Source organism: Pseudophryne corroboree, chromosome 2 (assembly GCF_028390025.1).
Source record: "Pseudophryne corroboree isolate aPseCor3 chromosome 2, aPseCor3.hap2, whole genome shotgun sequence".
In the NCBI taxonomy this organism is placed as follows: Eukaryota; Metazoa; Chordata; class Amphibia; order Anura; family Myobatrachidae; genus Pseudophryne; species Pseudophryne corroboree.
This window is the reverse complement of record NC_086445.1, coordinates 469,210,522-469,354,700: the sequence shown is the minus strand read 5'-3', so window position 1 is coordinate 469,354,700 and position 144,179 is coordinate 469,210,522. Positions and strand designations below refer to the sequence as shown.

At 45.0% G+C, this 144,179-nt stretch overlaps 1 protein-coding gene and 1 pseudogene across 4 annotated transcripts; one reads left to right on the top strand and one right to left on the bottom strand.

The window, feature by feature from the left end:
• The first annotated feature begins 49,668 nt into the window (after positions 1-49,668).
• Positions 49,669-129,202, top strand: SLC5A7 (solute carrier family 5 member 7). Of its 4 annotated transcripts, XM_063953816.1 has the most exons (11): positions 49,669-49,872; positions 50,068-50,215; positions 50,309-50,565; positions 51,530-51,643; positions 59,730-59,885; positions 102,256-102,404; positions 115,879-116,022; positions 119,216-119,369; positions 121,521-121,738; positions 122,732-123,393; positions 126,636-129,202. In XM_063953816.1, exons 3-10 carry the CDS (start codon positions 50,388-50,390, stop codon positions 123,359-123,361), a joined length of 1,743 nt encoding a protein of 580 aa, XP_063809886.1. In that variant the 5' UTR covers positions 49,669-49,872; positions 50,068-50,215; positions 50,309-50,387; the 3' UTR covers positions 123,362-123,393; positions 126,636-129,202. The 4 variants fall into 4 exon arrangements, with proteins under 4 accessions (XP_063809886.1, XP_063809885.1, XP_063809888.1 ...); XM_063953815.1 differs by having other exon boundaries at positions 122,732-129,202; XM_063953818.1 differs by lacking the exons at positions 49,669-49,872; positions 50,068-50,215; positions 50,309-50,565; positions 51,530-51,643; positions 59,730-59,885 and adding an exon at positions 73,432-73,629 and having other exon boundaries at positions 122,732-129,202.
• Positions 129,203-137,172: 7,970 nt separating this feature from the next.
• Positions 137,173-137,291, bottom strand: LOC135051950 (5S ribosomal RNA; annotated as a pseudogene).
• Positions 137,292-144,179: the final 6,888 nt, after the last annotated feature.

Here is a 144,179-nt window from a genome sequence, read left to right as displayed (position 1 = left end):
TAATATCAGTGTCTATAATGAATCCAAGTTATAGCAGACATTCAGATACATCTTTCTGTCTATAAGGTTAGCAAATACATCACTCCTGAAAGAAAAAACAAATGGAGAGCTGATTGGCTGGTACTTTATCTATCCCCATTTATCTCTTCCCAACAATGCTTAGTACATTGCCCCAATAATCTCACATAAAAAATGCAGTACATCAAAAGGCCACTTTACACAGTGTTTTGATCTGCTTATCTGCAGTTATATTTAATTAAAAAAATATTGCTCTTAATAAAATAAAATGTTTCCACTAATATAGTTATAAAGTAATATTTTCCTCTTAAGTGAATTATCAGTGTAACAGTTTCTGACTTATTTTTCAATGCATAATAATTGCCTTAAATGAATGTAAATTTATGGTGATTCCTCTACTTCTGATTTGCCAGATAAATGTGTCAGGTTTACATCTGTTTAACATTGGTTTAACACCAAATTTATGACATTCTTTTTGGTCAATAAACCAACATAAAAACTGACGTAAAACTGATGCACATTGATCGTGGTTTACAAAATCCTTTCAAAATTGCTGAATAGTAAATACAGTGGTTTGGTGCTTTAATTGCCCGGCGATGTGCAGAGGTTTCAAAACCCCTGAAAAAACGGTGCTCAGTGAATTTACCTAGTATCTGGACTATAGATCTACACTAAAAAGTTCTACACATGCATTAGGTTGACAGGGTCAAAAGGTTGACATGCAAAAGTAGGCAGGTCAAAAGGTCGACGCGGTCAAAATGTTGATACACATATGGTAGACACAAGTTGTTGTTTTTGGTTTTTTTTCCAACTATTCATACTTTACCATCCACGTGGACTACGATTGGGAATAGTAACCTCTCCTGAAGCATTTGAGGGGACGCAGTACACTTATGTGGCTTGTTTGTGGCAGAAAAGTGTCAAAACACCCCAAAAAAATTGTGTCTACTGTTCTGTGTCGACCATTTACACGTCGACATTTTAACCATGTCAACCTTTTCACCCTGTTAACATTTTGACCATGTCGACCTATTCTATGTCAACCTTTTGACCCTGTCGATCTTTTGATCATGTCGACCATTAGTGGTAGACCTATTGACTATAGTCCTTTTTAGTGTAGATCTAATAATCCACACCCAAGTTACCCCTAGGTCTATATACATCCCAAAAGAGTAAACACAAGAAAATTAGTCCATTAAAAATGCCATGGACATTTTTTTTTGCAACTTATATTTATCTGAAGTTAAAGGAAGACAATCATGAATGGAAAAATTCTATGAACTACAGCAGGGGTGAGCAACCTGTGGCACTCAAGCTGCAGTGGATATATACATCCCAGTATACCCTGCCTCAATTTTAGCATACCCTAACAGCAAACTGTGGCAGAGCATGCTGGGGTGTGCAGTTTCACAGCAACTGGAGTGCACAACAAGTTGCCTACCATACAGTACAGATGTGTTTCGCAAATGTGCCTAAAAGGATGCACCACATAAGTAACACAGGAAGTTGCACCATGTCAGCAGTGAAAAAAAGAAACACTGACCCTCATTCCGAGTTGATCGCTCTCTAGCTACTTTTTGCAGCCGTGCAAACGTATAGTCGCCGCCCACGGGGGGGTGTATTTTCGCTTTGCAAGTGTGCGATCGCATGTGCAGCCGAGTGGTCCGAAAAAGTTTTTTGCAGTTTCAGAGTAGGTCTGAACTTACTTAGCCCTTGCGATCACTTCAGACTGTCCGGTCCCGGAATTGACGTCAGGCACCCGCCCTGCAAACGCCTGGACACACCTGCATTTTCCCTACCACTCCCAGAAAACGGTCAGTTGACAGCCATAAACGCCATCTTCCTGTCAATCTCCTTGCGATCGGTTGTGCAAATGGATTCGTCGCTAGAAGCATTGCACAGCAACGATGCGGTTTGTACCCGTACGACGCACGTGCGCATTGCGGTGCATACGCATGCGCAGTAGTAACCTGATCGCTGCGCTGCGAAAAAACGGCAGCGAGCGATCAACTCGGAATGAGGGCCATTGCTGGCTTATACCACTGATTCTCGAATGCCAGCAGAACTCTCTTTGTATAGGAAATACCTATGTATGTTTAAGGATGAGATACTTTTATGAACAACTGCAAATATATCAAAATCAAATATATGGGTAAACCTTCAATTTCGTCATTTTTATTGAATGAAGCTGTAAATGAGTAAAGAGTGGGCCAGTCTCTGTATTCATTTCATTGTGTTTTTATTTCTGTTCCAGCAATAAGATGAGCTATCAGTTCCAAAGAAATATTACAGCTGTTAAAGTATTTGACTGGTAAACATAGCTCAACATTTGACAGCCACGCTATATCCTATTTTCCAATTATTTATTTGGTTAAAAAAAATATTTCAGTACCATACAGTTAGAAGGTTTGTTCTGCTCAGAATATCAATTTAACTATAACAACCTTGTAATGTCAAAGAGAACATCAAGTTTTTTGGTAGAACATTTTCAAGTTCCCCTGTTCTTTACATTTCAGAACCGACATCTATATGGCTGGAGGAATAGGAGCTACAGCTAAAGCATTAACAGGTATCACTGTAGAAATATTTAACTCATTCTCCTGTTACCATTTTTCATTAAAAAATGACTGTACAGTAGAAGAAAAAAGATGATATGTCAGAGCTCAAGTGACAATAAATGACAGGGCAGTGGATGTAATCAGGATTTCAATTAGAGAGGCTGTTGCAGACACTTCAGGCAAGTATTCAACAAATAAGTCTACCTGGGTCAAGGATTAATGTTTTATAGGAATGCAGGCCTTAAAAAAAATATTCATGAGGACAAATGGATTACAGGGTATTTGCTATAATATATGAAATGTTTAATGCTCGTGCATTATTCTCGTCTAAATTTAACCTATCCCAGAAGTACAATGTGTTCATAGTTTCTTTCTTTAAATTAGACCAAACCATTCTTAAATACAATAAACAATCTGACCTATTTTAACATCATTAGCACACTATATTTAGTGACCTGCAGAAATATCCATCCCTTCACTCCATATATTTTTGTTAAAGTTTTCAAAGTAAATATTACTATCTATTACTTGTTCATTTTAATGGAGCTATTATTCTTGATAAAGAGGTACATTAAATAAACAGATATATTATTGCTATGTAAATACCTCACGAGATGTAAACTGACTTATTATGCTATTGCACTTTTTGTACTCTATATGGGACGCGCACGGCATCCTGACAGTTGGGATGCCAGCAGTCATGTGACCGATGATAGAATTCCAGCACCTCTCATTAGATCGGCACCGGAACACCAACAGCCAACATCCCAAAGGTGAGTATCGGGGTAGGGGTTATGACTAAGACCAGGGGGGAGGGTTTGGGATAGGCACTAGGGGAGGTTAGGGTTAGTCACTAGGGGGGTAGCTGTAGCCGACACCACCCCAGGAGTGTTACGGTAGGAGAGGTGAAAAATACCCATTCGGTGCTGGGATTCTCACTGTTAGGATGCCGCGGATGGGCATGTGACCGCCAGCATCCAGACAGCTGTCACTTCATACCAACCACTATATATATATATATATATATATATATATATATATATACAGTGCTCAGAGTGGTCCTAGAGAGGTGGTGGAACTCACTCGCCCTACCCCCAGTGCCCATGTAATAAAGGTATTGCGCACGCCGTAGACGTGCGCCCCCAAAAAGGGTCATGGTCTCAAAAAGAAAGGGGTGTGGTCACACAATAGTAATAATGCCCCCAGTAGTAGCACCCCTAATACACATAATGCCCACAGTAGTAGCACCCCATAATACACAATGACCACAGCAGTAGCGCCCCTTTTACAATGCCCACAGTAGTAATGCTCCTTAAGCAATGTCCACTCTACTGGTAGTGCCCACAGTGATTGTGCCCCTTATATAGAGCCATAGTAGTGGTGCCCCTTATGCAATGCCCCCAGTAGTTGTGCCCCTTATGTCCCCAGAAGCGATGCCACTTATGAAGTGCCCCTTTACAGTGCCCTCATTAGTAGTGCCCCCATTAGTAATGCCCTTAATGGTAATGCCCCTGTGTAGTATTGCCCCCAGTAGTAATGTCGCCTGTAGTAATGCCCCCAGTCATTTAGCCCCCTGTAGTTTAGCCCCAGTAGTTATGCCACCAGTAGTTTACCCCCCCTTTAGTTTAGCCTCCCAGTGGTAATGCCCCCAGCAGTTTAGCCCCTGTAGTTTAGTCCTCATGTAGTTTGCCCCATGTAATTTAGCCCCCCAGTGGTAATGCCCACTGTAGTTTAGCCCCTGCATTATGCCCCCAGTAGTTTAGCCCACCCAGTAGTAATGCCCCCAGTAGTTTAGCCTCTGTAGTTTAGCCCCATGTAGTTATCCCCCAGTAGTTTGCCCCCAAGTAGAAATGCCCCTAGTAGTTTAGCCCCTGTAGTTATGCCCCCAGTAGTAATGCCCACCTGTAGTTTTCCCCCTTGTAGTTTAGCCACCCTGTAGTTTAGCCCCCTGTAGTTTAGTCCCCAGTAGTTAAGCCCCCTGTAGTTATGACCCCAAGTAGTAATGCCCTCAGTAGTAATGCCCCTGTAGTTATGCCCCCAGTAGTAATGCCCCTGTAGTTATGACCCCAGTATTAATGCCCTGGTAGTTATGCCCCCAGTAGTAATGCGCCACAGTAGTTTGCCCCCAGTAGTTAGCCCTCAGTAGTTTGCCCCCTTGTAGTTTGCCCCCAGTAGCTTGCCCCCTTGTAATTTGCCCCCAGTATCTTGCCACCTTGTAGTTAGCCCCCAGTAGCTTGCCCCCTTGTAGTTTGCCCCCAGTAGTTAGTCCCCTTATAGTTTGCCCTCAGTAGCTTGCCCCCAGTAGCTTTCCCCCTTGTAGTTTGCCCCTTGTAGCTTGCCCCCAGCAGAAGTGCTCATACATATGTTAAAAAAAACCACCAAGTTGCGCTCCCGCATCCGACGCTGTGGTTCTTCTGGCGTCCATTCCTCAGTACTATGGGAGAGACGTCATGTCGTCTCTCCCATAGCACACACTGACAGAAGCCGGAGCTCAGTAGCGGGCGCCCGGCATCTCCCTGCGGCGCCGGACACACATCGGGTTAGGTGAGCCGGAGGAGGCGTAACTGCATTCCGTCTCCAAGTGGAACTGACGGAACGCAGTTCTGCCCCATCCGGCTCACTTTAACCTATATATATCCCAAATCCGGTGTTCTCATCTTTTTAAGAGGGTCAACTTGCACAATCGGTGGCTGTCCAAATACTTTTTTGCCCCACTGTATATATATATATATATATATATATATATATACAGGTGAAACTCAGAAAATTAGGATATTGTGTAAAAGTTCATTTGTTTCAGTAATTCAATTTAAAAGGTGAAACTAATATATTATATAGACTCATTACATGTAAAGTGAGATATTTCAAGCCTTTATTTGTTATGATTTTGATGATTGTGGTTTACAGCTTAAGAAACCCCCAAATCCAAAATCTCAGAAAACTAGAATATTGTGCAAAGGTTCACTATTGTAGGTTCAAAGTGTCACACTCTAATCAGCTAATAATTCCAAACCACCTGCAAAGGGTTTCCGAGCCATTAAATGGTCTCTCAGTCAGGTGCAGTACAATTCACAATCATGGGGAAGACTACTGACCTGACAGTTGTGCAGAAAACCATCATTTGACACCCTCCATAAGGAGGGAAAGCCTCAAAAGGAAATTGCAAAAGAAGTTGGATGTTCTCAAAGTGCTGTATCAAAGCACAATAATAGAAAGTTAAGTGGAAGTGAAAAATGTGGAATAAAAAGGTGCACAAGCAGCAGGGATGACTGCAGCCCGTAGAGGATTGTAAAGAAAAGGCCATTCAAAAGTGTGGGGGAGCTTCACAAGGAGTACACTGAGGCTGGAGTTAGTGTATCAAGAGGCACCACATACAGACGGATCCTGTACCTGGGCTAAAGAAAAAAAGAACTGGTCTGTTGCTCAGTGGTCTAAAGTCCTCTTTTCTGATGAGAGCAAATTTTGCATCTCATTTGGAAACCAAGGTCCCAGAGTATGGAGGAAGAATGGAGAGGCACACAATCCAAGATGCTTGTAGTCTAGTGTGAAGTTTCCACAGTCTGTGTTGATTTGGGGAGCCATGTCATCTGCTGGTGTTGGTCCACTGTGCTTTATTAAGTTCAGAGTCAACGCAGCTGTCTACCAGGACATTTTAGAGCACTTCATGCTTCCTTCAGCAGACAAGTTTTATGGAGATGCTGACTTCATTTTCCAGCAGGACTTGGCACCTGCCCACAATGCCAAAAGTACCAAAACCTTGTTGAATGACTGTGGGTTTACTGTGCTGGTTTGGCCAACAAACTCGACTGACCTGAACCCCATAGAAAATCTATGGGGCAATGCCAAGAGAAAGAGGACATACATGAGACCGAACATTGCAGAAGAGCTGAAGGCCGCTATTGAAGCATCCTCATAGGCGTGCGCACCCTAATGTCCGGCACCCCCCACACTCCATGCCTGCGATAAGCCACCGATCTCAGCCTGCTGCACTGACCAACTGTGCTGCTGCGCCTGCTGGCCGCCGCCGCGCACATGCTGCTGTCACTAGTGGCTGCCCAGCGGCTGCAGTGGGGGTGATTGAGGTAAAGTTCCACCTCCCGCACGCGCCCACCAGTCTCCTCCCGCAGCTACGCGAGCGCTGGGGGGTTCTCATGAGGCTGGACTGGACGAGTCGGATGCAGCGTCTCCTCTCCTGTCTGCGAGTATGAGACACATGTCAGAGGTGCCGGCGCTAGTGGCATGTCTGTGGGGGGGGGGGGATCGGTAAGCGGACAGCTTTAATTAAATATGCTGGCCAGACGGACTCTCGCTGACCCGGCAGGGGCTGGCAGCAATTATGGTGGCTGTGTAATTTTTTTGTGAAAGCTATGTGTGTGTGTACAGTATGTATAGTGTCTGCTGTGTATCTGTATGCTACTCTGTGTCTACTGTATATGCATGGTGTGTACTGTGTATGTTAGTATATCGTGTATGTGTATGTATACTATTATATGAGTCTCCTATGTGTATGTATGGTGTGTGTGTGTGTGTGTGTGTGTGTGTGTGTGTCTGTGTGTGTGTGTGTGTGTGTATATAGGTATATATATATGTGTGTGTGTGTGTGTAAATATATATATATTATATGTGTGTGTATACATAATGTATATATATGTGTGTGTGTGTGTGTGTGTGTGTGTGTGTGTGTGTGTGTGTGTGTGTGTACTGAACCCCCTCCCCATAAAAATCCTGCAACTGCCCCTGCGCCGTGTCCACGCTGTCCTGCAACTGCCGCCGCCAGCCACGCCAACATTACAGGCCCAACGCAGGCAGCGTTCCTCCCAGGAGGAATCGGAGTCGCCGCTGGAGCGGAGGACACAGCTGAACAACCCTGAGACAGTTCAGCACTTAGCAGAGAGGGTAAGACACGCTATCTGTCTATGTCACTGAGACACCTCTGTTTAATATATGTTACATTTTGATTTTTTATTACTATGGATTATTTATATCCCTCAAAATATTTATTATTAATAATGTGTTATACTTTTATGATAACAGTGAGCACTACGGGGGTATTATGTGTATCTGGCACTGCTGGGGGCATACTGTGTGCCATAATGTGAATTCCGGGTCATACTGTGTGACATAACATGAGTTTTGGATCATACTGTGTGGTGTAACGTTAATTTCAGCTCATACTGTATGTCATAAAGTTAATTTCGGCTCATACTGTGTGGCTTTATGCGAATTTTGCCTCATACTGTGTGGCATAATGTGAGTTTCGTCTCATACTGTGTGGCTTTATGTGAATTTCGCCTCATACCGTGTGGCATTATGTGAATTTCGGCTCATACCATGTGGTGTAATGTGAATTTCGACTCATACCGTGTGGCGTAATGTGAATTTTGTCTCATACTGTGTGGCATAATGTGAGTTTCGTCTCATACTGTGTGGCTTTATGTGAATTTTGGCTCATACCGTGTGGCATTATGTGAATTTCGGCTCATACCATGTGGTGTAATGTGAATTTTGTCTCACACTGTGTGGCGTAATATGAATTTTGGCTCATACTGTGTGACGTAATGTGAATTTTGTCTCACTGTGTGGCGTAATATGAATTTTGGCTCATACTGTGTGGCGTAATGTGAATTTTTACTCATGCTGTGTGGCGTAATGTGAATATGGGGCACTACTGTCAGTGGCTGGTGAGCATGGGAACATTTGTGACAAATGCTGGTGTCCTGCAGTGGGGTCTGATGGCAAAAAAAGAGGCAAATGTGGCTTTGATGGCACAAGTGTGAATTATAAACTTGCTTGTTTTATATTAAAATGGAAATGTTCATCCTGGAATACATACCTCTTACAGGCGTCCGGGATCCCGGCTGTCATGAACCCGACAGCGGGATACCATCCACCAGTATGCCGGCAGCGGAGTAAGCGTTAGAAAGCCCCTTGCAGGCTCGCCGGGATCGCCATGCTAGAAGGCCCCTTGCGGGCTCACTGCACCGACCATGCTGTGGGCACGGAGGCTCGCTGCGCTCGCCGCAGGATCTATTCTCTCTCTGTGAGTGTCGTGGACACCCACAGAGGGAGAAAAGCCTGTGGCACCGTTATTCCAACAGGCGGTCTCATGATTGCCTCCCATTTGGCTCAATAAATCTCCTGTACTTTTCAGAGTGGCCCACTCAAAATTAGGGTGTAGTGCTGAGGGGTGCAAGGGGTGTGTGTGTGGGGTGGGGGGTGGGGAGGGGAATGCATATGCACCTAGGGACACCACTCTCTAGTTCCGGCACTCGGTCAGGGATATATTGGGGAAGTGTAAGCAGTGATAGGTTACAGCGGCAGCTAGCACTCAGGGTTATGTCGTAGTGGACCGTCAGTACTACCTGGGGGTGTATTATATCTACTTTATTATTGGGGAGAAATTAGATAAAACCATGTGAAAGGTGGTGCTAGATACGCCCAAAAGGCGGTGCTAGACATGCCCCTCTGGGGGTGCACCCCCTAATAAAATTAGCTGCGCATGCCTATGAGCATCCTGGTCTTCCATAACACCTCAGCAGTGCCACAGGCTGATAGAATCCATACCACGGTACATTGAGGCAGTCATTCATGCAAAAGGGGCCCAAACCAAGTACTGAGTACATATGCATGATTATACTTTTCAGAGGGCTGACATTTCTGTATTTAAAATCCTTTTTTTATCGATTTTATGTAAGATTCTAATTTTCTGAGATTTTGGATTTGGGGTTATCTTAAGTTGTAAGCCACAATCATCAAAATTATAACATATAAAGGCTTGAAATATCTCACTTAACATGGACTCCTGGAGATGGAAATATGTAAAAAAATACAAGGAAGGAGGGCACCTATAGTATAGATCAATTTTATTACAAACATTAAAAGACAAGCAGGTGGAACATCCAGGTACATCAAATTAGACTCGTACCAAGTTTCTCACCCCTGTGGACTGGTTACCACATGATGTGTACAAGTACTCCACAGCAAACCAGAACACCGGTCCTGTACTGGTGTTGGGACCATACACAGTGCCGCTGGCTCATCAACCAAGCTGCGGCTCGTCTGGACACCTCACGTGGGTGCAACACGAAGACCGGACACGTGCACAGAATCCACATCAAACAGGCCAAGCCCCTACACATTTCATATATCACTTTGTCAGAGGGCTATATATACAGGACATACACAAAATGATATACAGTAGATAGCCTCTCAGCCGGTCTGCAAGGAAGGGAGTCTGCAGCGAATAGGCAGGGCTCCAGCTACGCTGTGTGACAATGTCCGGTTGATCAGACTTACGAGATCCAGCCGCCTGCAGCATGCAGAATCAGCAATCACCGGTGGGTCTCATCTCACAGTCCAGCAGCAGCGGTGGGTCCACCATCTCTTGCTGTTGCGCTTATGGTGAAATAAATTTAGACACAGGAAACTTGCGCTTGTAATGAATGATGGGATGTGTTGGCTATCTTAAATGGACATTTCCTGATAATCCCAAAACTATAATCAGGAGAACTTCCTCACTGTTTTCCTATACACTAACCCTATAAGCTAACACTCAAATTGTTCAAAAACAACATAAAAGTAATAATTTATGTTGTGTTGATGGATTATGATCAGATAAACTTTATATACAGTATATGAGTTAATCACAGTATGTAATTCCCAAATGGTTAAGTAATGCCACAAGCAGCTTTTGTAAATAAAAATGGATTGAAATTTGTTAATACCTTTTTTTTTACCTTAATATTTCAATGATTTATTATTTAAACTGACAATATTAAGGGGCCCATTTATCACACAGTTTTAGCTATTTAAAACTTGTTACATATGATAAATGGTGTTCCAGCCAATCAGCTAATAACTATCATGTGTTTGAAAAATGACAGTTGTGAGCTGATTGGCTGGAGCACCATTTATCATAAGCAACGAGTTTGAAATAGCTAAACTCGTTGATAAATGGGTCCCTAAATTACAAACTTCTTTTATGATAAACCAGCAACATTATTTAGCTCTTTTGTGGGTCCTCTCTGTTTAAAATACTAATGTAAGATGTTTCCTCTAAATCAGAGGTGGCCAAAAGGTAGATCGCGATCTACTGGTAGCTTGCGGAGCATTCGCCAGTAGATCGCAACAGACTTAACAGAAAATAACTGTAAGGAGCCTGCCGCCGCTGCTACTCTTCACAGTTCTCAGGGATGCAGTGCGCAGGTGCGCAGGTAACGTAATGATGTCACCCGTGAAGTGAGGAGCCTGGGCATTTGTTGGATCCAGTTTGATCCAGCCAGCAGTGGCGACAACAGGAGAAGCAGCCAGCAGGAGGCCATGCAGCGTGAAAGTGGGAGTTGTGACTGCGGGGAGAGGGAGGACTGAAGCAGGGTCGGACTGGCCCACAGCGGTACCAGGGTAACCACTGGTAGGCCCCACTGCCCTCTAAGGATCAGGTTCCAGACTGTGTACTTGTATTATACATGGTAGATATGTTGCATTACACTGCACTAGACTACTGTGTATTTCAAGCCTCTGTGGAGGCTGGCCACACCCCCTTTGTAGGCTGGCCACACCCTTAAGTATGGGCCCCTATCACTGCATTCCCCTGGTGGGCCCTTCATGCTCCAGTCCGACACTGGACTGAAGCTAGGCAGCGTGACAACTTGTCAGGTAAGTTATGCAAAGGTGTTTCTTCACAAGGGCAGGGTCAATCTGCAAAGGGGGGATCTGCACAGAGTGTGGTATCTTCATGTGGTAAAGGTGTTTTTTTTTACACAAGGGGGGATCTGCAAAGGGTGGAGGATCTGCACAGAGGGGATTATTGTACAAGGGGCTATTATGCAGGGGACTGGAAGGGGGGAATCTGCAAAGTGGGGGATTTGCACGGACGAGGGTATTGTACAGGGGGCTATTATGCAGGGGGTGGAAGGGGAATATCTGCACAAGGGGTGTATTTGCAAAGTGGAAGATTTGCACGGGGGAGTATTTGATGTTTTTAAATGTGCGCATTATTATGGGTGCTGTTATTTGAGGTTGTCATTATTAATGCTATTTTTAAATGTGAGCGTTATTATTGGTGTTATTTGATGCCAGTAGATCACTGGTACGTAAGTGAACAAAAAGTAGATCCCAGGTCCCGAAAGTCTGGACACCCCTGCTCTAAATGGAACAAACTACTGTAAATAAATCCTAACTACAGCTATATATACATGGTGACACTAATCATTTTCATCACTGTATGTTTCGGCACTGGAATGATAGCTCAAGTTTGATACTTTAACTTAATTTGAAGATTTGGAGTTATTCACTCAAACTATACTGACACATTTTAGATATCACCTCTTTTTTAAATAGTTAACATTGGCCCTCATTCTGAGTTGTTCGCTTGCTGCTAATTTTAGCAGAATTGCTAACAGGCTAAAATCTGGCAGTTCTGCGCATGCGTATGCACAGCAGGGCGCACGCGCTAAGCAATTTTACACAAAACTATGCTATTTTACTCACGGGCGAACAAAGCTTTTCAATCGCTCTGCTGATCGTAGTGTGATTGACAGGAAGTAGGTGTTTCTGGGCGGAAACTGGCCATTTTCAGGGAGTGTGCTAAAAAACGCAGGCGTGCCAGGTAAAAACGCAGGAGTGGCTGGAGAAACGGAGGAGTGGCTGGCCGAACGCGGGGCGTGTTTGTGACGTCAAACCAGGAACTAAACGGACTGAGGTGATCGCAATCTAGGAGTAGGTCTGGAGCTACTCAGAAACTGCAAGGAAATTGCTTTCATTAGCAATTCTGCTAATATTAGCAGAATTACTAATCTTTCGTTAGCAATTCTGCTATGCTAAGATACACTCCCAGAGGGTGGCGGCCTAGCATGTGCAATGCTGCTAAAAGTAGCTAGCGAGCGAACAACTCGGAATGAGGGCCATTATGCTAAGTTTGATTATTATGGGCTGACATTTGAATTTGTATTTACTGAGGAAACCCTTAACTGGGGTTAATGACTGATATCTTCGCAATAAGTGACTGAAAAGATTAAAAACACTTGCGTGACAAAAAAAAAAATCATCTGTCAGGACAGTAATGGCTAAGCTGGTTCATACATTAATCATTATAAATGACAATAAGAATTTTTAATGAAACGTGTTAGGTGTACCATGGAATGCAAAGACACAACTTTAAGTATGGGGTGCACAGAAACAACCATAAACAGTTGTGTTTTGTAGTGTCTTATGTAACTTTATTAAACTGAACACATGTTACTGATAGGTTGTCGTCTCAGCAGCCACGGTACAGAGAAACCCCCAGGACAATACACAACAAGGAATAAGATGTTCTATCAGGCACATTTATTTATTATTAACAGTTATTTAATTAGCGCCTGCATATTATGCAGCACCTTTCAAGTTACATTGAGCATACTAGTCAGTCACTAGATTATGCGCCTTCATTTACCATCTTTATTTATTACACTAGTAATGCTGCTCTTGACTAACCCTTAAGAGATTATCTACAACAATATATAATGGGATCATTGTTTCCTAATTTCATCTTTGGAGGGAAATGTTATGATTTGTTTTGCTATGTAAAGTAAGATTTTTTTATACATTGGACGGCGTATCATAGATCTTACTCTATGTACTATGTACACTACAAAAATATACATTCCTGCCAAATTGATATACATTGAAGGAGAGTGTTATTGATACATAATCTGTTCTGACCTGAGACCAATAAGGAATAATTACATGGACTTCTCATAAAATGCCAGAAGGGAACACTGCATAGTGAGTGAGCTCAGTTGTTCTTACCATTTATGTGAGCTGGCTTCTGACTTTTAGATTTAGTTTCTAATGCTGCGCATACACGTTTCAATTATAAGCCCGCTCAGCAGATAATCAGCTGATCGGGCCAATAATCAAACAGAGTATTGCTGCAAACTATGTAGCAATTATCAGTCAGACCTGCTGAAATCTCCCAGCAGGTCCAAAATAGAGATGAGCGGGTTCGGTTTCTCTGAATCCGAACCCGCACGAACTTCATGTTTTTTTCACGGGTCCGAGCAGACTCGGATCCTCCCGCCTTGCTCGGTTAACCCGAGCGCGCCCGAACGTCATCATGACGCTGTCGGATTCTCGCGAGACTCGGATTCTATATAAGGAGCCGCGCGTCGCCGCCATTTTCACACGTGCATTGAGATTGATAGGGAGAGGACGTGGCTGGCGTCCTCTCCATTTAGATTAGGGTTGAGAGAGAGAGAGAGAGATTGACCTGAGGCTGTGATACTGTAGAAGAGAGTGCAGAGTTTAGTGACTGACGACCACAGTGACCACCAGACAGTGCAGTTGTTTGTTTTATTTAATATATCCGTTCTCTGCCTGAAAAAAACGATACACACAGTGACTCAGTCACATACCATATCTGTGTGCACTGCTCAGCCCAGTGTGCTGCATCAATGTATATATATATCTGACTGTGCTCAGCTCACACAGCTTATAATTGTGGGGGAGACTGGGGAGCACTGCAGTGCCAGTTATAGGTTATAGCAGGAGCCAGGAGTACATAATATTATATTAAAATTAAACAGTGCACACTTTTGCTGCAGGAGTGCCACTGCCAGTGTGACTAGTGACCAGTGACCTGACCACCAGTATATATAATATTAGTAGTATACTATCTCTTTATCAACCAGTCTATATTAGCAGCAGACACAGTACAGTGCGTTAGTTCACGGCTGTGGCTACCTCTGTGTCGGCACTCGGCAGCCCGTCCATAATTGTATATACCACCTAACCGTGGTTTTTTTTTCTTTCTTTATAGTCATACTAGTTACGAGTATACTATCTCTTTATCAACCAGTCTATATTAGCAGCAGACACAGTACAGTGCGGTAGTTCACGGCTGTGGCTACCTCTGTGTCGGCACTCGGCAGCCCGTCCATAATTGTATATACCACCTAACCGTGGTTTTTTTTTCTTTCTTTATACATACATACTAGTTACGAGTATACTATCTCTTTATCAACCAGTCTATATTAGCAGCAGACACAGTACAGTGCGGTAGTTCACGGCTGTGGCTACCTCTGTGTCGGCACTCGGCAGCCCGTCCATAATTGTATATACCACCTAACCGTGGTTTTTTTTTCTTTCTTTATACATACATACTAGTTACGAGTATACTATCTCTTTATCAACCAGTCTATATATTAGCAGCAGACACAGTACAGTGCGGTAGTTCACGGCTGTGGCTACCTCTGTGTCGGCACTCGGCAGCCCGTCCATAATTGTATATACCACCTAACCGTGGTTTTTTTTTTCTTTCTTTATACATACATACTAGTTACGAGTATACTATCTCTTTATCAACCAGTCTATATATTAGCAGCAGACACAGTACAGTGCGGTAGTTCACGGCTGTGGCTACCTCTGTGTCGGCACTCGGCAGCCCGTCCATAATTGTATATACCACCTAACCGTGTTTTTTTTTTCTTTCTTTATACATACATACTAGTTACGAGTATACTATCTCTTTATCAACCAGTCTATATTAGCAGCAGACACAGTACAGTGCGGTAGTTCACGGCTGTGGCTACCTCTGTGTCGGCACTCGGCAGCCCGTCCATAATTGTATATACCACCTAACCGTGGTTTTTTTTTCTTTCTTTATACATACATACTAGTTACGAGTATACTATCTCTTTATCAACCAGTCTATATATTAGCAGCAGACACAGTACAGTGCGGTAGTTCACGGCTGTGGCTACCTCTGTGTCGGCACTCGGCAGCCCGTCCATAATTGTATATACCACCTAACCGTGGTTTTTTTTTCTTTCTTTATACATACATACTAGTTACGAGTATACTATCTCTTTATCAACCAGTCTATATATTAGCAGCAGACACAGTACAGTGCGGTAGTTCACGGCTGTGGCTACCTCTGTGTCGGCACTCGGCAGCCCGTCCATAATTGTATACTAGTATCCATCTCCATTGTTTACCTGAGGTGCCTTTTAGTTGTGCCTATTAAAATATGGAGAACAAAAATGTTGAGGTTCCAAAATTAGGGAAAGATCAAGATCCACTTCCACCTCGTGCTGAAGCTGCTGCCACTAGTCATGGCCGAGACGATGAAATGCCAGCAACGTCGTCTGCCAAGGCCGATGCCCAATGTCATAGTACAGAGCATGTCAAATCCAAAACACCAAATATCAGAAAAAAAAGGACTCCAAAACCTAAAATAAAATTGTCGGAGGAGAAGCGTAAACTTGCCAATATGCCATTTACGACACGGAGTAGCAAGGAACGGCTGAGGCCCTGGCCTATGTTCATGGCTAGTGGTTCAGCTTCACATGAGGATGGAAGCACTCAGCCTCTCGCTAGAAAAATGAAAAGACTCAAGCTGGCAAAAGCAGCACAGCAAAGAACTGTGCATTCTTCGAAATCCCAAATCCACAAGGAGAGTCCAATTGTGTCGGTTGCGATGCCTGACCTTCCCAACACTGGACGTGAAGAGCATGCGCCTTCCACCATTTGCACGCCCCCTGCAAGTGCTGGAAGGAGCACCCGCAGTCCAGTTCCTGATAGTCAGATTGAAGATGTCAGTGTTGAAGTACACCAGGATGAGGAGGATATGGGTGTTGCTGGCGCTGGGGAGGAAATTGACCAGGAGGATTCTGATGGTGAGGTGGTTTGTTTAAGTCAGGCACCCGGGGAGACACCTGTTGTCCGTGGGAGGAATATGGCCGTTGACATGCCAGGTGAAAATACCAAAAAAATCAGCTCTTCGGTGTGGAGGTATTTCACCAGAAATGCGGACAACAGGTGTCAAGCCGTGTGTTCCCTTTGTCAAGCTGTAATAAGTAGGGGTAAGGACGTTAACCACCTCGGAACATCCTCCCTTATACGTCACCTGCAGCGCATTCATAATAAGTCAGTGACAAGTTCAAAAACTTTGGGTGACAGCGGAAGCAGTCCACTGACCAGTAAATCCCTTCCTCTTGTAACCAAGCTCACGCAAACCACCCCACCAACTCCCTCAGTGTCAATTTCCTCCTTCCCCAGGAATGCCAATAGTCCTGCAGGCCATGTCACTGGCAATTCTGACGATTCCTCTCCTGCCTGGGATTCCTCCGATGCATCCTTGCGTGTAACGCCTACTGCTGCTGGCGCTGCTGTTGTTGCTGCTGGGAGTCGATGGTCATCCCAGAGGGGAAGTCGTAAGCCCACTTGTACTACTTCCAGTAAGCAATTGACTGTTCAACAGTCCTTTGCGAGGAAGATGAAATATCATAGCAGTCATCCTGCTGCAAAGCGGATAACTGAGGCCTTGACAACTATGTTGGTGTTAGACGTGCGTCCGGTATCCGCCGTTAGTTCACAGGGAACTAGACAATTTATTGAGGCAGTGTGCCCCCGTTACCAAATACCATCTAGGTTCCACTTCTCTAGGCAGGCGATACCGAGAATGTACACGGACGTCAGAAAAAGACTCACCAGTGTCCTAAAAAATGCAGTTGTACCCAATGTCCACTTAACCACGGACATGTGGACAAGTGGAGCAGGGCAGGGTCAGGACTATATGACTGTGACAGCCCACTGGGTAGATGTATGGACTCCCGCCGCAAGAACAGCAGCGGCGGCACCAGTAGCAGCATCTCGCAAACGCCAACTCTTTCCTAGGCAGGCTACGCTTTGTATCACCGCTTTCCAGAATACGCACACAGCTGAAAACCTCTTACGGCAACTGAGGAAGATCATCGCGGAATGGCTTACCCCAATTGGACTCTCATGTGGATTTGTGGCATCGGACAACGCCAGCAATATTGTGTGTGCATTAAATATGGGCAAATTCCAGCACGTCCCATGTTTTGCACATACCTTGAATTTGGTGGTGCAGAATTTTTTAAAAAACGACAGGGGCGTGCAAGAGATGCTGTCGGTGGCCAGAAGAATTGCGGGACACTTTCGGCGTACAGGCACCACGTACAGAAGACTGGAGCACCACCAAAAACTACTGAACCTGCCCTGCCATCATCTGAAGCAAGAAGTGGTAACGAGGTGGAATTCAACCCTCTATATGCTTCAGAGGTTGGAGGAGCAGCAAAAGGCCATTCAAGCCTATACAATTGAGCACGATATAGTAGGTGGAATGCACCTGTCTCAGGCGCAGTGGAGAATGATTTCAACGTTGTGCAAGGTTCTGATGCCCTTTGAACTTGCCACACGTGAAGTCAGTTCAGACACTGCCAGCCTGAGTCAGGTCATTCCCCTCATCAGGCTTTTGCAGAAGAAGCTGGAGACATTGAAGGAGGAGCTAACACGGAGCGATTCCGCTAGGCATGTGGGACTTGTGGATGGAGCCCTTAATTCGCTTAACAAGGATTCACGGGTGGTCAATCTGTTGAAATCAGAGCACTACATTTTGGCCACCGTGCTCGATCCTAGATTTAAAGCCTACCTTGGATCTCTCTTTCCGGCAGACACAAGTCTGCTGGGGTTGAAAGACCTGCTGGTGACAAAATTGTCAAGTCAAGCGGAACGCGACCTGTCAACATCTCCTCCTTCACATTCTCCCACAACTGGGGGTGCGAGGAAAAGGCTCAGAATTCCGAGCCCACCCGCTGGCGGTGATGCAGGGCAGTCTGGAGCGACTGCTGATGCTGACATCTGGTCCGGACTGAAGGACCTGACAACGATTACGGACATGTCGTCTACTGTCACTGCATATGATTCTCTCAACATTGATAGAATGGTGGAGGATTATATGAGTGACCGCATCCAAGTAGGCACGTCACACAGTCCGTACTTATACTGGCAGGAAAAAGAGGCAATTTGGAGGCCCTTGCACAAACTGGCTTTATTCTACCTAAGTTGCCCTCCCACAAGTGTGTACTCCGAAAGAGTGTTTAGTGCCGCCGCTCACCTTGTCAGCAATCGGCGTACGAGGTTACATCCAGAAAATGTGGAGAAGATGATGTTCATTAAAATGAATTATAATCAATTCCTCCGCGGAGACATTGACCAGCAGCAATTGCCTCCACAAAGTACACAGGGAGCTGAGATGGTGGATTCCAGTGGGGACGAATTGATAATCTGTGAGGAGGGGGATGTACACGGTGATATATCGGAGGGTGATGATGAGGTGGACATCTTGCCTCTGTAGAGCCAGTTTGTGCAAGGAGAGATTAATTGCTTCTTTTTTGGGGGGGGTCCAAACCAACCCGTCATATCAGTCACAGTCGTGTGGCAGACCCTGTCACTGAAATGATGGGTTGGTTAAAGTGTGCATGTCCTGTTTTGTTTATACAACATAAGGGTGGGTGGGAGGGCCCAAGGACAATTCCATCTTGCACCTCTTTTTTCTTTTCTTTTTCTTTGCATCATGTGCTGATTGGGGAGGGTTTTTTGGAAGGGACATCCTGCGTGACACTGCAGTGCCACTCCTAAATGGGCCCGGTGTTTGTGTCGGCCACTAGGGTCGCTAATCTTACTCACACAGTCAGCTACCTCATTGCGCCTCTTTTTTTCTTTGCGTCATGTGCTGTTTGGGGAGGGTTTTTTGGAAGGGACATCCTGCGTGACACTGCAGTGCCACTCCTAGATGGGCCCGGTGTTTGTGTCGGCCACTAGGGTCGCTAATCTTACTCACACAGCTACCTCATTGCGCCTCTTTTTTTCTTTGCGTCATGTGCTGTTTGGGGAGGGTTTTTTGGAAGGGACATCCTGCGTGACACTGCAGTGACACTCCTAGATGGGCCCGGTGTTTGTGTCGGCCACTAGGGTCGCTAATCTTACTCACACAGCTACCTCATTGCGCCTCTTTTTTTCTTTGCGTCATGTGCTGTTTGGGGAGGGTTTTTTGGAAGGGCCATCCTGCGTGACACTGCAGTGCCACTCCTAGATGGGCCCGGTGTTTGTGTCGGCCACTAGGGTCGCTTATCTTACTCACACAGCGACCTCGGTGCAAATTTTAGGACTAAAAATAATATTGTGAGGTGTGAGGTATTCAGAATAGACTGAAAATGAGTGTAAATTATGGTTTTTGAGGTTAATAATACTTTGGGATCAAAATGACCCCCAAATTCTATGATTTAAGCTGTTTTTTAGTGTTTTTTGAAAAAAACACCCGAATCCGACAAAAAAAATTCGGTGAGGTTTTGCCAAAACGCGTTCGAACCCAAAACACGGCCGCGGAACCGAACCCAAAACCAAAACACAAAACCCGAAAAATTTCAGGCGCTCATCTCTAGTCCAAAAGATCAGATAATTGGTCAGCCACATCTGGCAGTGTATGTGCTGCAGCAACCACACAACCAAAATGCCGGCGCCAGAACTCTGACAATGGACGAAATGCTGATGCCGGAATCCCGACACCTGGCATCCCAATCATAAGTATGCGGGGATTGTCAGTGTTAGCCCGTGGGGAGGCTTAATGGGAAAGGGAGGGTTGTGGTTAAACTGTGGGGAGGGGGGTTAAGTTTAGGCACCACTGGGGAGGATAAAAGTTAAGCGGTGGTGAAGGGGGGGCGGAGGGTTAAGGTTATACAGTGGGAAAGAGGGTTAGGTGGTATTGGGGGAGGGTAAGTATGCGTACTTAGCCTCGGCCAGGATTCTCTCCATTGGGATGCAGCGGTCATTCTTCTGACCACTCGCATCCTGACCAACGGTAATGCATATCACGGCCATTTTTGAGATATAGTGCGGGATGTAATGAAGTCTGAGTTGGCCGGAGGTGCAGGTTCCTGGCCAAAATCTGGCATTTTTTAAAGCGGCAGTTATGTACAAGGCAAAACTATGCCTTGTACATGGTTGCTGCTTTAATAAAACGTAGGAGTTCAGCCAGGAAGCGGCACCACCGGCCAACTTGGACTTCATTACATCTGGTCCATACAGTCCCTACCATATGAATAAAAATGTAAATACACATACAATGGTTAATTCTGTCCAAACGCAGCTAACTATGAGTATGTATTCTGTATTTGCCAATACCTTTCTCCTGTGTGACCTCCTGCCTCACTCTTGATGCTTTGATTTCTGTATTGGAATTGCTGACTGCAGCATATAGACATTAAACAAAAAATAGGATTTTAATACCTACCGGTAAATCCTTTTCTCCTAGTCCGTAGAGGATGCTGGGGACTCCAAAAGGACCATGGGGTATAGACGGGATCCGCAGGAGACATGGGAACACTAAAAGACTTTGACTGGGTGTGAACTGGCTCCTCCCTCTATGCCCCTCCTCCAGACCTCAGTTATAGGAACTGTGCCCAGGGGGAGATGGACATTTCGAGGAAAGATTTTTGTTAAACTAAGGCGAGAAACATACCAGCCTACACCACAAACACATCGTACAACTGGATTAGCAGGAATACCAGATAACAGTATGAACTAACAACAGCAACAAGCTGAACACAACTGATACACAACCTTTGTGCAACCGAAAACAACAAGTATCAATACAAACTGCAAGAAACAGTCCGCGCTGGGATGGGCGCCCAGCATCCTCTACGGACTGGGAGAAAAGGATTTACCGGTAGGTATTAAAATCCTATTTTCTCTTACGTCCTAGAGCAGAGGTTCTCAAACTCGGTCCTCGGGAGCCCACACAGTGCATGTTTTGCAGGTAACCCAGCAGGTGCACAGGTGTATTAATTACTCACTGACACATTTTAAAAGGTCCACAGGTGGAGCTAATTATTTCACTTGCGATTCTGTGAGGAGACCTGCAAAACATGCACTGTGTGGGCCCCCGAGGACCGAGTTTGAGAACCTCTGTCCTAGAGGATGCTGGGGACTCCAAAAGGACCATGGGGTCTATACCAAAGCTCCAGACCGGGCGGGAGAGTGCGGACGACTCTGCAGCACCGATTGAGCAAACATGAGGTCCTCCTCAGCCAGGGTATCAAACTTATAGAACTTAGCAAAAGTGTTTGAACCCGACCACGTAGCTGCTCTGCAAAGTTGAAGTGCCGAGACCCCTCGGGCAGCCACCCAAGACGAGCCCACCTTCCTGGTAGAATGGGCCTTTACTGACTTCGGAAACGGCAACCCAGCCGAAGAATGAGCGTGCTGAATCGTACAACAGCGTGCAACAGTCTGCTTGGAAGCAGGATTTCCAATCTTGTTGGAGGCATACAGGACAAACAGTGTTTCCGTTTTCCTAACAAGAGTCGTCCTGGCGACATACATTTTCAAAGCTCTTACGACATCAAGAGATTTTGGGACTGCCACAGCCTCCGTAGCCACAGGTACCACAATAGGTTGATTTATGTGAAACGAAGAAACCACCTTCGGCAGAAATTGCTGACGAGTCCTCAATTCCGCTCTATCTACATGAAAAATCAAATATGGGCTCTTGTGAGACGAAGCCACCAATTCTGACACTCGTCTGGCAGAGGCCAAAGCCAAAAGCATGACCACTTTCCAAGTGAGAAAATTTAACTCAACCTTTCGCAAAGGTTCAAACTAGTGAGACATAAGAAACTGTAACACCACTTCAAGATCCCACGGTGCCACGGGTGGCACAAACAGAGGATGGATATGCAACACTCCCTTCACGAAAGTCTGAACCTCTGGAAGGACGGCCAATTCTTTTTGAAAGAAAATAGATAAAGCCGAAATCTGCACTTTGATTGAACCCAATTTCAGGCCTGCATCCACGCCTGCCTGCAAATAATGGAGGAAACGGCCCAAATGAAGCTCCTCCGCAGGAGCCACTTTGGTTTCACACCACGACACATATTTTCTCCAAATACGGTGAAAATGTTTCGCCGTGACCTCCTTTCTAGCCTTAAGGAGAGTGGGGATGACCTCCCCGGGAATACCTTTCCGAGCTAGGATCTGGCGTTCAACCTCCACGCCGTCAAACGCAGCCGCGGTAAGTCCGGAAACACGCAGGGCCCCTGCAGTAACAGATCCTCTCGAAGAGGAAGGGGCCAAGGATCTTCTACTAGTAACTCCTGAAGATCCGGATACCAGGCCCTCCGTGGCCAATCGGGAACGACGAGTATTGCCTGACCCTTGTTCGTCTTATAATCTTCAACACTCTTGGAATGAGAGGAAGAGGAGGGAACACATACACCGACTGAAACACCCACGGAGTTACCAGGGCGTCCACTGCACTGGCTTGGGGGTCCCTCGACCTGGAACAATACTTCGGAAGCTTCTTGTTGAGGCGAGATGCCATCATGTCTATTTGAGGAATTCCCCAATTCCTTGTTACTTCTGCAAATACCTCTTGATGAAGAGCCCACTCTCCTGGATGGAGATCGTGTCTGCTGAGGAAGTCTGCTTCCCAGTTGTCCACACCCGGAAGGAAGACTGCTGACAGAGCGCTCACATGCTGTTCCGCCCAGCGGAGAACTCTTGTGGCCACCGCCATTGCCGCCCTGCTCCTTGTTCCGCCTTGGCGGTTTACGTACGCCACCGCTGTTATATTGTCTGACTGGATCAGGACAGGGAGACCCTGAAGAAGGTTCTTCGCCTGCAGGAGGCCGTTGTAAATGGCTCTTAACTCGAGAACATTAATGTGGAGACAAGATTCCTGGCTTGACCATTTTCCCTGGAAACTTCTTCCCTGTGTGACTGCACCCCAGCCTCGGAGACTTGCATCTGTGGTCAGCAGGACCCAGTCCTGGATTCCGAAATGGCGTCCCTCTAGAAGGTGAGAGCCTTGCAGCCACCACAGGAGAGAAATCCTGGTCCTGGAAGATAGACTTATTTTCCGGTGCATGTGTAGGTGAGACCCGGACCATTTGTTCAGCAGATCGCACTGAAACACCCGGGCATGAAACCTGCCAAACGGAATGGCTTCATAAGCCGCAACCATCTTCCCTAGCACTCGAGTGCATTGATGAATCGACATTCTTGCCGGTCTCAGAAGTTCCTTGACCATGGTCTGGATTTCCAGAGCTTTGTCCGCCGGAAGAAACACTCTCTGTAGTTCCGTGTCTAGGATCATGCCCAAGAAGGGCAGCCGATTTGTCGGGATCAACTGAGACTTCCGCAAATTTAGAATCCAACCGTGATGTCGCAGAACCGACAGGGAGAGTTCCACATTTCTTAGCAACTTTTCCTTTGATCTCGCCTTTATCAGGAGATTGTCCAAGTACGGGATAATTGTGACCCCCTGCTTGCGAAGGAGTACCATCATTTCCGCCATTACCTTGGTAAAAACCCTCGGGGCCGTGGAAAGCCCAAACGGCAACGTCTGAAATTGGTAATGACAATCCTGCACAGCAAATCTTAGGAAGGCCTGATGAGGAGGATATATCGGGACGTGTAAGTAGGCATCCTTTATGTCGACTGACGCCATAAAATCCCCCCCTTCTAGGCTGGAGATCACAGCTCGAAGAGATTCCATCTTGAACTTGAAATTTTTCAAGTATGGATTGAGGGATTTTAGGTTCAGAATCGGTCTGACCGAGCCGTCCGGCTTCGGCACTACAAAGAGGCTCGAATAGAACCCTTCCCTTTACAACTTCCCTTTCTGGAAGAGAAACTGACAAAGCCGACTTGAAAAAGCGGCGGGGGGGTATCTCCTGAAACTCCAGTTTGTACCCTTGGGAGACTATGTCTAAGACCCAAGGATCCAGGGCCGATTGAACCCAAACCTGACTGAAGAATCGGAGATGGCCCCCGACCAGCACGGACTCCCGCAGGGGAGCCCCAGCGTCATGCGGTGGACTTGATAGAGGCGGGGGAGGACTTTTGGTCCTGGGTGCCAGGCACGGCAGGTGACCTCTTTCCCCTTCCTCTACCCTTTGAAGCGAGGAAGGACGAGCCCTTACTTTTTTTGTATTTATTAGGCCGAAAGGACTGCATCTGATAATGGGGCGCCTTTTTCTGTTGTGTGGGAACATAAGGAAGAAAAGATGACTTACCCGCAGTAGCGGTAGACACCAGGTCAGCAAGGCCATCACCAAACAAGACACTACTTTTAAAAGGAAGAGCTTCCATAGCTTTCTTAGGAGTCTGCATCAGCATTCCATTGATGAATCCACAGCGCCCTCCTGGCCGAGACCGCCATGGCATTGGCTCTTGATCCCAAGAGGCCAATATCCTTCACCGTATCCTTTAGGTAATCTGCAGCGTCCTTGATATAACCAAGAGTCAAAAGAATGTTATCCTTATCAAGGGTATCCATATCAGAAGCTAAATTATCAGCCCACTTAGCAATAGCACTACTCACCCACGCCGATGCCAAAGCAGGTCTGAGTAATGCACCAGTAGTAACGAAAATGGCCTTCAATGTCGTCTCCTGCTTGCGATCCGCCGGATCCTTGAGGGCAGCCGTGTCAGGAGACGGAAGCGCCACCTTTTTGGACAATCGGGATAGAGCCTTGTTCACGTTGGGTGACGACTCCCATTTCTCCCTGTCGTCAGAGGGGAAAGGATATGCCATAAAAATTCTCTTGGGAATCTGCCACCTTTTGTCAGGCGACTCCCAAGCCTTTTCACAAAGAGCGTTCAGTTCATGAGAGGGGGGAAACGTCACCTCAGGCTTTTTTCCCTTATACAAACAAACCCTCTTATCTGGAACAGGGGGCTCTTCAGAAATATGCAAAACACCTTTAATAGCCACAATCATATACTGAATACTCTTAACTACCTTTGGATGTAAAGTAGCCTCACTTGAAATCGACACTGGAATCAGAGTCTGTGTCGGTATCAGTATCTGCCATCTGGGTAAATGAACGTTTATGTGACCATGAGGGGGTCTGTACCTGAGACAAAGCGTCCTCCATGGATTTCCTCCATGTTTATGTCTGAGAATCAGATTTATCCAGCCTCTTAGACAATAAAGCCACAATTGCATTCAGTGTACTCAACATATTCACCCAATCAGCAGTCGGCTGTGCCGACAGAGGCATTCCCAAATCCTTTTCTGCGCCCCCAGTAACTTCCTCCAGGAGGAACGCTCAGCCTCAGACATGTCGACACGTAGTACCGACACACCCACACTCACACCGGCCAAATAAAGGGGACAGACCCACAGGGAAGCCTGTAGAGAGAACACAGAGGGAGTATGCCAGCTCACACCCCAGCGCCCATATACTACAACAATTAATATATGGTGTTTGCGCTGTAATATACATATAAAGCTCCAAATTACATGTGCCCCCGCCCCCCGTTTTGCTCCCTTGTTACTTGTAAGGAGCTTGGAGGTCCAGGCCAGCGTCTCTGCAGCGGCTGTGGAGAGAAAATGGCGCTGGTAAGCTGTGCGGCTAAGCCCCGCCCCTTCCCGGCGCGCTATAGTCCCGCTCAAATTTGAATTCTTTATACTGGCGGGGGTATTGTTACCAGTGCCCGGGCACCAAATTTGCCTTGTGCCAATGCAAAAAAGCCTTCAGTAACTGCTGCTCAGGGCGCTCCCCCCCAAGCGCCCTGCACCCTGTGAGTGCCATTGGTGATGTGTGTGGGAGCATGGAGCGCAGCGCGACCGCTGCGCTGTACCTCTGTCACTGAAGTCTTCTGCCGTCTGAAGTAGAGATGAGCGCCTGAAATTTTTCGGGTTTTGTGTTTTGGTTTTGGGTTCGGTTCCGCGGCCGTGTTTTGGGTTCGACCGCGTTTTGGCAAAACCTCACCGATTTTTTTTTGTCGGATTCGGGTGTGTTTTGGATTCGGGTGTTTTTTTTAAAAAACACTAAAAAACAGCTTAAATCATAGAATTTGGGGGTCATTTTGATCCCATATTATTATTAACCTCAAAAACCATAATTTCCACTCATTTTCAGTCTATTCTGAATACCTCACACCTCACAATATTATTTTTAGTCCTAAAATTTGCACCAAGGTCGCTGGATGACTAAGCTAAGCGACACTAGTGGCCGACACAAACACCTGGCCCATCTAGGAGTGGCACTGCAGTGTCACACAGGATGTCCCTTCCAAAAAACCCTCCCCAATCAGCACATGACGCAAAGAAAAAAAGAGGCGCAATGAGGTAGCTGACTGTGTGAGTAAGATAAGCGACCCTAGTGGCCGACACAAACACCGGGCCCATTTAGGAGTGGCACTGCAGTGTCACGCAGGATGTCCCTTCCAAAAAACCCTCCCCAATCAGCACATGACGCAAAGAAAAAAAGAGGCGCAATGAGGTAGCTGACTGTGTGAGTAAGATTAGCGACCCTAGTGGCCGACACAAACACCGGGCCCATTTAGGAGTGGCACTGCAGTGTCACGCAGGATGTCCCTTCCAAAAAACCCTCCCCAATCAGCACATGACGCAAAGAAAAAAAGAGGCGCAATGAGGTAGCTGACTGTGTGAGTAAGATTAGCGACCCTAGTGGCCGACACAAACACCGGGCCCATTTAGGAGTGGCACTGCAGTGTCACGCAGGATGTCCCTTCCAAAAAACCCTCCCCAATCAGCACATGACGCAAAGAAAAAAAGAGGCGCAATGAGGTAGCTGACTGTGTGAGTAAGATTAGCGACCCTAGTGGCCGACACAAACACCGGGCCCATTTAGGAGTGGCACTGCAGTGTCACGCAGGATGTCCCTTCCAAAAAACCCTCCCCAATCAGCACATGACGCAAAGAAAAAAAGAGGCGCAATGAGGTAGCTGACTGTGTGAGTAAGATTAGCGACCCTAGTGGCCGACACAAACACCGGGCCCATTTAGGAGTGGCACTGCAGTGTCACGCAGGATGTCCCTTCCAAAAAACCCTCCCCAATCAGCACATGATGCAAAGAAAAAAAGAGGCGCAATGAGGTAGCTGACTGTGTGAGTAAGATTAGCGACCCTAGTGGCCGACACAAACACCGGGCCCATTTAGGAGTGGCACTGCAGTGTCACGCAGGATGTCCCTTCCAAAAAACCCTCCCCAATCAGCACATGACGCAAAGAAAAAAAGAGGCGCAATGAGGTAGCTGACTGTGTGAGTAAGATTAGCGACCCTAGTGGCCGACACAAACACCGGGCCCATTTAGGAGTGGCACTGCAGTGTCACGCAGGATGTCCCTTCCAAAAAACCCTCCCCAAACAGCACATGACGCAAAGAAAAATAAAAGAAAAAAGAGGTGCAAGATGGAATTGTCCTTGGGCCCTCCCACCCACCCTTATGTTGTATAAACAAAACAGGACATGCACACTTTAACCAACCCATCATTTCAGTGACAGGGTCTGCCACACGACTGTGACTGATATGACGGGTTGGTTTGGACCCCCCCCAAAAAAGAAGCAATTAATCTCTCCTTGCACAAACTGGCTCTACAGAGGCAAGATGTCCACCTCATCATCACCCTCCGATATATCACCGTGTACATCCCCCTCCTCACAGATTATCAATTCGTCCCCACTGGAATCCACCATCTCAGCTCCCTGTGTACTTTGTGGAGGCAATTGCTGCTGGTCAATGTCTCCGCGGAGGAATTGATTATAATTCATTTTAATGAACATCATCTTCTCCACATTTTCTGGATGTAACCTCGTACGCCGATTGCTGACAAGGTGAGCGGCGGCACTAAACACTCTTTCGGAGTACACACTTGTGGGAGGGCAACTTAGGTAGAATAAAGCCAGTTTGTGCAATGGCCTCCAAATTGCCTCTTTTTCCTGCCAGTATAAGTATGGACTGTGTGACGTGCCTACTTGGATGCGGTCACTCATATAATCCTCCACCATTCTTTCAATGGTGAGAGAATCATATGCAGTGACAGTAGACGACATGTCCGTAATCGTTGTCAGGTCCTTCAGTCCGGACCAGATGTCAGCATCAGCAGTCGCTCCAGACTGCCCTGCATCACCGCCAGCGGGTGGGCTCGGAATTCTGAGCCTTTTCCTCGCACCCCCAGTTGCGGGAGAATGTGAAGGAGGAGATGTTGACAGGTCGCGTTCCGCTTGACTTGACAATTTTCTCACCAGCAGGTCTTTCAACCCCAGCAGACTTGTGTCTGCCGGAAAGAGAGATCCAAGGTAGGCTTTAAATCTAGGATCGAGCACGGTGGCCAAAATGTAGTGCTCTGATTTCAACAGATTGACCACCCGTGAATCCTTGTTAAGCGAATTAAGGGCTCCATCCACAAGTCCCACATGCCTAGCGTAATCGCTCCGTGTTAGCTCCTCCTTCAATGTCTCCAGCTTCTTCTGCAAAAGCCTGATGAGGGGAATGACCTGACTCAGGCTGGCAGTGTCTGAACTGACTTCACGTGTGGCAAGTTCAAAGGGCATCAGAACCTTGCACAACGTTGAAATCATTCTCCACTGCGCTTGAGACAGGTGCATTCCACCTCCTATATCGTGCTCAATTGTATAGGCTTGAATGGCCTTTTGCTGCTCCTCCAACCTCTGAAGCATATAGAGGGTTGAATTCCACCTCGTTACCACTTCTTGCTTCAGATGATGGCAGGGCAGGTTCAGTAGTTTTTGGTGGTGCTCCAGTCTTCTGTACGTGGTGCCTGTACGCCGAAAGTGTCCCGCAATTTTTCTGGCCACCGACAGCATCTCTTGCACGCCCCTGTCGTTTTTTAAATAATTCTGCACCACCAAATTCAAGGTATGTGCAAAACATGGGACGTGCTGGAATTTGCCCATATTTAATGCACACACAATATTGCTGGCGTTGTCCGATGCCACAAATCCACAGGAGAGTCCAATTGGGGTAAGCCATTCCGCGATGATCTTCCTCAGTTGCCGTAAGAGGTTTTCAGCTGTGTGCGTATTCTGGAAACCGGTGATACAAAGCGTAGCCTGCCTAGGAAAGAGTTGGCGTTTGCGAGATGCTGCTACTGGTGCCGCCGCTGCTGTTCTTGCGGCGGGAGTCCATACATCTACCCAGTGGGCTGTCACAGTCATATAGTCCTGACCCTGCCCTGCTCCACTTGTCCACATGTCCGTGGTTAAGTGGACATTGGGTACAGCTGCATTTTTTAGGACACTGGTGAGTCTTTTTCTGACGTCCGTGTACATTCTCGGTATCGCCTGCCTAGAGAAGTGGAACCTAGATGGTATTTGGTAACGGGGGCACACTGCCTCAATAAATTGTCTAGTTCCCTGTGAACTAACGGCGGATACCGGACGCACGTCTAACACCAACATAGTTGTCAAGGCCTCAGTTATCCGCTTTGCAGTAGGATGACTGCTGTGATATTTCATCTTCCTCGCAAAGGACTGTTGAACAGTCAATTGCTTACTGGAAGTAGTACAAGTGGGCTTACGACTTCCCCTCTGGGATGACCATCGACTCCCAGCAGCAACAACAGCAGCGCCAGCAGCAGTAGGCGTTACACGCAAGGATGCATCGGAGGAATCCCAGGCAGGAGAGAATCGTCAGAATTGCCAGTGACATGGCCTGCAGGACTATTGGCATTCCTGGGGAAGGAGGAAATTGACACTGAGGGAGTTGGTGGGGTGGTTTGCGTGAGCTTGGTTACAAGAGGAAGGGATTTACTGGTCAGTGGACTGCTTCCGCTGTCACCCAAAGTTTTTGAACTTGTCACTGACTTATTATGAATGCGCTGCAGGTGACGTATAAGGGAGGATGTTCCGAGGTGGTTAACGTCCTTACCCCTACTTATTACAGCTTGACAAAGGGAACACACGGCTTGACACCTGTTGTCCGCATTTCTGTTGAAATAGTTCCACACCGAAGAGCTGATTTTTTTGGTATTTTCACCAGGCATGTCAACTGCCATATTCCTCCCACGGACAACAGGTGTCTCCCCGGGTGCCTGACTTAAACAAACCACCTCACCATCAGAATCCTCCTGGTCAATTTCCTCCCCAGCGCCAGCAACACCCATATCCTCCTCATCCTGGTGTACTTCAACACTGACATCTTCAATCTGACTATCAGGAACTGGACTGCGGGTGCTCCTTCCAGCACTTGCAGGGGGCGTGCAAATGGTGGAAGGCGCATGCTCTTCACGTCCAGTGTTGGGAAGGTCAGGCATCGCAACCGACACAATTGGACTCTCCTTGTGGATTTGGGATTTCGAAGAACGCACAGTTCTTTGCGGTGCTACTGCTTTTGCCAGCTTGAGTCTTTTCAGTTTTCTAGCGAGAGGCTGAGTGCTTCCATCCTCATGTGAAGCTGAACCACTAGCCATGAACATAGGCCAGGGCCTCAGCCGTTCCTTGCCACTCCGTGTGGTAAATGGCATATTGGCAAGTTTACGCTTCTCCTCCGACAATTTTATTTTAGGTTTTGGAGTCCTTTTTTTACTGATATTTGGTGTTTTGGATTTGACATGCTCTGTACTATGACATTGGGCATCGGCCTTGGCAGACGACGTTGCTGGCATTTCATCGTCTCGGCCATGACTAGTGGCAGCAGCTTCAGCACGAGGTGGAAGTGGATCTTGATCTTTCCCTAATTTTGGAACCTCAACATTTTTGTTCTCCATATTTTAATAGGCACAACTAAAAGGCACCTCAGGTAAACAATGGAGATGGATGGATACTAGTATACAATTATGGACGGACTGCCGAGTGCCGACACAGAGGTAGCTACAGCCGTGAACTACCGTACTGTGTCTGCTGCTAATATAGACTGGTTGATAAAGAGATGTCGTAGTATGTATGTATGAAGAAGAAAGAAAAAAAAACCACGGTTAGGTGGTATACAATTATGGACGGACTGCCGAGTGCCGACACAGAGGTAGCCACAGCCGTGAACTACCGTACTGTACTGTGTCTGCTGCTAATATAGACTGGTTGATAAAGAGATGTCGTAGTATGTATGTATGAAGAAGAAAGAAAAAAAAAACACGGGTAGGTGGTATACAATTATGGACGGACTGCCGAGTGCCGACACAGAGGTAGCCACAGCCGTGAACTACCGTACTGTACTGTGTCTGCTGCTAATATAGACTGGTTGATAAAGAGATGTAGTAGTATGTATGTATAAAGAAGAAAGAAAAAAAAACCACGGGTAGGTGGTATACAATTATGGACGGACTGCCGAGTGCCGACACAGAGGTAGCCACAGCCGTGAACTACCGTACTGTACTGTGTCTGCTGCTAATATAGACTGGTTGATAAAGAGATGTCGTAGTATGTATGTATGAAGAAGAAAGAAAAAAAAACCACGGTTAGGTGGTATACAATTATGGACGGACTGCCGAGTGCCGACACAGAGGTAGCCACAGCCGTGAACTACCGTACTGTACTGTGTCTGCTGCTAATATAGACTGGTTGATAAAGAGATGTCGTAGTATGTATGTATAAAGAAGAAAGAAAAAAAAACCACGGTTAGGTGGTATACAATTATGGACGGACTGCCGAGTGCCGACACAGAGGTAGCCACAGCCGTGAACTACCGTACTGTACTGTGTCTGCTGCTAATATAGACTGGTTGATAAAGAGATGTCGTAGTATGTATGTATGAAGAAGAAAGAAAAAAAAACCACGGTTAGGTGGTATACAATTATGGACGGACTGCCGAGTGCCGACACAGAGGTAGCCACAGCCGTGAACTACCGTACTGTACTGTGTCTGCTGCTAATATAGACTGGTTGATAAAGAGATGTCGTAGTATGTATGTATAAAGAAGAAAGAAAAAAAAACCACGGTTAGGTGGTATACAATTATGGACGGACTGCCGAGTGCCGACACAGAGGTAGCCACAGCCGTGAACTACCGTACTGTACTGTGTCTGCTGCTAATATAGACTGGTTGATAAAGAGATGTAGTAGTATGTATGTATAAAGAAGAAAGAAAAAAAAACCACGGGTAGGTGGTATACAATTATGGATGGACTGCCGAGTGCCGACACAGAGGTAGCTACAGCCGTGAACTACCGTACTGTGTCTGCTGCGACTGGATGATAAATAATGATATAAAAAATATATATATATCACTACTGCAGCCGGACAGGTATATATATTATATAATGACGGACCTGCTGGACACTGTCTGTCAGCAGAATGAGTTTTTTATAGAATAAAAAAAAAAACACCACACAAGTGAAGTCACACGACGAGTGTTTAACTTTTTCAGGCAATCACAATATAGTATACTACTAACTATACTGGTGGTCAGTGTGGTCAGGTCACTGGTCAGTCACACTGGCAGTGGCACTCCTGCAGCAAAAGTGTGCACTGTTTAATTTTAATATAATATGTACTCCTGGCTCCTGCAATAACCTATAACTGGCACTGCAGTGCTCCCCAGTCTCCCCCACAATTATAAGCTGTGTGAGCTGAGCAGTCAGACAGATATATAATATATATAGATGATGCAGCACACTGGGCTGAGCCTGAGCAGTGCACACAGATATGGTATGTGACTGACTGAGTCACTGTGTGTATCGCTTTTTTCAGGCAGAGAACGGATATATTAAATAAACTGCACTGTGTGTCTGGTGGTCACTCACTATATAATATATTATGTACTCCTGGCTCCTGCTATAACCTATAACTGGCACTGCAGTGCTCCCCAGTCTCCCCCACAATTATAAGCTGTGTGAGCTGAGCACAGTCAGATATATAATATATACATAGATGATGCAGCACACTGGGCTGAGCAGTGCACACAGATATGGTATGTGACTGTCTTGTACTCCTGGCTCCTGCTATAACCTATAACTGGCACTGCAGTGCTCCCCAGTCTCCCCCACAATTATAAGCTGTGTGAGCTGAGCACAGTCAGATATATAATATATACATAGATGATGCAGGCATGCAGCACACTGGGCTGAGCAGTGCACACAGATATGGTATGTGACTGAGTCACTGTGTGTACCGTTTTTTTCAGGCAGAGAACGGATATATTAAATAAAACAACTGCACTGCTGGTGGTCACTGTGGTCAGTCACTAAACTCTGCACTCTCTTCTACAGTATCAGCCTCAGGTCAATCTCTCTCTCTCTCTCCTAATCTAAATGGAGAGGACGCCAGCCACGTCCTCTCCCTATCAATCTCAATGCACGTGTGAAAATGGCGGCGACGCGCGGCTCCTTATATAGAATCCGAGTCTCGCGAGAATCCGACAGCGTCATGATGACGTTCGGGCGCGCTCGGGTTAACCGAGCAAGGCGGGAAGATCCGAGTCGCTCGGACCCGTGAAAAAAAACATGAAGTTCGTGCGGGTTCGGATTCAGAGAAACCGAACCCGCTCATCTCTAGTCTGAAGCCTTCTGTTCTTCTAATACTCACCCGGCTTCTCTCTTCTGGCTTCTGTGAGGGGGGTGACGGCGCGGCTCCGGGAACAAGCAGCTAGGCGCACCAAGGGATCGAACCCTCTGGAGCTAATGGTGTCCAGTAGCCTAAGAAGCAGAGCCTTTGAACTAAGAATAAGTAGGTCTGACTTCTCTCCCCTTAGTCCCAGGATGCAGGGAGCCTGTAGCCAGCAGGTCTCCCTGAAAATAAAAAACCTAACAAAAGTCTTTCCAGAGAAACTCAGTAGAGCTCCCCTAGTGTGTGTCCAGTCACTCCTGGGAACAGAATCTAACTGAGGTCTGGAGGAGGGGCATAGAGGGAGGAGCCAGTTCACACCCAGTCAAAGTCTTTTAGTGTGCCCATGTCTCCTGCGGATCCCGTCCTTTTGGAGTCCCCAGCATCCTCTAGGACGTAAGAGAAATGATATGCTACTGTTTATCCAGTGAACAGTATTGTTATACTTTACATAGGACGTGTCATGTGATTTATAGTAATCAGTATCAGGGGTATCAGTCACCCTTAAAAAACCCACCCATGGGGGTGTGGCCTGGCTGATGAGGAGACCAGCCACGTTTGTCGGGAGCTCCAGCTGTTCGGGGGTATAATTTATTTGTACCCATCTCTTTCTGGCCCCTTACCTGCCTCTTTTGCTGCCCCGGACCTTGCTGCACCCCCTTGGGTTAACGGACATAGGCTGCGGAGTCGGGGAGTCCCCTTCCGAGCTCCCGCAGACTGCGGCCTGGCCGGATCTCTTAGGCCGGGACCTCGAATTCGCGCCCGGGCCGGCACGCGCCATGGGACGGCTGTACGCGGCTGCCCGCCGCTTCTCCTGCACCTCCGAGCCTTGGCAGCCTCCGGGCTGCCTGCTGCTCTCTCCGCGGCTAGCTCGGCTCTCTCACCAGGCGGGAGCCTGTCAGGGAGGCCCGCAGCCCGAGGGACCTGGAAGTTGCCTGGCGGCCATCTTGGAAGGGGGCAGCTTGTTGGGCATTACAGCCTGTGTGTCCCTCTACAACAGGCATTTCTTACTCAGTGCCCTCTCTCCCTCCTCCCTGCATTTCACAGAGTACACAATAGTGACATCTTACAACAGCTCACAGAAGGCTCCCTGTTATTTAGCCCTTTGGAAATGTCAGCATAGGGCTCTATTGCTGTCCCCTTCTGTTAAAAGTTTAAGCAGTTGGCTGACTGCATATATGCTGAGAGCTTGCCCCTTTTTAATTTTTTTATTTATTAAATATTGCTGGGTCTCCCCTACACAGCCGCCTGTGCACGATAATTATGTAATTGCAGCACCGCATCCCTGCCTCACCCGTTGCTTTTATGGCATGATATGACGATTCGCCTTCCACGTGGAACTCTCTCTGATTGATATATTATACACCTCTGCTCGCATATACACCCTCTTCGCCTTTCACAATAATCTTCGCTATGCCTCCCAAACGCAATAAAGGTGAGAAGGCGGTATCTCAGGTGGCATTTTTTAGACTGTCCCCCCTCGCCACTAAGTCCAAGGAAGAGAAAAATAAAGTCTCTAAAGAATCCAGCCAGGTACCCTCGCCATCCGTGAAAACGCCCCCTCCTATGGTAGCTGGCAGACCAGCTAGTTCCCTTGAGGACACTGATTCACTCACAGTGGGCGTGATGAAAAGTTTACTGACACAGTTTAAGGACAAAGTGGCTGCGGAATTTAGAGCTACCATGAGAGACTGCCAGAAATCTATAGATGAGATTGGGGGCCGCACTGACAGTTTGGAAACGAAAATGGATGAGGTGGTAGCCTCCCATAACGATCTTATTTCCTCACACGAGTTGCTCCGGACCGAAATCTCGGCCCTTAGAGATAAAATCTCTGATTTGGAGGACAGATCGAGACGTAATAATCTGAAGCTGCGTGGAGTTCCAGAAAATGTCTCCAACAGCGCTTTGAATGACTTTGCGGTGGAACTTTTCGGTAAGCTTCTCCCTTCCCACAAAAAGGCGGACCTCCTTATTGATCGCATTCATAGGCTTTCCAAGGCCAGGAAAGCTCCGGATGGAGCTTCTCGTGATGTACTCATGAGGATGCACTACTTCCATGTGAAGGACGATCATTTTAAAAGCTGCCAGACCCTCGGAAGAGTCTGCAAAGTCCCTTGGTTCACTTCAGCTGTTTGGTGACCTGTCCCGTGACACGTTGGCAAAACGGCGCTCTCTACACCCCATCACCTCCATTTTGCGTAAGGAGAATATCCTATACAGATGGGGCTTCCCTACAAACTTGCTGATTGCTCGAGAGGGTTCCACTGTGGTAATTACGAATGTCGAGGAAGGTAAAAAGGTCCTCGCAAAATGGAACGTTGCAAACTTCTCTCCACAAGCATCTCCTGACCATGGTCTTCAGTGGGACTGGGCCTAGTCGGTGGTTGATACCTGAGTATAATTTACATCTCATGTTTGCACTGTTCTCATGTATGTTTAACTTAGTCATATCTCATCAGTAGCTCTATAGGTATAGTTATGTTTACCATGAGATCTCCTTCTGTTTTATAACTATGTTCTATGTTCGTTCAGGAGGTTTTGTGTTTTTCAATGTGTGTTTTGGGTCCTTTTCCCGCCCGCTCCGGTTGCCTTCAATTTTATTCTTATGTAACAACCCGTTGATTCCCCCGAACATTTATTGGCTTGGAGGGAAGGTGATCCGGAGGGGCGGGACTGGAGCATCGTAGAGCTACGTTCTAGAGTACTTTTCTCAGGGTGTTGTCGGTTAGGCCACTACCCTCCTTAGTTTAGTTTAAAGTCGCCATGGTTAGGCGTCCAACTGTGCCCCCAAGTGGGGTGAATTATTTTTCTCTTCTGTTTTGTCTTCTTTTCCCTCTTTTCTTCTGCCCTCCCCCTCTGATAGATGATCCTCCTTGGTACCCAAACCAGAATGATATACGTGCAATGTTTCAGTTGGTTACATACATTTTTGCTTTGTTCTATGTCGCATTACAATGGTTAACATTGTATCTATGAATGTGAAGGGGCTTAACTCCCCACATAAAAGGAGGTTGGCACTCAATTATTTTCACAAACTTAAAGCGCAGATAGTTGCTATTCAGGAGACACATTTTATTAAGTCTGCACCTCCTCAGTTCTTTAATACAAGATTTCCACATTGTTATCTCGCAAACGGACCAGCGAAGAAGGCTGGTGTTGCAATATTAATTTCTCAACACTGTTCGTTCTCTTTTACTTCACAATATAGCGACCCTGAGGGGAGGTTTTTAATTGTATCAGGTAAACTGGAAAATAAAGAGGTGACTTTGGTGTCCTGTTATGCTCCCAATACCAAACAGCTGGCGTTCTGTAGGAAACTCTGCACTAAAGTACATCAATTAGCCAAAGGCGCGTTGCTTCTGCTAGGCGATTTTAATCTAACTGCGGACCCTGAGGTTGATAACTCGCGTAGGCAGACTCCGCTCTCCAGTCAGCTTCGTAAGAATACTCAGAGATGGGGGTCCTGGGAGATTTGTTTAATGGGTCTGTGCTCGCCTCCTTTTCTGATATTCAGGGACGCTTCTCTTTGCCTAACTCTGAGAGGCTTCGATACTACCAAATCCAGCACTGGTGGAATAGCCTCCACCTTACTCTCACTCCACCACCCCCTGTTATTGCACATGCCATAGGCCGACTTTTTACTGCTACTTCTAAGGGGGAAATTTTCTTCTGGTATAGAGCATCACGGTCACTAATCCCCGTTTCTAAATCCAGAGCCCAAATCAGGTGGGAGGCGGATATTGGCTGTACTCTCCATGATTCCCAATGGCAGCACATCTTTTTGTCGTCTTTTACTATGTCTAAATGTCTGAATCACTCCGAAATGCATGTCAAGTTACTACATAGATTATACCTCACACCTGATAGGTTGCATACGATTTGGCCTGCATGTTCAAAGTTTTGTTGGCGTCTCTGCTGAGAGGTGGGCCACCTCTTTCATATTTTTTGGACATGTTCCTATATTCAAGTGTACTGGGTGGAGGTATTTGGGCTTATCAATAAAGTTCTGAATCTTGATTTGTCCCCTTCCCCCTTATAGCTTTATTGAATGTATACTCGCGATCCGTGGGTGCCCATTTACATTATGTTTTAGGACATATCTGCCTCGCTGCACGTGCGGCCTTAGCCCAAAACTGGAAGCAACCCACATCACCTCCCCTATTGAAGGTTATACACAAAATACAGCTGCACTTTTTGATGGAGACTGAGTACATCCCATACTCCTTCTCCGCTAAATCCCCTCTGGTCCGTTGGATGCCCTGGCATCTGTTTATCACGGAAGGTGAGGGCGCTACACTGATACTACGTTCCTCTTCCTCAGACTTGCATTCTCCTGACCTCTCGGCTGATGAGGTCCCCCCCCCCCCCCCTCCCTAAGACTGAGATGGCCTTCTCTCTAGTGCTGTATATATAATATGCACATTGCCGCCTTTTTCTCCCTTTTTCTTCTGTTTTTCTTCTCCTTTTTTACCATCTTCCATTATTTTAGGTTCACTGCAAGTTATTTGATGTACTTGTTTGATTGACTTTGAACTGTTTGTACATGTTTGCCATTATGTTGTCTCCTGTATTCATGTACCTATCCCCCCCCCCTTTTTTCCTTCTGTACCCCTTTTTTGCATCACATTTCCTACTGTACCCCTTTTTTGGCGTTTAGGTAAACAGAGCCTTTTGAATCCAGAAACTAAACAAGCTATACAATCCACTATTGCCCATTACCTCTCTGAGAATTCTCCCCAGGACACATCAGTGTTTAATTTTCGGTGTGCCCTCAAAGCTAGTACTACATGGTTCTGCAATACAAATAGCGGCGAGACTCAAAAGGGACTATCCAAAAAAACTTGATCTCGCTGAACTTAAGGTTTCCTCTTTGGAGATCTCTCATAAGAGTGACCCACATAATAAAATTCTTCTGAAAGAGTTGCAGGTCGCTAGAGATGAGGTCAATTCTTTTTATTTAGCAGAGGTCCACCGAAACATATATAGATTAAACCAAAAGTTTTATGTACATGGAAACCGAGCCAGTAAGTTACTGGCAAGTAAATTACGGGGCAGGAAAGCTAGGAGCAAGATACATACTATTTACTCGGATAGTGGAACGAGAGTCCATGATCCTGATGGGATTGAGAAAGTCTTTGCGACTTATTATTCTAAACTTTATAACTTAAAAGATGATAGCTCTACCTTCCAACGTACCAATGGTGATATTCGTGATTTTCTTGATAGTCTCAATCTCCCTTCGCTGTCTCCGGAGTCGTGTAAGGTTATTAGTTCCACCTGGACTTTGACTGAGATAGAGGAAGCTATAGACTCTCTGCCTGCAGACAAGACACCGGGCCCGGATGGATACCCTTCAGCTGTTTACAAGTCCTTTAAGGACAGTTTGGCCCCGGTGCTGCTCTCAGTATTCAAGGAAGCTTCAGAGATTGGTAGCTTTCCCAAAGAAATGTTGGAAGCTCAAATCATAGCCATACCTAAGCCGGGGAAACCCCCTACCTCAGTACAAAATTTCAGACCAATTGCTCTCTTGAACTCAGATCTTAAAATATATGCTAAAATGGTCGCTAATCACATTAGCCCTTTTCTCACTTCCCTTGTTAGCCCTGATCAGGCTGGCTTTGTGCCGAACCGACAGGCTCCAGATAACACGCGACGGGTGATCGATATAATTGAATATTGCTCAGCAAAAAGAGAACCTCTTCTAGTTCTTTCATTAGACGCCGATAAGGCGTTCGATAGGTTGCATTGGGACTTTATGAGGTTGACGTTAAAAAAGTTTGGCTTCGCCGGACGGATCAAGGACTCTATCTTAGCACTCTATTCTATGCCCTCGGCGAGGGTTTATGTAAATGGTTGCACTTCTCCGAGTTTTAACATCACTAATGGCACGCGACACGGGTGCCCTTTGCTTCCCTTATCTTTGTTCTGGCAGTGGAACCCCTGGCTGACATTTTTCGGGTTTTGGTTTTGGATTCGGTTCCGCGGCCGTGTTTTGGATTCGGACGCGTTTTGGCAAAACCTCCCTGAAACTTTTTTGTCGGATTCGGGTGTGTTTTGGATTCGGGTGTTTTTTTACAAAAAAACCTCAAAAACTGCTTAAATCATAGAATTTGGGGGTCATTTTGATCCCATAGTATTATTAACCTCAATAACCATAATTTCCACTAATTTCCAGTCTATTCTGAACACCTCACACCTCACAATATTATTTTTAGTCCTACAATTTGCACCGAGGTCGCTGGATGACTAAGCTAAGCGACCCAAGTGGCCAACACAAACACCTGGCCCATCTAGGAGTGGCACTGCAGTGTCAGACAGGATGGCACTTCAAAAAATAGTCCCCAAACAGCACATGATGCAAAGAAAAAAAGAGGTGCACCAAGGTCGCTGTGTGACTAAGCTAAGTGACCCAAGTGGCCGACACAAACACCTGGCCCATCTAGGAGTGGCACTGCAGTGTCAGACAGGATGGCAAATTTAAAAAATAGTCCCCAAACAGCAAATGATGCAAAGAAAAAAAGAGGTGCAATGAGGTAGCTGTGTGACTAAGCTAAGCGACCCAAGTGGCCGACACAAACACCTGGCCCATCTAGGAGTGGCACTGCAGTGTCAGACAGGATGGCACTTCAAAAAATAGTCCCCAAACAGCACATGATGCAAAGAAAAAAAGAGATGCACCAAGGTCGCTGTGTGACTAAGCTAAGTGACCCAAGTGGCCGACACAAACACCTGGCCCATCTAGGAGTGGCACTGCAGTGTCAGACAGGATGGCAGATTTAAAAAATAGTCCCCAAACAGCACATGATGCAAAGAAAAAAAGAGGTGCAATGAGGTAGCTGTGTGACTAAGCTAAGTGACCCAAGTGGCCGACACAAACACCTGGCCCATCTAGGAGTGGCACTGCAGTGTCAGACAGGATGGCACTTCAAAAAATAGTCCCCAAACAGCACATGATGCAAAGAAAAAAAGAGGTGCACCAAGGTCGCTGGATGGCTAAGCTAAGCGACCCAAGTGGCCGACACAAACACCTGGCCCATCTAGGAGTGGCACTGCAGTGTCAGACAGGATGGCACTTCAAAAAATAGTCCCCAAACAGCACATGATGCAAAGAAAAAAAGAGGTGCAATGAGGTAGCTGTGTGGCTAAGCTAAGCGACCCAAGTGGCCGAAACAAACACCTGGCCCATCTAGGAGTGGCACTGCAGTTTTCTAACGAGAGGATGACTGCTTCCATCCTTATGTGAATCTGAACCACTAGCCATGAACATAGGCCAGGGCCTCAGCCGTTCCTTGTCACTCCGTGTCGTAAATGGCATATTGGCAAGTTTATGCTTCTCATCAGACACTTTAAATTTGGATTTTTGAGTCATTTTACTGAACTTTTGTTTTTTGGATTTTACATGCTCTCTACTATGACATTGGGCATCAGCCTTGGCAGATGACGTTGATGGCATTTCAATGTCTCACCCATGACTAGTGGCAGCAGCTTCAGCACGAGGTGGAAGTGAATCTTGATCTTTCCCTATTTTACCCTCCACATTTTTATTCTCCATTTTTTAATGTGTGGAATTATATGCCAGTAATATATCAATAGCAATGGCCTACTGTACCGTACTGCTATATAGTATATACTGGTGGTCAACAAAATTATGCACTTTCCTCCTACTATATATATACTGCGCACAACAACTTAAATGCACCACAGGTATGGATGGATAGTATGCTTGACGACACAGAGGTAGGTAGAGCAGTGGACTACTGTACCGTACTGCTATATATTATATACTGGTGGTCAGCAAAATTATGCACTGTCCTCCTACTATATATACTGCGCAAAACTTAAATGCACCACAGGTATGGATGGATATTATACTTGACGACACAGAGGTAGGTAGAGCAGTGGACTACTGTACCGTACTGCTATATATTATATACTGGTAGTCAGCAAAATTATGCACTGTCCTCCTACTATATATACTGTGCACAACAACTAAAATGCTCCACAGGTATGGATGGATAGTATACTTGACGACACAGAGGTAGGTAGAGCAGTGGACTACTGTACCGTACTGCTATATATTATATACTGGTGGTCAGCAAAATTATGCACTGTCCTCCTACTATATTTAGGACCCTGATTCTACCCAAGCATGCTGGAGGCGTTGCTTTCCCTGACATAGTACAGTATCACACGGCTTGTATCTTAAGTCACGCTAGGGATTGGTTTGAAACCGGGAACCCGAAATCATGGGTTTTGGTGGAAACCCACTGTATGCAGCCAGTCGCGCTCCCTGACTTATTATGGCTGCCTCTTTCTGTTGCGCGAATTAGGACGGAGTCTTGTAAATCTGTTGAAACCACTTTGGGAGCATGGCATAAACTGGTAACATCTTCAGATGAGATAACTTTACCGTGCTCTTCTCTGTCACTCGAAGCCCTCTCTTCAGTAATCTTTAATATTGATTTGAGGGATTGGACGAAAAAGGGGGATCCGGTCTGAAGATCGACAGTATCTAGGTCGACAATGTTTAGGTCGACCACTATAGGTCGACAATCACTAGGTCGACATGGATGGAAGGTCGACAGGGTTTCTAGGTCGACATCTGCTAGGTCGACAGGTCTAAAGGTCGACATGAGTTTTTCACATTTTTTTTCTTTTTTTGAATTTTTTTATACTTAACGATCCACGTGGACTACGATTGGAACGGTAAAGTGTGCCGAGCGAAGCGGTAGCGGAGCGAAGGCACCATGCCCGAAGCATGGCGAGTGAAGCGAGCCATGCGAGGGGACGCGGTGCACTAATTTGGGATCCCGGTCACTCTACGAAGAAAACGACACAAAAAAAATTCCTCATGTCGACCTTTAGACCTGTCGACCTAGCACATGTCGACCTAGAAACCCTGTCGACCTTCCATCCATGTCAACCTAGTGACTGTCGACCTATAGTGGTCGACCTAAACATTGTCGACCTAGATACTGTCGATTTGATGAACCACACCCGGAAAAAAGGGCCTCTCCTCTCTAGGTGATTTATATACAGCGGGTTCCCAGATGTCCTTTTCTCGACTTCAGGAGTTGTATGGGATAAGGTCACAGGATTTTTTCAAATACTTGCAGGTGAGAAGTTGGTTGCACTCATTCCCTACATCTCACAGTGCTAAACCCTCCCTCCCAGTTTATATTAAGCTCCATCTGGTATCCCCAATGTATAGGGGCGGGATCTCGTGGTGGTACAATTTCCAGCTAGCAAACGTTAAACAGAATAAATAAGGGCCCAGACCCTGAGGGAAAGGGACCTAAATAGGACTTTCCTAGATAAAGAATGGGATGATATATTTAGAACTTGTTTTACGATTTCAAAATGTATTAATCACTCTGAAATGTTTTTCAAGCTTATTCAGAGGGCTTATTTCACTCCAGAAAAACAACATAGAATTTGGCCCTCACAATCCAAATTTTGCTGGAGAAAGTGCGGTTACACGGGAGACATCTTTCATGTTTTCTGGAAATGCCCTTTACTTGGTCATTTATAGAAAGAAGTTTTTCAATTGATTAACATGGTCCTGTGTTCAAATACCCCCCTTGATCCTGCTCTAGCATTATTCCATATACACACAGAACATCTCCCTCCAGGCGATAAGTATGTTTTGGGACATATTTTGGTAGCTACTAAAGCCGCTATTGCACCAATTATGGAAAACAGATGCCGTTCCTTCCTTGACGGTCATTCAACAAAAAGTTCATATGCATTTTCTTTACGAAACAGCTGAAGCAAAATATTCATCTTCTTCACCTTCCATCCTCATGAAATGGTCTAGCTGGTCCACATATATTGTCGGTCTAGCCCATCCATTTGTGGCCGCCCCACTATTTGATTTGTCAGAGCTACATGTTTCATAACCTCCTGTATCTCCTTATGCTTTGTATACTACTCTATTTATAATCTTGTGACCTTCTTAGAAGTCTATTGTAACCTAACGATTACCGGACCAACTGTATGTTATCATATTTCTGGTATTTGATTTTGATTCCCCCCCTCCCCCCCAATGTTTTCCCTATTTCTTTTTTCTGTTTCCCCGATTTCTGTACAAAAATTTTCAATAAAAATTCATGTTTAAAAAAAAAAAAACCCACCCATGACTCTCTTTCTCTGTCTCTATCTCTCTGTCACTCTGTCTGTCTCACTACCACTCTATCACTTTCTTTTGCATCCAAGCTCCTTAAGGGAGCTACCTACCGTCACCTTACAACCTTTCTTTCCTCCAACTCCCTTCTTGACTCACATCAGTCTGGCTTTTTTCCTCTCAACTCCACAGAAAACCTCCCTCATTAAAGTCAGTAATGACCTTCTACCTGCCAAATCTTAAGGCCCGTACACACTGGTCGATATATCGGCCGTTCTCTTGAACGGCCGATATATCGCGGGTCCGTCGGCCAGTGTGTATGGCCGATACGTCTGTGAACTCCGTCGTTCACAGACATATCACGTCGGCCGCGCAGCACAGCCGACGGACAATATATCTACCGATATATTGGCGCGTCGCTGTGTGTGTACGGGGCAGTCGGCCGACCGCCCGTACACATGCTGCGGCGGCCGGCGGTGATTGACAGCTGAACTGGGCGGGCGTGTGTACACGCCCGCCCAGTTCATGACGTCAGTCCCCGACGGATCGGGCAGTGTGTATGCACAGCACACTGCCCGATCCGTCTATAGATATATCTGCAGATCAATTGATCTGCAGATATATCTATTAGTGTGTACCCACCTTTAGGCTCATTAGTCTGTTTTTATTCTCATGGAACTTTCTGCTGCATTTGATATCCTCTCATATTACAAAACCTTCACTTCTTTGTTGTGCATGACACTGTCCTGTCCTGGATGTCCTCCTACAACAATGACCTCTCTTTCTCTGTCTCCTCTCATAACTCCACCTAGTGTATCCTACTGCTAACTGTTGGAATCCATCATGGCTCTGTTCTTGGCCTCCTTTTTCTTCCTATATGCTTCCACCCCTGTTTAGCTCATCACCTCATTTGGCATGTAATACCTTCCATATGCTTATGAAACTCACATCTACCATTGTTCCCCTCAGCTCTCACCCTCTATTCTCACTCATATCTCCAGCTGCCTTTCTACTATTCCCTCCTTGATGTCCCAACATTTTCTTAGAATTAAAATGTTTAAAATGTCTTGGATTGAGCTCATCAGTTTCCTACCCTCACAAGACCCCAAACCCTCACAATCTCTGGATAATATCACCTTCGGTTCTGTCCAACAAATCCATTGCTTAGAGTCATCCTGCACTCTGACTCTCTTTCAAACCACACATTCAAGCCAGCTCCAGATCTTGCTTTTTTCCACCTTTGTAATATCTGAAGGCTCAGACCCTTTCTCAACCTGGGGGCAACAAAGACTCTAAACTATAATAATTAATAATAATAATTTTATTTATATAGCGCTCTTTCTCCAACATGACTCAAGGCGCTTTACAGACATCAAAAACAATGCACATAATACAGAAGATTTAAGTAATACAGCAATAGATAAGCCACACAGACATAAAAGAATACCTTGAGAACACAGAAAGCATAATGCATGATTGGTGTAGGCATTTTGGGTAATAACTTCCAAGGGTTTTGTATTCCACCCTCACTAGGTACCAGGTGCGGCAGCCATCTTGGGAGCACTGTGTAGGATTACCCAGGGTGGAATAGTCCAAACCTAGAAGAGATAACACAAAATGGGGAGATTGCAGAGTCCTAAAGTTCAGAGTAGGGTTACAACAAAATTTTTGAGAAAATTATAAATGTCCTGGTTTCATGGGAGCCGTGTGGGTGGGTGTAAGAATGTTGGGAGCACACTAATGTCCAATGGAAATGACCCTGCTGGGCCTGGTCCTGATGCTCACCCCCCTCAGTTCCCTGCTCAGCTTGAGGGGTAGGCCCAGGGGCAGTCATGATGTTCTCGGATGGAGGGGTAGTAGGCATTGGTCCTGGTGTTTTCATGGCAGAGGTGAGGAGAGGCCACATAATGGTCCTGAGTTGCAGTGTTTGTGGAACTAGTTTAATTAGAGATTCTAGCGTTGTCCAAATCCAGTTCAAACTCCGGTTCTAACTTCATCCTTAAAATACATCCTTAACAAATGCATACTTCACAAATGCTTGCAGACCAAGTCCTGCCTGCAGGCCTTGATGATATTTCTCTTAAATGCTACAACTATTTCAGCTGGCAAAGGGGTAGGTGTGCAATCAGAGGTTCAGCTAAATAACAGAGGGGATTTTGCATTGAAGTCAGATCACAGACAAACCTTCTTGGGGTGTGAAAAGTGTAGCCAGAGAGGGATGATAAACTCAGATATACAAGCATGAGGATGGTTTTTTTTACCTCATTTTCCTGTGTGGGAGCACACACATTGTAGGAATTCTGGTTTCCCATATCCTCCTTTCTTTCGCCACAGACATACAGTAGAGAGCAAAAGCGTGCCTGCTTTCTTTGGTCAAGTTCGTTTTTTTGTGGACTTTTAGCTGCCTTTTGACCGTCCTTTCTGGATGAGGTTCGATGACTATGCTGTGGCCTGGAACAATTTACAGATTTTTATATCCCGTTCTGTGTTCTTCTCACCGTGACAGGTATTCTCTGTCCCAAAACACAAATGACTTGCGTGACGGGACAATTGCCATTAGTGGGCACCTCAGGGTCTGCCAGCTGCACATTAGGCCGGTCATCAGTGTGTGGGAGCTAATGGGGCGCCTGAGCGGCATCTGGTGCCTGGTGGGGCATAGGAGCAGGCTCTGATGGCTTTACTGGGGGTGTTGAATGGCCACTGCTTGAATGTGAGCTTCACTCCCATGCTTCTCACTGCTCATCTCCTACTAGACTTCTGCAACTTCCTCTTATCTGGCCTTTCTGATACCAGCATCTCCATTCCAATACATTCTAAAGACTTCTTGCCTCATCTTTGTCTCAAACCACTCTGTATCTGCTTCCCCTTTCAGCAGACACTACTCTGGCTTACCTACAGAGTCCAATTCAAACTCCTCACACTCACCTATAGAGTCCTCACCTAATCCCCCACCCCTTACATCTCTGACATCTTCTAACCTCACCTCCCTTCACACTGGCATCTAACCACTTTATTCTGCAATAACCATCATCGGCCATGTCAACTGTTCACTTATTCTCATATCCGCCTTCAGGATTTTGCTCATGCTACTCCCCACCATTGAAACACATCCCTATCCTTATCAAATTCTTCACTTCTCTGAAAAACTTTAAATGGGCTCAAACCAATATAGATGTGGAACCAAACCAAAAAAGCAAGCAACTGGGCATAACCATGCTGCACTGCATGTGGGGCAGATGTAACATGTGCAGAGAGAGTTAGATTTTGGTGGATTATATTGTTTCTGTGCAGGGTAAATACTGCCTGCTTTATTTTTACACTATAATTAAGATTTCAGTTTGAACACACCCCACCCAAATCTAACTCTCTATGCACATGTTACATCCCCCGCCCCTTCAGTGCAACATGATTTTACCCAGTTGTGCGCTCTTTTGGTTTGCTTACAAACCTGAATAGTTCTTTGTCATGGCTAAGTAGAAAAGTTTGTGGCTATTTGGCACGATGAGGATGGATGGATGTGGACACATCTGTACAATAACCGAATGACAAAGAGACAACAGAGTCACAGTTTGTAAATAGATACACTGTCTAAATACTGAATTTTTTTAAATAATTATTAAAAAATACAGATTTCCATTGTCTAATACCTGAACCGTTCTGTGAAAATCAAGATGATGATAATTCTACTGTTAGTGGCAAGAAGGTATATCAGAGCGCTCCTACTCTCATATTAGTATATTACAACTAAACCATATTTTACTGCAGCATGTACTATGATTTCTCATATTTCAACCTCAGGGACAATATTGCTTGTGAATCAATCAATTAAACATTCACCTTACAGTAATGTGTTTCATTAAGCTTAATAAAGAAGATAAGTATATCCTCAGTCTGGCCCTTTAGGAATGAAGTAGTGCTGACCGAATATAATCAAAACTCACATTTTCATCTACTGTCAAGCGATGAACAGACACCATCACCAAATAAACATAGCAAAAGGAATGGGGCATACCTAGTACATACAGCTCTGTGGTGATACACTATCATTACATACAATATACTGTATAAAGGACCTAATTCAGACTGATCGCAGCAGCAAACTTGTTCTCTAATGGGCAAAACCATGTGCACTGCAGGTGGGGCAACTATAACATGTGCAGAGAGTTAGATTTGGGTGGGGTGTGTTTAAACTGAAAACTAAATTGCAGTGTAAAAATTAAGCAGCCAGTATTTACCCTGCACAGAAACAAAATAACCCACCCAAATCTAAATTTCTCTGCATGTGTTATGTCTGCTCCCCTGCAGTGCACATGGTTCTGCCCATTAGAGAACAATTTTGCTCTTGCGATCAGGTCTGAATTAGGCCCCAAGTGAGATTTTTTACAATTGTTTTACAAAGGCTAATAAGAAATTAAACGTATCCCCTTGAATCTTCATGTCAATTCTAAACATATTGTTAACAAAACAATTATTAAATTTTTTAAATATTGTTGATAATCTTATTTATATTAACATGTATATGTTAACACATTCAAAGAAGTATACTGTAGATCCAGAGATTGGGGGAAGGGGAGGGATAGGGGGAGGCATTTTATAGATTATAATGTGAATAAGATGATAACATGCCTCGTCTAAGTACCAGCTAAAGTCGCCACCTTCTGTTATCTTTATCAGTTTGTACATCTTAGTCCTTAGTCTTTTTTTGTTCTCAGGCAATTTGCTAATGGCATGCATTTTCTTACCCTATTTCATTATAGATTAAAAATGTTACATTTCTCTAAGTGTTAAGGACAGTAGTAGTTGCAAAATGTGGTGACCTCTTTCTTCAATTTACTTTACCACTGCATACAATCAATTTGGCGCATTCAGCAGCTGAGTCTGAGAAGTGCAGTCAAAGGAGAACCATTGAGAAAAAGCCCTCTGTCCATCAATCAGTCAGATGGAAGAAGAGGTAGGAAAGTATTCAGCAGTGCGTCATATACAGAAGATTCATTACAAGTCGTGCAAAAGTATACGTACATTGTGACTTGCCAGGGTTATTTTAAGCATATGATGATGTCCATCCCTATTTTCATCACCACATTTTTTTTACTGTCCTTCCTTTATGCATAACCCACGCCCCAATACACTCTTTCTGTATTCATTTATTCCTAATCCATATAGCACTTTCTGACGCCCATCATCTGAGTTGTGACGAACTACCATACAGCTTTAAAAGAAATGTATTTTAATAAAATAGTGATATTCACCAGTATGTGCCTGTTGTCATCTCCATGGTGAATTAATATATATTAGAATGATGACACTCCCTACCAGTGATAACTATACTGTACTCCTGTGAACAAGGAACATCTAAGACGTTGAAAGAGAAGGACAAGCTGTCCAGCACCAGGACTCCTCTTATTGGAGGGAAAGGGTGTATCAAGCACTTACAGGTAAGAAATGCTACTAGGACTGTGCTGTAGTACTGGGAGTTAGAAATACCACTTGGAAATTGTGAAGGATGGGTACATGTTTTTCCATGTAAAACAGAGATACACCCCTATCTACAGATAGTCATATGACTTTACACCCATCCTGTTTCCACTGAAAGACTATTACCACACCAGCTCCCACCCCTCCTAAGTAACCCTATGCTCTGATTAAATGACTCTCTGCATAGTGTACAGGATCAGGACCTAGGACAGTTCCAATTTACTCTAGATCCGCTTCTCATCCCACAGTGACGCACCCTATATTGCTGCACTTGCTTGTTGTAATAAAGGCTCTGCATATATCTAGTATGATACACATCCTCTGCTCGTTCTTCATAAGTAACCACAGAATACATTTTCCCTGGGTACCTGACATCGCGGTCTGACAGAGGGAAGCAGACTGTAGCTCTCAGGGGGTGGATTTTCTCTCTTTACTTCACTAAGAAGTGGATTGTGTAGCAGAGAAGCAGCGGGGGGGATGATGCTCCTGCTTATGAAGCAGGGTGTGTGCAGTGAGAGAGGCAGAGAAAGGAGTGTGCTCTAACTGGCACTGGAAGGTTGCTGCTGGTGTAAAAGCAACAAGGGTGTGACGACCAATGTGTAATGTGAGTATTTTTGGTATGGGCACTACCTAAGCACTGCCTGATTATTTGCATTAATACTTTGATTTTGATTGCCATTTTAAAAACACTTTAAACTTTTATAGCATAAAGGGATCTGGAAACCCAGTCACATTAGTTTTTCCCCCTAATAATTATATTTTACTATTGAAATGATATGTTACCCCTTTTTGCAATAAGGGATCCAAGTATGCAGTGACACACCTTGTGAGACGGACGGGGAAGCTACAATTGCCTTCCTGTACTGGAATGATACAGAGTCATACACAGCACTGTGCTGCAGGCGGGTGTGACTGACTACAGAGGAGACAGAGACAGCTACTTACAGGTGACTGACTTGTTGATATCTGTCACTTTCTCGTTATTACAAGCCCTGCAGACGCCTCTGATTTAGTTACACCGTGCTGTATCTGTCCCCTAGTTATATATGTACGGCGGAGGAGAGTGTGGTCCCGTCCCAGAGATACTGTACTGATGAAATAGCCGGACTCCAGGAGGAGATGGCTTTCCACGTGGAAGGACTGGTGGCAATAATTATCTTCTATCTGGCTATTCTGTTCGTGGGCATCTGGGCTGCCTGGAGAACTAAGAACTTGCGTGGTGATGGAGATCCCCGGGAAGGGATTATTGTGGGTGGCAGAGATATAGGACTGCTCGTTGGTGCTTTTACTATGACTGGTGAGAATCAATTTAATAAACTTACAAAGTGTCTTGTCCGATTGCACAATGCATATAAACATAATAATGACTTCATCCCAGCATCATTAGTACTATTCGGTGCGCTGTGTATTTAATAGCATCCAGAGGGAGCGGTTCCTATGTAGAGTATCTGGAAAATAATCTTTCCATATTTTACCTTGTTTTGAAATAAAGATGGAAACTCGTATTTTTAGTGTGTGTATTAGGTTTGCATTAAAGTACGTTTTACGTGTTTTAATAATTGTTATACAATAATTGTCAGGTGGTTGGTTTTCTATTATCAGTGGATGCATAGTAGATATATTAATACACTTGCATATATTCTGATGTTTTTCCTTCTTCCTGCCTATAAACTGTTCATAGAGACATCACTCATGTTAATGATGGAATGAATGAATGAATGAATGAATGAATGAATGAATGAATGAATGAATGAATGAATAGCTGTGTCAGTATTTTCTTACCAGTGCTCAGAGTTGTGTAATGTTAAATAGCTGGTTATGCAGTTACTTTGCCAGTAACCAATTAAACAATATACTTAAAAGGAGATTAAAGATTGATTTTTAACAAAAACAACAACAACAATAATAATAATAATAATAATAATAGCAGTAGTAGTAGTAATAAGTATATGATATGCTTATCACAAGAATGAAAATAGTATTATAAATATGTAGATCATAGGTTGTCAAACTCTGTCCTCAGGACACCAAACAGCTCATGTTTTCCAGGTAACCCAGCAGGTGCACAGGTGTAATCATTACTCACTGAGAGATATAAAAAGATCCACAGGTGAAGCTAATTATTTCACTTGCGATTCTGTGAGGAGACCTGGAAAACATGCACAGTTTGGGGTAATGAGTACCGAGTTTGATAACCTGTGATGTAGATAATTGTAATATACTTTGCTTATTATGTTTTATTTTGTATTTTCATCCATTAGCTACATGGGTAGGTGGAGGATATATCAACGGAACAGCAGAAGCTGTGTATGTGTCAGGGTATGGGCTTGCGTGGGCTCAAGCACCAATTGGCTACTCCCTCAGTCTTATTCTAGGTAAGTCACAATTGAATTACATGTATTGATATTTGTCTCAGTCAAAACTCGCTGTGGTTATCCTCAAATCAAATAAGAGTTGAGGAATACAAATATCAGGGAGATAGGAAGGTTAATGCACGGCTAATTTAATAAGCAGATATATCTAATCCATGTTCCATTAAGATGCTGCACTTAAATAATCTTTTCAAGCCTTCAGGCAGTGTCTGTTTTATATCAGCCCTGATACTGTAGGTCCTATAAAAGATATCGGAATTGAAGCCCTGTTAGAACACAATTCTAATGAAAACTATTTTACATGGATTCAAACAATGGGATTATCTTTTATAAAAAACGATGGGGAAAATGTGTATTTAGTTTTATCTATTAAGAATGATTATTCTACCCATAGCTACATATGCCGCATTACTATGAAGCATGTATAACTGAACACTCCTCCCTTTACCATGAATGACGCCATTCCAATGACAATGATAATGGAACAGCACACATATGAAGGGGTACAATTTGTTTTCATCTAAATTAATGTGCAACGCAGTGAGTTCACCACCTGCCCTTTAACATTTAACCAAGATCTTCTTTTTGCATTCTAGAATAAAAGCATTAAAATCAAAATCCTAAAGATCATATACTGTAGATCTGTATGGGAAAAATATTCAATGTCACAATGGACGTTTCTGAGTTTATAATAGTACACAAGGGCACATATCATTTAAGTAATTGTACTGTATGGTTCAATGTTCAATTGTAATGTAAACTCAGTGTATTAGAAATAAATAACTGACCTAATTGCGGTTAGCCCTATAATCTTTAATATGAGATACTCCCACCTCTACAAGCAATTATAAATCTATTACAAAGGATGTGGCTAAATAACAATAAAAATATTCTTATACCATGCCTACAGTACTGTGAAAAAGTTTTAGGCAGGTTTGAAAAAAATGCTGCAAAGTAAGAATGCTCTCAAAAATAGAATTGTTAATAGTTTATTTTTATTAATTAACAAAATGCAATGTGAATGAACAGAAGATAAATCTAAATCAAATCAATATTTAAATCAAATCACCATTTGCCTTCAAAACAGCATACATTTTTCTTGATACACTTGCACACAGTTTTTGAAGGAACTCAGTAGGGAGATTGTTCCAAACACCTTGAAGAACTAACCACAGATCTTCTGTGGATGTAGGCTTGCTCAAATCCTTCTGTCTCTTCATGTATTCCCAGACAGACTCAATAATGTTGAGATCAGGGCTTTGTGGTGGCCATATCATCACTTCCAGGACTCCTTGTTTTTCTTTAATCTAATGACATTGACTATATGTTTGGGGTTGTTGTTCAACTGCAGAATAAATTTGGATGCAATCAGATGCCTCCATGATGATATTGCATGATGGATGAGTACCTGCCTGTATTCTCAGCATTGAGGACCAGAGGCGTATCTAGCACGGGGCGCCACCGGCACCTGCACGGCCCACTCGCCCCATGCTTCAGGGATTCCGCCGGCGCTACCCGCGGCGCTTTCCCTGTCTCCCCGGCTGCTGTGCCTGTCACAATAGACAGGCAGCGGCAGCCAGGAGCCTCCCCCTACTCCCCCCTGCAAAGTGACTGTGTGTGTACACGATCGCGTGAGCGATCGCGACCGCGGAGGTGCGCGCATGCGTGTGCGCAACCTCGGGGGGGGGGGGGGGGGGCGTGCGTGCGGCCCCTGCCCTCAGCCCTGACAGCAGTGAGTGGCGTGCAGGTGAGCGGGAAGGGGGTGCGGGACATTTTTTTTGTGTGTGTGTGTGTGTTAAGTGTGTGTGTGTCGGACAGTGTGCGTGTGTGTTGTGTGTGGGACATTGTGTGTGTGTGGGACAGTGTGAGTGTTAATTGTGTGTGTGGGACAGTTTGAGTGTGTGTAAATTGTGTGTGTGTGACTGCGTGTGTGTGTGTGTGGGACAGTGTGCGTGTGTTAATTGTGTGTGTGTGTGACAGTGTGAGTGTGTTAATTGTGTGTGTGGGACAGTGCGTGTTTGTTAATTGTGTGTGTGTGTGACAGTGTGTGTGTGTTAATTGTGTGTGTGTGTGGGACAGTGTGAGTGTGTTAATTGTGTGTGTGTGGGAAAGTGCGTGTTTGTTAATTGTGTGTGGGACAGTGTGCGTGTGTGTTATTTGTGTGTGTGGGACAGTGTGCGTGCGTGCGTGTTAATTGTGTGTGGGACAGTGTGCGTGTGTTAATTGTGTGTGTGTGTGTTAATTGTCCCGGCGGTTATTGGCGTCTGTAGTGTGCGCCCCATCCTCCTCCGCTGCCGCTGACAGGAGCGGCGGTGTGCGGCTCTCCCCCTCCTCCGCCGGCTCCGTCCTCCCGTCGTGGCCATGCAGTGTGTGCCGGTCTCCCCAGCAGCAGCAGCAGGTTAGTCTCTCCCCCCCCCCCCTCTCTCTCTCTCTCTCTCTCTCCTCCTGTGGATTGCAGTTTGTAAGTATCATTTTAATTTTTACAGGTACCCCTATTGAATTCTACTGGACAAGTGGACGTGATCGGCGTGGGATGTAGGTAAGTAATCTGTCTCTTATTTTTACAGGTACCCCTATTGGATTCTACTGGACAAGTGGACGTGATCGGCGTGGGATGTAGGTAAGTAATCTCTCTCTCATTTTCACAGGTACCCCTATTGGATTCTACTGGACAAGTGGACGTGACCGGCGTGGGATGTAGGTAAGTAATCTGTCTCTCATTTTTACAGATTCCCCTACTGGATTCTACTGGACAAGTGGACGTGACCAGCGTGGGATATAGGTAAGTAATCTGTCTCTCATTTTTACAGGTACCCCTATTGGATTCTACTGGACAAGTGGACGTGATCGGCGTGGGATGTAGGTAAGTAATCTCTCTCTCATTTTCACAGGTACCCCTATTGGATTCTACTGGACAAGTGGACGTGACCGGCGTGGGATGTAGGTAAGTAATCTGTCTCTCATTTTTACAGGTACCCCTATTAAATTCTACTGGACAAGTGGACGTGACCAGCGTGGGATGTAGGTAAGTAATCTGTCTCTCATTTTTACAGGTACCCCTATTGGATTCTACTGGACAAGTGGACGTGACCGGCGTGGGATATAGGTAAGTATGTGTGAGTGTGTCAGTGTGCTTTAATAAATTTTTACTGTCACGGTGTGTGAGTTGTGTTTTTATTTGGGTATTTTTTCTGTTGTAGAACTACAGGTACCGGCGGGCCCGTTATTTCCCTGCATGTTGGTACTTGAGGTTCTCCAAGTACCAGCAAGCGGAGAGGCTTTCTGAGCCTTGTAGTTCCACAACAAAAACAATATTCTTTTTTTACTTACATGACTATCAGCCTCCCATCCACAGCCCACGGATGGGGGGGACAGCCTCGGGCTTCACCCCTGGCCCTTGGGTGCCTGGAGGGGGGGTGACCCCTTGATTTAAGGGGTCCCCACTCCTCCAGGGAACCCCGGCCAGTGGTGACTAGTTGGGGGGGTAATGCCACGGCCGCAGGGACCTACATAAATGTGTCCCCTGGCTGTGGCATTATGTCCCTGGCTAGTGGAGCCCGGTGCTGGTTTTAAAAATACGGGGGGACCCCTACATCTTTTGTCCCCCGTATTTTTGGAACCAGGACTGGACTAAGAGCCCGATGCTGGTTGTCTAAATACGGGGAACCCCTGTCCAATTTTTCCCCAGTATTTAAACAACCAGGACCGGCTCAAAGAGCCCGAGGCTGGTTATACTTAGGAGGGGGACCTCACGCAGTTTTTTTTTACATTTTTAACCCATTCAGACCCTTCTCCATTAAGTTAATGGAAACCCTGGACAACAAAATTGCATTCATGTCCTCCTACCGCTCCCTTCCCAGTCCCAAACACTGATTATTATTTTTTTCTATAAAAATGTACAATATATCATAAGTATGATGAGCAGGCATGCAGCGGGCATTGGCGACTTTGGACTGAGTTGCAAATTAGTGGCGGAGGGCTGGGTCAGTTGATGGTGGGCGAGTTTGTAAGCCATTGGTGGTGGCAGCGGGCATCGGCTCAGAGGCAGTGGTGGGCATTGGCTCGGTGGCGGTAGGGTTCATCGACAGGATTCGGCGGACATTATGGCTGTAGTGCCTCACCGCACGCCACTGACCTCACCGCACGCCACTGGTGTGTGGGACAGTGTGCGTGTGTGTTAATTGTGTGTGTGGGACAGTGTGAGTGTGTGTTAATTGTGTGTGTGTGGAACAGTGTCAGTGTGTGTAAATTTTTGCAGTCCAGTGTGTGTGTGGGGGAGAGGAAAGTATGAGAATGTGTGTGTGTGTGTAGTCTGAGTGGGTGTGTGTAGGATTTGGGGGTGGCCAGTCTGTGTGTGTGTAATCAGTGTGTGTGGGATGTACTAATGGCCATTTACCGAAGAGAGATATGTATTAAACCACGGGCACTGAGATGCCCTTCTCACTCACCATCCAGCTGGGTGGGCGAGCCGGGCGGGTGGAAAGCCAGCAGCAGGGGCAGCATGCCGGATATCAGCAGCCGAGGGTGGGGGCTGTAATGCACATGCGGAGCCCAAAGCCGGAGATCAGCAGCATGCTGACCGGCAATAAGCAGCTTCTGCTTCCGCGTTCAACATGCTGCTGATCTCCGGCTTTGGGCTACGCAGGGTTCGGGGGATGGGTGTCCTCTGCCGGTGTACTGCAGCTCCGGGGGTGCGGGCTCCGGAGGCTTTCAGCACTGTTGAATATCCAGCTGCCTCAAGTATGTACAGCCCGCACCCTCTGCTGCTGATATCCGGCATGCTGCTGCTGGCTGTCCCCCCGCCCGGCTCGGCCACACAGCTGTATGGTGAGAAGGGCATCTCAGTTCCTGAGGTTTAACACATATGCCTCAGAAAATGGCCTCTGTGGTAAACGATACTAATGCTTACCGTGACAGTAACAGCGGGGAGGAAGGCGCACATCGGGATCCTGCAGCATGAAACAAGAACCCCTTCGGAGCGCAGCAGGCCACACTGAAAAGGGTGCATACCCGGTGCGGTGCTCTGCATCCCGGGTGGTGCCGAAGATGTGGAGTGTCGGAGGTGGCAGAAGCGCCGCAGCTTGGGGTGAGAAACCGCTGCAGCCCTTCCGCTGCTAAACTCTGCAATTAGTCTATTAAGGGGGTGGGCTCCCCTCATCATAGTGCCCCACAGGCCATGTTAATTCTGGGGGTAGGATCCCCTAACTCTATAATGGGAATTTTGGCTCATATCATGTGCTGTAACGTGAATTTTGGCTAATACCGTGTGCTATAATGTGAATTTCGGCTCATACTATGTGGGGTAATGTGAATTTTGGCTCATTCCGTGTGCTGTAATGTGAATTTCGGCTCATACCGTGTGCTGTAATGTGAATTTCTGCTCATACCATGTGGGGAAATGTGAATTTTGGCTCATACCATGTGGAGTAATGTGAATTTTGGCTCATACCGTGTGCTATAATGTGAATTTCGGCTCATATCGTGTGCTATAATGTGAATTTTGGCTCATACCATGTGGGGTAATGTGAATTTCGGCTCATACTGTGTGCTATAATGTGAATTTCGGCTCATGCCGTGTGGGGCAATGTGAATTTCGGCTCATACTGTGTGCTATAATGTGAATTTCGGCTCATACCGTGTGCTATAATGTGAAAGGGGCACCAGTACTAGATAGTATAAGGGGTCCTACTACACTGAAGGACACGCCCCTTTTGAGTGACCACACCCCTTTTCCGGAGCGCACGCGCCTTCGGCGCGTGCATAATTGCTATCTGCACTCTTTCATTCCACCTTCAAAAATTCAACTTCGACCACCGCACCTACATACACATACATACACACACACCCTGACATCTTTATATGCAGTGACACCGGTGGCGTCTGCACATACTTTCCTTTTGTATTTTTTTTTTTAATTATCATTTTATTAATTTATTATTTTTATTAAGAAAAAAAAAAATTATTTTTTTTGGGGGGGGGGGGGGGGGGGGGGCATTATTGATCTTGCCCTGGGCTCCAAAAACCCTAGTTACGCCTCTGTTGAGGACACCATTAATCCTGACCATATGCCCAACTCCATTTGCTGAAATGCAGCCCCAAACTTGCAAGGAACCTCCACCATGCTTCACTGTTGCCTGTAGACACTCATTATTGTACCGCTCTCCAGTCCTTTGGCGAACAAACTGCCTTCTGTTACAGCCAAATATTTCAAATGTTTACTTCTTAGCACCTTCTGCCATTTTTCTGCACCCAGTTCCTACGTTTTTGTGCATAGTTGAGTCGCTTAGCCTTGTTTCCACGTTGAAGGTATGGCTTTTTGGCTGCAATTCTTCCATGAAGACCACTTCTGGCCACACATCTCCATACAGTAGATGGTGTACCTGGGTCCCACTGGTTTCTGCCAGATCTGAGCTGATAGTACTGCTGGACAACTTCTGATTTTTAAGGGAAATAAGCATGATGTGTCTTTCATCTGATGCACTAAGTTTCCTTGGCCGACCACTGTGCCTATAGTACTCAACTTTGTCCATTTCTTTGTGCTTCAATGCTGAGAAATACAGACAGGTACTTATTCATCATGCAATACCATCAGGGAGGCATCTGACTGGCTCCAAATTTATTCTGCAGCAGGACAACAAACCCAAACATACAGCCAGGGTCATTAAGAACTATTTTCAGCTTAAAGAAGAAAAAGGAGTCCTGGAAGTGATGATATGGCCCCCACAGAGCCCTGATCTCAACATCATCAAGTCTGTCTCTCTGCTAAGTTTCTTTAAAAACTGTGTGCAAGTGTACCTAGAGGTGATGCTGTTTTGAAGGCAAAGGGTGAATTGATTTAGATATTGAAATATTGATTTGATTTAGATTTCTCTTCTGTTTATTCACTTTGCATTTTGTTAACTGCTAAAAATAAACTTTTTTTTAAAGCATTCTTACTTTGCAGCACTTTTTCCACAGCTGCCTAAAACTTTTGCACATTATTGTATATAATTTTAATTATAATAGATCTTGAATATTCAGAAACCAATGAATCTCTGTAGTGATCTGCGTGTCTTACCACCTCCTTTGGCATGGGACTGAAACCTAAAGTGGCATACTGTAGTATGAAGCAAAATGTTCAAATTATTTTAATATTTAAATTTGAATAATTATTCATAAATTGTCTGCATATTGTTGGGTCATCTGGAAGTTAGATTTTGCTGAAACAAGGGAATAACAACCAAATAATGAGTGCCCGTTTCTGATTACATCTGGGCACATGTTGTGAGTATCCACAAATATGGGCAGATGTGTTCCAGCTGTCACTGAGCTAGTATCCCATAATGTTCATCCAATTAACAGCAGTGGTAGATAACCAACATATGGAGTGCTGGCCGGCAGCAATCATCTGGTGAATTTCTGCATGTAATTATGTATGGTAAATGGGATCATTACTTCATTTAAATGTAAAAAATATTGATATCTGAGTAGTGCATAATAGCTCATACATTTGTACATAAGGTTCTCAAACGTTTGTGAATCACATAGCTCTAGAGCAGTGATGGCTAACTTTGACACTCCAGCTGTTGTTGAACTACACATACCAGCATGCCCTGCATCAGTTTTAGCATGGCCAAATAGCAAAACTGTAGCAGGGCATGCTGGGATGTGTAGTTCAACAACAGCTGGAGTGTCAAGGTTAGCCATCACTGCTCTAGAGTATGACTTTTGTTCCATGGCACCCTTAGGCCAAACATTTATTATTGAAAAAATTAACAAAAAGTATTAAGTTGAGTAAATTGTGCTTACCTGTCATTCTTAGGTTCAGTTTTGTGGTGGTGGACAAAGTTGCATTCTTTATCTACCTGTTTTGTGATTGGTAGCCATCAGTACTGGTTTTTCATATCACATTGACCAAAAATAATTTTATTTAGCACTGGAGCACCAACCTTTGGGACTCCTACAGACTGGCCCACAAGTGAACAGTGGAAATCCCTGGTGGACCCACTGCCTGAAGCCCCCACTCCCTAACCATAACCACAACCATAGCTATAGCCTCTGCATATATATTCTTTATGATGTATATGATATATATCATATATTTCTCTAGGTGGCCTATTCTTTGCAAAACCCATGCGATCCAAGGGATATGTAACCATGCTGGATCCTTTCCAGCAGATCTATGGGAGAAGAATGGGAGGATTGCTCTTTATTCCTGCACTAATGGGAGAGATGTTCTGGGCTGCTGCAATACTTTCTGCTTTAGGTAAGGCTTTGATACTGTATTATCATCACTGATGTCACATCTTTTGCATATCCTGTGGTGTACGTCTTATACATAACAAGAATTTAGACTTGTCATTTGCATTTTTGGTGGTGTTTTCATTAAATAAATAAAGACAATTGTGTGTTAATTACATAAAGTACTTTGGTTATTATCATTTTTAGCTTTGTGCAATGACAGGGGTCATATTTCTTTTTACACTGTAAACATGTTGTAGCATTTACTACTCCTTCAGTTCCATAATTAAGAAATCTACAACATAAACCAAAGAAAATATTGAGATATATTTCTGAGGACAGTGTCAATGTCGGACTGGGGCATGAAGGGTCCACGGGGGAATGCACTGGTGGTTCCCTATGCTCAGTGCCTTGGCTAACCATTAGAGAGTGCATGGTCTGGGCCGCTTGATATAAATATAGTAAATACTGCTAGTGTGTGTATGATAATGTGCTCCAAGCTCCAGCACTCGCTGGAAACAGCAGTGTACTCTACCCGGTGCCTTCCTCAGCATCAGCCCTCAGGCTGTGTGTTATATATCCTCCAATGGCGGCACTCAGTATAGAATAAATGAAGACTCAGACTACAGCTTGGTAGGCAACGTTTCAGCGCTTTTATCAAGCCAAATATATGCAATACAAAATGACAAAACTTTATATACCCTCCACCCCCATTTCCTGTTCATTGATAAGATTGCACAGGAAGTGCTGTTGGTAACCATAGTTACAACATACACAATATATTAAAAATAATGTGCAAACAGACCTACATAAATTTAAAAACAATTGTAAGACAAATTGCTACTGAATGTTCTGTCATCATTCCATACTCCCTTGAAACTGTAATTTGGTCCACACCATTAATCAAAAGGTGTAGTATTTATTAGAAGTAAACTTATGATTCTGTGAGTTTACGGTACTCACAATTAAAGAATGACAATACATGTTTGAAACTGGTTGCTGACTCGCTATCGTCCACCTATCATTCAAAAGAAATCTCTTACTATAAAAATGCTTGCATCCCAATATTCTCATTAAGCCCTCTAGAGGTCAGTGAATCAAGTTGTAGGATCCAGTCAGCCTCCCTCTGTAACAGCTTAATAAATCTGTCCCCACCCCTTGATAGGGGTAGGGGGGGGGGCACATGATCTATTATATCTATTATACAGCATTTTAGAGTGGAGAGATTATCTTTGGCATCCTTAAAGTGGCGTGCCACCAGTTGGATACTTGATCCAGTATTAATGGCTGCCTGTATGGCAGTGCGGTGTTGTGTCATTCTTTCACGAAAGGTGACCTCAGTTTTGCCTACATAGATTTTAGAGCATGGGCAAGTTATCACATACACCACAAAGCAACTGGTACATGTGAGCCGGTATCGTATGTTATATTTTGCTCCCGCATAAGGATGGAGGAAAGTAGGTCCTATTTGTAAAAAACTTCAAGTTGTACAGTTAGGGCATTTGAAACAACCGTTTTTAAGTTTACTTAGAAATGTATTACTCTGTTTCTTCCCTAATTGTGCTACAGCATTCCGTACCAAATAGTCTTTGAGGTTTTTTCCCCTCCGATAGCTCGTCATGAGGGACTTGTTGTGTAATGCTCCTAGTTCTTTGTCCGATGTAATCATAGGCCAAAGAGACTTAGCTTTACTATTAGCATAAGTGCTCATGTGTGTATATTTACTAACCCACACATATTAAAAGACCGTCAATATATCTAAAGTATGCATACTTTAGATATTTTGACGACCTTTTAATAGTGTGGAAAGGAACTGAAGATGATTTTGTCTACCTCATTGAGACACATAATTCTAGCAATAGCCCAGCTACAGTAAGTTCACCTACACCTTAGATACAAAGACAGTCAGTTTTCTAGATGTGTGCCTCACTAAAACTGCTGGTAGACTATCACCGGCATTATTTACAAAACCCACAGACAGGAACAACCCTTTACAGGCACCAAGTGCACACCCAGCCCCTCTAAAGAATGTGCTGCCGTATTCACAATTTTTAGGAGCATCCCGTATATGTGATAACAGGAAAGTGGGGGTCCAACAGCTTGAGACTATGGGGTAAATTTACTAAGGTGGGAGTTTTTTAGAACTGGTGATGTTGCCTACAGCAACCAATCAGATTCTATCTATTATCTTCTAGAAGCAGCTTGATAAATGTTAAGTAGAATCTGATTGGTTGCTATGGGCAACATCACTAGTTCTAAAAAAAACTCCCACCTTAGTAAATTTACCCCTATGTTTACCAAATTCTTACAGAGGGGTTACAAAGAGGAGGATTTAATCAAGGCCAAGAACAAAGCTTTAGCTATCCCTGTGGACCAACTTTTGACCAGCACTGTTAGAAATAACAACACCAATCGACATGTGTAGGTTAGTAAATATACACACATGAGCACTTATGCTAATAGTAAAGCTAAGTCTCTTTGGCCTATGATTACATCGGACAAATGGCCTAATTCAGACCTGATCGCTTGCTAGGTTTTTTTTGCACTGCTGCGAACAGATAGTCACAGCCCATAGGGGAGTGTATTTTTGCTTTGCAAGTGTGCAAACGCATGTGTAGCAGAGCTGTACGAACAGATCTTGTGCAGTCTCTGAGTAGCCCAGGACTTACTCAGCCGCTGCGATCACTTCAGCCTCTCTGGGACCGAAATTGACGCCAGGAACCCTCCCTGCAAATGCTTGGACACACCTGCGTTTTTCCAGCCACTCCCAGAAAACGGTCAGTTGCCACCCACAAACGGCTTCTTCCTGTCAATCTCCTTGCAATCGCCCATGCAAATGGGTTCTTCACACAAACCCATCGCTGAGCAGTGATCCGCTTTGTACCTGTGCGACGCGCCTGCACATTGCGGTGCATATGCATGCGTAGTTCCGACCTGAACGGTTTTCCTCAGGGGACCCTGAGGAAAACTGTGTTGGTTGAAACAACTGTTAGGCCACAGCTACCAGATTGTGCTTCACATGGATTTTTCTTGAAGAATAAAACTCCTTTCACGTTCACCTAAACTGTGAGTGCTGATGAAAAAGTGAGTGTAATTATAGATACTATATATATATATATATATATATATATATAAAAAAGAATTAAAGTCCATGGTCTACAGCCTGTTTCCTAAAGGAGGGAGTAGACCCTCAGGCTTTGGGGCCCACGGGGTGGGCCAGTCTGACCCTGGACAGTGTACAGTATTTCACAGTGTGACTTATTCTTTGAATGTTTTCTTTAGAAAATCATTCAGACGGGGTCCATTGAACATTGCCATATTTCTGTGAAAATCCAACAACCCAACTCTAATTATAGTCTGTAAACAAACATTAACCTTGCCTGTGCAGCAATGTGTGTTATTACTTTGTATTTTATTTTTACATTTACTACTTACATACTGTAGTACACTTTGTAAAATAACAACAAAAATTAGAGTAAAGCATGTTTGTTAGTATGGAGCTTATCCATAATTGGGGGCCAGATGGCCCCCCATGATTACAGTAAATATCTAACTTGCCGTGAGTTGTAGTGGTGGATACTTACTTACCCGAGCAATTCAGTATTGTTCTGGTACGGGGACAGTTGCTCTGAAAAGTAGCTGTCCCAGCTATCTCTAACTTTATTAATGAAGTACTGCAGCATTGTTACAGTACTTACCAGTGCTGTCCAACTTGCTCATGCGTAACATGAGTTCATGCATGCATACAGCCACAATACACATAGGGGGTCATTCCGACCCATTCGCACGCAGCTGCACTGCGAACGGGTGCAGAATGCGCATGCGCGGCGTCCACTGTGCGCGTGCGTGACATTGCCCGGTGACAGGGGTCACTGGTTACGTTGCGGCTACCAACAGAAGCGGTCGCAGCGGCGACCGCTAAGAAGATTGACAGGAAAGAGGGGTGGATGGGCGGATCCGGACCGTTGGAGACCGTTTTCGGGGAGTGGTGAGTAAAACGCAGGCATATCCAGGACACGGAGGGTGGAGGTGTGACGTCAAAGCCGGGCCCATCATCGCTGGATCCATCGCACAGGGTAAGTATGTCCAGCCCTAGTCTACTTCTGCTTGAAATTTTTTTAGCTTAGCAGGGCTGCACAAGCGATCGTAGCCCTGCTAAGCTAAAATACACCCCCCCCCCCCATAGGCGTGGACTATTGATCGCAGCAGTAGCTAAAAGTTGCTGGCTGCGATCAACTCGGAATGACCACCATAGTGCCATGGAAGGATGGCTTCCCATAGGAAGGAGTAAGGCTCTGGGAACCAATGCCATCTGAAGATGGTGCTGGTTCTCGCAGGCAAACTCCCGAAACTCGCTAATAATGAATGGGCATGTTACTTAAAACATGCAGAAACTGTCACATTTGTAAATTTCATTCCTTTTATTCCATTAGCAGAACTGTGCATCTAAATTGATATGGTCAATCACATTGTCTGATTAGAACTATAAGCCAATACACAATTACCAGTATATCCAAGGACATATATTTCACGCTGGCACTGCAAATCCATCACAAAACATAGTAAAATAAGCCCCATCCCAATCTCCACCCAGAAAACCCACAGGGAGGCCAGATTAGAAGAGGTTATAGTAGTTCAGCCTAGAGATGACCAGTGAGTTGATAAGGATCTTTGTTGCCTCCAGGGAGAGAAAGGGTCTGGTCTTGGTGGAAGCGGAAAGACTGGGGAAGGGACTTATATGTGAAGTTTGGAGGAGACAGCAGAGTCAAGCAGACTTGTGAGATAGAAGAGATGGTAATATTGTTGATAGATAGTGAAACTGAAGGGGGGGGCAAACAAAAGCAAATGTCTCTGGAATAAAAAACACAATGGATGAATATATATATATATATATATATACATACACACACACACACACACACACACACACACACACACACACACACACACACTCACTCACACAAGTGCTCCCCATCCCACACCATGCACCTCACCCCCCATTGTGCTCCCCATCCCACACTGTGCATCTCCTCCCTCATCCCACACTGTGCATCTCCTCCCTCATCCCACACTGTGCATCCCATCCCTCATCCAATACTGTACACCCCATCCCCCATTGTGCACCTCATACCCCATCCCAGACTGTGCCCACGTCACCCCCCATCCATGCTGCACTTACCTACAACAACGCCCAGCAGAAAGGGAAAGATGTCCAGGGCTGTCTTCTTTACAGACTCAGAGAAAGTCCTGTTGCTTGCAGTTGGCTCCTCTGATTCTGACTGCAGTTCGCTGCGGTGCTTCTGCCTGTGTCACCATTCTGCAGGGACTGTGCAGAGTTCACTGTCTGTCTTGAATGATACCTGATGCCACTGGGACCTGGAGAGGCTGAACATTGGGATGGGGCTGCCTGATTACTCATTTGATCTCTGAGCCATTGATCTGAGGAGACTAAAGTAAATTGAAAGGTTGGCTTCATATTTCTCAGATAACTAGTTGAGAGATCCATGTCAACAGGCAGCCCAGCGCTCACCCTCTCCAGGCCCCAGCAGCATCAGGCATCATTCAACAGCAGCCTCGGCACAATGCTTGCAGAATGGTGACACAGGCAAGCATGTGTATGCAGGATGCGATGGAGGCAGCTGGTGGCTCCCCCACAGCTTAAATCATATCAGCCTGTCTTATCATCACTGATGTCAAGAGAGAGGTAGGTCTGAGTATCATCATCACAGAGATAAGATTGGAGACCAAAAGAACTGATAAATTCACCCAATGAGGAAGTATAAAGGGAGACTATAAAGGGACCAAGATCAAAATCTTGGGAGACACCAACTGGTAGTGGAAAAGTGAGAGAACTGGATTCATGAGAAGACACAGAGAAGGAGCAGTCAGAGAGTTAGGAGGACAATCAATAGAGGACAGTGTCACACAGACAAAAGGAGTGAAGGATTTGCAAGTGGAAATAGTGGTCCACGAGGTCAAACATTTTGGAGAACTCAAGAAGAATGAGCATAAGATTATTGGCCCTTGGATTTGGCAGCAAGAATGTCATTACTGATTTTAGTGAGGGCAGTTTCTGTAAGATTAGCGAAAAACAGACTGAAGTGTATCAAGCAGGGAGTGGGAGTAAAGCTGGTTGTAGACAGTCTGCGCATGTAACTTTGAGGCATAGAGCAATAGAGTGATGTTTCAGTAATTAAAGAAAGCATCAGGGTCAAGTGTGTGTTTTTTTTAAATGGGAGATACAAGCAGCGTTGGACTGGCTGACCAGGGATTTGCTTCCGGTCCATTATGCCAAAACAGTGTTCAGATGTGTTCGTCTCTTTACACCTGCTACCTGTATCGCAGGTGAATGCAAATGCAAGTGCTGAGAATCAGGTGTCTCTAAACATTGTTCTGGCACAGGTGGACCGGAAGTGAATCCCAGGTGAACTAGCCTGACACCGGATATAAATTCATGTTTGAAGAGGACAGAGCCTGATGAGAAAGAAAAGTTGAAGAGATGAGCAAGACAGGAACAGGCAAGAGATAGAGAAAGTAGGGGATGCGGGAGGGTATAGGATCAAGTGGAATAGAGGGGGAAGAACTAGATTAGATCCATGACTTCATCTCCAAAAACTGGGGAGAAGGAAGTCAGAAGTGGCAGGATAGAGGCGGAAGATGGGAAGAGGTTTGAGGGGAAGAGAGAGGGTGGGGTGAGGCGGGTCTGGTGGTGGGTTATGTCCATTCAGATGGAATAAATTTTGGATGTGAATTGGGTGGCGGAGTGAAGGACAAAGAGTGAAGCAAGGAGGAAGAGGAGAGAGTTGGAAGTAGTGAAGAGACAATGGAGGTTGGAGGACTGAAAGGAGAGAGGAAAAGAGCAGCGCAGTAGAAGAGCATATATTTGAAATGGAGGAATTCTGCAGGGGAGCCTGGTTTGAGGCATGGCTCTGCAAAGGTGAGTAGTGAAAGATGAAATAGCAGGGAAACTGCTTGGTCAGAGTAGCAAAGGATGACAATGGGGAAGAGAAGTGAGTCGAGCAGAGAGAAGGAAATCGGGTCTAAAACCTCAAGGACACAGTATGTTTGGTGATGGTATCCTTGGGAGAGAGCGGTGAACAAGTGGTGAGATATAGGTTAAAGGAAATAAATTTATGGTCAGATGGTCAGAGAGGGAATTGGTAAAGTCAAGAGATTTCAGAACCATGAATGAAGACAAGGGTGGAACTGCCAGAGACAATGGAGTTGATTGCTCTTGGGCTCCAGCCCTGAAGGATGCACTTCTCCTTTATTGTCCCAGACAGCTTTCAGGTCTCCAGCCATTCGCTGTGCAGAAAGAGGCATCATTCATCTGATGCTTGCATCTGCTACAGGTCTTATTATCTGCCTGCACTATCTGTTCACTTCTCCCCTGCTCCCCTTGCACATTGTGTGCTGTCAGCCAGCCCAGCTCCTCCTGAGTCCAATCCCCTACTCTTACCTCCCCTTCCAGCCAGGCAGACAGAAGCTTCACCTCCCAGACGAGCTTGGCAGAGGAATGGTGGCTCACAGTAGAGGGTCTTTGGGGCATATGTCCCAGGCCTCTATCCTTCAAGGATGATAGGAAGGGATGAGGAGAAGGATGATGCAGTGTCCCAGCATGGGGCAGGGCTAACAGAGTACAGCCCTGTTTCCTGCAGTGGAACATGGGAGATATAAGGGATGGAGCTGCTACAATCTTCATTCAGTGACAACTACCAATCTGTAAATTATGAGAGACATGAAATTACATTGTGTCTGTGTAACTGTACACGTGTTTCTGGGTAAGTCTGTATATGTGTGTCTGTAACCACAGGCAGAACTCCTGGATGCAGAGTAGTTGGGCGTGTGGGCAGGTAGTTCTGTATTGGGCTGTTACGCTCTCTGTAAATATTGCAGGCACTGCCACACTGTCTGTATAATATGGCGGTTACTACAATGCATTCAGGATTATAGGGCAGGCACTGCAACACTGCAACATTCTCTGCATTATATGGCGGCCACTGATGGTTTCTATATTGTCTGTAAAGCACTGTGATTTTAGCTATATTATATGGTGGTTACTAATATGCTCTCCATATTGTCTGGCGCTCACAAAGATATCTTATGGAATTACTTTTCTCTAACGTCCTAGTGGATGCTGGGAACTCCGTAAGGACCATGGGGAATAGCGGGCTCCGAAGGAGGCTGGGCACTCTAGAAAGATCTTAGACTACCTGGTGTGCACTGGCTCCTCCCACTATGACCCTCCTCCAAGCCTCAGTTAGATTTCGTGCCCGGCCGAGGTTGGATGCACACTAGGGGCTCTCCTGAGCTCTTAGAAAGTTATAGTCTTAGAATTTTTTTTTTTTTCAGTGAGACCTGCTGGCAACAGGCTCACTGCAGCGAGGGACTAAGGGGAGAAGAAGCGAACTCGCCTGCTTGCAGCCGGATTGGGCTTCTTAGGCTACTGGACACCATTAGCTCCAGAGGGATCGACCGCAGGCCCAGCCTTGATGTTCGGTCCCGGAGCCGCGCCGCCGTCCCCCTTACAGAGCCAGAAGCAGGAAGATGGTCCGGAAAATCGGCGGCATGAAGACATCCTGTCTTCACCAAGGTAGCGCACAGCACTGCAGCTGTGCGCCATTGCTCCTCATACACACTTCACACTCCGGTCACTGAGGGTGCAGAGCGCTGGGGGGGGGCGCTCTGAGGCAGCAATAAAAACACCTTGGCTGGCTAAAATACCTCAATATATAGCCCCTGGGGCTATATATGAGGTAAATACCCCTGCCAGAATCCCAAAATAAGCGGGAGAATAGGCCGCGAAAAAGGGGCGGAGCCTATCTCCTCAGCACACTGGCGCCATTTTTCCCTCACAGCTCGGCTGGAAGGAAGCTCCCTGGCTCTTCCCTGCATTTCTACAATACAGTAAGAGGGAAAAAGAGAGGGGGGGCACTAAATTGGCACTGTATACAGTATAAGCAGCTATTAGGGACATAACTCAGTTAGTCCCTGTATATATATAGCGCTCTGGTGTGTGCTGGCATACTCTTACTCTGTCCCCCCAAAGGGCTTTTGTGGGTCCTGTCCTCTATTTGAGCATTCCCTGTGTGTGTGGAGTGTGTCGGTACGGCTGTGTCGACATGTTTGAGGAGGATAATGATGTGGAGGGGGAGCAGATGCCTTTAGCAGAGATGTCACCCCCTGCGGGGCAGACACCGGAGTGGATGGTATTATGGCAAGAAATGAGTGCACGTATAGACTCCTTACATAAAAAATTTGACGACATGCCGACTGTGGGACAGCCGAGTCTTCAGCTCGTGCCGGTCCAAGGGTCTCAAAAGTCATCAGGGGCTCTAAAACGCCCGTTATCTCAGGTGGCACAAGTAGATGTCGACACGGATACTGACGCCAGTGTCGACGACGATGAGTCAAATTTAATGCCCGTTAAGGCCATTCGCTGCATGATTGAGGCAATGAAAGAGGTGTTAAATATTTCTGATTTACATCCAGGTACCACAAAAAAGGGTATTATGTTTGGGGAGAAAAAACTACCTGTAGTTTTTCCCCCGTCAGATGAATTAAATGAAGTGTGTGAAGAAGCGTGGGCTTCCCCTGATAAGAATTTGGTGATTCCTAAGAAATTACTAATGGCGTTCCCTTTCCCGCCAGAGGATAGGTTACGTTGGGAAACACCCCCGAGGGTGGATAAAGCGCTCACACGTTTGTCAAAAAAGGTGGCACTACCGTCCCAGGATACGGCCGCCCTTAAGGAACCTGCTGATAGAAGGCAGGAGGCGATCCTGAAGTCTGTATATACACACTCAGGCATTATACTCAGACCAGCAATTGCGTCAGCTTGGATGTGCAGTGCTGCCGCTGCATGGTCAGATAACCTGTCAGAAAATATTGACACACTAGACAGAGACACGATCCTGTTAACAATTGACCATATCAAAGACTCAGTCTTATACATGAGAGATGCACAGAGGGAAATCTGCCGGCTGGCATCTAAAGTAAGTGCACTATCTATCTCTGCTAGGAGATGCTTATGGACTCGCCAGTGGACTGGAGATGCAGATTCCAAAAGGCACATGGAAGTTTTGCCTTATAAAGGGGAGGAATTATTTGGGGATGGTCTCTCCGACCTAGTTTCCACAGCAACGTCTGGGAAGTCAGCATTTTTACCCCATGTCCCCTCACAGCCTAAGAAGGCGCCATTTTATCAGGTTCAGTCCTTTCGATCCCAGAAAAATAAGCGGGGAAAAGGAGGGTCTTTTCTGTCTAGAGGCAGAGGCAGGGGAAAAAGGCTGCAGCAAACAGCAGGTTCCCAGGAACAAAAGTCCTCCCCCGCTTCCTCTTCCAAGTCCGCCGCATGACGGTGGGGCTTCACAAGCGGAGCCAGGTACGGTGGGGGCCCGCCTCAGGAATTTCAGCGATCAGTGGGTTCGCTCACAGGTAGATCCCTGGATCCTTCAAATAGTATCTCAGGGATACAGGCTGGAATTCGAGGCGATTCCACCCCGCCGTTTCCTAAAATCCGCCTTGCCGATTGCTCCCTCAGACAGGGAGGCAGTGCTAGCGGCAATTCACAAGCTGTATTCCCAGCAGGTGATAATCAAGGTACCCCTACTTCAACAAGGCCGGGGTTACTATTCCACACTATTTGTGGTACCGAAACCGGACGGTTCGGTGAGACCCATTCTAAATTTGAAGTCCTTGAACACATACATAAAAAAATTCAAGTTCAAGATGGAATCGCTCAGGGCGGTTATTGCAAGCCTGGACGAGGGGGATTACATGGTATCCCTGGACATCAAGGATGCTTACCTGCATGTCCCCATTTACAATTCTCACCAGGAGTACCTCAGATTTGTGGTACAGGATTGCCATTACCAATTCCAGACGCTGCCGTTTGGACTCTCCACGGCACCGAGGGTATTTACCAAGGTTATGGCGGAAATGATGATACTCCTTCGAAAAAAGGGAGTTTTAATTATCCCATACTTGGACGATCTCCTAATAAAGGCACGATCCAAGGAACAGTTGTTAGTGGGAGTAGCACTATCTCAGGAAGTGCTGAGCCAGCACGGTTGGATTCTGAATATCCCAAAGTCACAGCTGGTCCCCACGACACGTCTAATGTTCCTGGGAATGATTCTGGACACGGCCCAGAAAAAAGTGTTTCTCCCGGAGGAGAAAGTCAGGGAGTTGTCTTCTCTAGTCAGAGACCTCCTAAAACCAAAACAGGTATCGGTGCATCACTGCACGCGGGTCCTGGGAAAGATGGTAGCTTCTTACGAAGCAATTCCATTCGGCAGGTTCCATGCCAGAATCTTTCAGTGGAACCTGTTGGACAAGTGGTCCGGATCGCATCTTCAGATGCATCGTTTAATAACCCTGTCTCCACGAACCAGGGTGTCTCTTCTGTGGTGGCTGAACAGTGCTCATCTTCTGGAGGGCCGCAGATTCGGCATACAGGACTGGGTCCTGGTGACCACGGATGCCAGCCTACGGGGCTGGGGGGCAGTCACAAAGGGAAGAAATTTCCAGGGACTATGGTCAAGTCAGGAGACTGCCCTTCACATAAATATTCTGGAACTAAGGGCCATTTACAATGCCCTAAGTCAAGCAAAATCCCTGCTTCTACACCAGCCGGTGCTGATCCAGTCAGACAACATCACGGCAGTCGCCCATGTGAATCGACAAGGCGGCACAAGAAGCAGGACAGCGATGGCAGAAGCCACAAAAATTCTCCGATGGGCGGAGAATCATGTACTAGCACTGTCAGCAGTGTTCATCCCGGGAGTGGACAACTGGGAAGCAGACTTTCTCAGCAGGCACGACCTCCACCCGGGAGAGTGGGGACTTCATCCAGAAGTCTTCAAAATGATTGTAAATCAATGGGGTCGTCCACAGGTGGACATGATGGCGTCCCGCATAAACAAAAAACTAGAGAAGTATTGCGCCAGGTCAAGAGACCCTCAGGCGATAGCGGTGGACGCCCTAGTGACACCGTGGGTGTACCGGTCAGTATATGTGTTCCCTCCTCTACCTCTCATACCAAAGGTACTGAGAATAATAAGAAAGCGAGGAGTAAACACAATTCTCGTGGTTCCGGATTGGCCAAGAAGAGCGTGGTACCCGGAACTTCAAGAGATGATCTCAGAGGACCCTTGGTCCCTGCCGCTCAGACAGGACCTGCTACAGCAGGGCCCCTGCCTGTTCCAAGACTTACCGCGGCTGCGTTTGACGGCATGGCGGTTGAACGCCGGATCCTGAAGGAAAAGGGCATTCCGGAGGAAGTCATTCCTACGCTTATTAAAGCCAGGAAAGATGTTACGGCAAAACATTATCACCGCATATGGCGGAAATATGTTGCATGGTGCGAGGCCAAAAAGGCCCCAACAGAGGAATTTCAACTGGGTCGATTTCTACATTTCCTGCAAGCAGGAGTGAATATGGGCCTAAAACTAGGCTCCATTAAAGTACAGATCTCGGCTCTGTCGATTTTCTTTCAAAAGGAACTAGCTTCAGTACCTGAAGTTCAGACATTTGTGAAAGGAGTGCTGCATATTCAGCCCCCATTTGTGCCTCCTGTGGCACCGTGGGATCTCAACGTGATGTTGAATTTCTTGAAATCACATTGGTTTGAGCCACTAAAAACCGTGGATCTGAAATATCTCACGTGGAAAGTGGTCATGTTATTGGCCTTGGCATCAGCCAGGCGAGTGTCAGAATTGGCGGCTTTATCATGTAAAAGCCCTTATCTGATTTTTCATATGGATAGGGCAGAATTGAGGACTCGTCCCCAGTTTCTCCCTAAGGTGGTGTCAGCGTTTCACCTGAACCAGCCTATTGTGGTGCCTGCGGCTACTAAGGATTTGGAGGACTCCAAGTTGCTAGACGTTGTCAGGGCCCTGCAAATATATGTTTCCAGGACGGCTGGAGTCAGAAAATCTGACTCGCTGTTTATCCTATATGCACCCAACAAGCTGGGTGCTCCTGCTTCTAAGCAGACTATTGCTCGTTGGATTTGTAGTACAATTCAGCTTGCACATACTGTGGCAGGCCTGCCACAGCCTAAATCTGTCAATGCCCATTCCACAAGGAAGGTGGGCTCATCTTGGGCGGCTGCCCGAGGGGTCTCGGCTTTACAACTTTGCCGAGCAGCTACTTGGTCAGGGGCAAACACGTTTGCAAAATTCTATAAATTTGATACCCTGGCTGAGGAGGACCTGGAGTTCTCTCATTCGGTGCTGCAGAGTCATCCGCACTCTCCCGCCCGTTTGGGAGCTTTGGTATAATCCCCATGGTCCTTACGGAGTTCCCAGCATCCACTAGGACGTTAGAGAAAATAAGAATTTACTCACCGGTAATTCTGTTTCTCGTAGTCCGTAGTGGATGCTGGGCGCCCATCCCAAGTGCGGTCTATCTGCAATACTTGTACATAGTTATTGTTAACTAAATCGGGTTATTGTTGAGCCGTCTGTTGAGAGGCTCTATCGTTTCATACTGTTAACTGGGTTTCATATCACGAGTTGTTCGGTGTGATTGGTGTGGCTGGTATGAGTCTTACCCGGGATTCAAAATCCTTCCTTATTGTGTACGCTCGTCCGGGCACAGTACCTAACTGAGGCTTGGAGGAGGGTCATAGTGGGAGGAGCCAGTGCACACCAGGTAGTCTAAGATCTTTCTAGAGTGCCCAGCCTCCTTCGGAGCCCGCTATTCCCCATGGTCCTTACGGAGTTCCCAGCATCCACTACGGACTACGAGAAACAGAATTACCGGTGAGTAAATTCTTATTATTTTTACGCTACTGTGCATTCATCATTGGCTGATATGTCAGTCTGCGTATGCATCACATCTGCTAACATTGGCAAGTGCGAGTGAAAACATGAGATGGGCTGTAACTGGATTGGAAGTATGATACAACTCATTTTCATAGGAATGTGATGGGCATGTCATTTGTTCTGGGTTACTTGGATAAAGTTACACCACTGAGTAAACACCAGATTATGGGTTGCTCACTCAGTTGAGAGGGTAAGAAGGTCCATTGAGAGCTGATATATAGTTACATGTAAACATATCAAACAAGTTAAACATATTTAATTTGAAATAACATTGGATTTTAAAATAAAAAGCAATTCATAATATCTGCATAATAATGGCTTAAGTCTCCCATGCATCTGAGATATATTGGAGCAATGCCCTGATCCGCCAACTGAAAACGGTCAGGATCGGCAAATCAGGTATTTTTAACAGGGTTCATTTCCCCAATAACCCAACAGATTGACGATCATCGATCACCTCATAGATGTTTTGGGGCTTTTAGTTCAGAAGGGGTGGTATCTCTAAAACATGGATCCACACTACTTTATTTTTAGGGCAGGGCACATAGGGTATTTTCTCTGTACCACACAGCTGGGGCTCTGGACCAGAACTTGCCATAGTGCCATCATAAATCCCATGATATGATAACAGTTTTTATTTCACTTTGTATTAATGACAGTTTTTCAGCTTTAAAATGTATTTTATTGATGTTTGGTAGAAACTATAATAACTGAATTTATTCCTAGTGTTTATGCCACTCTCACATATAAAGAGCAGAGAGACAGAGGGTTTTAATTGCTTTCATAAGTCATCAAGTGGACTTCTGATCTCCTTAGCCCTGAGCAGTTATATAACATATCTGTCTTATCTATCTATCTATCTATCTATCTATCTATCTATCTATCTATCTATCTATCTATCTATCTATCTATCTCTATATATATATATATATATATATATATATATATACGAAAGCTCTCACTCACTGACTGAGGGGTCTATTTACTAAGCCTTGGATGGAGATAAAGTGGACGGTGATAAAGTACCAGCCAATCAGCTCATAACTACCATATCACAGGCTACCATGTCACCGTGAGGAGCTGGTTGGCTGGTACTTTATCTCTGTGCACTTTGGGCCTAATTCAGTAAGGATTGCAAATTCTGCTAATTAGCTAGAGATGAGCGGGTTCGGTTCCTCGGAATCCGAACCCCCCCGAACTTCAGCCTTTTTACACGGGTCCGAGGCAGACTCGGATCTTCCCGCCTTGCTCGGCTAACCCGAGCGCGCCCGAACGTCATCATCCCGCTGTCGGATTCTCGCGAGGCTCGTATTCTATCGCGAGACTCGGATTCTATATAAGGAGCCGCGCGTCGCCGCCATTTTCACACGTGCATTGAGATTGATAGGGAGAGGACGTGGCTGGCGTCCTCTCCGTTTATAGTTACTGTTAGTACTAGTTAGTTGATCTGATTGCTGCTTAGCTTATTGTGGGGAGGATTGGGGAGAGCTGTTAGGAGGAGAACAGTCAGTGCAGAGTTTTGCTAGTTTTTTTTAATCCGTTCTCTGCCTGAAAAAAACGCTCCATACCATATCTGTGCTCAGCCTCAGTGTGCTGCATGATATATCTATGTATATCTGACTGTGCTGAGTGCTCACTGCTCACACAGCTGAATTGTGGGGGAGACTGGGGTGCAGTTATAGCAGGAGTACAGTGCACACTTTTGCTGCCAGTGTGACTGACCAGTGACCACCAGTGTATTGTCTGCCTGAAAAAGTTAAACACTCCTGTGGTGTTTTTTTTTTTTATTCTATAAACGCATTCTGCTGACAGTGTCCAGCAGGTCCGTCATTCATTATATTATATAAATATTTACCTGCAGTAGTGTTATATTTTTTTTGTTCATCTCTATCATCTTTATCATCTCTATATTAGCAGACGCAGTACGGTAGTCCACGGCTGTGGCTACCTCTGTGTCGTCAGTGCTCGTCCATAATTGTATACCTACCTGTGGTGGGTTTTTTTTTTCTATCTTCTTCATACTAGTAGTTTAGGAGTCTGCTGACAGTGTCCAGCAGGTCCGTCATTATATAATATATACCTGCAGTAGTGATATATATATATATATTTTTTATATCATTATCATCTCTATACTAGCAGATGCAGTACGGTAGTCCACGGCTGTAGCTACCTCTGTGTCGTCAGTGCTTGTCCATAATTGTATACCTACCTGTGGTGGGGTTTTTTTTTCTATCTTCTTCATACTAGTAGTTTAGGAGTCTGCTGACAGTGTCCAGCAGGTCCGTCATTATATTATATATACCTGCAGTAGTGATATATATATATTTTTATATCATTATCATCTCTATACTAGCAGACGCAGTACGGTAGTCCACGGCTGTAGCTACCTCTGTGTCGTCAGTGCTCGTCCATAATTGTATACCTACCTGTGGTGGGTTTTTTTTTTCTATCTTCTTCATACTAGTAGTTTAGGAGTCTGCTGACAGTGTCCAGCAGGTCCGTCATTATATTATATATACCTACAGTAGTGATATATATATATTTTTTATATCATTATCATCTCTATACTAGCAGACGCAGTACGGTAGTCCACGGCTGTAGCTACCTCTGTGTCGTCAGTGCTCGTTCATAATTGTATACCTACCTGTGGTCGGGTTTTTTTTTCTATCTTCTTCATACTAGTAGTTTAGGAGTCTGCTGACAGTGTCCAGCAGGTCCGTCATTATATTATATATACCTGCAGTAGTGATATATATATATTTTTTATATCATTATCATCTCTATACTAGCAGACGCAGTACGGTAGTCCACGGCTGTAGCTACCTCTGTGTCGTCAGTGCTCGTCCATAATTGTATACCTACCTGTGGTGGGGTTTTTTTTTCTATCTTCTTCATACTAGTAGTTTAGGAGTCTGCTGACAGTGTCCAGCAGTTCCGTCATTATATTATATATACCTGCAGTAGTGATATATATATATTTTTTATATCATTATCATCTCTATACTAGCAGACGCAGTACGGTAGTCCACGGCTGTGGCTACCTCTGTGTCGTCAGTGCTCGTCCATAATTGTATACCTACCTGTGGTGGGGTTTTTTTTTTCTATCTTCTTCATACTAGTAGTTTAGGAGTCTGCTGACAGTGTCCAGCAGGTCCGTCATTATATTATATATACCTGCAGTAGTGATATATATATATTTTTTATATCATTATCATCTCTATACTAGCAGACGCAGTACGGTAGTCCACGGCTGTAGCTACCTCTGTGTCGTCAGTGCTCGTCCATAATTGTATACCTACCTGTGGTGGGGTTTTTTTTTCTATCTTCTTCATACTAGTAGTAGGAGTCTGCTGACAGTGTCCAGCAGGTCCGTCATTATATTATATATACCTGCAGTAGTGATATATATATATATTTTTTATATCATTATCATCTCTATACTAGCAGACGCAGTACGGTAGTCCACGGCTGTAGCTACCTCTGTGTCGTCAGTGCTCGTCCATAATTGTATACCTACCTGTGGTGGGGTTTTTTTTCTATCTTCTTCATACTAGTAGTTTAGGAGTATGCTGACAGTGTCCAGCAGGTCCGTCATTATATTATATATACCTGCAGTAGTGATATATATATATATATTTTATATCATTATCATCTCTATACTAGCAGACGCAGTACGGTAGTCCACGGCTGTAGCTACCTCTGTGTCGTCAGTCACTCGTCATCCATAAGTATACTAGTATCCATCCATCTCCATTGTTTACCTGAGGTGCCTTTTAGTTGTGCCTATTAAAATATGGAGAACAAAAATGTTGAGGTTCCAAAAATAGGGAAAGATCAAGATCCACTTCCACCTTGTGCTGAAGCTGCTGCCACTAGTCATGGCCGAGACGATGAAATTCCATCAACGTCGTCTGCCAAGGCCGATGCCCAATGTCATAGTACAGAGCATGTAAAATCCAAAACACAAAATATCAGTAAAAAAAGGACTCAAAAATCTAAAATAAAATCGTCGGAGGAGAAGCGTAAACTTGCCAATATGCCATTTACCACACGGAGTGGCAAGGAACGGCTGAGGCCCTGGCCTATGTTCATGGCTAGTGGTTCAGCTTCACATGAGGATGGAAGCACTCAGCCTCTCGCTAGAAAAATGAAAAGACTTAAGCTGGCAAAAGCACAGCAAAGAACTGTGCGTTCTTCGAAATCACAAATCCACAAGGAGAGTCCAATTGTGTCGGTTGCGATGCCTGACCTTCCCAACACTGGACGTGAAGAGCATGCGCCTTCCACCATTTGCACGCCCCCTGCAAGTGCTGGAAGGAGCACCCGCAGTCCAGTTCCTGATAGTCAGATTGAAGATGTCAGTGTTGAAGTACACCAGGATGAGGAGGATATGGGTGTTGCTGGCGCTGGGGAGGAAATTGACAAGGAGGATTCTGATGGTGAGGTGGTTTGTTTAAGTCAGGCACCCGGGGAGACACCTGTTGTCCGTGGGAGGAATATGGCCATTGACATGCCTGGTGAAAATACCAAAAAAATCAGCTCTTCGGTGTGGAAGTATTTCAACAGAAATGCGGACAACATTTGTCAAGCCGTGTGTTGCCTTTGTCAAGCTGTAATAAGTAGGGGTAAGGACGTTAACCACCTCGGAACATCCTCCCTTATACGTCACCTGCAGCGCATTCATCATAAGTCAGTGACAAGTTCAAAAACTTTGGGCGACAGCGGAAGCAGTCCACTGACCAGTAAATCCCTTCCTCTTGTAACCAAGCTCACGCAAACCACCCCACCAACTCCCTCAGTGTCAATTTCCTCCTTCCCCAGGAATGCCAATAGTCCTGCAGGCCATGTCACTGGCAATTCTGACGAGTCCTCTCCTGCCTGGGATTCCTCCGATGCATCCTTGCGTGTAACGCCTACTGCTGCTGGCGCTGCTGTTGTTGCTGCTGGGAGTCGATGGTCATCCCAGAGGGGAAGTCGTAAGACCACTTTTACTACTTCCACCAAGCAATTGACTGTCCAACAGTCCTTTGCGAGGAAGATGAAATATCACAGCAGTCATCCTGCTGCAAAGCGGATAACTGAGGCCTTGGCATCCTGGGCGGTGAGAAACGTGGTTCCGGTATCCATCATTACTGCAGAGCCAACTATAGACTTGTTTGAGGTACTGTGTCCCCGGTACCAAATACCATCTAGGTTCCATTTCTCTAGGCAGGCGATAACGAAAATGTACACAGACCTCAGAAAAAGACTCACCAGTGTCCTAAAAAATGCAGTTGTACCCAATGTCCACTTAACCACGGACATGTGGACAAGTGGAGCAGGGCAGACTGAGGACTATATGACTGTGACAGCCCACTGGGTAGATGTATTGACTCCCGCCGCAAGAACAGCAGCGGCGGCACCAGTAGCAGCATCTCGCAAACGCCAACTCTTTCCTAGGCAGGCTACGCTTTGTATCACCGCTTTCCAGAATACGCACACAGCTAAAAACCTCTTACGGCAACTGAGGAAGATCATCGCAGAATGGCTTACCCCAATTGGACTCTCCTGTGGATTTGTGGCATCGGACAATGCCAGCAATATTGTGTGTGCATTAAATATGGGCAAATTCCAGCACGTCCCATGTTTTGCACATACCTTGAATTTGGTGGTGCAGAATTATTTAAAAAACGAGAGGGGCGTGCAAGAGATGCTGTTGGTGGCCAGAAGAATTGCGGGACACTTTCGGCGTACAGGCACCACGTACAGAAGACTGGAGCAACACCAAAAACGCCTGAACCTGCCCTGCCATCATCTGAAGCAAGAAGTGGTAACGAGGTGGAATTCAACCCTCTATATGCTTCAGAGGTTGGAGGAGCAGCAAAAGGCCATTCAAGCCTATACAACTGAGCACGATATAGGAGGTGGAATGCACCTGTCTCAAGCGCAGTGGAGAATGATTTCAACGTTGTGCAAGGTTCTGCAACCTTTTGAACTTGCCACACGTGAAGTCAGTTCAGACACTGCCAGCCTGAGTCAGGTCATTCCCCTCATCAGGCTTTTGCAGAAGAAGCTGGAGACATTGAAGGAGGAGCTAACACTGAGCGATTCCGCTAGGCATGTGGGACTTGTGGATGGAGCCCTTAATTCGCTTAACAAGGATTCACGGGTGGTCAATCTGTTGAAATCAGAGCACTACATTTTGGCCACCGTGCTCGATCCTAGATTTAAAACCTACGTTGTATCTCTCTCTTTCCGGCAGACACAAGTCTGCAGGGGTTCAAAGAACTGCTGGTGAGAAAATTGTCAAGTCAAGCGGAACGCGACCTGTCAACATCTCCTCCTTCACATTCTCCCGCAACTGGGGGTGCGAGGAAAAGGCTCAGAATTCCGAGCCCACCCGCTGGCGGTGATGCAGGGCAGTCTGGAGCGACTGCTGATGCTGACATCTGGTCCGGACTGAAGGACCTGACAACGATTACGGACATGTCGTCTACTGTCACTGCATATGATTCTCTCACCATTGAAAGAATGGTGGAGGATTATATGAGTGACCGCATCCAAGTAGGCACGTCAGACAGTCCGTACGTATACTGGCAGGAAAAAGAGGCAATTTGGAGGCCCTTGCACAAACTGGCTTTATTCTACCTAAGTTGCCCTCCCACAAGTGTGTACTCCGAAAGAGTGTTTAGTGCCGCCGCTCACCTTGTCAGCAATCGGCGTACGAGGTTACTTCCAGAAAATGTGGAGAAGATGATGTTCATTAAAATGAATTATAATCAATTCCTCCATGGAGACATTCACCAGCAGCAATTGCCTCCACAAAGTACACAGGGAGCTGTGATGGTGGATTCCAGTGGGGACGAATTGATAATCTGTGAGGAGGGGGATGTACACGGTGATGAATCGGAGGATGATGATGAGGTGGACATCTTGCCTCTGTAGAGCCAGTTTGTGCAAGGAGAGATTAATTGCTTCTTTTTTGGGGGGGGTCCAAACCAACCCGTCATTTCAGTCACAGTCGTGTGGCAGACCCTGTCACTGAAATGATGGGTTGGTTAAAGTGTGCATGTCCTGTTTATACAACATAAGGGTGGGTGGGAGGGCCCAAGGACAATTCCATCTTGCACCTCTTTTTTTTTTTCATTTTTCTTTGCGTCATGTGCTGTTTGGGGAGTGTTTTTTGGAAGGGCCATCCTGCGTGACACTGCAGTGCCACTCCTAGATGGGCCAGGTGTTTGTGTCGGCCACTAGGGTCGCTTAACTTACTCACACAGCTACCTCATTGCGCCTCTTTTTTTCTTTGCGTCATGTGCTGTTTGGGGAGTGTTTTTTGGAAGGGCCATCCTGCGTGACACTGCAGTGCCACTCCTAGATGGGCCAGGTGTTTGTGTCGGCCACTAGGGTCGCTGAGCTTAGTCACACAGCTACCTCATTGCGCCTCTTTTTTTCTTTGCGTCATGTGCTGTTTGGGGAGTGTTTTTTGGAAGGGCCATCCTGCGTGACACTGCAGTGCCACTCCTAGATGGGCCAGGTGTTTGTGTTGGCCACTTGGGTCGCTGAGCTTAGTCATCCAGCAACCTCGGTGCAAATTTTAGGACTAAAAATAATATTGTGAGGTGTGAGGTGTTCAGAATAGACTGAAAATGAGTGGAAATTATGGTTATTGAGGTTAATAATACTTTGGGATCAAAATGACCCCCAAATTCTATGATTTAAGCTGTTTTTTAGGGTTTTTTGAAAAAAACACCCGAATCCGACAAAAAAAATTCAGTGAGGTTTTGCCAAAACGCGTTTGAACCCAAAACACGGCCACGGAACCGAACCCAAAACCAAAACACAAAACCCGAAAAATTTCCGGTGCACATCTCTATAATTAGCAGAAATTGCAATCCTTTTGCTAGCATGCTTGGGACCGCCCATTGTAGGGCAAGGACGCCCAACATGCTGACCGCCGCCTCCCCCCCTTCAATAAGCAGAAATTGCGAACGCATCGCAATTTCTGCTTGTTAGCAGAAATCGAGGATGCCTCCTGCCATTCACGCCCTCCCCCCCCCCATTTGCGCTGCACTGCCCCAAAAACACTCCGTCTCTGCCCTGGAAATGGAGTGGTGCCACTCCCCCGCCCCGCGACCGTCTCTGCCTAATTGACAGGCAGAGGCAATCACATTTTCTGCAGCAGGATGGGAACTGCACATGCGCCCGCAGGGTGATCGTAATAATTCCGGTTGGATCGCGATTTGCGATCCAACCTGAATTAGCCCCTTTATCTCCATCTAAGGCTTAGTAAATAGACCCTTAATTCTCTTACTTCCCGATATGTTAGGAAGATGAAATTTAACAAAGGTATTAAACAGGTGGGAAATAGGAAAACGATGTTATTAGAACTGTAATAAACCTCCCTTAAGGGGATGAACAGGTGGTTGACATAATGATGCCATTACCGATACGTTACTTGCGAGGTATGAACGATAACATCCAAACTGACAATCGGATCAAAATTTGGATTGCACCTCCAGTGGGTAGAATGTAATAAACTAAAAAATGGTCCTGTCACTTTTTACCGTATCTGCTACGGGTGCTCCTCTGGTAATGTCAAGGACCATGGATTAATATTTACTTACATTAAGACGTCTCAAATTTACATCTCTATAGATTTACTACATTTTTAACACTCATTTATATTTACAGCCCTGAAAATCAGAAACTCCTGTGCGAAGAACGTGTAGAACAGCTAGTATATACAGTGTCGGACTGGGGCATGGAGGGCCCACCGGGGGAATGCAGTGGTAGAGGCCCATGCTTAGGGGTGTGGCTAGTTGCCACAGAGGTTTAGCTAACCATGGTATGGGCCCCATGATAAATATATATAGTAAATACTGCTAGTGCATGCATGATAATGTACCAGATTAATAACAGCAATGCACTGTAGATAATATGTATAATGTACAATTCAAGTGCACAGTCTAGAACCTGATCCCTAGAGGAGGAGGTGGGCCCCCTGGCAGTGGGGCTCACTGGTGGTTTCCCTGTACCCCTGTGGGCCAGTCCAACCCTGAGTATATATACATACCTCCCAACATGGCCCTCTCCAGGAGGAACACAATGCTCTGGCCTTCCTTCTTTGGGGGGAATTCAAATGTTTGAAAAGTCGGCTGGGTGTCTGTTTTTCCTGTCTATTAGATAGGAAAAAAACAGATACCCAACTGACTTTTCAAACATTTCAATTCCCCCCTTAATGTATGATTGCCATCACCTGTCCTGAAACACCTTTTTTTATCCATTAACCCATTTAAAACAGGTACCGGCAATCATAAATTAAGAGAAAAGTTCAAAAGCAGAGCACCTTGTCCCTCCTGGAGAGGGTCATGTTGGGAGGTATGTGTGTATATATATATATATATATATATATATATATATATATATTGTCCACGTTACCGGCATTCCACACAAACAATGATGCCCTGGTGCCCTCCAGCTACTCGTAGCAATAATATTGACTCCAAACGACGGCACTCAAACAGGAGTTACAGCTTGTGATAGACAATACAACATACCTTTATACCATCACCAATACTTCAGCTTCGTCTCCACATGTGCGGTTGCCCGGCGGGTCCGGATGACGTCACCCGCCACACATGCGGTGCGCTCCTACCTCCATCAGGGCGCCGGTTGCCTGGGTAACCCAATAACAAAAACAATGTGTATACAAGAGACAGAGGGGGTCATTCCGACCCGATCGCTCGCTGCCGTTTGTCGCAACGTAGCGATCGGGTCAGAACAGCGCATGCGACGACGACGCAGTGCGCCGGCGCATGGCAGCTTTCATTACCTAGCTATCGCCTCTGAGACAGAGGCGGTCGCTAGGCAGGAGGGGGCTTAATGGCGGCGTTAAGGCGCCATTTAGGGGGAGCAGTCTGGCCAACGCAGGCGTGGCCGGACCGTTGGGGGGGGTGGGCCACGGCGGCTGCGTGACGTCTCATGCAGCCGCTGCGGCCAGCGGGAGCGACAAGCAACTCCCGGCCAACAGCAGGAGCTGCGCTGGCCGGGAGTTACTCCTCAAATACAAAGGCATTGCCTCTGTGCGATGCTTTTGTATTTGTATGGGGGGGGGCCGGCACTGACATGCGGGGCGGACTAGCTCTGTGCTGGGCGTCCCCCCCACATGTCTGAGTTAACGATCGTAGCTGTGCTAAATTTAGCACAGCTACGATCAACTCGGAATGACCCCCATAAAGTGAACAATATTAAACACAATCAATATTGATAACTCTTATTAGAATCAAAGATAATACAATGTATCATGTGTTCCGGGGGAAATCCCAGTAGCAGTAATAAACATTACTCATAAAATAGAGCAGGCCACATTTTCATTTATAAAAAATTAAAATGTGGCCTGTTTTATTTTATGAGTAATGCTTATTACTACTACTGGGATTTCCCCGAGAACATATGATACATTGGGGTGTAGTATGGTATGCCGGTGGCTGGGCTCCCGGCGGAGAGCATACCGGTGCTGGAATCCCGAACGCCGGCATACCGACAGCTGGGCGAGCGCAAATGAGCCCCTTGCGGGCTCGCTGTGCTTGCCACGCTGCGTGCCACGCTATCTATTCTCCCTCCAGGGGGGTCATGGACCCCCAAGAGGGAGAAAAGGTGTCGGTATGCCAGGTGTCGGGATTCTGGCGCCGGTATGCTGTGCACTGGGATCCCCACATCCGGCAAACTGAAGACTACCCATACATTGTATCATCTTTTGATTCTAATAAGAGTTGTTAATATTGACTGTGTTTAATATTGTTCACTTTATGTCTCTTGTTGTATATACACATTGTTTTTGTTATTGGGTTTCCCAGGCAACCGGTGACCTGACGGAGTAAGGAGCACACCGCATGTGTGGCGGGTGACGTCATCTGGACCCGCCGGGCAACCGCACGTGTGGAGACGGAGCTGAAGTATTCGTAATGGTATAAAGGTATGTTGTATTGTCCATCACAAGCTGTTCTGACGAACGTTAATATAACTGAAACGTTAACAACATTAGAGCCTGGTCTCTTATTTTATGGAGCTGTAAGTCCTGTTTGAGTGCCGCCGTTTGGAGTAGATAGATAGATAGATAGATAGATAGATAGATAGATAGATAGATAGATAGATAGGTCCCCAGCCTCCCTTCTGTTAGTGTGTTTATTACAACTGGTCATGCCAGCTTCAATCATATATGACATTATGGTAGAAATGATGTGGATACATTAATAGTAATTACAAGAGACCTCTTTTATGTAGCAATGAATTAAGGATGTTGCTTTGAAAAACTGAAGTGAGTGGAAGCCTTTACATCATGCTGGGGAAAGGGGAAATGGATTAGCTAGTGTGTAAGTGGGGGTCTCAAGCCGGGGCTTTCATCTTCCAGGTATGGCTATAAAAGTAGATTGCAGAATGCAGATTAACATTTTAAATAAGTATTCCTTGGTTTCTGAGAGCCTGCAACACACAGTGCTGTAGTGTGAATCATCAATATAAAAGACACAAATTGGTATGCATTTACCTCTGCTGCAGCCACTTAGATTTGATTCAAGTAATCTTGCACTAGGTAGCCTGGTCTGTTTCTCCTGCATCAGGCCAAGATTAATCTATTCTAATAAACATAATTTACTCAAATTTCCAACTGTGTCCTGATTAGATGTGAAACAGTACGGTGCTTGTTTACAGACTGTTTATCATGAAAATGATCACCGTACTGTGCTTGTTTTTGTATTTTCTGTAGTGATTTTGAAAACTTTTCTTAAACATATCTACATTAACAATTTCTTAAACATATCCAGAGTAACAAACCAAGTGAATGTTTTAATCATAAAAATATGTCATATTTTTAATATTAATCCACATATTTACCTAATATTTTATTAATTGCAGGTTGAATATCCCAAATCCAAATATTCCGAAATACGGAATTTTTTGAGTGAGAGTGAGATAGTGAAATCTTTGTTTTCTGATGGCTCAATGTACACAAACTTTGTTTAATACACAAAGTTATTAAAAATATTGTATTAAATGACCTTCAGGCTGTGTGTATAAGGTGTATATGAAACATAGATGAATTGTGTTAATGTACACACACTTTGTTTAATGCACAAAGTTATAAAAAATATTGGCTAAAATGACCTTCAGGCTGTGTGTATAAGGTGTATATGTAACATAAATGCATTCTGTGCTTATATTTAGGTCCCATCACCATGATATCTCATTATGGTATGCAATTATTCCAAAATACGGAAAAATCCGATATCCAAAATACCTCTGGTCCCAAGCATTTTGGATAAGGGATACTCAACCTGTAGTACCATAAATTATCAGAAAAACATCAACAGCCTATTTTTCAGTCTATAGGGGAGGTATCCCATTAGATCCGATCCGTTTTCTGCAGATGAAAACAGATGGATATTGCGATTAATGACCGATGGCCATTATTGCAGTATCCAGTTAGGGTCCATTTTCATCGACCAAAAATGGACCTGCGATCACGTGAAAACACATGGGTTTGGGGATAAGTTCCTGATTCCATGTGTTATTATGGCTCCGACAGCCGCTTATTGCAAATTATACAGACTATGCCTGAGGCACCCGAAGCATAATCTGCGATTAGTGCCGACATGGGTGGGGGGTGCATCGAGGCTAATCGCGATACAATTACCCACGGCCATCGACCGTGGTTAATTGGATACCCCCCTATGGAGGAGATGTACTAAGGGTCTTATTCAGGTTTGTTAGCTAACCAAAAAAGTTAGCAATTGGCAAAACCATGTGCACTGCAGGTGGGGCAGATGTAACATGTGTAAAGAGATTTAGAATTGGGTGGGGTGTGTTCAACTGAAATCTAAATTGCAGTGTAAAAATTAAGCAGCCAGTATTTATTCTGTACAGAAACATATAACCCACCCAAATGTAAATCTCATGTTGCATCTGCCCCACCTGCAGTTTTGCCCAATTGCTAACTTTTTTGGTTTGCTAACAAACCTGAATAACCACATAAGCCTTGGAGAGTGATAAGGTGGAGAGAGATGAACTAACAACCAATCAGCTCCTGTCAGTTTTCAACCACCGCCTGTAACAAGGCAATAACTGTAACAAGGCAATAACTGTAACAAGGCAATAACTGTAACAAGGCAATAACTGTTAAGAGCTGTTTGGCTGGTACTTTACTCTCTCCACTTTATCCCTCTCTAAGGCTTAGTACATCTCTCCCTCCTTCTGTAAAATGGCATTTTGTTTGCAGATTGAGTCAACTTCATATCTAGAGCATGACACATGCCTGAGACAAAACCCCCTCTTACAGAATTACTACATTTCCCTTATTGTTGCTCACCCGTGCAGGCAGAGACGTAGCGTGGAGCCATGACACCCGTAGTAGGCTCATGTCATAGCAGCCCCGCCCCCCACAAGCACACACAGGCAACATACATATGAGGATTTACACCCAGACACACACACATATACATACAGTCAGACACACGCACAAAGATAAACACACACATATACACACAGACATGTACACATATACACATAAACACACACTCAGACATACAGTATACACACATATAAATACACACAGTTACACAAACACATAAACACACACATACACATAAACACACACACACACACACACACACATACATATGCACACACATATACATACACATATCAGATCTCACCAAGAAGAGGGCAGCAGCTCCTCGTTCTAGTTTGGAGGAGAGGAGCTTCTATGTGATTGACAGGCTGGGTCTCCGTGGGTAGGAGGAAAGGACTGAGGAGAGGGAAGGGGTGGCCTCCACATTGCCTGCATGTTTCATATCACTGACTGCAGATACCTGACAGCCAGGGATGTTTTCTGCCAAGCCTCCAGCCCCCCCACCCCCCCCCACCCCCCCAACACCACATCACTTTGCACTGCCAGTGATGTGGAACATGCAAGCAGCGTGGTGGCAACCTCTACCCTCTCTTCAAGTTCTCTCCTCTCACCCTGAGTCCCAAGTCAACTCACAGCCTGAGAGTGAGAGAGCCAGCGCCTTTTGTCATTGCTAGCACCTAGACCTCAAGCTCGGTTCGCTCCGCCCTATTTTTCTGCTCATTATGTGAAGAGGTATAGAAACTATGAAAAGTTATAGGGAAATATTTTACCTTCTCCCTTGTGACAGAGGTGTCCTTGGGATCAGTGACACCAGGTGCACTAAAAATCCCCCATATGAGCCCAAAAAGGGGGCATGGCCTCACAGGAAGAGGGTGTGTCATCGCAACCCAACTTCGTTTTAGTCACTACGAGGGTGAGCCGAGTGCTGCACGATAATGTCATGGTGCAGCACCTGGCTTCTATCACTGAGGTGGAACCAACATATTGGTGTCACCCCTCAGAGGTCCTCATCCCCCTAGTGACATCTCAGCCTCAACTTTCTTTATATATTTGGGTTCCACAAGGCTCTGTTCATAGCTCTCTGCTTTTTTCTTTTTATACTTCTCTCTGTGAGTGTATGTGTTCCTACCACCACTATACTGACCACACACAGATCTAGCTCTCTTTCCCTGACTTTTTCCTTCTCTCTTATACCATGTTGTAGATTTACTTAAGCTTCTAAAACAGAGAGATGGAGGTGTTGCCCATAGCAACCAATCAGATTCTGGCTATCATTTTCCTATTGCATTTTAGAAAATGATAGACAGAATCTGATTGGTTGCTATGTGTAACACCTCCACTTCTCTATTTTAGAAGCTTTAATAAATCTACCTCCATGTGTCCAACTGCCTCTGTGCCATTTCCTCTTGGATATTCCAATTCTAATTAAAGCTCAATACAGATGTGTCCTCATACATCTTGCCTCAATACACCACGTAATGGGAGATGCCTGGCGTGAGTGAGCTGACAGATACCATGCAACTCCGTCTAGGATAACACTGTAACGTAGCATTTTGTATGAGGATACAGCCACTGTCGCACACAGAATATAGGCATGCTGCATATAATATTAATCTATTAACATTATTTTATGAATAAGACGCATTTTAATGGAAAAAGTTGCATGTAAAGATGCTTGGCGCTACCGAGTCATGCCACTAGAAGAGCTGTTTAACGTGCATGGAGGCTAGATGTAAGTGGACACATCTGTATGTTAATATAATCAAAACGGAGCTCATCATTTCCCCTCCCTAGTGTTATAGCTCCTCCAGTCTCTCACACTGTTGTTATCACTATGGGCAGGGGTTAAAGTGGGCCGGAATGGGGCGGAACTGAGTTCCATCAGTTCTATTTGGAGGCGTTTCACCTCCTCCAGATCACCTTGCTAGTCCATTGCGAATTCTGTAGTACAGCCGTGCTCCCGCATGCATAGAAGGGGCTGGTGGGAAGGCGGCGTTAAACTGTGGCTCTGATACTGTGGGTAATATTATGTGTATAAGCGGCACTGATATGATGGGCATTATTATGTGTATAAGCAGCACTGATATAGTGGGCATTATCTCTCTCTCTATATATATATACAGTGTATATATATATATATATATGTGAGAGCCCTCACTTACTCACTCACTGACTGACTCACCACTTATTTGCTTAGTTCCCGATATGTTAGGAGGCTGGAATATAACATACAGTAGGTATTCTTCAGGTGGGAAATAGGAGAACTACGTAATTAGAATTTTAAAAAACCTCCCCTAAGCGGATGAAAAGGGGGTTGACATAATGACATCATTGACATCATTACCGATGAGTGGCTTGCGTTGCATGAACGATAACATCAAACGGACAATCGGATCAAAATTTGGATTGCACCTCCAGTGTGTAGAATATAATAAACTAAAAAAATGGTCCTGTCACTTTTTACCGTATCTGCTACGGGTGCTCCTCTGGTAACGCCAAGAACCATGGATTAATATTTACTGGGCATTAGTCTAAGCAGCACTGATACCGTGGGAATTATTATTTATTATTATTATTATTATTATTATTATGTGTATAAGCGGCACTGATACCATGGGCATGTGTATAAGAGGCACTGATATTGGGGGCATGTGTTTAAGCAGCACTGCTACTGTGGGCATTGTGTATAAGAGGCACTGCTACTGTGGGCATTGTGTATAAGAGGCACTATTGTGTAGCATAGCGTGAATATGGGGCAGTACTGTGTGTCATAATGTAAGGGGCACTACTCTGTGGTGTAATAAAAAAATAGAGGTACTATGTACAATGTAATGATAATAAGATTGTGTTACTGTGCGGCGTAATTTGAATTAGGGGTACTATTGTGTGAAAACGCCCCTTCCTTGTGATACCACACCCATTTATTGTGCTGCGCATCTTTGACGTGCACTGTTCCTTTTAACGGTATTGGTGTTTGGGCTCAAATTTGTAGATTACAGGGGGTTGTCGAACACTAGACCATCATCCCTGGCTCCACCTAATTGGAGAGGAGTCGGTAGCGGTGGAAATGAGTTCCACCACCTCTCCAGAATCACTTTAAGCCCTGACTACTCCTGTTCCCCAAGCCTGCTGCCTTGTGTCATCCTTAGTTCAGCCCTCAGTTTCACTCCACACATCCAGTCTCTTGCCCTGTTTTGTCACCATCCCCTTTAAAACACTGTCAGAATATGCCCTTTTCCCTATATAATATAGAATTCAATTTAAGCTTGTTACCTTCAAAGCCAGACTCCTCCCTTTCATACACCTGAATTGCACACAAGATACACTCATTCATTAACTTCATCTGTAAGACTGGGTACACACCACAGCGACAAAGCAGTTGACTGGCCTTCGCGCCTACCAAGTGGCCGACTAGGTAAGCTGTACACATTTACCAATCAGCAGCTCGATATATCACAGCTGGGCGGGCATTGGAATTTGCTCGCCAAGTTGTGATGTCTGTGTTGGCAGTCCTGCAGCCAGTATACAGACAGTCGGCGTGTCACCCATACAAACAGCCAGACGTCAGCTGTTCTGCAGGGCTGATGCTATATGTCTGGGGCCTAATGCAGACCCGATCGTAGATGTGCTAAATTTAGCACATCTACGATCAGTCGTGTCCCCCCCCCCCCCCCCCCACGCACAAGTACAAAAGCATCGCACAGCGAAGATGCTTTTGTACTGGAAGAGTAGCTCCCTACCAGACATAGGCGTCGGAATCGGGTGGCAAGGGGGCAGCATGCCTCCCCCAAAACATGACAGAGGCGCAGGCGTGGGGAGGGGGAGCACTTGCCCCCCAGATCACCGCGGAGTCTAGTTGCGGGGTTACCACATGCTGTAACAGCATCACGCTGTAGCAATTAATCTGGGAGATGCAGTTTACTGTGATTAAGCCCCAGGCATTAGTTACAGGGCCGGTACTGGACCTTGTGGCACCCAGGGCAGAAGTCGCCCCCCCCCCCCCCCAGGCAAAACAGGGTTTGTGCGCGCCGTGGGCGCGTGGCAAAAAATAGGTGCATGGCTTCATAGTGAAGGGGCGTGGCCACAGTTATGCCCCCTGTAGTTGTGCCCCCAGTAGAGTTGTGCCCCCTGTAGCTGTGCCCTCAGTAGCTGTACCCCCTGTAGCTGTGCCCTCAGAAGCTGTGCCCCCTGTAGTTTTGCCCCCTGTAGCTGTGTCCTCAGTAGTTGTGCCCCCAGTAGTTTTGCCCTCAGCAGATGTCCCCCCTGTAAATGTGTCCCCCTGTAGTTATGCCCCTAGTAGCGGCACTTACAATGACAACAAAAAATGAATATTCACCAGCACCGCTCCTGCTTCCCGACCGCTGCTGCTGTCCTCTGTCTCCGGCCGCCGCTCCTTGGATCTATGGGAGAGATGTCATGACGTCTCTCTCATAGCGCCACACAGACACTAGCGTCTGCGGCCGCTCCCACTATGCCGTGCGGTGCACGGCAGCATGTGGGAGGGTCAGGCGGCAGCGGCGGCGGCAGCGCCCCCAGGACTGTGGCGCCCCTGGCAAAAAGCCTGCTTGCCCGCGGCAAGAGCCGCTCCTGATTAGTTATGATAAAGTGCACATATCAGGTTAGGTCATACTTGTCGACACTCCTGCATTCTGCGGGAGGCTCACGTTCCGCAGGCCAGTCTCACGCACCCCCGGAAAGCCTAGCATATGCCCCGGATTTCCCCAGTGAAATCCGGACCGCGCATGCGTGATTCCGGACGCGATAGGGTGCCGCACTGAGCAGGGCATATTTGTGGTGGCAGCGGCAGCAACGGATCCCTTCCCTGGTACCCCCAGCACATTCGAGAGCCGCTGGCAGTTGGGAGGAGGAGTGAGTTGGGAAGTGACCTGCCGCAGGAAGATGGAGGCTGCTGGGAGCTCGTCGGAGAAGCTGGAGAAAGTTTGCCTGGTCCTCCAGGGTGAGTGGCTTTGATTCTATGCATGGGTGGGGGGGAAGAAGCAGTAGAAGCAGCGCAGCGGACATCACATAGGAACAGCACAGAAGCCTGACACTCGGCTCCAGAGACAGCACTGCCTGCAGACGCCCTTCCCCGGTTTATGGTGAGAGAGTGTTAACCCTGCACTGACCACAGTTCTTCTCAGTGAAGTACGTAGAAGTGTTTCACTACAGCCTACCCAGGATTCAGACACACTACAACCTGTCTGGAGACTTAAAAGCAGGTTCCTACTGTAAATAAGCATTTGTTTGGGTGATACATTGGCTCAGTATGCATGTGGACTACTAAAGTGAACACTGCTAATGAGAATATATTACTAGAGCACATAGTGAAACACCCTATACTGACATTTAATATTATTTTATTGATTTATTATTGTATGTTTTACCATTTTACATATTATTTTTTACTGCTTATGATGAAATAAATGTATTCATTTTTATTTATCCGGAGTCCTCGCATGTTCCTATACTACACACACACACACGCTGGGATCACAGTTATATGTCCCCCAGAATCAGCCACTGCTATTAGCCAGTATAAGCTCTTGACCCACACTGTGATGAGGCCTCTTGCAACCAGATGGAGATACAAAAGGCCTGCTCGCCGCTGCATCTGCATCGGGGGGGATTCCTGCCTGTCACATGCAACAGCCACTGCACGCGCTCGATAAAACACCTTGGCACTCCTGTGGTGGCAGTGGGTGGCAGTACAGGTGAGGTCGCTGCTCCTTGTACTCCAAAGGACCCACTGAAGTGGCGGGAGGGGGGGGGGGGTTGGGGGTAGGGACAGGCTGCGGACACTCAGGAGGAGAGGTTAGCATTAGGCTGCATGTGGGAAACATTAGGGTTAGGCTGCACGGGAGGGAGGGTTAGGCTGCGGGGAGGGGGGTTAGGGTGAATGGTAATAGACACGCCCATAGTTGGAGCCGGACACGCCCTTTAGGCTGAGCACCCTCTGCAGCATGCTGTGCGAGCTTCCATACCACTATATAGAATCTCCCTGAAACTGGTTTCCAAAAGTAGGCAAGTATGGGTCAATCAATTCAATAGCTCTGGGCACTTAACCTGGGAGCTACGTCCCCATGAAGAGAATTTACTTCCCCCATATGAATCCAAAAAGTAATAAGGAGAATTTACATTAAAAAAAAGCAAGATGTACATCCTTCTGCACTTCTAGAAGGGATTTTGAACCCCCCAAAAACTGCTTATTTCAAGATGTTATCCTTTTTGTCTGCTCTGCTTTAATAAGATAGCTCTTAACGAGCATATTTTGAGTACGCAGGTCACTGGCGTACAGCCTTCTTTCTGGACTTATACGGTTATACAATAGTGTCCGTTATTTAAAAACCAAAATTGCTCAAAAAGAATTCTAATGTCATATTTTCAGCATCCATTTCCATATGTACTGTAACGGTGTATTCCAGACGTCATACTAGTAAAAATCTTAATTTTCAGCAGCAATGTGCTGAGTGGTAAATCACAGTAATATAACTGTAGTGTATCCCTGTTTTGTATTCCTAAAAAAGTATTCATTATGCTCCTACCACAACTCGTTTTGTGAGTATGAAAGTATAAGATTACAATGTATTAGTATAACCAATAATTAGTGTTAGAACAACAAACTTAATTTTATTTTTCATTATATGTAAATGTGTTTAACGCAATGTTAATGTGTGTGCCTTAGGGTTTTCTGTGAGTAGAGGCTAAGCACAATTTATTTGTCTGTGTTATATAATTAATTCTCTTGTACTTGTCTGGATTTCATTACAAAGAGAGTCAATTATTATATTATTAAAACAATGGAGTTAAGCTGCAAGGGTATGCTGTGTGCAGAAGATGTATGGGTATACCTGTAATACAGTAGGAACTAGAGATGTGCGGCGGGCACTTTTCGGGTTTTGTGTTTTGGTTTTGGATCTGGATTTAGATCCCACTCGTGTTTTGGATCTGAATTGGTTCTGCCAAAACCACCCTTTCTGTTTTGGTTTTGGATCTGGATGATTTTTGAAAAAAACATAAAAACAGCTACAATCACAGAATGTGGGGGTAATTTTGATCCTATGGTATTATTAACCTCATTAACATTCATTTCCACTCATTTCCAGTCTATTCTGAACACTGAACACCTCACAATATTACTTTTAGGCCAAAAGGTTGCACCGAGGTCGCTGGATGACTAAGCTAAGCGACCCAAGTCGGCGGCACAAACACCTGGCCAATCTAGGAGTGGCACTGCAGTGTCAGACAGGATGGCACTTTTAAAAACTAGGCCCCAAACAGCACATAATGCAAAGAAGAAAAAGAGGTGCAATGAGGTCGCTGGATGACTAAGCTAAGCGACATAAGTGTGCGGCACAAACACCTGGCCCAACTAGGAGTGGCACTGCAGTGTCAGACAGGATGGCACTTTTAAAAACTAGGCCCCAAACAGCACATGATGCAAAGAAAAAAAGGAGGTGCAATGAGATAGCTGGATGACTAAACTAAGCGAAGCAAGTGGGCGGCACAAACACCTGGCTCATCTAGGAGTGGCACTGCAGTATCAGACAGGATGGCACTTTTACAAACTAGGCCCTAAAGAGCACATAATGCAAAGAAAAAAAAGAGGTCACCGAGGTCGCTGGGTGACTAAGCTAAGCGAAACACAAGTGTGCGGCACAAACACCTGGCCCATCTAGAAGTGGCACTGCAGTGGCAGACAGGATGGCAGTTTTAAAAAGTAGGCCCTAAACAGCTCATCATGCAAAAAAGAAAATGAGGTGCAATGAGGTAGCTGGATGACTAAGCTAAGCGACACAAGTGGGTGGCACAAACACCTGGCCCATCTAGGAGTGGCACTGCAGTGTCAGACAGGATGGCACTTTTAAAAACTAGGCCCCAAACAGCACATCATGCAAAGAAGAAAAAGAGGGGCAATGAGGTGCAATGAGTGGCACGCAATTTTTCAGGCCACCGACAGCATCTCCTGCATGACCCTGTCATTTTTACAAAAATTCTGCACCACCAAATTATTTGTATGTGCAAAACATGGGACGTGCTGGAATTTGCCCAGATGTAATGCACGCACAATATTGGTGGACTTATACAGCATTACCCCTGGACTTATACGGCAGTACCTCTGGACTTAAACGGCTGCACCACTGGACTTATACGGCAGCCCCACTGGACTGGACTTTACGGCAGTACCCCTGGACTTATACAGCATTACCCCATGACTTATAAGGCGGCACCACTGGACTGAACTTTTACGGCAGTACCCCTGGACTTATACGGCACCACCACTGGACTTATACGGGAGCACCACTGGACTGGATTTATACAGCAGTACCCCTGGACTTATACGGCAGTACACCTGGACTTATACGGCAGCATCACTGGACTTATACGGTGCACCACTGGACTGGACTTATACAACAGCACCACTGGACTGGACTTATATGGCAGCACCACTGGACTTATACAGCAGCACCACTGGACTGGTCTTATATGGCAGTACCCCTGGACTTATACGGCAGCACCACTGGACTGGACTTATATGGCAGTACCCCTGGACTTATACGGCAGCACCACTGGACTGGACTTATACGGCAGTTACCCAGGACTTATACGGCCCCACCACTGAACTTATATGGTGCACCACTGGACTGGACTTATACGGCAGCACCACTGGATTTATACGGCAGCACCACTGGATTTATATAGCAGCACCACTGGACTGGTCTTATATGACAGTAACCCTGGATTTATACGGTAGAACCGCTGGACTTATACGGCAGTACCCCAGGACTTATACGGCAGTACCCCAGGACATACGGCAGTACTGCTGGACTTATACGGCAGCACCACTGGACTGGACTTATACGGCAGTACCCCTGGACTTATACGGCAGTACCCCTGGACTTAAACAGCTGCACCACTGGACTTATACGGCAGCCCCACTGGACTGGACTTTACGGCAGTACCCCTGGACTTATATGGCAGTACCCCATGACTTATAAGGCAGCACCACTGGACTGGACTTTTACGGCAGTACCCCTGGACTTATACGGCACCACCACTAGACTTATGCGGGAGCACCACTGGACTGGATTTATACAGCAGTACCCCTGGACTTATACGGCAGTACACCTGGACTTATACGGAAGCACCTCTGGACTTACACGGCAGCACCACTGGACTGGACTTATACGGCAGCACCACTGGACCGGACTTATACAGCAGCACCACTGGACTTATACGGCAGCACCACTGGACTGGACTTATATGACATTACACCTGGACTTATACGGCAGTACCGCTGGACTTATACGACAGCACCACTGGACTGGACTTATATGGCAGTACCCCTGGACTTATACGGCAGCACCACTGGACTGGACTTATATGGCAGTACCGCTGGACTTATACGGCAGCATCACTGGACTGGACTTATACGGCAGTACTCCTGGACTTATACAGCAGTACCCCTGGACTTATACGGCAGCATCACTGGACTTATACGGTGCACCACTGGACTGGATTAATACAACAGCACCACTGGACTGGATTTATACGGCAGCACTACTGGACTTATACAGCAGCACCACTGGACTAGTCTTATATGGCAGTACCCCATGACTTATACGGCAGCACCACTGGACTGGACTTATATGGCAGTACCCCTGGACTTATATGGCAGCACCACTGGACTGGACTTATATGGCAGTACCGCTGGACTTATATGGCAGCACCACTGGACTGGACTTATACGGCAGTACCCCTGGACTTATACAGCAGTACCCCTGGACTTATACGGCAGCATCACTGGACTTATACGGTGCACCACTGGACTGGACTTATACAACAGCACCACTGGACTGGACTTATACGGCAGCACCACTGGACTTCTACAGCAGCACCACTGGATTGGTCTTATATGGCAGTACCCCTGGACTTATACGGAAGCACCACTAGACTGGACTTATATAGCAGTACCCCTGGACTTATACGACAGCACCACTGGACTGTACTTATACGGCAGTAACCCTGGACTTATACGGCACCACCACTGAACTTACATGGTGCACCACTGGACTGGACTTATACGGCAGCACCACTGGATTTATATGGCAGCACCACTGGATTTATATAGCAGCACCACTGGACTGGTCTTATATAACAGTACCCCTGGACTTATACGGCAGAACCGCTGGACTTATACGCCAGTACCCCAGGACTTATACGGCAGTACCCCAGGACTTATACGGCAGTACTGCTGGACTTATACGGCAGCACCACTGGACTGTACTTATACGGCAGTACCCCTGGACTTATACAGCAGTACCCCTGGACTTAAACGGCAGCCCCACTGGACTGGACTTTACGGCAGTACCCCTGGACTTATACGGCAGTACCCCATGACTTATAAGGCAGCACCACTGGACTGGACTTTTACGGCAGTACCCCTGGACTTATACGGCACCACCACTGGACTTATACGGGAGCACCACTGGACTGGATTTATACAGCAGTACCCCTGGACTTACACGGCAGTACACCTGGACTTATACGGAAGCACCTCTGGACTTACACAGCAGCACCACTGGACTGGACTTATACGGCAGCACCACTGGACCGGACTTATACAGCAGCACCAAAGGACTTATACGGCAGCACCACTGGACTGGTCTTATATGACATTACACCTGGACTTATACGGCAGTACCACTGGACTTATACGACAGCACCACTGGACTGGACTTATATGGCAGTACCCCTGGACTTATACGGCAGCACCACTGGACTGGACTTATATGGCAGTACCGCTGGACTTATACGGCAGTACCGCTGGACTTATACGACAGCACCACTGGACTGGACTTATATGGCAGTACCCCTGGACTTATACGGCAGCACCACTGGACTGGACTTATATGGCAGTACCGCTGGACTTATACGGCAGCATCACTGGACTGGACTTATACGGCAGTACTCCTGGACTTATACAGCAGTACCCCTGGACTTATACGGCAGCATCACTGGACTTATACGGTGCACCACTGGACTGGATTTATACAACAGCACCACTGGACTGGATTTATACGGCAGCACTACTGGACTTATACAGCAGCACCACTGGACTAGTCTTATATGGCAGTACCCCATGACTTATACGGCAGCACCACTGGACTGGACTTATATGGCAGCACCACTGGACTGGACTTATATGGCAGTACCGCTGGACTTATATGGCAGCACCACTGGACTGGACTTATACGGCAGTACCCCTGGACTTATACAGCAGTACCCCTGGACTTATACGGCAGCATCACTGGACTTATACGGTGCACCACTGGACTGGACTTATACAACAGCACCACTGGACTGGACTTATACGGCAGCACCACTGGACTTCTACAGCAGCACCACTGGACTGGTCTTATATGGCAGTACCCCTGGACTTATACGGAAGCACCACTAGACTGGACTTATATAGCAGTACCCCTGGACTTATACGGCAGCACCACTGGACTGTACTTATATGGCAGTAACCCTGGACTTATATGGCATCACCACTGAACTTATATGGTGCACCACTGGACTGGACTTATACGGCAGCACCACTGGATTTATATGGCAGCACCACTGGATTTATATAGCAGCACCACTGGACTGGTCTTATATAACAGTACCCCTGGACTTATACGGCAGAACCGCTGGACTTATACGCCAGTACCCCAGGACTTATACGGCAGTACCCCAGGACTTATACGGCAGTACTGCTGGACTTATACGGCAGCACCACTGGACTGTACTTATACGGCAGTACCCCTGGACTTATACAGCAGTACCCCTGGACTTAAACGGCAGCCCCACTGGACTGGACTTTACGGCAGTACCCCTGGACTTATACGGCAGTACCCCATGACTTATAAGGCAGCACCACTGGACTGGACTTTTACGGCAGTACCCCTGGACTTATACGGCACCACCACTGGACTTATACGGGAGCACCACTGGACTGGATTTATACAGCAGTACCCCTGGACTTATACGGCAGTACACCTGGACTTATACGGAAGCACCTCTGGACTTACACAGCAGCACCACTGGACTGGACTTATACGGCAGCACCACTGGACTGGACTTATACAGCAGCACCAAAGGACTTATACGGCAGCACCACTGGACTGGTCTTATATGACATTACACCTGGACTTATACGGCAGTACCACTGGACTTATACGACAGCACCACTGGACTGGACTTATATGGCAGTACCCCTGGACTTATTCGGCAGCACCACTGGACTGGACTTATATGGCAGTACCGCTGGACTTATATGGCAGCATCACTGGACTTATACGGCAGTACCCCTGGACTAAACAGCAGTACCCCTGGACTTATACGGCAGCATCACTGGACTTATACGGTGCACCACTAGACTGGATTTATACAACAGCACCACTGGACTGGATTTATATGGCAGCACCACTGGACTTATACAGCAGCACCACTGGACTGGTCTTATATGGCAGTACCCCATGACTTATACGGCAGCACCACTGGACTGGACTTATATGGCAGTACCCCTGGACTTATACGGCAGCACCACTGGACTGGACTTATATGGCAGTACCGCTGGACTTATATGGCAGCACCACTGGACTGGACTTATACGGCAGTACCCCTGGACTTATACAGCAGTACCCCTGGACTTATACGGCAGCATCACTGGACTTATACAGTGCACCACTGGACTGGACTTATACAACAGCACCACTGGACTGGACTTATACAGCATCACCACTGGACTGGTCTTATATGGCAGTACCCCTGGACTTATACGGCAGCACCACTGGACTGGACTTATATGGCAGTAACCCTGGACTTATACGGCACCATCACTGAACTTATATGGTGCACCACTGGACTGGACTTATACGGCAGCACCACTGGATTTATACGGCAGCACCACTGGATTTATACGGCAGCACCACTGGACTGGTCTTATATGACAGTACCCCTGGACTTTTACGGCAGAACCGCTGGACTTTTACGGCAGTACCCCAGGACTTATATGGCAGTACCCCAGGACTTATACGGCAGTACCGCTGGACTTATATGGCAGCACCACTGGACTGGACTTATATGGCAGTACCCCTGGAGTGGACTTATACGGCAGCACCACTGGACTTATGGCAGCACAGGACACCACCACTGGACTGATGCAGCACAAGACAGCACCACTGCACTGGACTTATACGGCATCACCACTGAACTTATGGCAGCACAGGACACCACCACTGGACTGATGCAGCACAAGACAGCACCACTGGACTTGACTTATAGAGCAGCACTGGACTTACGACAGCACAGGACACCACCACTGTGACTGGACTCATGCAGCACAAGACACCACCACTGGACTGATGCAGCACAAGACAGCACTGGAATGACACAAAAGAGCAGGTCGCCACCCCACGCGCCACACCACTTTCCCGCACAGACACTGAGGAGACATGTCCTCTCACTACACTCTCCAGGACTGGAGTGAAAATGGCGGCAACACACGGCTCCTTATATGGAATACAAAACCCGGGAGAATCCGACAGTGAGATGATGACGTTTTGCCTCGTTCTGGTTTCCGAGTCAGGCGGGGAAACCCCGAGCCAGACTCGGATGCGGACTCGGAGCATGAAGTTCGTGGGGGTTCAGGGAACCAAACCCGCTCATTCCTAGTATGAACTAGTATTAACACTTCATAGTACTGTACTTGTGTTTAGCATTATTTACATAGCTAATGATTGCTGTAAAGGCCCCCATCCACTAGGGAGTGTTATCTCAGCAATGAGTTGGATCCATTTTTCCTGCAATCTGACCGGGAGCTTCCCGGGAGCCCTGCGATTGCGATATGCTACTTGAGTTTATTTTTTACATATGATTCATCTCATGCGATCTAACATTATTACACCTATTTCTGTTCAATTTAGATAAATATTATGGTCAGCCTGTGTGATCTGCGACTACAATGCAAGGCACATGGGAACACGCCTCGCATCACAATCGCACGAAAAGGACATGCAATGTGACACTTTTCATAAAGTCCTTCTCAGCAATTCATCTCAATTGCATAAAAAGAGCCCATATCGCACTAGTGGATGGGGGCCTTTAGAGATGACTCTCCCCATTGCAATTCACAATATTTAGCTAATAGCTCTATTTTCAGCAAACAATGTAACAATATTTATATATTAATAGCAGAAGGACGACTTTTATGAGTGACAGATTTCTATGATGCTGTTGATTTCTATAAAAGCTATTGGTCCATAGATTTGCAGAAAATATTGGCAATGTAATTCGTTGTTTTGTTTTGGAGTTATGTGGAAAAACGACCACCTGTCATTTACAAGGCATCACCATTGTGCTCTGAAAAATGTGACAGTTGGGAAACTTTTCTTGTGCACCTAGAGGGTGACCTGGAACATGTGACCTGCTGTTGTTCTGGAAACTGTGACAGTTATTTGCAGCCACCCACTAAGCAGGGGGGATTTAAAAAAAAAAAATACTCCTAAGGGGGTGCAAAGGGGTAAAACGTTCCACCCAGCAAACTTTGCCCCGGTTTAAACCGAGCACATCAACGAGTTATTATGAGGATTTTTATTATTATGTAATTTTAAGAAGCAGCTTACTATATGTCTGTAGTTTCCAATTACTCTGTTAAATGTAGAGATACATCGCAACTATGTACAGGATTGTGTTAGAGGAAATTAAAGTTGGCAAGAAGTTAAAATATGCAATGAATATGATATATGAATAAAAATGTTATCATTAATTCATTGTTTGTACAGGCTTATAGTTTTATTTTCAAATGTCTAAATTCTAAAGCAATAAAAAAATACTTTATGGGATCTGGCCACTGATGCCTAAGAACAGTGCCTGGGCAGTATGTATGAAGTAATGATTAGCATTACTGCCTAACAGCACTTAGATAATGGGTTCAGTTCCCACCACGGCCCCTCCAGGTACTCCGCTTTCCTCACACAATCCAAAAATATACAGTAAGGTTAATTGGCAGACTAGATGGGCCAAGTGTTTTTTTCTGCCATCAAATTCTATGTTTCTATGTTTCTATGTACAGTGATGATATATGGTGTTCATCAATCAGATATTAATTTATTTGCATTGTATTTTTTCATAAGGTGCTACCATAAGTGTTATAGTGGACATTGACATCAACATATCAGTGGTAGTGTCTGCATTGATTGCCACTTTCTACACTCTTGTTGGTGGACTGTACTCTGTAGCCTATACTGATGTTGTTCAACTTTTCTGCATCTTTGCGGGATTGGTGAGTAAAAATACTTATTGTTTTGCAACAAAAATGAAACTTTATTTTATGGTGTTTTCATAGTTTCTTGTGTGACAAGTGCTTTAATAGACGTCTAATTCTATGTCACTGTATTTTATAGTTGATGCAATTTATTACTCTTCTTTACATATAATAGAGTCTTTGTGGAAACATTACACATCATCAGTGTCAAACTGGGGCAAGAGACCATAGAGAAATGCAATGATCAGAGCCCGCTTAAGGGTGTGGTCTATCACTTGAGGGGGTGTGGCCAGAAAACAGATGGGCATGAGTAAACAACTACCCTGGCAACCCCCCTAGTGATTATTCTTTCCTTCTGCACAGTGCAAGAGACATGGGTATTATTTTAGCCAGTGCAAAGCGCTGTACAACAATTTAACCATCCACATAAACTATAACGCATAAACGTTTAACAAACATTTCTTGCTCCAACCAGTCTCTAACATTAAATGAATAGCATTCACATTTACTATATAAACACACACCCCTACCTCCAACATAGCCGCATATTAATTTATTATTAGCTTATAAACCACCACTTTAAAAAGATAGTCCCTTCACCCCAACTTAAATGAATAGACTCTACCACTCCCCCTCCCTAAATTACATTTAGTAGCTCCCCACCAGCAAATAAACTTATTACACTGTTACTGTTAAATGACTAACCTCATACACCAATAAATGAATAGTCTATACACCAAAGTGGGGCATTTCGAGAGGGGGAATGTTGGCTAGAAGGGTGCTGTAAAACTGTAAATTTCCCAGTTACCCTGGTGGCCAGTCCAACACTGCATGTAATTAAGAAAGATATGGTTTTGTAGGTAACAGTTGTGTATTTTCTCTGTTTAAAACTACTGTAAATCATAGGCGTGCGCAAGGGGGGTGCCTGGTGTGCACAGGCACCCTCTAATGTTTGGCACCCCAATCTCACATGCCTGATGCAGCGATTGCCGAGCAGGCTGATTACTGTCCCCTCTGCGCTGCACCCTGTCAGGACTGAATTACTGACCGGACGCCTGGATTAATCAAGGGTGCCACTGCCACCGGCTTTCAGTTTTCCGGCTCCACTTCCATGTACAAAAACAGCGTGCTGTGACGTGATGATGTCATGCTGCTCGCACGCCCACCCGTCACACGCCCACCTCTCTCCTTCTATGCTATGCCAACGCCAGCCACTGATGAGGAGCAGCATGCAGCCAGCATTCCTCTTAGGAACACAAATTCAATACTGGCAGGCGGTCGGCAGCAGCATTGACACGTCACTCGTTTTTCCAGCAGTAATAGTCTGCGACTGTCAGTGACAGTGAGTGACTGACTTGTAAGTAAGCTGCTGCAGCTTGCAGGGGAAAGAGAGGGGGAGCCAGACCAGGCTGAGGAGGAGCACTGTTATTGCAGTAAGTGCCATCAGGGGTGTTTGTTTGGTGCACACCACAACATCTGACAATGTATCTGCATTATTAGGATCGGTACAAGGGTGGATATTTATATTGTGTTGACCGTCAATAGATGGTGCTAGACATACCCAAAAGGCGGTGCTAGACACACCATTCCGATGGTGCACCCCCTAATAAAATGTGCTGTGCACGCCTATGCTGTAAATACATATTTATCATGCATGAAAAACATATATGAGATTATCTCAAGTTGAATATTGGTTTGTGTTCTAGTTAACAGATCCCACGTGTAATTTTAAACTAGATAAAAAAATGTGACTTTTGCATACACGCAAAAAGGCTTCTACACAGTTACAATTTCAGTTGAGCATATCTGAAGATGCATCCATTTTTAAGTCTAGCATATAGATATGTTGGCACATAAATATGTCTGCCATCATCATCATCATCAGCTCAGGAACTTGCACCAGACCTATGAGACATGCATCCTAAGGTGTAGCTTAAAGAAATGAGTCAGAATCAGTTTCATCTCCACACTCTTATTGTACTAAACTTAGAAGACCCCTAACCCACCTCTTCAAACACAGGTGGATGCCCTTGCAGATATAAAGGAGTGTGGTCTGCATATTTTGTGGTGCTTTAACCACTTGCCTGGCATGGTCGCATCAAATGTGACCATACCTGCAAGTGCTTTATCTGACCTGGTCACACAGGATGCGACCAGTCAGATAAACAGTGTTAGCAGCAGCAGGTAAGGGAAACTTTGCTGCTGCTGTCAGAGGGGTCCCTCTGCCTTCCAGCCCCCAGTGTTTCCGTGCTGCCGATCATTGCTGATCAGTCAGCATGGCAGGATCCCCCAGCAGTTGCAGACAATAGCAGGCGCTGGGAAGTGTAAATCATCACCCCCCTGTATACCTGGCAGCTGTCCGGGCACTAAAAACTAAAGTCGCGATGGTATGAATGTTCAATTTCAAAAAAAATCATCAGTTAAGTGGGTAAAAAGTCTTTGTGGAGTTGGTTACATAGTAACATAGTAACATAGTTAATGAGGTTGAAAAGAGTCAAAAAGCCCATCGGGTTCAACCTATATTCTGTATTAAGCAGTGCATATTATAATGCACCAGCCGAAATAATGGTTTCATTCCTATTGTTATGATTCCAGTACTCCTGACCGGAGGAGATCTCATGGCAATGGTCAGAGTACTGGAAGGGAATGCTGGTTATGGGAGCGGGAATAGAAAATAGCCCCTGGCGCCCTAACTCCGTTGTCTCGCCCGTGCTGTCAGAAATCCCCTGCGAGACTATGATTGCTTGAGCCCATGGCAGCCGCGTTTGAAGGGCGGATTAAGTCTGCCCAACTCCGATGCCCCCTCAGGTCTTAATGGGAGACAAAGGGAAATCCGAGACAGGGTGATAACAAGGGGCCCTCTGACTAAACAACCAGGCCAGGGGCTACAAGCTAACTGACAAAACCTAAAGTATGTGCGGAAACCCGCCAGGGAAAAGGACAACCAAAATCCACTTGTCCAATACTCCTACCCGGCACCGCCGGATACCAGAGTGGACCTGTGGAAGCGGAACCCTCCGCAAAATGCACCAAAACATAAATAATAAATAATAAAGCGGACAAGCCGCAACACACGGCAAGGCCGTGACTCACGAACACCACTGGATGTTATAAGGTGATTAGTCAGGACTCCAGGAATTAGATGACAAACTTCCGAGTTCAGAGCTTCCAATACTGGAATGACCGGATACAGCAAGACTGGAACAGACTCTCAGCAAACAAAGACAGCATGCAGGAAGCTATTACCGGCGTCTGTGAGAAGCCCTGGGAGTGTATTTAACAAGGAGTCCTCCAATCAGCTGCCAAAAGGCTGATTAGAATAAATGCCGTGCAGCTGCCTTGCTGCCCGGCCAGAGAGCAGGAGAAAACATTAACCCTTAAAGCCTAGCAACGGGGAACACGGTCCGCCAGTGGCGTCCCCATTGCTAGGGTCCGTGCGGCTCAGCGCGCCCGGCGTCCAGCGTTGCCAGGGAGCCGGCGGCTGTTCGCGTACGGCGTCCCTGGTTGCTAGGCGCCGGGCCGCACCGACGAGCGGAGCCTGGCGCCTAACAGTACCCCCCCCTTGAGGAGGGGTCAAGGAACCCCTAAAGCCAGGCTTCCAAGGAAACTCCCGAAAAAATGCCCTCTTGAGCCTTGGGGCATGAAGATCCTTATCCAGGACCCAGGACCTTTCCTCTGGACCATAACCTCTCCAGTGAACCAGAAAATAGAGCCGGCCCCTGGACAACTTGGAATCGAGAACCTTCTCCACCAGGAACTCCTGTTGCCCCTGTACATCCACTGGAGATCTTCCCTGAGAGATCTTCCGAGGAAATTTATTGGAAGAAATGTAAGGCTTCAACAGGGAGCAATGAAACGTATTACCAATCCGAAGAGATTTTGGTAAACGTAACCGGAAAGCAACTGGGTTAACTTTTTTAATGATATGAAATGGTCCAATAAATTTGGGTCCCAACCTAGCTGAAGATTGTCGAAGTCTAATGTTACGAGTCGACAACCATACCCTATCTCCCACCTTAAAACTGCAAGGACGTCGGAGCCGGTCAGAAAAAATTTTCTCTCGAAAGGCCGCTTTTCTGAGAGCAAGGTGCACTTTTTTCCAAATGGCTCTGAGATGGGAGGTTAATGTTAGCGAGGAAACTGAGGAATGTTGAAAAAAAGAATTAGCTCTGGGGTGAAACCCAAAAACTGAAAAGAATGGAGACACGTTGGTGGAGGAATGACAAGAATTATTGTAAGCAAACTCCGCCAATGGAAGAAACTCGGACCAATCATTCTGGAGTTTAGCTGAATACAAACGCAAATACTGTTTCAATGATTGGTTAACTCGCTCGGTTTGCCCGTTGGACTGTGGGTGGTAACCAGATGTTAATGATAATCTCATCTTTAATGAAGCACAGAAACACTTCCAGAATTGTGCAATGAATTGTGGACCCCGATAAGAAACAATATCAGTGGGCAACCCATGAAGTCTGAAAACATGGCGGAGAAACAACACTGCCAATCCTTGGGCAGATGGCAGTCGGGGAAGGGCAATGAAATGAGCCATCTTGCTAAAACGGTCTACTACCACCCAAATGACTCTGCACCCAGCTGAAAGGGGAAGGTCCACCACAAAATCCATGGAAATATGAGACCATGGCCTGAGAGGGACATTCAAGGGCATAAGTTGCCCGATAGGCAAGGAACGGGGAACCTTATGCTGTGCACAAACCTGACATGAAGAAACAAACTCCTTAACGTCTTTAGAAAGACCAGGCCACCATACTGAGCGGGAGACTAACTCCAATGTCTTAGAGATCCCCGGATGCCCGGAAACTTTGTTATCATGGAACTCAGTCAAAACAGTTGCTCTCAAGAACTCAGGGACATAAAGACGACCAGCAGGAGTATTTCCAGGAGCTTGGTGTTGAAGCTGTTTTAACTGGGTAAATAAATCTTGTGTGAGGCCTGCCCAAATGACTGAAGATGGAAGTATGGGAGTAACAGGACTGTTATCATGAACCGGAAGAAAACTGCGTGACAGAGCATCTGCCTTGGTATTCTTGGAACCTGGCCTGAAAGTTATAATAAATTTGAAACGAGTAAAGAACAAAGCCCAACGAGCCTGCCGGGCATTCAGCCGCTTAGCTGATTCGATGTATTGCAGATTCTTATGGTCAGTCAATACTGAAATGGTATGTGTTGCTCCCTCAAGCCAATGCCTCCACTCCTCGAAAGCCCATTTAATAGCCAGTAACTCCCGGTTACCAACATCGTAGTTGGATTCAGCGGATGAGAATTTCCTGGACATAAAGGCACAAGGATGTAGTTCCAGAGTGTCCGGATCCTTCTGAGATAGGATAGCCCCCACTCCAACCTCCGAGGCATCAACCTCAACAATGAAGGGCAATTCTGGGTTGGGATGTCTGAGGACTGGAGCTGAGACAAAAGCTTGTTTCAAGGCCTGAAAGGATAACTCGGCTTCATGTGACCAGTTGGTAGGATCCGCTCCCTTCTTAGTCAGTGCAACAATGGGAGCAACCAGGTCGGAAAAAGAATGAATAAATTTTCTATAATAATTCGCAAACCCTAAAAAGCGCTGAATTGCTTTTAAGTTGGTGGGTTGCGCCCAGCTAAGGATGGCTTGGAGCTTCTTAGGTTCCATGCAGAATCCCCGAGGGGAAATAATGTACCCTAAAAAGGATACCTCCGTGACATGAAACTCGCACTTCTCCAGCTTGGCATATAGATGATTTTCACGTAATTTTTGAAGAACCTGACGCACCTGGGTAACATGTTGTTCAATTGATTCAGAATAGATCAGGATGTCGTCTAAGTAAACGACCACGAATCTTCCTAGAAAATCACGGAGCACATCGTTAATGAGATCCTGGAATACTGCCGGAGCGTTAGACAAGCCGAACGGCATCACCAGATACTCGTAGTGACCCGACTGAGTACTGAAAGCCGTCTTCCACTCATCTCCCGACCTGATTCGGATGAGGTTATACGCTCCCCTCAGGTCAATTTTAGAAAAAATCACAGCCGAACGCAGCTGATCAAAGAGGACAGAAATCAGCGGCAGAGGGTAAGTATTTTTAACTGAGATCTTATTCAGGGCTCTAAAGTCAATGCAAGGTCTGAGTGATCCGTCTTTTTTCTCCACAAAGAAGAAGCCTGCACTTAAAGGGGATTTAGATGGCCTGATAAATCCTTTCCCTAGGCTCTCCTTAACATACTCATTCATGGCCGCAGTTTCTGGCCCGGATAATGCATATAACCTTCCCTTTGGCAATGTGGCACCAGGAATTAGCTCAATAGCACAATCATAAGGCCGATGGGGAGGCAGAATGTCTGCATTGCCCTTGGAAAACACATCAACAAAGTCCTGGTATTCCACGGGAATGAGTTCGGGAATGGCAGCAGCTATTCTGACGGGAAACGTAATACATTCCTTATTACAGATGGTACCCCATTGTGAAATCTCCCCCGACTGCCAATCAATGGTGGGATTATGAAAGGCCAGCCAAGGGTGACCCAGAACCACTGGAACTGCTGGGCAATGGGTAAGGAAAAACTCGATTTTTTCGGAATGAAGAGCTCCTACCGTAAGTAGTACAGGGGGTGTACAGAGGGAAATAACCCCATTGGACAAGGGACTCCCATCTAAACCATGCATGGTGATACACCTACCCAAGGCTAACTGAGGAATACCTAAGGCCTTGGCCCACGTTAAGTCCATAAAGTTCCCTGCAGCTCCACTGTCAACAAAAGCCGACACCGAGGAACAGAGGCTGCCAAAGGAAACTTTAGCTGGGACTAAAAGGGAGTTCTTCGAGGAGATAAGCTGCAGACCAAAGTGAACCCCCTCACAATTCACTTGGTCGAGGCGTTTTCCTGACTTGATCGGACAATTACGGGCAAAATGTCCCTTACCCCCACAGTACAAACAAAGACCAGAGTTTTGCCTTCTGGCTCTTTCTTCTGGAGACAGCCGGGAGAGACCCATCTGCATGGGCTTCTCTACGTCCTCAGGAATGGAAAATACACATGGAGTAGACCTGACAGGTGCTCCTTTTTCAGCCCTCCGCTCTCTGAGACGACGATCAATCTTAATAGAAAGCTCCATGAGTTTATCGAGAGTCTCAGGAGTGGGATACTGAAGGAGACTGTCTTTTATAGACTCTGATAAGCCGAGGCGAAACTGACTGCGCAGGGCTGGGTCATTCCAGCCACAGTCGTTCGACCAACGGCGAAACTCTGTACAAAAAACTTCTGCAGGATTTCTACCCTGTCTGAGAGTGCGTAACTGACTCTCAGCGGATGCCTCTCTATCAGGGTCATCATACAAAAGCCCTAAAGACCCAAAAAAGGCGTCTACTGATGACAACGCCGGATCCTCTACTTTTAAACCGAATGCCCAGGTCTGAGGATCTCGCTGGAGCAAAGAAATAATAATTCCGACCCGCTGAGATTCAGTACCTGAGGAGATCGGTCTTAAACGAAAATAAAGTTTACAGGATTCTTTAAAATTGAAAAACTCCTTCCTATCACCAGAAAAACGGTCAGGCAAGTGCATTTTTGGTTCAGGGACTACCCTCGGGGAAGTTCGTAAAAGATCTTCCTGCGACTTCACCCGAAGGGAAAGATCCTGAAACATCTGAGTAAGTTCTTGAATCTGGCTGACTAGGAGCTGACCAGGATTTGGCCCTAAACCTGTGGGTTTCATGAGGCCGATAACTCTTACAAAACTGAATAAGGAAAAAATTAAACCCAGTTTAATTTTAGGTTTTGGTATGGCCGGTAATAATGTTATGATTCCAGTACTCCTGACCGGAGGAGATCTCATGGCAATGGTCAGAGTACTGGAAGGGAATGCTGGTTATGGGAGCGGGAATAGAAAATAGCCCCTGGCGCCCTAACTCCGTTGTCTCGCCTGTGCTGTCAGAAATCCCCTGCGAGACTATGGTTGCTTGAGCCCATGGCAGCCGCGTTTGAAGGGCGGATTAAGTCTGCCCAACTCCGATGCCCCCTCAGGTCTTAATGGGAGACAAAGGGAAATCCGAGACAGGGTGATAACAAGGGGCCCTCTGACTAAACAACCAGGCCAGGGGCTACAAGCTAACTGACAAAACCTAAAGTATGTGCGGAAACCCGCCAGGGAAAAGGACAACCAAAATCCACTTGTCCAATACTCCTACCCGGCACCGCCGGATACCAGAGTGGACCTGTGGAAGCGGAACCCTCCGCAAAATGCACCAAAACATAAATAATAAATAATAAAGCGGACAAGCCGCAACACACGGCAAGGCCGTGACTCACGAACACCACTGGATGTTATAAGGTGATTAGTCAGGACTCCAGGAATTAGATGACAAACTTCCGAGTTCAGAGCTTCCAATACTGGAATGACCGGATACAGCAAGACTGGAACAGACTCTCAGCAAACAAAGACAGCATGCAGGAAGCTATTACCGGCGTCTGTGAGAAGCCCTGGGAGTGTATTTAACAAGGAGTCCTCCAATCAGCTGCCAAAAGGCTGATTAGAATAAATGCCGTGCAGCTGCCTTGCTGCCCGGCCAGAGAGCAGGAGAAAACATTAACCCTTAAAGCCTAGCAACGGGGAACACGGTCCGCCAGTGGCGTCCCCGTTGCTAGGGTCCGTGCGGCTCAGCGCGCCCGGCGTCCAGCGTTGCCAGGGAGCCGGCGGCTGTTCGCGTACGGCGTCCCTGGTTGCTAGGCGCCGGGCCGCACCGACGAGCGGACCCCGGCGCCTAACACCTATTGACAACTATATGTCGTATCACACCCATATACTTAATGTCAATATATTAAATGCTATAGCCTTGGATACTTTTCTCAGCTAGAAAACTGTCCAATCCATTTTTAAATGCATTTACAGAATCCGCCATTATTATCTTCTCTGGCAGGGAGTTCCAAATCCTTATTGCCCTTACGGTGAAGAACCCCTTCCTACGGTTTGTACAGAATTTTCTCTCCTCCAGCCTCAGCGAGTGCCCACGTGTCCTATACAGACTTCTATTAATAAACAAATCCCCTAACTCTTTGTATTGACCCTTTACATATTTGAAGATATTGATAATGTCTCCTCTTAGTCTCCTCTTTTCAAGGGAATACATATTTAACCGAGTAAGCCTTTCCTCATACTCCAATGTCTCTGACCCTTTTATCAGCTTAGTGGCTCGCCTTTGCACTCTTTCGAGTTCCCCGATATCTTTTTTTATAATCTGCGCCCAATGTGCCCAAAATTGAACACAATATTCCAAGTGCGAATGTACCAATGATTTGTACGGTGGCAGGATTACATCCTCGCCCCTTGTCTCAATACCCCTTTTTATGCATGCGAGCACATTACTTGCCTTCTTTGCTGCATTTTGACATTGTTGACTGTTTTTAAGCCTATTTATGAGCACCCCCAAATCTTTTCCACTACTGCTACCCCTATATTTTCCCCATTAAGTGTGTAGGATGCAAGTTTGTTTTTAATCCCAAAGTGCATAACTTTGCATTTTTCAATATTGAACCTCATTCCCCATTTAGACGCCCAGGTTTCAAGTTTAAGTAAGTCATTCTGTAGAGACTCCACATCGCTTTCTGAATTAATAACCTTACACAGTTTGGTATCATCTGCAAAGATTGACACTGTGCTTCCCAGACCTATTCCTACAGTAGATCATTAATAAATATATTGAACAGTAGCGGGCCAAGTACGGACCCTTGTGGTATTCCGCTGACTACTTGTGCCCAGCTGGAGAACGTCCCATTGACCACTAGTCTTTGTACTCTGTTCTCCAGCCAATTACCTATCCATGTACAAAAAGTATATCCTATGCCAAGTTCCCTTAATTTGATGATCAGTCTCCTCTGAGGCACTGTATTGAAGGCTTTTGCAAAATCTAAAAAGACAACATCCACTGCTTTGCCTTGGTCAAGATTATCGCTCACTTCCTTGTAGAAGCTAATTAAGTTAGTTTGACATGATCTGTCCCTTACAAACCCGTGCTGACTCTTGCTAAGAATCTTATTAACCTGCAGATAATCCTGTATGCTATCCCTCAAAATTCCTTCCAATATTTTACCCACTATAGAGGTTATACTAACTGGTCTATAGTTCCCAGGATGATTTTTAGATCCCTTTTTAAATAAGGGCACTACTTCCGCTATACGCCAATCCCTCGGTACCATACCAGATCTAATTGAACTACAGAAAATCAAGCATAAGGGTTTTGCTAGCTGTGCCCTAAGCTCCATAATAACCCTTGGGTGAAAACCATCTGGGTCCGGTGATTTATTAATCTTTATGTTGCTTAGCCCCTCCAGGACTACTTCCTCACTTAAACAAGCATCTAGCCAAGAGTCATTACCTTCACTGTCGTTATGCACTACTATCACCTTCTGATCCTCCCTAGTGAATATGGATGAAAAATACTTGTTCAGTATATCCGCTTTTATTTTGTTATCATTTATCAAGGCTCCCAGTTCATCCTTTAATGGGCCTACGTTCTCATTTTTTAACCTTTTACTGTTTATGTACTTGTAAAACTTTTTAGGATTGGCTTTACTCTCTATAGCGATTTGCTTTTTATTTACAATTTTAGCTGCTATTATTACCTTTTTGCACCTTTTAATGCATTCCTTGTAATACTGGAATGCCTCCTTCCCTTCAACTGATTTAAATGCTTTGAAAGCACGCCTCTTATTAGCCATTTCCTTTTTGACCTCCTTATTAAGCCACGTTGGTTTGTTTTTAGTACTCCTGCGTTTATTGCCCATGGGAATGAATTTGTGAATATTGCTATCAATTAACCATTTTAAAGCATCCCACATTTCCGAAGTGTCCTTACCCTGAAATAAAACTTCCCAGTTAATGTCGTTTAGTGCCTGTCTCAGCATATTGAAGTTAGCTTTTCTAAAGTTAAATGTTTTAGTTGTTCCCTTATAGCTATGTTTCTTGAAAGTGATGTCGAATGTGATCATATAGTGGTCACTGTTTCCCAAGGTCTCCCCAACTGTAATGTCTGATATAATGTCTACATTATTGGTAATAACTAGGTCCAGGATATTATTACCTGTGGTTGGGTCCTGGACTAATCCTTTAATGTGTTTAGAAACCTGCTGCTCCTAGCTTTTACACACGAATCGTTATTCCAATTTATATCAGGATAATTGAAGTCTCCTATCACTACAATGTCCCCCATTCCCGCAGCTTTTTCAATTTGCTGTAAGTGATATTCCTCGTCATGTACGCTAATATCCGGTTGTTTATAGCATGTGCCAATGACCAGGTTTTTTTGCTTCCGTGCCCCCACTTGTGATTACAACCCATAGCGATTTCACGTTATCTCCCATCCCCTTGTAAAAAAACATCTATTATGTTTCGTTTTAGGGATGGTTTTACATAGAGACATACCCCTCCTCCTCTTTTGGTAGCCCTATCCCTCCTGAAAAGTGAATATCCCTCCAAATTTGCAACCCAGTTGTGGGAGTCATCCCACCATGTTTCCGTAATACCTATAATATCATATTGATTTTTTGATACAAGTCATTCCAATTCCCCCATTTTACCAGATAGGCTTCTTGCATTCGCAAGCATACATTTTAGCTTAATATTTCCCTTGCCCATTTGTTTTAATGATATGTAATCCTTATTTACAAGTGCCTTTCTAGAATTACTCCTATTGGCTGTTATTCTCTTCCCTCCCTTAGCATCCCCATCCTACTTAATACAGCTTTTTTTTACTACTGTCCCCATTTGACCTATTAGGCCTTTCTAAACCCCCCGCCCTGATGAAGGTATTCCCCCCCTAATGCTATGGACATCTTTTTCTATATTTCGTACTGTTGAACCATAATCGTCATAAGTTAATAATTTAGGGATACCATGGGCAATACCTTTGTCGGTAATTCCTGCGTCAATACCCCTGCAATTACCCTTGCTGGCTGAACTTTCCCTCCCTGCTTCGCCACCCCCATTTTGTTCACTACCCCCATCCTTACTGCTCTCACTGTTTGACCCGCAGCTTCTAGCTAAACCCTCCCCCCAGGCTCCTAGTTTAGAATCTCCACCAACCCTCTAACCATCGCAGCCCCCTCCTCATTCAGGTGCAATCCATCACGACAGAAAAAGATGGTACCTGACTGAGAAGTCCGCCCAGGGTTCCAAGAACACAAACCCCTCCTTCCTACACCAGTCTTTAAGCCACACATTTACCTCCCTAACCTCCCTCTGTCTCCATGGACTAGCATGTGGCACTGGTAATGTTTAGGAGAATATTACACTAGCTATACTTGCCTTAAGTTTCTTGCCTAATTCCCTATAGTCTTTCTTAAGGACATCCAGTGTTCTCTATTCCAGGCCACACAAGGAACTGTTATTGGCTATTGCCGAAAACATCCATTCACCATCAAACCCAATCTCTGGCATCTTTGAGCTGTTTCAAAATTCATCAATTTTGTGGAACAGAAATGACCATAGTTATGTCAATGCTACAAGGAATTTACCTGAAAATGTCATAATAATCCTGCTACAAAAACTAAACTTCTGCTTCTGCACTGCTCTGCAAAACTATGCAGCCTGGTGCCCCCCATTCCATTCTTTGATAGGAATGCCTTCACTGCACCCATCTCCTAAGCTCTGTACACACTGGGCGACTTCCCCTAATGAGTGATTAGCATTATATTGTTAAATGATATATTGTTCAATGGTACAGCGCATACACACTGAACAATATCGTTCAGTGATGTCATCCCCTGCATTCTCCAAACATGCAGCTCAATGATATAGTCAAAATTGTGCTGCATGTTCAGTAGCCCATAGATTAATGACAATGATCAGTGCATCCTTCATCATTCAACACTACACACTGGACAATATGAACGATAGTTCTCTCAAAAAAGACCATTATCATTCATATCATTCCAGTGATATCGCCCAGTGTTTACAGGGCTTTATACTCTACCAATGCTAACTGCTGCATCTTCCCCAATGTGGCCATCATGGTGCAGCAGCCTGTGAGCCCTGGCAGTTGCATTTGTGTAACTTTTTTCTGCAGATTGTAAATGACTTTCAGTTTTATGGGGGGAAAAGAGGGGAAGGGTTGTGATGATGATAATAATAATAATAATAATAATAATAATAATAATTAGGTGTTAAAAATAAACTGGAAGATAATTGAATGTGGAGAAAGTGAAAGTCAATTTAATGAACAAGTAGTGCATGAATGTATTTGTTTAATTAGTCTGTTGCTTGTTGTACGTTATTATGTTTATTGAACTTGACTTAATTCAGTAGCTATCCTGTTATGTATCATTTTGCTGATTGTTTGGTTTAGAATTTACACTAATTTTGTCATTATGAGCCCAAGCTCATTCATTGTCTAGGGGCTGAAGAGACATGTCTCTGACCATCTTACATTATTATTGTAATGTGGGAAATTATACCATTTCAAGTCCTGTGCAATATCAGATGAGCTGGCTTTTTGTGTTGCAGACGATCAGTGTTCCCTTTGCAATGACTCATCCCGCAGTAGCAGACATCACACTGACAGCTGTAGAAGAAGTTTACAAGGAGCCTTGGCTGGGCAGCATAAGGAGGGAAGATGTCTGGTCTTGGCTTGACAGCTTCATGCTTCTGGTAAACAATACATCCTTTCTATAAACCTTTCTCCTATTCTTTATTCGTGAGACTTGATAATGCAGTATAAGAAAGCAGGAAGCCTTAATAGCCTTAATATCACCACCATCAAATTCTGTATGACTGCTGTATCTAAACCATCTTTCTGTCTAATCTTTTTGATTTGTGATTGGCCCCTTGAAATTTGCAGTGTTCAAATAGTCTAAAATTGCATTAATGGCTCTGTTGATTGTTGCGGCGTGTGGGATCCATTTCTAACCACAAATTGAGGGACATTTGTGAAAAAAACTATAAAACTGTGCAAATTTGTTTCTGATTATAAAAATTAGCTTAGTTCCTGTAGGAAATTTAGCACTCAGGTAATTGACACTGCTTTTTTCCACTGCCATCATACTGTGGGCATGATGCAGTAAAATAAAAATGCAGTAAAAATCCAGTTTTGAGGGTTTTTACATATGCGCTAGGCCCCGCATCCAGGGACTTCGGTGCGGAGAGTAACACCAGCTTTTGCTAGCGTTACCCTATAGAAGCCTATGGGCTTCTTTTTGCGACACTTTGTGTAAAAGATCTGATCGGATCCCTCCCACTGTGCCCCACAGCTGTCAGGTCACTCTGTGCATGCACAGATGAACTCCTGGGCCGATACCCGGAAGTCCAATGATGGGAGCACATCGCAAAGAACAACTCTTATTGGAAGAGCTGTCCTTTGCAGTACTAATTGCATATGTTAGTGCGATAAGTCTGTGTGACTGCACTGGCTCAGTTGCTTCACTGTGACTGGCAGTGACTTCCTACTAGAAGCCCTATCTGCCAGTCACCCGCAGCCAGGCAGTCCCATTGGGAAGTGTTTTCTCCCTCTGGGACTGCCAGACCGGGCTGTGATTAACAGAGATCACGCTTCCTTTAGGAAGCCACTTCCTACCTGATTGTCAGCCCAATCCAGCTTCTATGGGCTGCAGCTGATGATGGGGTTTGCACATGCGTACTCAAGCAGCTGCTTGTACCATGCAAAGGTCCTGGGACTTGGCTGTCCAGGGTCTGGCTCTCTCTTCTTCGGCATGGGCAGCGGCAGCCCACCTACCCGAAAAAGTTAGGAGGCGCCGCTGGTATCCACTATGTGTTCTCACAACCAGACATGAACTAAGAGGTTCAAAGAAACAAGGCATTTGCAGAGTTTATCCTGCCCTGTAAACTTTAACATCCCAAATCTGTGAATTAGGTGATATCAGTAAATGTGCTTGCATACACAAGATGATATAGACAATAAGTGAATTCTCATTGTACATGGAACATGGAATGCAGCAAAAGTAGACAATTGCATATGTATATTTAACATGTGCCTTTATTTTATTAAAAGATGTGCCAGAAAGGAAGGTGCAGGAACTAACCTAAATTTACAGGTTGATATAAGATCTATAGTAGTTTCCACACCCTGGATAAGTGTGCAGATACTGATTTATTTCACTTATTTCTTCGTGTTTGTGGTACTACAAATGGAGCCACACTCATATAGTGCGGCTCCATCGCATACGTGCACTCCCGGCGGAACTAGCCAATCCGTCCACCTAGCCCTGCCAGGCACAGAGACACTCCTATTCTAGTGAATGGGGCGCGTGAGCATCATGGACGCAAGTGTGTCCCAGATGCGGCAATAGGCGTGCCCCCAGGCACAGACGGAGCCACATTTAGCGTGGCTCCATCTGTAGTTATAAGAATTGATGGATAAGGCTAAATAGGCCATAGCCAACTTAAAGTACGGAGTTGTTAGTGTGTAGCCCGTTTAAGATATTAGTGGTTTCCCATTTTATTTGTTAATTGGCTAATGAGGTTATGTAATGGCAGCCTATCACAATAAATAGTGTTTGGTTTTCAAGCTTTATATTGGTATTTTCGACCGTTTTAATGATCTTGCCTTCTGGAAACTCTCCCTTCCAATTTTGTTATGAGTTCTCATCTTTTGTTGTGGTGGCGGTCAGAATGGCTTTGGAGTTGTTAGTTCTCTGTATAATCAGTGCCAAGTTGCCCTCTGCTGGCCCCACTGCCTGAACAAGTGATTATGTCATGCTAAGGGGGCGGCGCCACCAGCACTGAGATGTGCAAGACTGCCTTAAACATTCTCAGGATGGAGTCAAATGAAGGGACTAAATGCACCCTGGCTGACTGCACCACTCGCTCACCCCTAGTTATGACCCTAGTGGATGCACTATAATAGAACTTTAATAGAATAAATAAATGTGAAAGCCCTCACTCACTCACTGACTCATCACTAATTCTCTTACTTCCCGATATGTTAGGAAGCTGAAATGTAACATAGGTATTCTTCAGATGGGAAATAGGAAAAACTACACAATCAGAATTTTAATAAACCTCCCCTAAGGGGATGAAAAAGGGCTTGACATAATGACATCATTACCGCTGTGTGGCTTGCATTGCATGAATGATAATGCCCAAACGGACAATCGGATCAAAATTTGGATTGCACCTTAAGTGTGTAGAATTTAATAAACAACAAAAATGTTCCTGTCACTTTTTACTGTATCTGCTACGGTTGCTACTCGGGTAACGCCAAGAACCATGGATTAATATTTACTTACATTAAGATGTCTCAGATTTACATCTCTATAGATTTACCAAATTATTAACACTTATGTATATGTACAACTGTGAAAATCAGAAACTTCCGTGTGAAGAAAAGGTAGATCAGCTAGTATCAAATTAAATATTATCTAATTTGAAGCCAACTCCTGTAGTTAGGTGTTTTCTTTCATAGTTAACGTTGACTCGTGTTAACCCATCAGTCAGTATTCCGATGGTCAGGATGTCAACAGTGGCATTCCGACAGTCAAAATCCCGATGGATCCTGGTAAGTAATTAAACCCTACCCCTATCCCTAGCTGTCACTTTCTGAAGCCTATCCTAACCCCCCCACACACACACACACACACTCAGGATAACCCTCCCCCAGTTCCTAACCGTAACCCCCAGGATTCCACTGTTGGTATTCTGACTGTCGGGATCCCAACTGTCTGATTCCAGTCACCAGCATCACCTGTCTGATTCCTGAAAAAATGATGAATGTTTTTTAGAATTATGACTTCAAACACCTATAAAAAATTGCTTTATGACTTACCAGAACATTATCTTTAGTTCGTTGAAATTGGTTTTGTGCTACAAGTTACGTTTGGTTTTGCAGATAATGGGAGGTATCCCTTGGCAGGCTTATTTCCAGAGGGTCCTGTCAGCATCCTCTGCAACCTATGCTCAAGTACTTTCCATCTTAGCAGCCTTTGGCTGTTTACTTATGGCTGTCCCCTCCATTCTCATTGGAGCTATAGGAGCCTCTACAGGTATGTGAACTCTTTATTAATAATAATGACAACATTCTCTTATTCTCATACAGTGTTCCTTAAAAGAATAACATTTATAGACTGACGCCTTTATAGTCACAATACCGTTAGTAAACTGTTTCGGACAAATGAAATCAAGAAAATGCATGTAAGGTGGAACATATTTGTTATGAGGCATTCTATGGCATTACATTATACTGCATACACTATTACTTTGCACACATAGGCTGTTTATATAATGTGATCATATTGAGTAAGCCAAATAAAATACATAAAGGATAAATTAACTAAGTTAATTGTGCAGCTATAACAAACAAATATTAACTTTCGAAACTGATTGTTCATCTTCTTTTGGGGAGGCTCTACAAATGCATTTCACGCAGGGGGTGGTCTTCTGTTTGCCGGCGGTCGGGCTCCCGGCGCTCAGTATACCGGCGCCGGGAGCCCGACAGCCGGCATACCAACACTTATTTTCCCTCGTGGGGGTCCACGACCCCCATAGAGGGAGAATAAAATAGTGTGGCGCGCGTAGTGCGCCACCGTGCCCGTAGCGTGGCGAGCGCAGCGAGCCCGCAAGGGGCTCATTTGCGCTCGCCAAGCTGTCGGTAAGCCGGCGGTCGGGCTCCCGGCGCCGGGATGCTGGTCGCCGGGAGCCCGACCGCCGGCCAGCCGTAGTGAACCCCACGCAGGGCCCTCGTGATGCCCCAAGCAGGGTAAGAAGTGCAAGAAGGTGTCAGGCTAGAGATGCACCTTCCCTGCTCTGCCAGCTGCTGCTATTCACTATTAGCTGTACTGCCACTCCTGTCATTCATTGATCCTTCTGGGTCCCCTCCCCTGATCTGTGCTCACTGGCCACCAGCGTCCTCTCCTGCACCAATTTATTTGCACTCTTTTCCTGTGTAGTTGATAGATAAGAATCAATGAATAGTGAATATCTTATACTGTAATAAGCTTTGTAAAAAATATATATATATATATATATTAGAATACAATCCATAATCCTAATGGTGTGTAATTTAAACTACCACAGTGTATAATTTTATTCTTATTATCTCCCCTTTGTATTGGGTTTGGGCAAGACCCTTATGGGCTGTCTTTTTCCCAAGTCTTCTGAGGCTCTCTCAGCGGAGTACTGAAGAACCTGTTCCCCAGGGGGAAGCCTTGACCAATGCTGAGGTGAAATGGGGTGACCCTGAGTCTTGTGGCAGCGGGAAGCCTGAATTCCTTTCTGTCTGTCCAGCCAGCACCCTTTGAGTCACCCTTGCACATTTCAAGACATAAAACATTGTAAAGAAACATGTTAGGAGGACATATTTGTAAAAGGGTGCCAAACACTCTAGCACCAGCCCTGATTCCATGGTCTTTATCCAGACCCCCACTATTATCTCATCAGTACATGGGCGGATTTGGATTAAAAACTAGCCTGGGAAATTCACGGAAGCACTCCTAATAAAGGTGCAGTCTCATGAAGGAATGGCGTCTGTCGAGGGGCCCGATTGTACGCAATAGCTGCCTTCCTTGCATCTTTTGCTGCAGTTGTGCCTGAGACCAGGGCGGACTGGGAACTGAAAAAGGCCTTGTAATATTTTATAGAAGTGGCCCAACATGGGAAGCACAAGAGGTATAACATGGCACATCACTGGATAGCAGAGTTGCTGTACTGCAGAGATGAAATAACAGAATGAATGGGGACAATGCAGTGCACAGAGTGCAGTGGGCTGCCTGTCATGTGGGGGGTGGGGCCACGTGACAACACTCAAAACAAGCCCCACAGAGATGTCGGCCTACCAGGAATCTACCTGGTGAGCCCTATGGCCAATCCGCCCCTGCATCAGTATCAGTTAAAAATTTGGTTTATGATGAGGTCAGACACGGACCGGAGGCAGTATGCAGTCAGCCCCTGTAAGAAGGAGAGTTGGATACAAAAGTTACTTTCTAATAGATGAAATAGTATTAGGATTTATTTTGCACTACAAATAAGTCCATAAAGGCGGGCTGTTTCAGCAGCCTGTGAACATTTTTGGTTTCATATAATTTCAACTTATATTTTAGTTCTAGTGGTCTTCTAATAATATGTGTGTATGTTCTGTGAATACAGTATTTTCTGAACATTGCAAGGCACTACTAACTTAGTATTATCTAATTTTTTAGATTGGAATCATACTGAATATGGCTTACCTGATCCACAGACCAGAAACGAAACAGATATGATTCTACCAATTGTTCTTCAGTATCTCTGCCCACCGTATATTTCTTTCTTTGGACTCGGTGCTGTATCTGCAGCTGTAATGTCATCCGCAGACTCTTCCATCTTGTCAGCCAGCTCCATGTTTGCAAGAAATATCTATCAACTTTCATTTAGACAAAATGTAAGTTTCTTCCCAGAAAACGTATCTGTTAAACTGGAGTTGTCTCAAGCAAGAATTAGCAAAATTATATAGTCACATAGAATATTAAATAGCTATATAGCACAGCTAGAATTCTAGAATTCAGAAAATATTTTTTAGACATTTTTAGATCATTATTTAAATTAAGATTTTAGTACTAATTGCAACAGTGAAGAGGCTAAAGGTAGAATAAAATAATTTATAGTGATATTTTGAATGAGAATGAAATACCTTTTGCTACCTAAAATGTAACATTTACATTTAAAATTGCACTTAATGATATTGATCTAGCACCACTGGCCAGGAGAGACTGAAGCGGATGACTAGCCGAGCAAAGAGGCCGTACCTGGTTACTCATATCCAGTCATGTGCAACTCTCTGCAGCCAGGAACTCCCACTGCTTCAGTGTCTCTGCTGCGATTGTGAAATGGATTTTGTGTATTTAGAGGCTTATTAAGCTAATTGACTACTTTATTTAAGAAAGCCATTGGAATACTTGTGGTCAGTAGTAATAGAGTCCTTGAGTGTAGCGACTTACTAATTTATTCAGGCAGCAATACGGTTCAACAGAGTCTATAGATAAATTAAATGTATAGTTCTGATAACGGTGATAAGAAATCCTGCAAGCACCTATCTACAGATAAAATCATAAGTACCCACTGAAATAAAATGATCAGAAAAGAATAGTGGCTAAAGGTGTGGGGAGTTTTATTTCCAGTCATCCCTAGTTACACACCTCTTACAAAGTAGAAGAAGATTCAGACATAAAATAGCCACAGACCTTACAGTTTTGGAAAGATCAACGTATGACTATTGATTTGTTAAAATTGGGCAGTGTTATGCATTAGCAGTGAATATTTACAAGTTCTGAATTATGAGTATACAAGGATATCCAGCAATTACTGGTGATAGATGTGATATTTTGAAAGTATGACTTGAATTATATTTTTATTTAAGATTCCACTTTTTTGACAGGCTTCAGAGAGGGAAATTGTCTGGGTTATGAGGATTACCGTATTTATATTTGGGGCAGCTGCAACAGCCATGGCATTGCTGGCAAAGTCAGTATATGGACTTTGGTATCTAAGCTCCGATCTGGTCTACATCGTCATCTTCCCTCAGCTGCTCTGTGTCCTATTTATCAAAGGGACCAACACGTATGGCTCTGTCGCAGGATATGTGCTTGGGCTTTTTCTCAGAATAAGTGGAGGAGAACCATATCTACACCTGCAGGCTCTTATCTGCTATGGAGAATGCTATCTAGATAGGAATAATATATATATGCAAAGATTCCCTTTCAAAACTCTTTCCATGCTGGTTTCATTTACAACAAACATAGCCATCTCCTACTTGGCCAAATATCTATTTGAAAAGGGGACATTGTCACCAAAGTTAGATTTCTTTAATGCTGTGGTGGCTAAGCACAGTGAAGAGAACATGGACAAGACAACTCTTGTGAAGAGTGACAATATTAATTTGTCTGAGTTAGCTCCAGTGAATCCAAGACATAGCATAACTCTGGCAACCACGTTCGTAAATAAGGAGGCTATCAGTGACTTGGACTCTAGCCCAGAGTCTCCTGATCTTGAAAATAAGGACCTGTGACATAGCCATAGCAAGACTGCTTCTCTCACATAGTAAGTAATGAAAATGCTATGCTATACACTGAAATAAAGAAAGTGTAGGCAGCATTTTAGTAAAAAAATATATATATACTGTATGTGGTTTTCTTATACCAATGTCATTGCACAGTTCAACACAGGTATTACCATTAATGGATGTTCAGCAGAAATCTTTACTATCTTGTTGTTTTTGATGTATTTGTGTTTTGTTTGCTTTATCTTCGGGGAAGAATCTAGCAATAAGCAACATGCTTACATTGGTAAATACATACAGTATATGAAACTGCAAATCAATACATTAACAACATGCAGTGTGCATATAACATTGAACATACAATATGACCGTTCTGAGTAGTTTACTGTGCAAATCTGCCACAAACCCTTAAAATGAGAGTTCCTCACAGAAGATGTCATATATCATACATTTTTATTTACTTTGGCTATCTATATATTTAGGATATGATTTAAACACCAGCAGTTTTGCATTGTGTTTTATACAGTATGTGTTTGGGAACAGCTCGCAGAATACTTTGTTCTCAGTACTCAACATTTTATTGGAGTTTTGCAAACTGCAGAATTGATAGACATAAATAAGAATATGGACATTGTCTAAAAGAATATCTATAGGAACAAATAAGAAACTACTTGTTGGATCCGTGGAGGAATATTGAATATTGTAGACAAGGTTTATATAACTGATGACTTTCTATGTACAGTAGTTAGTTCCCTGGAGTGACCTACAATATATATAATCATTGGATTCCAGGCATTCTTGCAGTTTCCTAATTTATATACAAATGACAATTCTGTGTCGCAATTTGTGCAATTTCCTGGTGCAACCTGCATTTGTTATATTTCAGGTGACTATTAAATATTAACATCTGGCAGAATTGAGCAACAATTGTACAAAATTAAATATGTATATATATATATACAGTACATTGCAAGAAACAATCCATGGTCTCTTCCCCTGAACTCCCTTTTCTGCTCCCATACCCTTCATTGCCAGTACCACTATCACTGCGATTTATCAGTGGAACATTAAGAATTCCATTATCTTTGTTGGATCTCTAGCTCTGTCCCCATTTTCCAAATAAAGTATTGTTTATATGCCTGTTCATCTACTGAAACTCTCATCATTCTCTGACACCCATTATAGACAACATCCAAATGTATCTTTTCATTAGAATACACAGTGAGCCAAATGGAATAATACACAGCAGGTATCAACATGTAAGTATTCTATAATAAATAGTACCAAGAGCATCTCTACAAGTTCATTGGTATATACAGCCAAACCCTCATCCATACTCACTTTTTCTATTGTCTTTCCCCAAATACTGTAAGCTTATTAAGATCCACTGCTGACATTCATATCCCACAAATAGATACCTCAGTGTGTAGGGAACGGCAAATGAATTTGTCTCTATTGAAAAGATCAACATCTAATGGTACCAAAGAATAGGTAGTGTACATGTAATCACTGGTTTCTGGCACATAGCAAGTTTCAAAGTGGCAAAAAATGTTTACAAGTCTATACATGTTGATGCAGTTAAAGGATGTCATCCATTGTGCTCAATGTACATTTTATTATACTTATTTTAGTGATATTTTGTGTTCTTGATAGAGACATAAAATGTGACGGCAGTTAAGAACCACTTGGTCCATCTAGTCTACCCATGTATACACATGGCTTTCACACTAGGGTTCATTTTTCAGGAGCCAATTAACATACCAGTATGTTTTTGGACTGTGAGAGGAAACCGGAGAACCCGTACAAGTATGGGGAGAGTATACAAACTCCACACAGTTAGGGCCATGGTTGGAATTGAACCCATGACCTCAGTGCTGTGAGGCAGTAATGCTAACCACTACACCATCAGTACTCCATACTATCACTACTTATGTTTTTAGTAACTAAAATATGTATTTGGTTAAACATATATGCTAAATTATTTATTAGTAATTACATTTGAGAACAACATTTTTTAACACAATACTTCTTTTAAAACAAATCAGTGCTCATTAATAGGCATTTGTATTATAGTAGTTCAACTAATGTATGTCATTACAGCTTAACAACTTCAAATAAGCAATGCACTTGACAATAATAATTTTAAAATCATTAATTCTTACACTCCTTTACTTCAGTCTCCTTCTTACACATTGGTGTCTGGCAAATACTAGCACTTCATCCATACTGCAATTACATCCTTGTTGCCTTCTATTGACCAGGATGGCAGCTACTGTATCTCAAGAGGACATCTTTTACATGTACACTCATTTAGGGCAACTGGCCAGGAGTTCCAGCCATTTGGCTTGTATCATAGTGTAAGGCCAGATTTCAATGAATTAGGAGGTACATGTAAAGAAAAAATAAATAGCAAAAACAGTAAATTAAATTACATTAATTACAAATAAAAATCACAGAAAATGCATTGTACAGTATGAATGTATATAACACACTGGGGGAGATGAATCTTGCTTTGGAGATAGATAAAGTTGAGAAGTTGCCCAAAGCAAACAATTGGCTCCTAAATGCAAATTATCTAGAACAATCTATGAAATGACAGAAGCTAAGAAATTGCTGGGACAAGTTTTTGACTTTATCTCTCCACTCACTATCTTTAATAGTAAAAATTAGAACGCTATATGAAGCCTTATGTAATTTTATATCAACCATACTTTTTTTCTTCAGCACCCCCACTGTAACTTCACAATTAACAGAGTTGAAACAGAGTTGCAAAGTGTCTGAGGGGTATATTTAATAAACATAATTATCTCATAACAGCTGGAAATGTGATATTTAAGTTTTTTTTGGAGATGTTTGTTTAAAAAAAAAAAAAGATACCAACAGCCACCCGAAACGCTGCCAAACGTCACTGTTTGGGACTCACGGGCAGTAGTTGTGACTCCCCTATTTGAATTTTGGACTGCTCTGCAGCTGCGACTGGAGAAGAGATATTTACTTTATCTCCATCACCAGAAAACATAAATAGCACATTTTCCAGCGTTTATAAGATAATTATGTTTACTAAATGTTTTTAAAAAAAGGTTTTCAGATAAAGGTCAGAGTGTTGCAACCCTCAAGTACCCCTAACGTATTATTTTTCTTTTCCAGAATTTCTCTAAATGTGCACATGCATATTAATCGAAGTCATTTGTCCATTACTTATTCCACATGTAAATTCACAACATGTAATCTTGGGTGTATATATAATATACATTGTCTTCTCACCTCTATTCACATCATGCAGGTCACTTCACAAAAACAGTTCTGTCTGGAGGCTATAAGAATGAGCTGATCTTCCACTGGTACTGGATACACTGTAGCATACCATGGTTAGAGTAGTTGGGAGGGAGAAATTAGAGATTTTGAGGAGCACTTCTGCATGGATCCTGTAGGTACGTAAGAAGAGGTACCATACAGTATGATGCTGCCTACACATGATACTTGGTTATAACAAAATGTAACTGAAATTGTAATGAACAGAGGCTTTCATATAGCCTAAACCTAAGTATTTCACTGCAAAGCAACAGAGAACTGAGAAATTTATGATAGTTAAAATAGGCCAAGTAGTGACCGTTAATATATTAATAATAAAGTAGCCTATGCTATTAAATGCTTGCCCACATTTAGTGTGTATTACTATTGATTTGATATTGTTATCTATCTGTTGACTCCTTTGGATAAATCTTGAGGCACTGGAGGTATGAATACCAGAGAACCAGCTGCAAAGCTCTGACAGAAATTGATCCGAAGCAATGTCATAAAGAGTCTAAACTGTGACCCTTAATATAAACTAGTGCCTTACTGTATGACTGTACAAATCCTTGTGAGTTATAGCTTCAGAAACTGTGTGTCATTCATACATTGTGTTGCCACGTATTGTCAGATGTGAGCATTTTGTTAATGTTGTTGCAGGGATGTTCCTTGTGAGTCCTTTAATTCATTCTACACACCAACACTTGGTAGCTTGTTGTTCATATAGTATTTGTTAAAACAGTTAATTGTTAGGTATTGATCATGTTATTAGTTATTTTACTAAGGTGGTTGGATATATATGATATGTTGTAGTCCAGACATAATTAAAAAGCCAGCATCAGACAGAGTTGGATTTGCTTCTTAAGAACACAGAACTGGCACAGACTTTGGCTAAATTAACGCTGTCCAGGCATTTATGTGAGGAGGACCATGTATACATGTGTAAATGATATGCTTGCAAGCCAAATATAAGTAAAAAAAGAGTGTCATATAGCACAGTCAGCGGAGGTGTAGTGGAGCCAAAACACGCTTCTTCGGCTGCATGTTGGACAGCCTCATCCCAGATAGTCAAATAAACCAAATTTATATATCTATTATATAAAGCGGACTATTGGTAGAAATGATGTCGTAGCATACACATGCATGTGCACAGCGGCCCTAACGTGTACAGCGCACACATGGCTCCTCACGCCACACAGTCCCTCCCCTCTCCCACATATTATCCAAAGCAGCAAACTTACTGTGCATTGCTTTACTGCACAGAAAGAAGGGAGAGGATCAATGTACACAAGCACTGGTTACCGGATGGGTGGGACCCATGTGCACACACCAGATCAAAGTGTAACCGACCATAGAGGAGGTACTGACTCCTGAGACCGATAGTAAAAGTAAGAGAGTCAGAGAGGGAAAAGTGACAGGGGAAGCAGGAGAGAGTGAGTGAGTGAGTGAGTGAGTGAGTGAGTGAGAGTGAGGGGCAAGAGGGAGGAGGGTGATATGGTGGGGAGGTCATCAAGACAGAGAAGAGAGAGAGAGAGAGAGAGAGAGAGGAGGACTATAGAGACAATGTAGTCATAGAGAAAGAAAGCAGGGAATGGACAATGCGGAGGGTGACTGCTACATATGGGTGAGAGAGAGAGAGAGTGTATCTACTTGTAGCACCTATTTTTAGAAACAAGGCTCTAGTTCCCTGTAACACCGGATTTTCTTCAATCATAACAGTAATCATATCTGGGTGACAAAATAAACACAATTCTACAATTATATCCACACTGCTATTCTCCATCCTGAGAGTCAGAATTCTAAATCCAATGACAATATGCAGGACCATTCCATCTGTAAAACAAAACTGAGGGAGCAGATGTAATTATTGCAGTGTGTATTGACTGTACCATACCAAGTAACCCATTATCATTTCAACACAAATGTGTCTGTTCATTGTATAATAAATGTATCGTATTGGTAAATTTGCAAACATTTTCCAATTCCCATTTAATAACATAGAAAATGTATTACTTTGTGAAGTTAAAAGTGAAGAAAACAATTCAACGTTCCCCATAGACATCCGTACAATATTTTGCATTTCAGTGTAACTATCTGTTTATGAGCAAAATATGTGATGTGGGATATTTCTGCCTCATTCCATGTTCAAATAAAGTGTACTGTTTTCTTGTTCCATTGTATCTTGTATATTGCATTTACTGTTGATACAGAACACTTACTTCATTTTGTGATTTAAATATGCAGTATGTGCAGAAAGAAATATATGGTATATCTGTCAGCTGACAGACATTTGAAATATTATAATGCATATATATATTTTTGTTTGTTCCAGATGATATATAGCAACATACTTAAAAAATAATATAAAAATGTATCTATATGTTCTAGTACTGTACTAAATAGTGCCAAATGGGGTTCAGGAAAGTAATAGGGTAACAAACTTTATATTAATGTATGTAGACAATATATTTATTTTTAAATTTATTTTATTAGTTATTGAAATATTATGTGTGTAGAATAGCAAAACAGATATGCTTTAATAAACTTTTTTACTCAATGTCTCAAGTGCAAGTGAAGTGCCTGTTTGTATTGAACAAAAATGCATACAGCCTATTTACTGTATGTACTTCAGTAACAAACCAGTTGGAATACTTGTGGTATTCTGTAACATACTTGCTTACCCTCCTTGAATGCAGGGGATACACTGAAAAAGTGTTATTCTCCATGACTTTCAGAAGAATCTAGGAATATCCATGAGGCAGGGCCAAGTGGGCACAATACATTGACAATGTCATCACTCTCCACCCACCATGGAGGAAACACTGGTGCTACAAGAACTTGGCCACTACTCTTCAGCATGCTGTGTGCACAAGGATGTGTGTTGAATTACAGGTTGCTTGTGACCAACAAAGTATGCTATTTGCTGGAGAAGTAAGCACCATTACAGGGCATCTATGTTGCATTATAGGGTGTGTGCTTCATTACATAGGGTGTGCGCTGCATTACAGAGATCTGTGCCCAAGGATTTGTGCTGCATTACATGGGTGTGTATAGTATATTTAGTCATTTAAGATGCCAGAAAATAGAAGACTACAGAATATGTTTTATATGCAGAGGTATGCTTATAGTAAAACATCTCACATTGGCTGGGTTCATGGGCTAGAGGGCAAACGTACTGGACATCTGGGTTGGCTCTTTCGATGACTTTTGAAGCTATTTTTTTTTTACTGTGTCAACTACACATTCGTGCTTGGGACTCAATTGCAGTTGGGCATATGGGAAGTTTATGAAACAGAGCAGTAAGTGCCCCCTTCTGTGTTGTAAGCATAGGTGTTGCTTTCACAATCTCCCTGAAATGCTTTTTCAAAAGTAGGGAAGCATGGTCAGCAATCTGGGAGAGCAGTACACTGACATTATGGTGAAACAGGTAACAGACCAGATCAGTCTGCACAATAAATGAATGCAAAAAAGAAAACTAATACTGTATTACCCCTTATTACGGTGGTTCCCAAACTTTTTTTAATCACAGCACCCTAAAGTATCAGAATTTTTTTCACAGCACTCCTAGGCCAAAAGTTTCTTATTGGGAAATTTTGAAATAAATATTAAATGAAATAAATTGTGTTTATATTAGAGATGTGCAGGTTCGCATTTATAAAAAGTTCTTAACACCAAAATTAATGCGAGCTCGGATTTATCTGGATTTTTCTTATTGGCAATCCTAAACATGTGATATCCAAGAGCCACTAAGATGCAGTTTTGAGATCCGGGTAAATCTGAACCCACACATCTGTAGTTTATATGTCATCCTTAGGTTCAATTGTGTGGTGAGGGACAAGATTTGCTTCTGTTTGTAAACATATTTTATGATTAGCAGCCACCAGCACAGGTTTTGCCTATTACCGTGACCATAACATTTTTTCATTGGATCTGGGCCACCAATCCAAGGCACCCCTGCAAGTTCCCTGAGGCAGCCCAGGGTGCCACGGCACACAGTTTGAGAACCACTGCCTAATTACATGATGGTCAGTCATTTATCATTATTAGTGGCAGCTTCACCTTCATATGTTTCATTACTTCAGTGGAAACGAGCACTAGATGACTGTCAGTACTAGTTACTGACATTTATGAACAGGCATTTACTGTATATATCACACACACATTGGGGGTAATTCTGAGTTGATCGCAGCAGGAACTTTGTTAGCAGTTGGGCAAAACCATGTGCACTGCAGGGGAGGCAGATATAACATGTGCAGAGAGAGTTAGATTAGGGTGGGGTGAGTTCAATCTGCAATCTAAATTGCAGTGTAAAAATAAAGCAGCCAGTATTTACCCTGCACAGAAACAAAATAACCCACCCAAATCTAACTCTCTCTGCACCTGTTATATCTGCCTCCCCTGCAGTGCACATGGTTTTGCCCAACTGCTAACAAAAATCCTGCTGCGATCAACTCAGAATTACCCCCAATGTGTGTGTGATATATACAGTAAATGCCTGTTCATAAATGTCAGTAACTAGTACTGACAGTCATCTAGTGCTCGTTTCCACTGAAGTAAAAATGCTAAAAAATGTCCTGCTGCGATCAACTTGGAATTACCCCCATTATGTAGCACTTTACAAAGGATTTTTAGTCATTCACATCTGCCCCTGCCTCAGTGGAGCTTACATTCTATATTCCCTCGCACACGTACACACATGCAGGTTATTTATATATTTTTTATTTTTTTCGTCAGAAGCCGATTCAACTACCAGTATGTTTTTGGATTGTGGGAGAAAACCAGAGTACTAAGAGGAAACCCAATCACACATGGGGAGAACCAGCAATTCCCTAATACAGTGGTACCCAAACATTTTTGAATCATAGCACACTCATAGGCGTGCACAGAACATTTTATTAGGGGGTGCACCGTCGGAGGGGTGTGTTTAGCATCACCTATTGGGCGTGTTTAGCACTGCCTATTGGCACTTAATGCAATAAATATCACATACCACAAGGGACATGGCAACTGCAAATGGGGGTGTCAACATGACATGCCATCTGTTTCTAATCACTCTGGGAGCATCACTTTCCCTTCCATATGCACCTTGCCTATATGGTGGTTTCTCACAACTGGGAACCTCTAAAGAAATGTCCTCCCTGGGAAGCCTGCATCTTCAGTCGATAATCACTATTCATGTAGGAAATGACATGGTCCACAAGAGGCCTGTTTGTGCAGGAATATAACTAAGATCATCATCATGCAACAGAGGTTCAACCAGACTCGTGTCACTTCCTGCCCCCTGCGTCTCTCAGCCACACCATCTTCTCCCTGCGTCATCCTTTAACACCCACCATCATCCCCTCCCTGTGCTGCCTCTCATCCACACCATCATTTCCCACCTGTGTCTCCTTGCCACTCTCGCAATCCACCTCAATTTGTGTCTCTCAGCATGCCTCTTCACTCTGTAGTGCCCCTTACACAATGCCGATAGTTGCAGTGCCCCTTACACAATGCCCATAGTAGTAGTGCCTCTTACACAGGGGCAGATCCAGAAAAAAAAATGACAAGGGAGCACCAAAATGGGGAAGGGGGGGAGGTTCTTTTGCACGTGCTCCTTGAAAAGTGGGTGTGGCCTTACAACAAGGTGCGGTAGGCAGTAAGGTCTGGTAGGTGATGGTGAGTGTCTGTGGAATGATGTTGTGGGCAGTGGTGCAAGTAGAGAAAATGCCTTAGTGGTAAAAAATAAAAAAGAACTTGGCTACTCGAAACAGAGACATATCAGCATGACAAGACACCCATTGTCGGCACTACGGTAGCTTTCCTCTTCATTCTATTCCAAATAGACCTTAGCTACATATTGGTTTCACAGCAACGGGGAACCTTTGTAGAAACAGATCCTCCCAGGGAAGACAGTGTCTACAGTCGGTATTCATTATTCATGTAGGAGATCAACTGGTCCGGAAGATGCCTGTTTGTGTAGGAATATAACCAATGCATCATCAAACAAAGGTTCAACCAGACTCATGCCTCCTGTGTTACTCCAAGCCCCCCCGTACCCACTCCAGCTTCATGCTCCTTGTATCTCTTCAGCCTCCTGTTTTGCCAGCCTCCAGCACGCTGTCACTCCAAAAACCCCTCCCATGTCCCTCAGCCTGCCCCACACTCTGCGTCTCTCAGCCTGCCCCACACTCTGCGTCCCCCACATTCTTCCTCCCTCAGCCTGCCCCACACTCTGCGTCTCCCACACTCTGCATCCCTCAGCCTCCCCCACACTCTGCCTCCCTCAGCCTGCCCCACACTCTGCCTCCCTCAGCCTGCCCCACACTCTGCCTCCCTCAGCCTCCCCCACACTTTGCCTCCCGCAGCCTGCTCCACACTCTGCCTCCCTCAGCCTGCCCCACACCCTGGGTCTCCCACACTCTGCATCTCCCACACTCTACCTCCCTCAGCCTGCCCCACACTCTGCATCTCCCACACTGCCTCCCTCAGCCTGCTCCACACTCTGCCTCTCTCAGCCTGCTCCACACTCTGCCTCCCTCAGCCTGCTCCACACTCTGCCTCTCTCAGCCTGCCCCACACTCTGCACCCCCCACATTCTTCCTCCCTCAGCCTGCCCCACACTCTGCATCCCTCAGCCTCCCTCCCATGTGCCTTTCATCCTCCCTCTCTGTCAGCTCTCCTGTCTCTCATCATCCCCCTCTTTGTCTCCCAGCAGTCTTCTGTGTCAGCCTCCCTCTGTTTTATCAGCCTCCCTCTGTTTTATCAGCCTCCCCGTTACTGCCTCTCTTCCCACCTTCACACACACACGCACGCATGCAGTGGCCCGCCAGCCCAGAACACTGAAGATGCACACAAGCGCTGGGTCAGAGGCTTGGTGCAGAGGCTTGGTGCAGAGCCACATAACAATTCAACTGAACAACGAGGGGCGGAGGACTTTTGACTATGACACTGCCCGTACACATAGCCACCACCACTGTACAGTAGTTACTAGAGCCCCGCTCCAACCCCAAACGGCCGCCCGAAGCTCCTCAGTCCTCGCGTGTAGTATGGGAGAGACGTTATGACGTCTTTCCCTTCACACACCACAGGAGCCGGAAGGTGGAGCTCGGGGATGAGCTCGAGCCTACAGCTGCAGTACGGGCGGGGGGAAAGGAGGAATCAGCACACGTGAGCTGCAGGCGTGCGTGTGTGAGGGGTGCCGGACATAAGGGGGTGCCTGTGCGCACCAGGCACCCCTCGTGCGCACGCCTATGAGCACACTAGAGTATCAGAATTGCTTTCATGGGACTGCTAGGTCAAAAGTTTCTTATTAAGAAATTCAGAAAAAAATATTAAGTAATTGTGTTTATGTGTCATGCTTAGGTTTAAGTATGTGCAGTGGACCAAGATTCACTTCTGTTTGTTGACATATTTTATGATTGGCAGTCACCAGCACTGGCCACCAGCTTATTACATTGACCATAATATTTTTCAATTGGTCCTGGACCACCAACCCAAGGCACCCCCGGCAAGTGTCCCGAGGCACCCCTGGGTACTATGGCACACAGTTTGGGAACCACTGCCCTAATAAATGAATATATGGGCCCAGTGTCACTAGTCTATTTGTTGTTTCTGGCATATATTAACACAATATAATGGATAGACTGAGCTATATAATTGTATGTCACACATGTCATTCAAGACATGACATACATGTTAATACACAATGTTCAGCACAAGTACAGTTATCAAACACAGCATGTGGTTATTTATGCTATATACACATTACTTGCCATCCTATGATGACTTAGATCCAGAATTTAATAGCATGTGTACTGTACACCAAATAGTTCCACATCTTATTGGTCAGTAAAATAAGCACTTCTTGCATACTTGCCACACACATTTGAGATACAAGTGGAACTCATGAGAATAAAGATCAAAAGATCCATGGAACAGGCATTATAAGCTGCGCCAAAGAGGCATTGCAATTGACTATTTATAGGAACACTCATCTTTACATCTACAAACTACCTACATCTACAATCAATACCAGAATAAACACATATTTGTGGCGCTTAGTAATATAAGTAAACTGAGTTACATAGTGAATTAGCTTCACTTTTACATATAAAAGTACAGTATATGGGATTGTATTAATTTATAAATGTCCAGAGGTTTTGCTAATGTTTGGCAACCCACAGCTTTCAGGCACATCCTACCAGCTAATTTTGTCCCTCATCGCTGTTTAACACAAACTGTAGACAAAACTATAAAAGTGCAGGTATCGCTAGAGTGTCCGTATTATTTATTTTCCGCAAGAATATACAAATAAAATGTTTAAAAATCACACAATGTGATTTCCTAGTTTTTTTTCCAGATTCTGTCTCTCACAGTTGAAGTGTACCTATGATGGAAATTAAAGACCTCTCTCATCTTTTTAAGTAGGTCAACTCACACAATCGGTGGCTGTCCAAATACGTTTTTGCCCAACTGTAGTATATAATAAAAGAAATATAACATATAGTGGGCTCAATCCAATTAGGTGTGAGCAGCAGAATGTGAGTTGTCGTTTTAGCTGCAAATGAATTTTGCAATACAGTTAGTAGCTCGCATTGAACCACTCACAGTAAACTGACATTTTTTGTTTGCGTCTCACTGAGCATGAGAGATGGTAGGGAAAATCCTTATTTTAAAGTAAAAATGTTGGGACACCATGCGGAACCACTTGGACCACCCCCACCCTCACCCCAATTACTAATTAGGCAATTGGAAGTTTCCAATTAGCTTCATTAGTTAAAAAATCATATGTCTTTTTTGGGGTTTAAAAAAATGGCCTCAAATTACCCCAAAATCAATTTTATGGTGCTTAATGTGCTCTAAAGTTAATTAGAGTTATTTTTTTTAATAATTGCTTTTTATCATCTTTTAAAAAAATTTAAAGTCACCTCGAAGTACACCAAAAACATCTTTTCTCCTACATGTTTTTTTTTTTCATTTTTTTTTCATATGAAAGTTAATGGGGAAAAAATGTTATCACTTTTTTTTTACTTATAAACAAAAACAAAACATAAATCAGCCATCTAACACGGTTTAAAAGATCTCCAGTACTTTCATTATGTCCACTAACAGCCTTCTGTATGATTCTGCAAACAAAATTGGCACCCTTCAATCTTAGACTAGGCTACAAATTCATTGGGGGCAATTCAATGTTTTGTGGGTGCCGACCAAAGCTATTCAATTGTCATCCCCCTTCCCCATTGGGTGTGCATGCCCTGTGTGCACGCCCATTAGTGTCCAAAAGACAATATAAATCTGCACAGGATATTGTTGGTGACAAATGTATATCAGAAGACTAAGTACAGAATTATTTGCAAGAGCAAAAAAAAAAGCGACAATATGTCTTTTCTGGGGCACACTTGTGTTGTATAGAAATAATTTAAAATGTAACTTTTATTAAATTTACACTTAAAAGGAAAGGGAAAATGAGGTACAAACATAAACATTTATATAAAATTAAAAAAGGCGAGAGTAGTAGTTGAGAGCGAGAATATAGTAAGTCTTCTTAAATGCAGTAATTTTTATCGTATAGGGTAAAATTTAAAGGAAAAAACTATTTTGGTACAAACTCCTATTGCTAACTATGTGGAAAGAATCCCAAGTGAATGTCAGTCCGCAAGATTCAGAGTGTATATAAAATATAAGTGGTATATCCATATCAGGAAAGTGCAGTCAGGGGAGACAGTGCCTCCCTTGTCATTAATGATAACAATAATACAAAGAAGTTACTTATGACACATATTCTGTGTCATAAGTATATGCTTTATATTGTTGTAATAATTTTTACATTAAAAATAGGTTTAAATTTGTTTTGGAGGCACCAAGAGCAGTGTCTGCCGCTGCCAATGATAAAGGGCAAGAAGCTGGGGGTGGTGCCAAGCAGATGGCTGTAAAAGCCCACAAATAAAAGCAGGAGAAGCGGAACTAGTATAAGTGCCTCAGTGACAGTGACGTGCTTTCAGCCCATATAAAAGCACGTCCCTGTCACTGAGGCAAATATAATTGGGCACCAGATTCGGAGCTCTCCCTTGGGTCAAACCCACTTTCACTGGGACTGACTGACTCCTTTTTGTCCACCGCACCCCGAGAGAGGCCCTTGCACCTATATCTCTACACCTCTTTTTGATAGCCACTGGAAGCCTGGAGTAGCTGCACTCACTGCTGCTATCTCGATCACTGGCATGCAACTGTACTCTCACTTCCATGCCTCCGTGTAGACCCTACACTACTATCTTTAACCCCGGGCACCTCTGCTGGACAGACCTTGGTGGCCACTGCTCCCCAGACTCCGTAGGCATTGGCAGCGGCATCGGACTGGGAATTAGTGGCAGCGGCGGTAGCTGGCAGCAGCTTTAGCAGGCATTGGCTGCTGGCAGGGGGCAGTAGTACAGTAGTGGGCACTTGCAGCGGCCATCGTGGCAGTGGTAGCAGGCATGGTGAGGCAATGACCTTACAGCACGCCACTGATCCATATGAAGCCAAACTCATTGTTGTGTATTCAAGTTAAATACCTACAGTCCCTAGTATTCCCTGGTGGTTTCCCATCCAAGTACTGACCAGGCCTGACAGTGCTTAGCTTCCAAGATCAGACGATGTTGGGCATACTCAGTGTAGTATGACCGTAGGTCAGTATCATGCAATAAACAACATTGAGTTTTGGTAAATAGGTAAAATTTATTTTAGGACACCCTGATGACGTTTCCTCCAGGTGTTGATGCTGAGTGCATCCCCAAATATGCAAATAGAGCATGCCTTCGAGAGGAGAATTAATGTATACCCAAAGTTAAAATATCTATTTAAATTTGATTTATGTATTCAATAATTTATAAGGAATATAGATTTGGAGAAGAGGTCAGTAATATGTAATTTGACCACTTCTGCTTTTCTGTCATCTGTAGAATCATTGAATGTCAGAATGAGAGGGAGGTCAAATATAATACCAGACCAAGAATGAAGAGTAGAAGAACATTTCTGCTGTTCTATGGGTGTCATTCCGAGTTCATCACTAGCTGCATTTGTTCGCAGCGCATCGATCAGGCTAAAAAACTGCAGTTCTGTGCATGCGTATGTGGCGCAATGCGCACACGTGTTGTACGGGCACAACGAATGATGTAGTTTTGCACAGGGTCTAGCAAAGCACTTCAGTCGCACTGGTGGCCACAGAGTGATTGACTTTAAGTGGGCATTTCTGGGTGTCAACTGACCGTTTTCAGGGAGTGTTGGGAAAAACGCAGGCAGCCCAGGAAAAACGCAGGCATGGCTGGGCGAACACTGGGCGGGATTGTGATGTCAAAACAGCAATTGAACAGTCTGAAGTGTTCGCAAACGCTGAGTAGGTTTTGAGCTTCTCTGAAACTGCACAAAAAAACTTTGTAGCCATTCTGCGAAACATTCGTTCGCACTTCTGCTAAGCTAAAATACACTCCCAGTGGGCGGCGGCATAGCGTTTGCACGGCTGCTAAAAACGGCTAGCGAGCGATCAACTCGGAATGACCGAGTTACATGGATGGTTCTGTCACCCATATACTGTATTTTTTATTTCCTTGTATGTCTTATCTCAAACATTGTAACCTTTTTAGTGCAATCAAGATGGCTGCCTCACCTGTGGGTGGGATGAAAAATACTTATTGTTATTAAAAGGTCCTGCCTCTAGCTTTAGTATACTGCAACATCCCTACTTTGTGTAATATCTTTTAGGCATTGCCTATTCCACCCAGGGTAACCTACTGTATGTAGCATGACCAAATTGCTGCATCGCCTGGTACCTTTCATGGGTGGGTTATGTAATCAAAATGGCTGTGCAAACCCTGCATTAAGCTCAATGTGCCTTTTGTCTTCATCATGGTCCCTCTTTTTTGTTTTGTTTTCTTCGTGTTCTTGCGTACATCTGTGTACGCAAGAAAAAACTCAGAGAAGAAAAGACACATTTGCGAATAGTGTCATGACATTTGTTAATGAATGCAACAGTTTTTAATATAAAATGTAATAATGTGCTAAGACAAATATACATATTTAGTTCACTGGTAAGACTTCATGTGGGGGATTGTGTATAGTTTATGAAGACCTATCTTCAAAAGATATTAATGAAATGTACTGTACAATAAAAATCAGAGAAGGGATACTAAAATTAGTGATGTGCACCGGAAATTTTTCGCGTTTTGTGTTTTGGTTTTGGGTTCGGTTCCGCGGCTGTGTTTTGGATTCGGACGCGTTTTGGCAAAACCTCACCGAAAATTTTTTGTCGGATTCGGGTGTGTTTTGGATTCGGGTGTTTTTTTCAAAAAACCCTAAAAAACAGCTTAAATCATAGAATTTGGGGGTTATTTTGATCCCATAGTATTATTAACCTCAATAACCATAATTTCCACTCATTTCCAGTCTATTCTGAACACCTCACACCTCACGATATTATTTTTAGTTCTAAAATTTGCACCGAGGTCGCTGGATGGCTAAGCTAAGCGACACAAGTGGCCGACACAAACACCTGGCCCATCTAGGAGTGGCACTGCAGTGTCAGACAGGATGGCCCTTCAAAAAAATAGTCCCCAAACAGCACATGATGCAAAGAAAAAAAGAGGTGCACCAAGGTGGCTGTGTGACTAAGCTAAGCGACACAAGTGGCCGACACAAACACCTGGCCCATCTAGGAGTGGCACTGCAGTGTCAGACAGGATAGCCCTTCAAAAAAATACTCCCCAAACAGCACATGATGCAAAGAAAAAAAGAGGCGCACCAAGGTGGCTGTGTGACTAAGCTAAGCGACACAAGTGGCCGACACAAACACCTGGCCCATCTAGGAGTGGCACTGCAGTGTAAGGCAGGATGGCCCTTCAAAAAAATAGTCCCCAAACAGCACACGATGCAAAGAAAAAAAGAGGCGCACCAAGGTGGCTGTGTGACTAAGCTAAGCGACACAAGTGGCCGACACAAACACCTGGCCCATCTAGGAGTGGCACTGCAGTGTCAGGCAGGATGGCCCTTCAAAAAAATAGTCCCCAAACAGCACATGATGCAAAGAAAAAAAGAGGGTGGCTGTGTGACTAAGCTAAGCGACACAAGTGGCCGACACAAACACCTGGCCCATCTAGGAGTGGCACTGCAGTGTCAGGCAGGATGGCCCTTCAAAAAAATAGTCCCCAAACAGCACATGATGCAAAGAAAAAAAGAGGGTGGCTGTGTGACTAAGCTAAGCGACACAAGTGGCCGACACAAACACCTGGCCCATCTAGGAGTGGCACTGCAGTGTCAATCAAGACAGGATGGCCCTTCCAAAAAATTGTCCCCAAACAGCACATGATGCAAAAAAAAAAAAAAAGAGGCGCACCAAGGTCGCTGTGTGACTAAGCTAAGCGACACAAGTGGCCGACACAAACACCTGGCCCATCTAGGAGTGGCACTGAAGTGTCAGACAGGATGGCCCTTCAAAAAAATACTCCCCAAACAGCACATGATGCAAAGAAAAAAAGAGGCGCACCAAGGTGGCTGTGTGACTAAGCTAAGCGACACAAGTGGCCGACACAAACACCTGGCCCATCTAGGAGTGACACTGCAGTGTCAGGCAGGATGGCCCTTCAAAAAAATTGTCCCCAAACAGCACATGATGCAAAGAAAAATGAAAGAAAAAAGAGGTACAAGATGGAATTGTCCTTGGGCCCTCCCACCCATTATGTTGTATAAACAGGACATGCACACTTTAACGAACCCATCATTTCAGTGACAGGGTCTGCCACACGACTGTGACTGAAATGACTGGTTGGTTTGGGCCCCCACCAAAAAAGAAGCAATCAATCTCTCCTTGCACAAACTGGCTCTACAGAGGCAAGATGTCCACCTCATCATCATCCTCCGATTCCTCACCCCTTTCACTGTGTACATCCCCCTCCTCACTGATTATTAATTTGTCCCCACTGGAATCCACCATCTCAGGTCCCCATGTACTTTCTGGAGGCAATTGCTGCTGGTCAATGTCTCCGCGGAGGAATTGATTATAATTCATTTTAATGAACATCATCTTCTCCACATTTTCTGGAAGTAACCTCGTACGCCGATTGCTGACAAGGTGAGCGGCTGCACTAAACACTCTTTCGGAGTACACACTGGAGGGAGGGCAACTTAGCTAGAATAAAGCCAGTTTCTGCAAGGGCCTCCAAATTGCCTCTTTTTCCTGCCAGTATACGTACGGACTGTCTGACGTGCCTACTTGGATGCGGTCACTCATATAATCCTCCACCATTCTTTCAATGGTGAGAGAATCATATGCAGTGACAGTAGACGACATGTCAGTAATCGTTGCCAGGTCCTTCAGTCCGGACCAGATGTCAGCACTCGCTCCAGACTGCCCTGCATCACCGCCAGCGGGTGGGCTCGGAATTCTTAGCCTTTTCCTCGCACCCCCAGTTGCGGGAGAATGTGAAGGAGGAGATGGTGACGGGTCACGTTCCGCTTGACTTGACAATTTTCTCACCAGCAGGTCTTTGAACCTCTGCAGACTTGTGTCTGTCGGAAAGAGAGATACAACGTAGGTTTTAAATCTAGAATCGAGCACGGTGGCCAAAATGTAGTGCTCTGATTTCAACAGATTGACCACCCGTGAATCCTGGTTAAGCGAATTAAGGGCTCCATCCACAAGTCCCACATGCCTAGCGGAATCGCTCTGTTTTAGCTCCTCCTTCAATGTCTCCAGCTTCTTCTGCAAAAGCCTGATGAGGGGAATGACCTGACTCAGGCTGGCAGTGTCTGAACTGACTTCACGTGTGGCAAGTTCAAAGGGTTGCAGAACCTTGCACAACGTTGAAATCATTCTCCACTGCGCTTGAGTCAGGTGCATTCCACCTCCTTTGCCTATAGCGTGGCCAGATGTATAGGCTTGAATGGCCTTTTGCTGCTCCTCCATCCTCTGAAGCATATAGAGGGTTGAATTCCACCTCGTTACCACCTCTTGCTTCAGATGATGGCAGGGCAGGTTCAGTAATGTTTGGTGGTGCTCCAGTCTTCTGTACGCGGTGCCTGAATGCCGAAAGTGGCCCGCAATTCTTCGGGCCACCGACAGCATCTCTTGCACGCCCCTGTCGTTTTTTAAATAATTCTGCACCACCAAATTCAAGGTATGTGCAAAACATGGGACGTGATGGAATTTTCCCAGATGTAATGCACGCACAATATTGCTGGCGTTGTCCGATGTCACAAATCCCCAGGAGAGTCCAATTGGGGTAAGCCATTCTGCGATGATCTTCCTCAGTTGCCGTAAGAGGTTTTCAGCTGTGTGCCTATTCTGGAAAGCGGTGATACAAAGCGTAGCCTGCCTAGGAATGAGTTGGCGTTTGCGAGATGCTGCTACTGGTGCCGCCGCTGCTGTTCTTGCTGCGGGAGGCAATACATCTACCCAGTGGGCTGTCACAGTCATATAGTCCTGAGTCTGCCCTGCTCCACTTGTCCACATGTCCGTGGTTAAGTGGACATTGGGTACAACTGCATTTTTTAGGACACTGGTGAGTCTTTTTCTGAGGTCTGTGTACATTTTCGGTATCGCCTGCCTAGAGAAATGGAACCTAGATGGTATTTGGTACCGGGGACACAGTACCTCAATCAAGTCTCTAGTTGGCTCTGAATTAACGATGGATACCGGAACCACGTTTCTCACCGCCCAGGCTGCCAAGGCCTCAGTTATCCGCTTTGCAGCAGGATGACTGCTGTGATATTTCATCTTCCTCGCAAAGGACTGTTGGACAGTCAATTGCTTACTGGAAGTAGTACAAGTGGTCTTCCGACTTCCCCTCTGGGATGACGATCGACTCCCAGCAGCAACAACAGCAGCGCCAGCAGCAGTAGGCGTTACACTCAAGGATGCATGGGAGGAATCCCAGGCAGGAGAGGACTCGTCAGACTTGACAGTGACATGGCCTGCAGGACTATTGGCTTTCCTGGGTAAGGAGGAAATTGACACTGAGGGAGTTGGTGGTGTGGTTTGCAGGAGCTTGGTTACAAGAGGAAGGGATTTAGTGGTCAGTGGACTGCTTCCGCTGTCACCTAAAGTTTTTAAACTTCTCACTGACTTATGATGAATGCGCTGCAGGTGACGTATAAGGGAGGATGTTCCGAGGTGGTTAACGTCCTTACCCCTACTTATTACAGCTTGACAAAGGCAACACACGGCTTGACACCTGTTGTCCGCATTTGTGTTGAAATAATTCCACACCGAAGAGCTGATTTTTTTTGTATTTTGACCAGGCATGTCAATGGCCATATTCCTCCCACGGACAACAGGTGTCTCCCCAGGTGCCTGACTTAAACAAACCACCTCACCATCAGAATCCTCCTTGTCAATTTCCTCCCCAGCGCCAGCAACACCCATATCCTCATCCTGGTGTACTTCAACGGTGACATCTTCAATTTGACTATCAGGAACTGGACTGCGGGTGCTCCTTCCAGCACTTGCAGGGGGCGTGCAAATGGTGGAAGGCGCAAGCTCTTCCCGTCCAGTGTTGGGAAGGTCAGGCATCGCAACCGACACAATTGGACTCTCCTTGGGGATTTGTGATTTTGAAGAACGCACAGTTCTTTGCTGTGCTTTTGCCAGCTTAAGTCTTTTTTTTTTCTAGCGAGAGGATGAGTGCTTCCTTCCTCATTTGAAGCTGAACCAGTAGCCATGAACATAGGCCAGGCCTCAGCCGTTGCTTGCCACTCCGTGTCGTAAATGGCATATTGGCAAGTTTACGCTTCTCCTTAGACGCTTTTAATTTTGATTTTTGGGTCATTTTACTGAACTTTTGTGTTTTGGATTTTACATGCTCTCTACTATGACATTGGGCATCGGCCTTGGCAGACGCCGTTGATGGCATTTCATCGTCTCGGCCATGACTAGTGGCAGCAGCTTTAGCACGAGGTGGAAGTGGATCTTGATCTTTCCCTTTAACCTCCACATTTTTGTTCTCCATTTTTTAATGTGTGGAATTATATGCCAGTATCAATAGCAATGGCCTACTACTATATTTACTGCGCTAAACTAAAATGCACCACAGGTATAGAATGTAGATGGATAGTATACTTAATGGATGACGAGTGATGACACAGAGGTAGGTACAGCAGTGGCCTACAGTACTGCTATATATATTATACTGGTGGACACTGTCAGCAAACTGCTAAACTAGTCTAAAAAAATGCACCACAGGTATAGAATGTAGATGGATAGTATACTTAATGGATGATGAGTGACGACACAGAGGTAGGTACAGCAGTGGCCTACCGTACTGCTATATATAGTATACTGGTGGACACTGTCAGCAAACTGCTAAACTAGTCTAAAAAAATGCACCACAGGTATACAATGTAGATGGATAGTATACTTAATGGATGACGAGTGACGACACAGAGGTAGGTACAGCAGTGGCCTACCGTACTGCTATATATAGTATACTGGTGGACACTGTCAGCAAACTGCTAAACTAGTCTAAAATGCACCACAGGTATACAATGTAGATGGATAGTATACTTAATGGATGACGAGTGACGACACAGA

Bases quoted from the DNA above. Each gene is read 5' to 3' on its own strand.
- SLC5A7 (XM_063953816.1), top strand. From the start codon at position 50,388: ATGGCTTTCCACGTGGAAGGACTGGTGGCAATAATTATCTTCTATCTG. The intron at 102,405-115,878 runs GTGAGTAAAAAT...TTTGTGTTGCAG, and splicing joins TCTGCATCTTTGCGGGATTG to ACGATCAGTGTTCCCTTTGC. The intron at 119,370-121,520 runs GTATGTGAACTC...CTAATTTTTTAG, and splicing joins AGCTATAGGAGCCTCTACAG to ATTGGAATCATACTGAATAT.